The sequence below is a fragment of the Tauraco erythrolophus genome, chromosome 4 (assembly GCF_009769465.1).
Source record: "Tauraco erythrolophus isolate bTauEry1 chromosome 4, bTauEry1.pri, whole genome shotgun sequence".
Lineage (NCBI taxonomy): Eukaryota > Metazoa > Chordata > Aves > Musophagiformes > Musophagidae > Tauraco > Tauraco erythrolophus.
This window is the reverse complement of record NC_141468.1, coordinates 73,933,485-74,047,373: the sequence shown is the minus strand read 5'-3', so window position 1 is coordinate 74,047,373 and position 113,889 is coordinate 73,933,485. Positions and strand designations below refer to the sequence as shown.

The 113,889-nt window shown below is 43.1% G+C and overlaps 2 protein-coding genes across 2 annotated transcripts; one reads left to right on the top strand and one right to left on the bottom strand.

Annotated features, from left to right (window-relative positions):
* Positions 1-30,614: 30,614 nt before the first annotated feature.
* MANSC1 (MANSC domain containing 1) lies at positions 30,615-36,839 on the bottom strand. The gene is made up of 3 exons (XM_009979674.2): positions 36,620-36,839; positions 35,477-35,617; positions 30,615-31,615 (listed from the first exon to the last, which is right to left on the bottom strand). The coding sequence occupies exons 1-3, from the start codon at positions 36,837-36,839 to the stop codon at positions 30,615-30,617; spliced, it is 1,362 nt and encodes a 453-aa protein (XP_009977976.2).
* Positions 36,840-43,788: 6,949 nt separating this feature from the next.
* On the top strand, positions 43,789-113,058 carry BORCS5 (BLOC-1 related complex subunit 5). Its single transcript, XM_086610480.1, has 4 exons — positions 43,789-43,846; positions 44,724-44,867; positions 95,296-95,453; positions 112,782-113,058. Exons 1-4 carry the CDS (start codon positions 43,789-43,791, stop codon positions 113,010-113,012), a joined length of 591 nt encoding a protein of 196 aa, XP_086466606.1. The 3' UTR covers positions 113,013-113,058.
* Positions 113,059-113,889: the final 831 nt, after the last annotated feature.

Sequence of the window (113,889 nt, the reverse complement as noted above, 5' to 3'; positions counted from 1 at the left end):
GTATGCATCACCAAAATAATAAAAAACAGGTTAGTTCCCCCACTCCCTCCAACCACTCTCAGAAAACACGAAGGCTTCAATATCCTATAAAACCCATTTACTGAGGTTGGCAGCATTAGTACCTAGTATCATCTTTGCCATTTACTCGACTCAAACACCAATGCTAAAAGGAAAATCGTGGCAGAAGATCCCATCCTGCCCCATGTAACTCACTTTATAAGCAGCACAGGACACTGAGAAGACAGCTTTCTTGACTCATGCAGTTATGAACTATACTAATAGCCTAAGGGAAGAAGTCCAAGAGAAACTCCTTTCAAAGCTAGGGAACTATTTCGCAGTTGGAGTTATAATGGGGCAAAGAGATACAACTCAGATTATTTTTTTAAGTAGTCAAAGCTGAACTCTTTATATATGTTTCTATTTCCCTTTCTATAGACATCATAAAAACACATATTTTAACTGCATCAAACTAGAATACATTGAAGAGAAGTACATATTCTTAAAAGAAAAAACACCCATCTTGGAAATCAACAAATGAAACAGTAGTGAATATTACCATGTCCTCTATCACCTGAGAGATCTACATGTAGTTTATTCTTCTAATTAAACTACCCAATACCGAGTAAAAGCTGTGCTTAGTTACAAAATAAGCTTTTTTTTTTGTATCCACCAGGAATGAACATTTGCTCAGAGAACACAAGTTACAAAAACTAAAGTTTAACACAACTGCAACAAAATTAATTTAAATCCTAAGAAACTCCTGCTCATAACTGCTTCTTCACTCCAATATTCACGTAACGCCTTCCCTAAGCTAACTACATTCAATATTAAAATCGAGCCACTGCCTTTTTTGCCCTACCTTTACAACTAGAATTCTACATCAGCATCCTTCTCACCACCAAACTTCAGTTCTTGCACCAAATATTTCTCTTGGCTACAACTCTTCATCTCTCTCCCTAGCACACTCAAAGCTGCTGATCCCCAAGATACTGAAGTCTGGTTTCCCTAACAGTTGTTTACTTGAAGTCATGCTTTGTACATCTGATTTGTGAGCATCTGATATTCTGTTATTGGCTTAAAATGCTGCAGCCCACAGGATGCAAAGTGATGAACCAACATCAAAAGATCACTTTACCAGCTAAAAATGGGGGTTTTGTCAATTTTTTTGGGTGTTTAAGTGGCTACTTTAAGCTGTCACTATTTGTTCTGCTTTTCTTTAACTAGTCCAACGGCTTTTTCCACAAGTTCCTGCTTGTTCCCTTTCCATTTTCAAGGACCCATGACAGCTCTGGGTGCCACGAGGTCAGTGGTACCTTCAACATGCTCATTCTCCTTCACTGATGTGGAATTTAGGCTGGTTAAAACAATTAGCATCATCTCATTTTCCCCAAACCCTTTCTCCCATTTCCAATCCCCAGCAATGCTGTTCTACTCCCTCACTTAGTTAAGGGCCCCTCCCCAAGCTGATCCAAATCATTATGTCAGCGAAAGGTTTGACTGGGTTAGCGAGTTGACTCAAGAAGTCATCCAAACTCTGAAACTAACATAAGGCAAGCAGCAGGGAGTTGGAAGGGGGAGCAGCTCTCCCTGCTTTCACTGGCAGCCTGCTAGATCTGCTCAAGATGCAACTGCAGCCACATCCTTTCTCCCTGGCTCTGCTTTCAGCTGTCAGTTCCCAACCTCTCTTTTGCGTTGGCACTAGCACTTGTCCCATACCACAGTGAGACAAGGCAGGGAGCTAAACCAGTAGAAGGCTACTGCGCTCTTCCCCCACCTGCCAAAAAGTAGGTTTTAGCCAGGCAAAATCCAGAACCAGTTCAGAACAAAATCAGATAAACGTAAGTACTAGCACACCAGGGAAAGGGAAGACTGCAGCAGTTTTGACAAGTTAGTTGAACCAGTTGTTCATGAACCTCCAATTTAGGAACAGGATGCACCAGACAAGAGGTGGCCACCATAAGTTGTAGTAACCTGCCCCAGAAACCCAGTGTGTCCCAGCCAGTAATATTGGGAAATCTCTCACATTGTGGAAAGAAACATCCATATTGGAGTCCACTGGTAAAAAAAACATGGATTGTTACATTCAAAGATGATGTCCTTGAGTTGGGAAGAGAAAATCTCCCATCTTCTAAAACTCTTGCTGAAGAACTCTGAGCATCTAAAGGTGAATTGATATTACCAAGCACACTGCCACAAGGATGGCAAACATGAGGACTGGAAAAGAGGAGACGTAGTGATGCGACATGCCAAGCAAATACACACTGTCCTAGATGAGGCACAGTAAGCATGAAGGATTTGCCAGATGCCTTGATAGAATTATATGCACCCACAATTAGCCTACAAGAGAAGGAAAAGCAGATAAATGGGTATAGATAACCAGCAAAGAATATTAATTGCAACCTCCTTAAAACCCTTCTATACACAGAACTCCTTGTACGTAAGACAATCCTCCCCATTCCTAAGATGCCCCACAAAGAGCCAACACAAGAACAAATTCTCTGGACAGACACAAGCGTTCTGGCACAGTCAGTTGTGAGGACTCTCCCTTCACTCCCCAGGTTTCAAATTTCTTCATCAATTTTTATGCTTATAAAGAATTCTGTATATTTGTTTTCTGTGAATGTTTGAGTTTTGATGCTCAGTTTGGAGGACAAAAACGGAAAAGGCTGAGGTAGCATTGGGAATAAAAGCCTAGGAGACCTGTATCAAATCAGAAGAGAGGAGTTGCAAACAAACACAAGCTTCCCCAAAAAGCAGGATCCAGCCTCTAAAAAACTTACACAGAGATGGTTCATATTTTCAAACAACAAAAACATCACCAGGAAATACGTAAGAGTTTTAGCACAGCAAACAGTAGGCCAGGATTTCGCACCAAGTGCTCCATCACAGTACCTTTCCTGATTTATTCCACACAATTCACAATTCCACACAGTGTTTTTAAGAAAACTAATGAACTGACTTACCAGTAGCCCCATTCCACCTTAACTGTGAATGGAGCGCTCCCTTCTCTCTGAACCTCCTTGTTCTCACAAATATATTTGCAGGACAAAGCAGGCAACCAGAACTTTAGTAAACAAGCATGAGGTAGCCCAAGTTTGTCAGAAAAGATCTTTTCTCCTCTTTTCAGCTAATCTAATGTGTATTCCATTTGCTAAAGCCATCCAACGGCTCTTCAGATGGTAACTCAAAAGGTCATAGGAACAGCCAGGCTTGCCAGTGAACAAGATGAGTAACATCAGCACAAAAGTGAAGACACCAAGCAGCAACAACAGCACTTGGATTCTGCACCAAGCCTCTACTGTTGGTTTTGCAGGCCTTTGGCCAGATAGGAACTTTGGAGACCAAGATATCCTGCAAGACTAGCTGACACAAAGGCAGTAAGTCATTCTTTAGCCTGCTGAGTAACAGGGAAAAAACTTCTCTTACTAAAGAGCTAGATAGATGGAGGCAAGAGAATGAGAGGAAGGAAAAAGCAGAGAACAGGGAAAGACAGAAATACTAGGCCCAGGCATAACAAGCCAACAGGCCAAGCAGAATACATACAGCGAAAGCACAAGTGAAGTACACCAAATACTCCAGCATATCAAAGGCAAATAACTTGCTGAACAGCAGGCATCGCCCGCCAAATCATCCTGTAGGCAGCAGAGCTACAGGGCCAGCAGTTGATGATTTCCAAATTATCACAGAATATCTCCTCAGTGTCAGGTAGCACACTCACACTGATTCACTGTCTTGGCAAGGGAAAGGACTCGGCTCATCTTTCCGTAACACAGACTCTCCTACTCTCAAGTTCTTTCCATTGCACTCTCATGGGGATAAAAGATACCACTTTGACTGGCAGTTGACATCTTTATAACTTAATATGTTGAATCTATTTTGCTGACAACAGCCTAGGATGAGCAGAGAGCTATGCTCCCTGGTCAGGCATCTGCTTGCAGCTACATTCTCATATAACACTACCACCTCCTTCTTTTACCTTGCTGCTTACAAGAGGGAGCCACAAAGTGGCAAGAAAATAAAGATGACCTGGCAGCAGCACAGTACACTCTCCTGGGTCAGCAGCACTCTGGAAAGTAGGAAGGCTCAAAGGGATGTGTGACCAAGTAGCACCATGATCCATATTAACGTTTGCAGAAACTCAACATTACACTTATTTCCTCAGGTGTCTTCATAACCTTCCTTCAACACTCTCTCAGTTTCTCAAACAGTTGTCACGATAACACACAGTGCTGCAGATGAAGTCATACCAGTTCCGCGCACATTGGCAATACTTCCCTAGTTCTACTGGAAACACCCATGCTTAAATCAACACAATCTCTTTAATGAAAAAGTTCGTATGCATGTAGACTGCTGCAAAGCATCTCCTGTCTGCAAGGTATGTTTCTGACAGTTCTCCCAAGCACACACCTTTGCTCTTGCGGAAAAAGAAATCTATATACTAGCTATACTGCACCAATTAGAGTCCCACATCTGAATAGGGATGATATTTTGCAATCCAGACCTAAAGCCGTATGATGACAGATAAGACGACCTGATCACACTGAAAAAAACCACTATGCTTCACACCTTCTGGCGTCATCATTTCCTACAGAGCTTCTAACAGTAAGAAAATAAACCAAAAGCCTCCATCGTATCCCTCATGAAGCTGTTGAAAGACTGTGCATTGCCTAACTCCCTCCGCTGAACGAGAGCACTGAGACACAATGCTGTGGTGCTGCGACAGAGGCAGCCTGTTTCCCAAAGCCTAGAAAGGCTAAAGGCTGCAAGATACACCTTGTACCCTGGCAAGCTGAGACGGAAACGCTCCAAAGCTTGTTGCTAGTCTGGAGCGATCACAGTTCATGAGCTGCTCCAACCCAGATAGCACGCATGTTTAGGGTGCACATCCAGCCAAGAGCGGCTCCATAGCTGGAGGATCACAGTTACACTGGCAGACACCATGTGGGAATAGCCCTAGCCAAGGCGTGTCACCCAGATTGCCAATAGTTCCACGTGGACCAAAAAAATCCACACTGAGCAGCAGCAGCACCACACTGGTTTACCTTTAAACTAACAAAGCCTTTTTCCACACTGACAAGGAGTTCATAGGCACTGAGCTACCCTTAGACAACTTTCAGCAATTTATCCGAGCTGCCATGCCCTAATACTTAAAAAGTATTTCTTAAGTCTGTCAGTTTGTCTCATCAGGTAAAAAAACAAAACAACTTTTTAATTTATTTATTCCGGTTTGTGGCTGGGGGTTTTTGTTTGTTTAGATTTCTGAAGCACTATTAGGAAATTGCTGTAAAGCATGAACACAGAATTTAGCACAAAAGACCCCAACTGGAGGACAGAATCACCCATAAAACAGAAAAAGTTGCCAGCATTGATGAGTACACCACAAAAGTGACAGCCCTCAGTGAGACCAATTGTGGGAGGAGGGGATGAGGGAAGCAGCAGCACTGCCTCAAAGGCTTATCACATCTACATCTCTGCTTCTCTGCAGATCAAGAAATGGATTGTTCAAAGAACAGGCCGGCTATCCAATGATTTCTTCATGGTACGCTTTCAGACCAAGCTTAGGGAACAGCATCTTTGTCAGTTCATCCATCATAACAAATATTAAGAATAAAATAAGCCATATCTCCAACTAGTAAAACAATTCCACAGATTTTGTTTCTCGTGCAGGTAAAATACTTTCCTCAAGACAAGACAGTATCAACAATTTTGCAAAAATATGAAGGATGCACACTGAACTAGAAAATAATTTTATAAGAAAATTAAAAGAATATACTCCTAGTGCGAGGTTAAAACAACTTGCCATTAACTAAAGGAAAAGAGTTCTCAAACTAAAATTACACTTTAAACAGCCAAATTCTTAAAGACTATTAGGTTTACTACAGATTAATATAATAAATAACAATTCCAGTTCAAATGAACAGTTAGGGACCGTTTTTAAAGGACAAGGAAAGATCTGCAAGAACTTTAAGAATTTCAAAAATTATTGCACTTTTTTTTTGAAACACAGTTGGACATACATGATTTAATTTTTTTAACTCTCAAAAACACTCACATCTCAGCACTATTAACATCGAATCTTCAACATGCTTACATTAGATGAAGTGACATATGAAGAAAAAAAAAAAACACAAACCAAGACACACACATACGCAGGATCCCTTGAAAAAGGTGAACAATTTGGTCTTTTTTCATATTGAATATGACTCATTTCTGGTAGTTCAAAAGAAAAACAAAGAAACCAAAGAAAGAGTGGAGCATCTCTCCCTTATGAGGAAAGGCTGAGGGAGCTGGGTCTCTTTAGCTTGGAGGAGACTGAAGGGAGACCGCATTAATATTTATAAATATGTAAAGGGTGACTGTCATGAGGATGGAGCCAGGCTCTTCTCACTAGCATCCAATGATAGGACAAAGGGAAACGGATCTAAGCTGGAACATAGGAGGTTCCACTTAAACATGAGGAAGAACTTCTTCACAGTAAGGGTAACAGAACACTGGAACAGGCTGCCCAGAGAGGTTGTGGAGTCTCCTTCTCTGGAGATGTTCAAAACCCGCCTGGATGCATTCTTGTGTGATCTGATCTAGGTGGTTCTGCTCCGGCAGGGGGACTGGACTAGATGATCCTTCGAGGTCCCTTCCAATCCCTAACACTCCGTGATTCTGTGAAACCCATGAACACAAAACTACACAACTTGGAATTATTTTACTTATGAATTTTACCATTACCTACAGGGTGAAGGCTAACTGTTGAGCCTCAATTAAGTTTCAGAGTTATTACAACACTAGTGCATTTTCCAAATGGACATAATTAGAGTCACTACGAGGTTTACAAATTCCTACTCTTCTATTACTCTTAATATTCCTACTCTATTAATCCGTGTGTGGACAAGAGGACCTTGGATTTCCAAAGTGTTAACATTTTAATTAACACTAATACTATGAGTACAAGCAAGGGTTTTATTCACTGCTTTGACAGAACAACAAAAGAAAAAAAAACGTATGAAATGCTATAACACCTGGCATTTCTGTTACCTTCCACATACTCTTAACTTCCAGAATTCAAGCAAACACATTGGCCACCTTCCAGAAGCCTGAACTCTTTGCCAATGGACAGGGAAGAATGCTTATTATTGAAGAGTTCTGAAGGCATAAGCAGTTTAAAAAAAAACAAAACCAAAAAACCCCAACATGCGAGCTGTTTTCCGTCTGGGTTGCGAGGGTTGCAGAGAGCAAGAGGAAAAATACAAAGGAGAAAATTACATTTCGGTATTATAGAGGAGGAAAACAAATGATTTTTGATTAAGCAAAATTATATAGCTAGTTGATTAAGATTTTCTGTCTCAAACATGATTACATTTCAAATCTGACATCAAGAGCTCACACATGGCCCTCATAAACAGAACTGAAACTATAATCCCATTTCTGCCACATTGATTATATCACAAGGGAGTAATTCTATTTAGGTAATGTGATCCTGTAACAAGATACTAAAAAAATCTGTACGAATGTTGCCATTTTCCATGTCTGTTTATATTAAAAACATTTTCTTATTGTTCTCTCTGTATAAATAATGAAGCTCAGAAAGCATTCCATCTTTTAAACTGACATGCTTCTTTGTCCAAATAGTTTATAACACTTTGCAAAGGAAACAAAGTATTACTAACTAAACCATTGCTTCTCTTAATTAACCTACACTTTGAATGGTATGTTCTTAAAACTGTATTATAAACCAAATGGGAAAAGGTATCACAGTATTCCCATTCTATTATAGACTGGTAAGTTTGACTCCATTTCAAAACTGGTGGGGGACTGTGACAATTACATTGAAGTAGAAAGGTCTGTAGCAAAATAATCACCAGGAGACAAAAAAGCCACCCTGTTCTCTTAACTGTCTCTCAGGAGACCATAAGGAAAAGGAGAAATGACGACAAGCTCATTTCTACTTGCAAACACCAACACTGTTCGAACAAGTTCTGCCCATGTGGAGCAAATATGAAGCCTGTTCACATTGTGAATCTCTTGCCATAAATATTTATAAACTACAAGAATATCTGGAGGGCATACTGAAGGCTCTCTATGTCAGCTTGCCTGCCAAATATATAAATAGGAAAAAGTTACTTGATATTTAGGGTGTCGATACCCAGCATTTATGTACAATCCATTAGAGACACAACGCTTTCCCCTTCCTAGCCTTGGACAATTACCACAAAAGAATGGCACAGCTTCTTTGTTTAGAGCGCTGCGTATTCCGTAACTGTGCAAGTGGTACACTCTTAAACTACACAAGTGAGGCATAAGTCGAAAAAACACAGGTTAATATTATTAGAGACTGTACTTCTTCCACCTAACAACAATTACCCTGTTAGCAGAGCCATCACTACAAAACTCTCGGCACAGAAGTGGAAGCACTCACTGCATGCTCATCCTAAACCTGATGTACACACACCAACAGTCACCCTTTGTAAGTCACACTGTTCAGGTTGAAGGGCTCAACTTTTAAGTGAGCTATGCCAACCGCTTTACACGAACGTGAACAAACCATCCCTGAAGTCTGCAAGGTGGTTGCATCCCCCCCCATGTCTTTCTGAGCAACTTATATCACTTACCAGTAAAAGTCCAACTGTAGGAAATTCTTGACAAACATAAATTCTGCTTCACCAGCAACAGCTGCCTTCAAACTACAAACAGCCCTCACGTGCCATCAAAGAAGTGGGTGGCAGCAAAGAATTTCACCAGCCATGTGTAGTTTAATAACCAAAACTCTCTCAGGTCAGCTGGCTGAAGTCTGAGGACTCCCCAGCAGGAGAACTGGGAGAGAAGCTGAGCAGGCTCCCAGGCACAGCAGAGCCAGTGGCTCAACCAAAAGCAGAAGCATGCAACAGAGCTTTAGTATCATCTGCATTTCTGGTGCCTTTCCACAATAACACATACCCCTCCCTATAGTACAAGGAAGTGGACTCTTCTAAAGAAGCCACCAGCAAAATAACCCAAGTATTTAGCATTTCATAGGAAATTAATGAGGTTAAGTTTGCTGGGGACAAACAATATAGTGTTTAAGTCTACAGACTGGCTGCCAGAGGAGATGAATGGTGACAGATCAGAAACTGAGACCTGTTTCTCCCTGTTTTCTTCCTCTACCCCACTCAGAAGGGAAAAAAAAAAAAATTATCTTGGCTCTACTTGATTTGAACGAAAAAGTAAATCCCATATTACATGCACTGCAGCAGATATTTTTGAAGCTGGCATTTTTGAGATGCGACATCATCATAAAGGTGGATTACAGATGTCCAAAGGAATCAGATTTCTCCAGCTCCCAAAGACAAAGAGTTTAAAAGGTTCATATGCTCCAGATACTGACCTATCTTCCTGAAAAAAAAAAACCAAACAAACAACACAACCACAACAACCACAAACCTCTACCCACATTCTACAGCTTCTAGCCAAATTCCTTACTTAGAACTCAGGGAATGCAGATGTAATCAATTCTCTAAGGAAAAAGGAAACATGAATATGGTTAATGCCCCTCTAACCAGGATTGGTGTGAAACATGAACAAAGCTTTTCACCTGAGTATCTTTATATAACTCCCACTGAAGGATACAAGAAGCCCATCATCTGCATACACCTCTGAGCAGATATGCACAGCTTCACCCATGTATCCAGAACTTCCTTATATCTTCAGTGCACCTTGTCAAAAATACCTTACCTCCAAGATATAGCAAAAAACCTCCATCAAACTAAGCTCTAATTTTTCAGTTTTAAAGAAAAGCTAAAGCAATCTGATTATAAGTGAACTGTATCACAGAGACGCAATTGCAAAAACTATTAAAGTAATGGTGGATTTTGTAAGACCTTAGATCACGCTAATTTTAGACTGTTCTATGGAGAGATGAAAGAGGAAAATGCATTGGAAATCACGGCAGACAAAGGCACACTGATTTCTGAGGAATCATATAATGTAAAAACATGACTAGAATACAGTTGATTCAAGCTTGGGTGAAGAAACAGACCATGATGATTACAAAAAAAAAAAGATACTTCCAAGTCTCGTTGTCAAAACTCAAGCATTGTATGCTTAACCAATTAAAAGAGTAACAATATTAAAACAACAGATTAAAACAAACCCTCTTCTGAACACGTAAGAGGGAAGGAGTAGTTTTAAAATGTCCATTACCAAACAGGCATTTTCATTTCTTCACTAACTGACCTTAAGCACAGAGGTCTGCAACATTCAGTATGTCTGCACAAACACCATTTGTAAGATTCCTATCCAAAAATGAGCTTTATGAACTGTCTGCACGATCAGGGTTTAAAACCAAAACATAACAGCAATTGCATACTGACTGAAGAGTTATTTCTGGAAGAAAAGCCAGCCATGAATACTCGTGGAAGACGAACTCTCTCTTCATCACTCATTAAAAAGTTAAAACCTCAGTTTCACACTTATCTGTAGCTTCCTGACAGATGCCATGCCACTGCTATTGCCTCTTCTCAACTGTCAATTATCTAACAAGATGCTGATTGGATGCACAGCTGTCATGAAGAATACAGCCAAGCTGCCATGAAGCAGCTGTAACTCACTCCTCCATACATACCCTCAGGGAGCGGCCTCAAGAAATACTGTTGGTCAGAAAGGAAGCCCAGTCCTCCAAATGAAACCGGGGCTGAGGGAGGAAAACAGACACCAGCCCGTGACAAGGGTCAAGAGGTTCCAGGGAAGTGACTCCTTTCTCCCATCAGCCAGAATAAGCAAAAAAACCCAACCCCTCCACAGCAAGCTGTCATGACCGTAACCTCCTGCCTCTTAGAAATCCAAATACTTGCCCTGAAAACGTCAGTAGGATCTGGCTTATTGCAGTCTTTGGACAACTTTGAAAAACACCTACGTGCCTTGCTCTGTGCATCCACTTCTGGCTAGTAACAGCCTGGTACTTTTTCAAGTCCTTAGTAGTTTGCAGGGCGCTGCACTTCCAGGTTATCAATTTTACTCCTTTCCAGATCAGTAAACAAGTCTACCATAGTTTCCTCAGACTGATGATCACAGTTCAGGTATTGCAAACCTCTGTCCATTTGCTTTTTTTAAGTCAACAAGAACAGGGAGGCTAGTTCTGTAAGCAGAGACGATGCTGCAATCCACAAATATACACTATTACATTTTGTGAGTTTCAGTCTCCAGCACTGTTGGCTTGGCATCCTTCACAGCACTGAAATCACAAATCAAATAGCCAACTTCATAACTTCACCTCTACTCTCACGTATAAACTTATTCATACTCATGCTGGCACTGCCTCTGCCTCATTAAGGAACTGCTGACACCTCTTCTGAACTCAACACATCTTATTCAAACCAATTCTGCTTGCATAGATGCTGTGTATTAGGGAGAATGCATGCATTAAAATTTGACTTTTGTTTCTTCAGAGTTCAGCTGTTCCTGCTGTTTATCTCTATCTAAGGTAACAATTAGCCAGTAGGAAAATTACTATCGTGTCACAAACAGAAGATTACAACTTCAGGTAGGTGATCAAACAGCAGGAGACCATGAACACAGAAGAAACAAAAATGCTGTTCAGATAAAAATGTCCTTGGCAATAGACAAAGACAAGAAAAGAAATGACAGTGGGGACGGTTTATAAGCTGAATGTTTCTTCAAAGTGTCTTATTAAGCATCATCAAGTATACAAAAATTTGTAAAAGCACACATCACTACTTCAAAATGAATTTGAAGAAATTACAGTGACAATATTATGTGACATTACATACGACAGCGATTTCTGTGCTGTCACTCGAACTAGGCTGAACAGCAAGTTAGAGCCAAACAAATGGTTAAGAACAGGTATGATCCTTAATAAAATGTACTAATCAGGAAACAGTTTCTCTCTGTACTCCAGATCCAACGTAGCTTTGAAAACTGGGGTTTAACCGCCACAATTGTACAAAATGTTATACAGCTCATTTAAATAATTATACTTGTATCTTTGCAAACAGGATACAATATGGCAAACAGATGCATAGGAAGAAAAAAAAAAAGGGTATGGAGGAGACGAAAATTTTTGTTTTCCAGAGTACTGAGCAGTTACTTCAGGCCACACCACCTTTACTCTAGCTTTCATTGAAACACACTAGTGTTGATGAATTTTCTAAATCAAAGTGTGGTTGATTAACTGTTAGCAATTAACCTCTTCCCCCATCTAGTATGAAAAAAATACAAGTAAACAGCAAAAAGATGGATACAACCACAGGTGATTTCTTCCCAGAAAGACAACACAGAGAAATAGTAACTGTAGTTAAGTTTACAGCATTAAAAAGAAAAAAAAAAAAGATTTCTCTGTTTTCTTACCAATTGTGCCCTACAACACAAGAAATTTCGTTGGAGAGGGGAAGTGGAATAAAAATTCTCAGCAACTTTAAGCGACATCCCCTCGTTAGGCACTCGACTGCTGATTTAAAGCTGTGTGAACATCCGTGGCAGTTCACCAGTGAAACACAAACTTCTCTCAAGTCCCAGCGCAGAGCCAGCACAGCTGAGAGGAGCATTCATCCCTCCTCTCACCAACTCCGAACGCTCACTTTGCTGCGAGGAGGCTTTCAGTGAAACACCAGTTCCCGGGCACTTTCCAACACACACCCCCCACCTCCCCCGCTGAATACGTGAGGCTTCGCGCTCCCCCTTACACCCGGCAGGATAAAACCCCACTCTCGAGGGGGAAACGAGAGGAGCCCGGCGACAGTAACAGCGGTATCAGCCTGACACTGGCGTGGCCGAGCTGCCGCCCCGAGAGCTGCCTGCCGCCCACGGGGGTGCGGAGACAGATGGGGGGGGTGTGCTGTTTTGGGGGGCTTCGTTGTTTGTTTGGGGTTTTTTTTTGTTGGTGGGGTTTTTTAAAAAATATATAAACTTGAAAACAACAATGGGGCGGCGAGAGAAGCGGCCGGTGGCCGCCGGCAAGGCGGGCTGCTTCCGAGCGCGGCTCGGGCCGCCGGGGAAGTTGCTGGGGAGCCGGGGAGGCCGTGGCGGCGGCCGGGCGAGAGCGCTGCCCCCGCGCCGGGCCCCGCGCCCCGCCGGCAGCCAGGCCTCTCCCCTCCCGCACGCCCAAACATGGCCCCTCGCCACCAACCCTGCAACTTTTCCCCCTGCCCCCCCCGCCGCCACCCCGCTCACCTCTCATCAGGGAACAAAAACTGCAGGCAAGTAGGCTGCGCAGGACGGCCCCCATCTTCCTTCCCTCCTCGCTCTCACCGGCGGGGAGGCGGCGGCGAGGAGCAGCACCTTCGCTGCCAGTTCATGCTTCCAGGCGGGCGGGGGAGGTGGCGGGGAAGCGGGGCGGGAGGGGGTGGGGGGGGAAAGGCGGAGAAGGGCAGCCACGGAGATTCCCCCCTCGCCGGTCCCTAGCAGACCACTTGCCCCGCCGCGCCGCCGCGGGAGCGGGCGCTGCCCTCCATGCCGGCCGCCGCCGCCTCACCGCAACCGCCGCGGCCGTTCCCCCATCCACCTCTCCACTCGCTCGCCCGGCCTCCGCCTCCGCCGGGCGCGCACAGGCGCAGGGATACAGTCCTCCTCCTCCTCCCCCGGCTCGGCCTCGCCTCCTCCTCCTCCTCCCCGCGCCGCGCCCGGACGGCTCCTGGCTCCCGGAGCAGCGCCCGCCCCCCCGGCACCTCTCCCGTCAGGGAGGGAGGGAGGGAGGGAGCGGGCGGGCGGAGGGGCGGGGAGCGGCTGCCCGCCCTCCCGCGCGCGCACGCACGGGGGCAGGCGCGTGCAGCCTCTCGCGCACGGGCGGTTTCACACACGCGCGCCCGGCCGCCCGGCGGCTGACAAAAGCTCGGCGGGGCCCGCGCCTCGGCGGGATCGGGCCGCTGGCGGCGTCGCGGTGGCCCCTGAGGTGCCCGCCCGCGGGCAGGGTGAGGGGATGTGGCGGGGGGCGGCCGCCGCTGTCGCATTCCAGCGGGACTACTTGCCACCCCTCTTCCCCTCCGCCGCCTGCGAGCGGAGCAACACCGGACCGGGAGGGACGGGACTACTTTCTGCCACAGAGCAGCGGCGGCGGCGGTGGAAGGAGCACAAAGGCGGCGGCTGCTCCTCCGCCAGGTGAAGGTGGCCGTGGCTAGGCTCGGCTGGGCGGTGCGGGGCGCCTCAGGGCCGCTGGCTCCCTCTTGCCTTCGGCGTTGTCCGCCCGCTCTCCAGGAGGGGCACGCTGGCGCCTCCGCGACGAAGGCTGCGGGGCCGGGGCGGGCTGCGGCGGCCTTTCCCCGGCCCTTCTCCGGCGCTCGGGCCGGCCGTGGGGTCACACTGGCGTTTAGAGATTCATCAGCCTACGCTGCCCCGCCGACTGAAATAGAAACAAAACTGGGGGGAACGGGCTGTAATATTAGAGAATCGCCCGCCCGGGGGGGGGGGGGCGGGAATTAAGCAATATGGCAAAATTAAGCTGTAATTAATACTAGTGTGGAAATTCAAGAGCAGTAATCTTGATCTTTCCCAGCGCAGAGCTAGCAGGCGTTCCTTATCAGTAGGAATTGCTGCTTGGCTGGTGTAACGGTGCGTGATTTATTTCCCAGCGTTTTTGGGGCTGGGTCGGGTTTTTGTCCCCTTATTAAACTAAATGTAGTAAGCTGTGTTTGTGCTGCTTGGAGCAGTAGTTACAAATAAAAAAAAAAAAAAACAAAAACGAGTGGCCTGTATGCTGTGTTTAAGCATAACTTACTCTTTTTCTCTACTATGTCCATGTAAACACACCCTTTTCTTTCTGAAGAAGCTAAAAAGTTACGATTTTGTAGTATACCCTCACTCAGGAAGAACCTTTCTCCTTATCTACTTTGTCCATTCCTATTAAACAATACAAAACGCAGCTTTCTTGTGTTTCTGAAAACCTACTTTAGGGTTTCTACAAGGAATGTTAAGTCTAAATGTCTGTGTCGCATTCTCTATGACAGCTGGTTAGTAGGATAATGATATGAGGCAGAGCAACCTACAGTAAAATTTGAGATCCTTACGTTCAGAAGTCTGTATTATTTTCAGGATTATGAGAAACTTATGGAAACATTTAACTTTTAATTTCATATCTGTTGAACATATATTCTCATAGCTTTTCTTGTGATTACAGTAGGAGATAACATCTGGGCCAGATTAAAGACCCGGGCATTGTAGACTGACTCTTAACATCAGGCTCATGGAGTCATATGATGATATCAGGCTCTCAGCTTTTACTGGGGAAAACCAAAAAAACACCAGAGGTTTTTGTGAATAGAAGTGTATTTCCAACCTTCGAGGTTGCAAAAAAACAATCTGAAGACGTAAACAATGCGACTTACAGCAATACCTGCCTGAGGCCAGGTCTGTGTTACAGAATGTTGTCCTTGACTCTCAGCCAGATGAAATAGCCTCCCCCATTACTGCCCTGTCAGCTGGGAGGATTAGCAAACTCTAGCAAGATGGATAGAGAAGGGGAAAGACTTCCCATGCAAAAATGTACCTGGACAGTAGATAACCCACGTGTAACCCTTGTCACCGCTAGATTTTGCAGGAGCTGGCACAAGGAGCACACTGTTACATTTATTTTCACTGCTTAATTGGAATCAGAGAAGAAAAAGACATTTGTGGGTTTTTTTCCTTATGCTGTACACTCCTAATGTTGCACAATCTGTGATTAACCTCTTATGAAGTATGGCAGATCTGTAATGAATTCTTCGTATCTTAATCGCACAGTGCACAGCTGAGGAAAACCTCAAGCCTGAACCCTTACATCACAGAACACATTTCTCTACATGCCGTTCCCTCTCACATCTTATCTGTTTTGCTGGAAACACTCCGGTGTCTTGACTGTTTCCCTTGGGAGCCTGATCCTCTGCCTGGTTGCTCTTACTCTTAGAGATGTCTTCCCTGCTGTCCAGGCCGACCATTTTTATTTTTAGTTTTCCAACATTGTATGCTGTCACCCTCACACTGGTGCATAATTTGAGCCCTTTCCTTTCCTGCTAGGATTTCCTCTGAGCCATTTCATGATTATTGGCTTCACCTCTTCTAGCCTAGCCCCTTTCCCCCACAGCCTGCATGTTCCAGCCCAGGTAGCCTTTTTGAATCCATTTTTCCATCAATACTTAGGATTCAAGACCAAGCCTGTGTCGTAGCTGTTTCTCAGCTTTACTTCTGATTCATGCATGTAGAATCAACTCCATGGCAGAGGTTTTTACAAAGTAAAATAGAAGGCAAGATTACCGCACACAGAAAAGCCCTCGACAAGCAGGGCTTCTCTGAGATGATTACGTTCCTTTATTTGAGCTTCAAGTAAATGGGAGTGGAGAGGGAATGTCTCTTTTATATTGGTAAGAAGCTCCCCTCGTTGGATACAGTTACTTTCATTAACCTTAGAAGGAGAAACCTCAGTTTGCCAGCTCAAGTTCAGTCTGAGGCTCCAACTGCTGAGAAACCTGCACAGCCTTACCCTTACCTCTGGACTTAGATGGTCGCTCAGTGATACAAGAACTTTCAAAGGGCTTTTTTTTTTGTGTGCTTGGGTTAGTTCCCTGGCTTGGTTGGTGGCCCAGCCTCACAAGCAGTTGTGTCAGCATACAGGAGAGCAAGGGACAGCAGCTGGAGATCCTGAAACCTGCAGTGACTGCCAAAGTCACTCTATCTTTGAACCGTGCCCCGAGTTCCAGTGGAGTCAGTGGGATCTTTTGTAGGATCGGGACCAAAGTCCCTAATGAGCAAAAGCTGTTAGGAGAAGATGGCTGCTCAGCAAATGAATTTGTGGCTGCCCACATCACAGAAACCACTATCATAATTAGTTCTCTCGCTGAATGTCTCAACAAGAATTAATGGGCATGGTGTGGTGAAATCCTGGTCCCTCTGAAGTCAATGGCAAAACTCTCACCGACTTCAAAAGGGCCAAGGTTTCATACTGAAACTCCAGCTCAAGTCCTCTCTTGCCCCCAACAGGAAAGTCTGCAGCACCGTAGCTTAGGAAACGGGACGTGAAGTAGTGATGACTTCACCAGTGATGCCTGTTACAACCATTTTGCAGATAAAGTAGGACACCCTGACTTGCAGCATCATCACCTTGCCACTTTGCCTAGATCATACAGTTCATATTTACAAAGAAAAATGCTTCATCCAACTCGTCCCCAAAACAAGGTCAGCTCTAATAAATGTGGTAGGTGTGATAAATGTCATAGATATGCCTGACGAGATTTGTCCTGTTCCAAGAGTGCAATGGGTTTACCATAGTGTTCCTCCTTCAATGAGTAGAGTACCAGATCCTCTAGACCTTCCTGAAGTTCCGTAACAAGCACACGTATTTTTTCCCTCACTTTTACACCCACACCATATGAACTGCACCTTTTCACCAGGACATAGGCAGCTTACGAGCAGATTTCATTGGACTGATAGTCATGTCTCTATCCCAGAATTTTTCTCCAGGCCATGAGACCTCATTTGTCTTTGCAGTTACTGTCTGCAGGGTTCCCTCCACAGTCTGTCAAACCACAGCAAAAACTAGCACTCCCGCTACTTCTGTGGCAATCTTCCCATCAAACATCCCATCGAGTCCCTTTTTTATGATATAAAGAGTTGCCTCTTCTCCTTGTGTTTCAGTACTACCTTATTTCCCACCCCCCACCCCCATTAAGTATAATACCCATTCTTTCTTTCCCATCTCTACCAAAAGAGGTTGCGTGGTGCCCAGGATGAGAACTGCGTTTCTTTGTGGCTAAAAAAAAATCCTTACATCAAAAACTTCACAGAGGAGAACGTGCTCGAGTTCAGCAGCCCATACAGGCGAGCTGGTCCAACAGGAACCTGGCGATATCCCCAAGGGGAAATATTAAATAAGATGACCTGAAAGGCTTGGGCATTTTCTTTACACCTTTGGAGGAGCATTTGGACTCCTGCTGATGGTGCATCCAAGGTCAGGCTGTCTACCTACTGCCTCTTTTCTCCTCTTCCATCTCCCACAGAGTTGAAAACAGCACTGCCCAAGGATACGCTTCTCTAGCTGTCATCTTTTCAGTGTGAACCGTGTAGGATTCTGATTTTTAATTTGGCACTGCCCACCAGACCACAGGGCAAGTCCAAGATTTTCCTTGTGAATATTTAGCCGTGGCGACATTTCAAAGCCAAATTATAAAAATGTAATTTGAGAAAGTTACAGTTCTGAAATTTGTAAAGTACTTTAATGCTAGGTCAATACAGCAAAAACATCCTTTTAAAAGAGCTCACATTTCAGGCTGACAGGCACCAAAACACTATTTTGTTTTAGTTTGCTCAAATTTTCAAAACCAGTCACCATCTGGGCTCTATTAACCATAACGTGCGTGCCTTTTAAGCAACAACAATTTAAGAATATTTCCTTTTCAACCCCCTTTCATGGAGCTCAGCATTTTGCAATATGCACCCATAATATTTACCAATTCTGCTTTGCACTGCAGTCTTTGAAGTTTAAAAATTAGTTACTGGTAAAGCATTGTACATTTGCTGGCACTCTTTTAGTCACAGGGATTAACGACTGGAATTTCTGCCTATGGTCAGGAAAGGTAAGCCACTGTGTCACAGTAATCAGCAGTCTTTCCTACAACAATTTTCGATCTTTCTGTACACGACGTGACACACCGTCTGTGCGTATGAAAGAGCTCATTTGCAGCTTGAAATAGCCACTTCTGGGCTAAAGTGCTGTACCATGGAAGTGCAGTTTACGGCAAGCAAAGAGACTCATCCCTCTCCAGTTCAAACTCTTGGAGGAAGGTTCACATTTATATTTAATATTTATATGTGTATTTATGTCCATATTCATGTTCATATTTTATTTAGACTTTTATTTATAGTTTTATGCTTGTATTTATATTTCTATTATTTCTAATCATACACAAATTAGTCTGCAGTTCAGCCAAGACACTAAGCACCTCCAGAATCTGGCTGTGATTTATTAACCGTGCTGCCTCTTCAGGAGTGTTGTTTTTATTAGGTGTTAGGTAAACAGGCCAGAAAAGCCCGCGGAGCTCCTCAGAGCAGAAAAGAGTGCCCTCTGATGGTTAATCTTTCCGTTTAATGCCTGCGATGTTTTACGAAGCCCTGCTCTTTCAGGAGATCTGTAAGGTCACGCAAATGCAAGAGGTTGGAACGATTTATTAGTTCAAGGAAACCTCAAATCTTTTTTACCCTCGTCATTACTTTATAGGTAGTAATTAAAAATAAAGATGGAGGCATATTCTTGGTAGCATTTTCATTAAATTACCCTTACCCAGGATTTCTCGGAGAAAAATCAATGCCTCTGACAACCCAGAACGATTACTCCTACTCTGTTCGATAAGTTTTATGCTTCACTGTGGGAAGCGTGTTTCAAGGCCTGGAAAGGCAGCACGCAGGACACGTGTCAGTCCTCAGTTTATTTCAGCATCACAGGAATGATTGTGAACGCCCTAGAGCATGATAACCGTCTCGAATGAGTAAACTTCAAGGACAAAATTCTTACCTTTTCCTTTTAAAAAAAAATCTTTAAATCAACTAATCACAATGCAGATAATAGCTTTAATTAGTCCTTGCTCACTTCTCCACTAACGAAACCCCAAGATAATTGACAGTGGCTGATTCTACAGTCTATCCTTTTTTAACAGGCCTTGCCACTCATTCAGTTAGTGAATTTTGAGTTTATTAGAAATGTGGTGATCTTTGCATCAGAGCTGTAGGACTTGGAGGGAATGGCTGAAGTGGAAACAGAGTGCCAGATTCTTTCCCCTGCCTCGCTATTGACTGGCAGCGGCACTAAGTGCAGGGTGTGCAGAGGCCACAAAGAGACTTGAAGCACAGGCACAGGACAGCAAAAAGCTCTGCACACATTCACCCCGGCCATTAGCCAAAGTGTCTCCCATTGATTTCGTTGCCTGTTAGACCAGGAATGAATGTGGGTCCTTAAGCTTGCACTGGCTCTGTATACAAAGGTTTCTGCGGCTTATGGCCTGTAACTCATTCTTCATGTGATGAGGGGATGGAAGAGGCAATTATGTATGATTGAAGTCTCATTTGCTGCTTTTCCGTCTCCATCAGTTCTTTGAATAATTTCCTTACGGTGTGGACTTCGATAAAGACTCTTCCAGTACAGCTGGCGACTAAATGTAGTTAAGTGACAAAGGAAAACACAGAGAAAGGCAGACCCACTCCCCAAATATATTTGTTAAAACAGTTGTGCCTGCTATAAAGATAATATTGAAGGATCATCATATTCCATTTTAGAATAATTAGATTCTATTTTCTCCTCTCAAGGTAAAAAAAGTGATTAGAGTGAGGCTATCCAATCCACTCTTCATCCTTGGCTCCTCAGTCAAACCCACAAAGACAGTATTTGGTCACGTGGATCTTTGAATAAAAGGCAAGGAATTGTCTGTGAATAGCCCTGACTCTTAAAGCTCCTTCCAATGCTTTTTTCAGCATCGGAGCTTTGCAGTTAATGCAACTTGTACTAATTTTTTCCTTCTGACAATTGTGAAAAATCTAATACCTTTAGAATGATCTGAAAAGAGCTTACACAGAAAAAAATCCCCGTTTAATCTTGGCATATTAAGAAATCTTTTATTTGAACAATACATTTAAAATGCTATTTTCCCCAAACTTTTTTTTTTTTTTTTTTAGATAAGTAAAGCTCTAAGTGTTGAAAGAAATTATGATTTAGAGCCCTATCTTCATTTGTGGTTTACGAATCCTGGCACTTTAAGTGGAGGAAGCATCAGTGAGGATATGTGCTTCCTATGGTACACTGTGGCAGTGAATCATGAAATCAGCAGATCAAAAGGTGTCCTAGTCACCATGTTAAAAAAACAATGGGAACTAAAGACTCAAACCTCTAAAGACCCCAGAAGAAGAAAAACATTTGCAGAGCATGGTATATACCAGTTACTTAGTTGTTGCTCGTACTTTGCATGATGGTCCTTAGTTAGAGTCATAGAAAAATAGAATCACAGAACCATAGAATTACAGAATGGTTTGGGTTGGAAGGGGCCTTTAAAGATGATCTAGTTCAAACCCCCTGTCATGGGCAGGGACAGCTTCCACTAGATCAGGTTGCTCAAAGCCCCAGCCAACCTGACCTTGAAGATTTCCAGGGATGAGGCATCCATACCTTCTCTGGGCAACCTGTTCCAGTGTCTCACCACCCTCATAATAAAAAATTTCTTCCTTAGATCCAGTCTAAACCTACCCTCTTAGAGTTTAAAACCATTGCTCCTTGTCCTGTCACTACAGGCCCTGGTAAAAAAATCTCTCTCCTTCTTTCTTATAAGTCCTCTTTAAGTATTGAAAGGCCACAACAAGGTATCCCCTGAGCCTTCTCTTTTCTAGGATGAACAACCTCAACTGTCTCAGCTTTTCCTCATATGAGAGGTGTTCCAGCCCTCTGATCATCTTTGTGGCCCTCCTCTGGACCCGCTCCAACAGCTCCATGTCCTTCTTATGTTGAGGGCCCCAGAGCTCAACGCAGCACTGCAAGCGGGGTCTCATGAGAGCAGAGTAGAGGAGCAGAATCACTTCTCTCGACCTGCTGGCCACACTTCTCTTGATGCAGCCCAGGGTACGATTGGCTTTCTGGGCTGCCAGCACACATTGCTGGTTCATATCTAATTTTTCATCTACCAGTATCCCAAAGTCCTTCTCCACAGGGCTGCTCTCGATCCATTCATTCCTCAGTCTGTACTCATATTGGGGGTTGCCCCAACCCTTGTGCAGAACCTTTCACTTGGCCTTGTTTAACTTCATGAGCTTCACATGGGCCCAATCCTCAAGCCTGTCAAGGTCCCTTTGGATGGCATCCCTTCCCTTAAGTGTATCAACTGCTCCATTCAAATTGGTGTAATCCACAAGGTTACTGAGGGTGCACTCAGTCCCACTGTCTATGTCATTAATAAAGACATTGATCAGTATTTGTCTAAGTATGGACCACCAAGGGATTCCACTTGTTACTGATTTCCATCTGGACATCGAGCCATTGACTGCAACTCTTTGGATGTGGCCATCCAGCTAATTCCTTATCCATTGAACAGTCCATCCATCAAACCCATATCTCTCCAATTAAGCAACAAGGACATTCTGCACATACTATAGCTTTTACAAAACAGCAAGGTTTGGGCAACCCACACTTACTCTCCCTTTATTCATTTGGTTTACCCCACTGAGCAACCACAGTGTACAAGCAGAAGAGCTGTAGCTCTTGGTCTCGTTCAGTGCCCCAGCAGCTCCTCTGGTTTCTGCACACAAAGTTCAGAGTAGTCAGCTATGCATCTGCCAGTTCTTTCTGTAATTCTTTCCATTAAATACCTGCCATAGTTTATGCTTAGATGAACACAAAAAGTTCGAGACTTATGCTTGTAGTGCCACTGGATCACTTGTCATGGTTCTTTGAGACAAACAAAGGACAAAATATTTTTTTTCTGAGATACTGGTTTTTATTTCAATAGATTCAGAAGGATGTCTTCATGAGCAAAAAAGCACTCAACATTATGCAGCCCTGGGTCCTTGACATATGGATCACTCGTTTATTGTTTTCCTACATAGATACCGTTTCAAAAGAAAGTTTAGAACACCAAAATTCAAGTTTTAAAATACTATTCAGCTTTAAACAGAAAGATCTGAAAACTAAAGCAAAACGCAACCTAGTAAATACAAGGGCAAATTCCTTTTTCTTTCCCTGTGCAAAACCTCCACTCTTGAACAGCATTGGCTAGGCAATGGAACAGTTGCGCAGAAAGAGAAGGCAGAGGATAGATACTGAGTTGTCACAACTGACGGTAATAGGGTAAAATAAATAAGAGCTAAGCTGAGTTAAAGATTCAAACAAGATTTGTTAAATTTTAGGTCAAAAGTCCAATAAGAAATATGCAAAGTCTTTCCTGGAGAGACCTATCTTGTTTTACCAAGTCCATTACCAGACCCACAATCAAGGTGGTTTCTAATTAGGACTTAATCAACATTCAATCAGGTGAAAATTAACTAAAGGGAAAAAAATTAATCGAGGTCAGTTAAAAAGTTGTAAACTTTACCTCCAAAACAATACTCATCTTTTTAACTCACCTTTCAAGCCTACTTTCCTTCTACAGTGTCAGCTGGAACGTAGGTGTCAGGACGCAGCAGAGCAGGTACAAGAACCAGTATCTCACTTGTCAGCCGATGCACAGTGACTTGCTGTTGTGCAAGGACGTGGACCTCAGCTGCTGTATCTATCCACTTTAATTCTATCTGGATTGCTTCCCAGGATAACCTTCTTCTATGTTCCAAACACCTGATGTTTTACAAAGTCAGGAAGAAGTACGAAGGTATGAGGAAGGAAGCTGCACAATATCTGCTTGTAGCACATATGCACTTTATTGGTTTCTCTTTTTGCTGTTGCTGGTGTATGCAGACTGAGTTCCTGGAAATCTCTTTCCCAATTGATGGGATAGCCAGTGGAGAAGTCTGCTGTCACCAATGATACCCGTTTTTGGTGACTGCAAAAACATCATGGCACTTGAGCTACCCTCAAACTCACCCTTGAGATGGAAGCTCCAAGATACTTCTGGAGAAGCTCACCCTCTCTCCGCCAAACATAGCACTTGGATAGACTTCAGCGTTCAGGCCTGTCTCTTTTCAAACTCTACCATCCTTTACAGCATTCTCTGGAATGGGGTATACCCGTGCTTTACGTATTTGTCGGTGTAGGAAAGCTACACGTGTGTCTTGTTAAGTTTAATAGCGAGCAGCATATTGTGAGTTGTTCTCACTTGTTTAAAACTATACCTCACAAACAAATCATTTTTCACCCTTTCTGAAACAGAGTGCTCTGTAAAGGCAACATATAGCATGTGCCATACCTGGAGTCTTTCCAGAAATAGTGCGTGAGTTATCACATGGTGGAAAAATATTTGAACTCCTTATTTCGTGCCCTGAAACAAAACAAGGACATTGTTGTAGTTAAATAATCAGAAGCAGCTGGGAAAATGGTTTTTGGATTCTTTCAGAAATTTTACCTCTGGGCTGAGAAGTCCTGTCATCCTATAAGGCAATTATTTTGGAAAGTTATGAGCCACTAAGTGGGAGGACTTGACTTATGACCATAAACTATGTGCTGGAGGACCTCCCACTGACATCAATGGGAATTGCACGTGCAACGACAGAGCAGCACACGGCCACTGAAGTAAAGAGATAATCTCATTCAGAACTTACTTGCAAGATCCGAACTTACTTGCAAGATCCAAACTTACTTGGATCCTTACTTGGAGGACTCATATCCTTATACAGAAGAATTTCAGTAGTGTCAGTGGAATTTGGATTTAGAAGTAGGGAAAAAAAGGCTCTTTCATAAAGGCAAACAGAAAAACTTAGAAATTAACTAAACAGGAGGCAAGCCTATAGGAAATCTGTGTCATAGCGAGAGTTTTGCTACAAGAATAGATGTTTGAACTCTGTGCCAATTTTCAGTCTAGGTGTTGTTGAGAAGAGTTGCAAAAAAGTCACAAGGTCAAAGTCTAAGGACCACTGATCACATCCTTCTTTCAGCGTAAGTGGGGCACAGAGAAAACCTGGTGCTGCTCCTGGTGGCTTTTGAACGTTCGGCCAGAACTCAGCTGCTTCTCTGATATGGCAGGTACCAAAGCACCTAATAAGTATTTATACCTTATATAGCCACCCTTACCACCCTAGTATTTTGAAGAAATACCTTTGTGGTCTTCCGAGTGACTGCTCAAATCAGCAAATGTTTCAAAATATGCCTATGGTTTAGCCAGTCTAACCTACAACATCTTCAAGTTACTCTGGATGATAACTGCTTATTAAACTACTTTGAGAAAATACAGAGTGCACAGATTATCTAGTGACTATTCCTGGGTGTTTCTTTTGTTGTCTGTATGATGGATTTTTCAGTTTTCTATTAAAAACAAAGCAAAACATAAAGAAGAGTGATCAGAACACCTCATACATGACATACATAAACTTTTTTGCCACTTAAGAACAATTTATAGGTTGGAAGGAGAGAAGTAACACAACAGAAAACACACACAGAATTTTTTTTCATTAAGTGAGCCAATATGCAGAAAATAGTGATCCAGCATAGTTGTACTGAAACTTAAAGATACATTTATTCATTGTTTATAATATCTATCAAACACAAGGAGGACAAAGAACAGCAGTTTCATGCTTTGCACTCTGATATCCTCAAGAAGTGTAGAGACCTGGGAGAAAAAAGCAAATTTAGACTGTAAGATTAAGAGTGAGTAGAGGCTTCCCAAAGATGAAAAAAAAATTTCAATATATCCCAGTCCTTCAGGGGACCTACCCATCAAGAGGCTGGTAAAGCATCTGTGAATAGCATGTACAGTCCTGAAGAGACATTTGAATGATGAGGAAATGCAGCTATCCCATATCTGTCTATGAACAAGAAGAGAGACAGGTATATTACCTGTATGAGAGAATAAGTACTGCATAGGAAGTGCCCAGCAGCCCAGGCCCATTTCAGGAGTGTGACAGAGCACAAAGTATGGTTCTTCAATATGAAGGAGTACTGGGTGGAAACTCTTGGCTGAAATAACGGCACTTTAAACTCTAATTTTGTGTCAGCATGGAGTGTGGGGTGGCGGGATCAAAGCAGAATCTAACGGTGTCATCAGATTCATATCCACTAAGATGGTTTTTGTGCTGGGTTTATATGATGGGATTTTGGTAGCACAGGAGTGGCTGCAGAGAGAGCCCCTGTAAGTAGCTGCAAAAGGCTTCCCCGGCTCCAAAACCAGTTGGACCAACCTCTGGCTAGGTTGGACCCCACTCCCCTCTGGCCAGAGCCAAGCCAGTCAGCGCCTCTGCCAGTGCCCTGTTTAAGAAGGGGGCAAAGGAGCCCAAGCCCGGGCTGGACCTACAGTGAAGGGAGGGGGGAGGCAGGGGGCTGGCACCGTCTCGGTCTCCTGGGTGGGCAGCTGCCTGTGTGGGCCACTGCCACTCAAGTGGAGATGGTCACAGCGATGCAGCTTGGAGAGCTTCCAAGCGTCCCAATTCTGGAGAGCCTGCTAGGCTGAGTTCATCCTGCAGGACTGCTGAGGGTCCAGGCCAGTCGAGCCTGGCACAGCTGCAGCGGGAAGAGGGCTGAGTTGTGAGAGAAACGGCTCTGCAGACAGCGAGGTGAGTGGAGCTGGAGCAGGAGGGGGTGTGCAGGAGCTGAGGTTCCCCTGCAGCCCATGGGGAGATGGCAGGCAGCCCCCTTGCTGCCCATGAGAGACACGGTGGAGCAGAGATCCACCTGCAGCCTGTGGAGAACCCCACGCTGGAGCAGATGCCTGTGCCTGAGGGAGGTCATAGAGAATGGTCTCCATGAGCTGCTGGAGACTGATGACGAGGCGGAGAGGCATCTGAAGTCCGTGGAAGACCCCTCACCAGAGCAGATGGCTGGTCCCTAAGAAGCCATGACTCTGTGGGGAAGAAGCCCATGCTGGTGCAATCTGATGGGTCAGGATTGCATCCTGCGGGAAGGACTCACATTGGAGAAGTCTGTGGACTGTCCTGTGAGGAGGGCATCCACTGGAACAGGGGAAAAGAGTGTAAGGAGTCCTCCTCCTTTAAGAAAGGAGCAGCAGAAACAACATGTGACAACTGACCTGCAACCCCCCTCCACTGCTGGGGGAGGAGGTAGTGCTGGGAAGAAGGGAGGGGTGGGGGGAAGGTGTATTTTTTTAAGATCTGGCTTTGTTTCTTGTTATCCTCTCAAGTAACCATTAACGAATTAAATTAATTTGTCCCCAAGTACAGTCTGTTTTGCCTGGAGCCATGGTTGGTGGCTGATCCCTCCCTGCTTTTGTCTTGACCTTCAAGCCCTTTGTTACATTTTTTTCTTCTCCACCCCACCCGAGGGGGAGCAGTGAGCAAGCCACCTTAGCTGCTGGCTGGGCCAAGCCACCACAGTTACGTAGGAGGAAGGAAAATAAGATTCAGTTTTTAAACTGTCTTCTCATGTAATTCTTTTTTCCTTTGTTTTTGTTTCTGTTGGTCAGTCAGTAATTTAACTTGAAAGAATTCTTAGTACAAGCATTTCCTACTCCTATAGGAATTACAATAAACTGAAGAATTATTTGTAGAGAACATGCCAGACTGAGTTTGCAGCCCTTTGAGAGAGGGACTATGTGCTCTTCTTATCCATCTCAAATAGATCTACAATTTATTGCTTTACGATTGTTTGCAGTGGTTATAAAATTTGGACTATTTGCCTTACTGTAAAATACCACAAAACAGCTTTGTTCACGACAGTCTGTATTTATACACCTTATGTTTGCTCAGCACTATAAAGCAACAACATGAAAACAGGCAGCTACAGCATTTATCACACTCTCCAGGTGATTAAAGTCAATCAGCTTTTGGCCTGGAGCCATAACATAACTGATTACCTTCAGAAAGAGACATCCCAAGCGCACAGGCTGTCATCATATCGTGATGCCTGATGATCCAGTGACATGAGTGTGGTGCACAGTTAAGACCATAGGAGATGTCAATGAAAAAATAGAAGAATGCACAGAAATTTTGGACAAACAGTGTTGAAAAGCATAAAAAACTGGATGGATTTTTTACAGTTACGCTGTCTCACTTCGTTCTGTTTCATGACACAAGAGCATTATCCAGGCAACTAAATAAGATCCAAAAATGTATATAATTAAGCAGCACAGTTGAAAGAATGATGATAGGAAATCTCTCTGTCTCATGCTATTAACTGGAAATGCCAGTATGTGGCTAATGATGCAATCTGATTTAACGTGATTACAATAGAGAAGATGGTATGCTTAGATTTGTTGTCTGCTACAGCTGTTCTCTCTCACTATATGATATAGTACGAAGTTGTAGAAGTGTGCATATATAATCCTCCACCCAGAATCTTCCAATAAAAAAAACAGCTCTCCTATAAAACAATTTTGCAATGAAATAATCATTGATTGGTAAGTTAAAACCCGAGCTAATTACAACATTTTTAAACTGCCATCCTCAAAACCCGTCAATTCTATTTAATAAACTGTTGTTGCCCTCTAGTGTTCAAATAGAGCTTGTAGATGCCACTCCAGAAAGATCCAAACTGGTCACCTAACAATTCCTTGTTTGCTCTTAATGCAAGAAGACAAATGGATGGGGGGAGGAAAAAAAAAAAAGAAAAGAAAAAGAAAAGATATGTGTTTCAGTACACCTGCCTAGAACCCACTTTTCTTTTCTCAAGCATAAAAGAAGATTTTTAATGTAAGAGCATTTAAAGTAGTTTGTTTCACTTAAAATTTGTGAAAGGCATCCTCCCCAAATTAGACATAGTACTCATGCACCTCTCTGCTTTACTTCTGCCATTCATCATGCTTGATGTGTGTCACTGCTTGGGTTGAAGAGTGATGTTTCTAATGATATTAGCCAAATACATGCCCAGTGCTCTAGATGACCCTGAGATATCTCTGCCTGCCTTCTCTTGACACATCTTTACTGTACTGTACCACATCAATTAATACCAACCATCTCTCCCTCCAACAAATTATTTATTACAGCAGGAAAACACAGTGAAGATTCAGGGGTTGTTCTCAGCACCAATCCTGCAATAAGCTGCCATGGTGGCATCAGCAACGTAGAAGGCTTCTCACAAGTGGTAATTCTTACCAGAGAAAATTACAGCCAACCTCAGATCTGTACCAGCAGTTTTACAGCCTGCAACTGGGCCTGGTGTTTATAATTTTATTAACTCATTTCCCAGAAACATTATTCCCTCTCATCACGTTCCTTGACCAGAAACTTTTGAAAATAGCTATTAAAAAAGAAAAAAGAATAAAGAAACTAAGGTTAAACAAAGTGCAGACAGCAGACAAGCTGATGAACTTAAGATACTTTTCTTTTGTAACTTTGTTCACTTCTGAGAGGTTATCCAGAATGTTTTTCATTTAAGCATTGTCAGGCTTAAGCAGTGTAGAAGACCAGCTGGTTTTGTATCTATAGAGCAATTTGCAGCCCCCATATAGTAAGAATTCAACTTCTTGACATAAGGAACACTGCCTCGTCTTTGATCTTTGATTAATGAAATTTTCAGAGAATTTTCTGCATAAAGTTATTGCTAGAGTTCTCAGAAAACTTGCCTCAAGGCCATTTTCGGATCATGCCTGCTTCCCACTGCACCGAGCCTGACAGATCTAAGAACCTTTTAGACGTGAGTCACGTTTTGTATTTTGTAATAGAATTATTGCCTTGTATTCGTGAGGCACCATTCCTTTTCTGTCTTCATGTTTGTTGTTGATTATGCTGCCTGCCACATGGATACTTTGAAATCTAGTCTTTCATTCTAAAAACAGGCTTAGACTGGGAATACGTGAAGGGAAGTGTGAATAATACAAACTGGAAGTTGGGTAGCAAGCAGCAGATGCTCACACATACTCTCACTCATCTCTTATTCCAGAGGCGTGGAAACATACAGAGCAGCTATGCTTATTACCAGTCACATGAAGATGATTCTAGAAGTGAAGAGGGTGTGATTTGGGAGCTGCTAAGAGCTCTGTGTGTTCAGGAGGGACAGCAAGTCCAGCACTATTGCAAGCAGCTCTTTAGAGAGCCACCAGCCTGGTGAGGGAAGTAGGAGAACGCCAGAAACACAAAGACAGTGCAACCTTGTTCATCCACTCCTGCTGACTGCAGGAAACTTCTCTGAGGTTGGCACCCTCCTATATAGCCACCATCTTCCTTTAAAACTCTCTTACCTCTCTTCAGTCCCTCTAGATGTTCAGCAAATGGACACCACAACTTTTGTCTGTCTTCTGCCGATATTACAGCTGCTGTCTTTGCCAAGTCCCATCACAAGTTTCTGCCTGCTCTGCAATCAAGTGTTGAGTCTCAACTCTTAGGGACCTAGGCGTACTGGAACAGGTTCTCTCTTGTGCACATGCTAAGTCGTTTGGTCATGATGTCTGCCACAAAAGCCCTTGATTGCAGTTTGCTTCACTTTGATATGATAAAACTCTTTCTCTCTGATACATACCACAAAAACCCAGTGTGCTACAGGGTGGCAAGCTCTTTGGAAAAGGCAAACTCTGATTTGCAGCACATGGTTTTAAGGATAGCTTGTGATGTACACAGAAAAACACGTTAAGGTAAACTACACCAACTATGCTATGTGTCTCACAATTTCTGTTTGTACCTAAAACCATTTGGATGCAAAGCTCTAGTACTAAGTACTCCTTTAAGGCTACAGATAGAGCAAATAGGTTTGCCAGTCAGTCATGTAACACCAGGGCATTTAGGTGCAAATAGCATTGAAAACACTCACGTGCTGCACAGGCAGCAGAAAAAACTCAATTTATTAGCTGTGCTTCGATTCCACTAATCTTGTCACAGTACAGATCAAGCTCTTCAAATGCTTTTTCTCCTTAAATATAAGACCTTCTTAGCTGCACTTGGATTTTAGTGTTTATTTTCTGGATTTAGTAGTAAATCAAAAATTATAGACACTATAGTTCAGCGAAGAAAAAGCAGTTCTCTTCCCCACCGAAGCCATCTGCCACTTTCCCATTAGTGGCCAAAATAGGAATTCATCCTCTTCTGAGATTTCAATGTCTACTCTTCCGCTTCAGAGCTGTCCTCTCAAAGATGAGAGATGCTCCTCACAATCTTATTCCCTCTCCCCATCATACATCAGCATACATTCCATTGATCAAGTAATCCAGCCTGGTATAATGTCTCTTCTGAAGAGATTCGCGTATTTTCTTCCCCGTCAATGCAATAACTAGTAACAAGAATATCACCCCAAAAAGCAAAGCCACTACAAGGCTGCTTTTTTCTCCCAGCTGAACAATACCTTTCCCTCTCAGAATGCTCTCTGGCAGGTAGCTTTCTGAATCAGATGTGTCGTAACTCTGAGGGTTGTTTTGAGAAGCCACGGGAGAATCAGTAGTAGATGGAGCGAAACCTGAAAAAGACAGGTGGGTAACATGGCTGGTATCGTTGGAAGAGCCAACTGTCGGCTCAGGAGGGATGGCTGAAGTTCTTAGCCCTGATGGGGCAGCAGCAGATCTGGAATTCGTGGTCACTTGCTTGGTTGTTGAAGTAGAAGCAGAAGTTGTGGCACTGGAAAGAGGAACATGAGTAACAGTGATGGTGGAGGTAGGGATACCAGGCTTAGCTCTAGTGTTCACAGTAGGTGGGAAGGTAGCTGTGGTGGTGGTGGTGACCACAGCAGGTTTAGCACCACCAGTAGGCAGAGAGGTTATACTAGATTCTGGTTTGGTGGTACCTGTAGGCAGAGGAGTAAAAGCAGTACTGCTGGGTTCAGGAACACCAGACTGAGTGGTGGGGAACGAAGCAGAGGGGTTTCCAATTTGAACAGCAGAAGATGTATTTGGCAGCAGGTTAATTACTTTCTGGCTTGGGATGAGGTCTAAGCTCTCAGGGTGTTTTGCCCTTTGAGATTCGGGAACAACTGTATGAAATTCACTGTTGTCTAAATGCTTGGCCACATGGTTCAGGCGTTCAGATGTGTGATGAAAGACAGATTGCTGCAGAGCAGCACTACGATTCTGATGGCTAGTCGGACTGCGAGAAATAAAGGCTCCAGCATCCGAAGACAAAGAATACTCATTTGAAGAAAACTCTTCACTTTTGAAGGATGTATCCTCCAGGGCATGGGTGTCTAGAAACAGAAAGGAAATGCCAGGATTTAATTATGAAATCTATTTTTGACTACCACAGGCTTATTCTAACAATCTGTATTTCTTAGTAAGGCAGATGTAAGGGGACTCCAGAAAGTAATGACTCATGAAACGGAAGCATCAAGATCTTCCTTTCTTTAAAATATGGTGAGTAACTTTCAAATTCTGTGTCATAAGACCTGTCAGTCTCAAGCTTGGGCACACCAGACTCTGACTGCCGCTTCTTGCAGAGTTCACCTGCAGAGCGAGCGTCCCAATCCGATTGTTTTATACTTCTATTGCATGCACGCAAGTGTTTTATTTAGCAGTGCAATGCACTGAGTAGGCCCATTACCTTTAAACCATTCTCAGCTTCTGTCAGTTAAGAAGTAGATATTATCAACCTCACATTTATGTCAGACGTACACAATTCCACCTAGCCAAGATGACTATATACTCCCTTTTCTTGTAATATTCCAGCATCCTGTGATTGTTTGATACAATTCAATTCGCACACAAAAACTTTCTTATGATGCAAGGTGGCAATGATATCCCCATTTTATAGACCATTTCATACGCATACTGATTTGTAGGAAAGACCTGAGCTCCTACTGCCATGCTAGAAGAAAGACCCTGCTCCAAGAGTCTCCAAGGTATTTGTAGTGAAGGCCCCCCAAGAAGCAGACTGCACTTGATCATTCCTCCAGAAGTCAACACATATTGCTGCAAACCAGGTGGGCAAATGTTATTTAACAGAATTTAGAGGCAGAGCAACAGTGTTATGTGACAGAAATTCCATACAATCAATAACCCAAGCAGCTACCTGATTCTACACAGGTATTAGAGAGAGACTTTGGGTGAGCACAAGCTCTTGGGAAGACTGGCTGTTATCATTCAGATTTTATATATATATACACACATGCATATATATATAATACATATACACACATATATATAAAATATATAATATTTTATATTTAGATAAAATTTACATATTTATATAAAATATATATGTGTGCGCATATACATATTCGTTATCATTCGGTTGCCACACAGAACATTTAAAAGTGAACATCCTCTCAAGTAGTTCTGACTCTCACTCATCTTTATTAAAGAAACAAAGAGGTTTGTTAACTGCCCTGGAATTGAAATAAAGAACAAAAAGTCCATGACATTTTCATTGTCACTTTTTTCTCAAGTAGGAACTCATCTAGAGGGATGGATTTGTTTCAGTTTTATTATACATGCAAAGAAGCCTACTTGGCTGCTGTTTTAATATATAATTCCAAGCCTTAAGACTCCACAAAGAAAATGAAATGTGAAAAAAAAAACAAACCCAAAACAAACAAACTAAAAAAATGGCAACGCTTTAAACAAGAGCCCAGCAAATACTTCACTTGAATCATAGACACCAATTTTTACCCTAACCTTTCAGTCAGGCACCAGCTTGTTAGAGAAGTAGGATCCTAAATAGAGATAACAGACTCCATCCATAAGGTCTGACTTAGAGAAAAGCCACACTCTGTTTTTAGAGTGGCTTTAAATAACAAAACACTCAGTTATTAGAGAATCAGAAACCACACGGTCAAAGATGCCCAAACACTCAGCTGCTTCTGCAGCTCTGGACACATTTCCAGACCAACGAGGAAATGGCCTGTCACCACCACCGAGCCAGTTCCCAGCTCACTTTTTCCCTGTCCCCGACGCACCCCCATGGACACTTCCCCTGCCGTGCGTTTAAACAAACAGCGGATGTAGTGTGACAGCTACAAAGCACTTGCAGCACGCTGTGCCATCTTCGGTTCGCTCGCCTGGGCAACAGCTACAAAAGCAGGGAGCATGCACCCAGCGTTCACAGGGTGGGTGGAGGGAGCGCAGGGAGGCTACGACATGAGTCCCATACGGGAGTTAAGTACCACTGCTGCTCTGCAGCACTTGGATCAATTAACTGCCTGCACTAACTAACTCTGCTCCACATTTTCAGCATCAAACATTGATTTTACAGTATTCTGTGTCTCCATTTTAGCCTACAAGCTCCCAAATGCAATTGCCCAACACTGTCACGTGCGAGGTACAGCTGGAGTACTAGGATAGATATGCTTGTTGGTAAGAAAGAACACAGCCACTACCCAAGTCAATCTCTAAAAAGAGATTAAAAACCCAAAGTGATCCTGCTGATATCTCAAATCCAATAAGCTGCATTAGAAACCAAACTTCAGGGTTGTCACTCTTGAAAATAAACTAAGAACCTCCTGAGCGTAACTTGCTAGAACCCACCAGTATCTTAGTGGGGTGGAAAAAACAAACACCAAAGTAGTACATGAAGAGCAGAAATCAGAAATGTTATTTCTTTTCAGCAACAGCTCTTTGTGACTGGGACCAGGAAACGCTTTACTTCCCAAGCCACATGTTGTTTCCTTTAGTTACCAAGCCACAAGAAGAGTAAAAAAAAGAAAAACAAAATCTTATTACTAACATAGCATGAGTATTTTAAGTCGCTTTATTACTAGTAGAGTATCTTTCTCCCTTTAGTTTGGTTTTCAGTGTAACCACATGCAGATTCTCATGTGAAAAAAAAAGAGCTTGAAATGTTTGTCAGTATCAACACCGCTCGGGTGCTACCTTTGAAAACTTACTAGGAACATAAGGTAAATAAGCTACCATAGTCTTTACATAATTCAATGTTCACAGAAGCTAAAAAATGCAAAATAAAAAATAGATGGTATATGCAATCAAGTTGTTAACTGAGCATTACACTACATGCAGGAGGAAAGCACAAGCACGATTATGTTTCTTGTTTCTTTGTTTGAAACCCCTATATTCTTCTAAGGAAGAAAGAGCTGGGGAGAAGAATTGTTCTAACGATAATTTTACAGGCATGCACTTCATTTGTTGCACATTGCTTTTGCCCAATTCCTGTGTGATTGTGCTTGCACAAAAATATTTGGTAACATTATGTGAATAATCTTTCTACATATCCTGCTGTTGCTCCTCGCATAGTTCCTCTTAGAAAAGTTCTCTTTTTCAGAAAAAGTTCAGTCTCTGGAAATAGGAAATTTCTGCTCTCTCAAGCAGACACACTGAAACCACCTTGTGAACTCTTGGCAGGACGGCAGTCTGATTATCAGTTTCTTATCTGAGCTGTTGAAACAGGTCTGGTGCAAGTCTGCATCAGTCAACAGGTAAGACTGGCTATTAAAAATCCCACAGCACATGACGGATAGTGAGGAATTTCTGAGTGTGCAGCCCATACGCCATAAAGCTTTCAGCTTAGTCCATTTGCATCTGCGCTTCAGGTTCCCTAACTGAACGCAGCAAATAATGATTACTGTTGCCAATTACTCGGTAACATCCCAGCAGTGCTCCAAGGCCTGCCCAACATTTGCTCGGGGTTTCTGCCTGTGTGTATATCTACACATACATCAACCAGTGTAGCGTGGATCCTTTGAATACGCAGATGGCTACAAGGGCATCGTATTTCCGTTGCTTTCAGCGATACTCTTCAGCATTATGTACATAACATTTTTCTTCTTGAATATATCAAGTTAGAAGCAGCTTCTTTTTGTTTTAAGCAAGGGAAAATTATGAGGACTTTTGAATCTAATGCAAAGGAATTTCATAAAAGCCGGGATGTTATTCCAACTGGGAAGCTGCGCCCACACAGGAGCTCACCACACACCTGCCCATCCACCTCTCACACAGAGGGTGGGTGCTGTGAAAAAGCAGCATTTTCAAATTACAGTTCTTGGCTTAGAACATTTCACCAAAAATTGCAACCCCAAAAAACTTTCCGGTCCCTGCTGAAAAGTCACAGGTGCAGAGGTCATCTAGTGTGGGGATTGGTGTCTTTAACTATTATTTACCTCTAGTTATCTTGTAGCTCACAAACGCTGTCGCAGGTTTCATTGGACAAGCCTCTGTGCTAGGACAGTAAAACAGGTAGCAGTTTGGATGTGCGCTTGTCCTTTTAGCGTCAAAAACCACCAGATTACACTTCTTGTCTCCTGCAAAACACGATATATACATATTTCAGCAATAAGAACTTTTATACTATCTTGATAATAAGCTCTGGTCTGTTAAATTAGTTTTTTCTCATGTGAGTAAGAGGAAAACTACTAATTCATAACATTCCTACAGGAAAAACAGCCCAGGACTGCAAAAGAATGGGCCAGGGCCAATATACGAAAGGTCAGACCTTCCTCTTCCTGTACAGATGAACTCGAGGAAATAGAGTCTAATCCTTCATCCTCCCCTCACCCATACCACACTGGCACCACTTTATATAATAATTTTTTGCTTACAAATCCTTATAAATCAGAAAAAATTATTGATATAGTCACGGGGAAGGGAACTATTTATACACTTTTCCCATCACATCCCAGGAATCTCTTGGTTTGCTGCAGCTTGGGGGGGGGTTACTTTTACCTCTGTCATTTCCACTTGCTGCTGTACCTCCTACTGCTCCAAGAGCTTAATGCAAACCAGCCATCCCAGAGAAAAGTAAGCACTCTCATTTTTGGCTAAAATTAAATGCAGCACAAAAGTTGCCCAGTTAAGTTGTGGCTGCCCCATCACGGGAAGTGTTCAAGGTCAGGCTGGATGAGGCTTTGAGCAACCTGGTGTAGTAATGGCAGGGGAGTGGGAAATAGAGGATCTTTAAGGTCCCTTCCAACCCAAACGATTCTATGATTCTACGAAGATGTGTTATAGTGCGTGTAATAAATACAGCTTACGCATCTTGGAGTTTGAGGGTCTGAGAGGTCCCAACATTTAAAATTACCACTGTTTCTTGACTGTAACTATTTTCCTGACCACTCTGGGATCTCACATCACACTTGGCAGAACAGGATGGCAGCCTCAAGCTGTTACTAGCGGCAGCGTGAATGAAAGGATAGATTAGCGCTTCCCTGCTGAATACAGAGAACAGCCTTGTCCCAGACAACTTCGGAAGCAATTTCCCAAGCGTCCGCACGCAGTAACGGAAAGACGGAAGAGGAGCGGGTTACCTGACAGCTTTTCCCCCGAGCAGCAAAGGCGAATGCACGCCTGAGGGGTTGGGGCGTACGCCGGCTCTGCGCCCCTGATGCCTTTGGGCAGAGATAAGTTTATATCGATGATGGCATTTTCCGTTTTCTCTGCGGAACACTCTTGACTCAGGGACGGTCTGGGCATCGCGCAGGTGATCACCAGCAAGCAGACCAGCCACCGGCCGCCACCGAGACCCATGGTCACTCGGGTGGGGTCTTGGCGGGGCTGGGACGACGGCGACCCTGGGGAGCCTCTTACCACGGACCTACCGCGCCCTCCCGGGCCAGGAACCGGATTTCGCGGCGAGCTTCCCGACGCGCTGGTAGCCGGGAAAGCCGCCGCCGAGATGCCTCCCGTGCTCCCGGAGCAGGGACGCGTTTCCGAGGGCACCTTCGGGCCGCCACTCCGCCGCTCAGTGGCGGGAAGGCAACGGCGGGGCCGGGGCCGGGCTCCGCTCGGCGGCCGGGGCGGGAGAGCAGCGCAGGGCGGGCGCCCCGGCACGTCCGGGAGGAGGGGCAGCGGAGGCGGGCCCGGGCCGCCTGCCTGCCCCCCTGCCCGCCCTGCTGCCTGCCCGGCGGGCTGCGGGGGTGACCGGCTCCGCCAGCCGCTCCAGATGGAGCCCCAGAGGCTCGTCCCGAGCGTCAGGCGCGAAGGCAAAACCACCCGGTGAAACCCTTCAGGTCGAGGCGGCGGTGGCGCGGCTGATGCGGGTTTGCTTGTTCTTCCCTCAACAGCCTTCATGCAATCGCTTGCTTAAGGCATGTTTTCACTCGGAAATTTTTCATTTCCTCTTTTTAATTTTTTGTTTCTTCTCAGTTTTGGGGCAGTGTTTAGGAGTAAAAGTGACCCAGAGAGTAAGGAGCGCACGGAATAAAGGAATTGTAAGACACATTCCTTCTTTTCAAGTCTCGCATCCTGCACCATACTTAACAGTTGCCTGTAAATAAATGACATTTTCTTTTAAGGGGTGAAGGGGTACCAAAGGGCAGATTATTTTACATACTGCAATGGTTAGAGTAGAATAATGAAAATAGGGAGCCTGGTCGTGTCTCTGGCAGACACCTGCTGTCTGCTTTAAAGAAAGAAACTTAAATTGAAGTGAGACTTCTTGCTTATAGGATGGTTAGGGTTGGAAGGGACCTCAAAGATCATCTAGTTCCAAATCCCCTGCCATGGGCAGGGAAACGCTCCACTACGCCAGGTTGCTCAAAGCCTCATCCAGCCTGACCTAGAACACTTCCCGTGATGGGACATCCACAGCTTCACTGGGCAACCCGTGCCAGTGCCTCACTACCCTCATTGTAAAAAATGTCTTCCTTACATCTAATCGAAATCTATCCTCTTTCAGTTTAAAGCCATTGCCTCTTGTCCAATCACTATATACCCTTGAAAAAGTCCCTCTCCAGCTTTCCTGTAGGCCCCCTTTAGGTACTAGAAGGCTGCTATAAGATGACCCTGGAGCCTTCTCTTCTCCAGGCTGAACAGCCCCAACTCTCTCAGCCTGTCTTCATAGCAGAGGTGCTCCAGCCCTCGGATCATCTTCGTGGCCCTCCTCTGGACTTGCTCCAACAGCTCCATGTCCTTCTTGTGTTGGGGACTCCAGAGCTGAACACAGTATTGAAGGTGGTGTCTCACAAGAGCAGAGTAGAGGGGCAGAATCCCCTCCCTCGACCTGCTGGCCACGCTTCTTTGGATGCAGCCCAGGATATGGTTGGCTTTCTGGGCTGCCAGTACACATTGCTGGCTCATGTTGAGCTTCTCATCCACCAGCACTCCCAAGTCCTTTTCCTCAGGGCTGCTCTCAGTCCATTCTCCGCCCAGCCTGTACTTGTGCTTGGGATTGCCCCCAACCCACGTGCAGGACCCTACATTTAGCCTTGTTGAACTTCATGAGGTTCATACAGGCCCACCTCTCCAGCCTGTCAAGGTCCCTCTAGTTGGCATCCCTTCCCCGAGATTGCTTCTCTGAGATCCTTCCTTGGCAGGGACACAGTGCTGGCAGCAGCAGTGGGAACACATCCTGCTTGACGCTGCCCTGCTGCCTGCCCTGCGCTGTGCCTAACCCCATGGACCCATGCCAAGGGGTAGGTGGCTGACTTGTTCTTCACGCCCAGTCAGTCCCCGTCTCCTTTGTTAATATAGCTGGGTGTTGGCTTTTATTTAGATGCTAAGTGTTGTAAGAGACTGAGCCCATCATCTCATTTCACATCAAATGGCCGATTTGGGCCAATTCCTAATGTTTCGTTGTGATTCTCACACACTTGGTGCTTTTTTCCTGAGATTTTCAGCTGCACTTGTTTAAGAAAATGCTTATTTCTATCCAGGTTTCCCTCTTTTAGTAAACTGGTAAAATTATTTTCACTGTTAAAAGAAAAAGCTATAAGAAAATGTGAATGTTTAAGGTGTCAGCTATCATAGAATCATAGAATGGTTTGGGTTGGAAGGGACTTTAAAGATCCTCTAGTTCCAACCCTGCTGCCATGGACAGGGGCACCTGCCACTAGATTGGGTTGCTCAAAAAACAGGCTGAAGGTCTGGCTAGAGTGGTTGTAACTGGAGGGTGAAGAAAATGGTTTGTCACTGGACTATTGGGACAGAGTTAAGGGTTAGGGGTGCTGGGGTACTGGAACGATAATGAATATGGAGACTTGCACAGAGACAGGCTTAGATGATTATGGGAATATGAGAAGGGATGATATGACAATATGATGTGAGCAGGGCAGAAGAGATACTATGAGATGACATAATTGCTCCAGCCCAGCCACCATTGCTTCTTTTCCCCCTTTCTACCTCTTTGTAGGGCAAGCACCCACCCTCCCTGGAGACTCGGCCAGGCTGATGAGGTGCAGAGAAGCCAAGGTCCAACAAAAGCCACACAGAAACCACTGCTGCTGGCTAGGAAGGAGCCAGCCTTGCCCAGCAGTTGCTGTGCTCCCCTCTGCACTGAGATGGAAAAGGAGGCTGAGAGAGGGGAGGATGGCTAGACCCCATCATCCCTGTGTCACAGTGTTAAGTTGCTAAAGGTGTTTTCCTGCCTCTATAGCTTAGGAGTTGATGCCATACTGGGTGAAACATCTGGGTGCAGATAAGAGGAACTTCAAATATATATTAAAAGACCAGGAGGCCGGCGTGGATGAGCAAGGAGCTCCTGGACCAACTGAAAATGAAGAGGTTAGCCTACAGAGGGTGGAAGCGGAGACAGATAGCCTGGGAGGAATACAGAGAAGCTGTAAGAGTGACCAGGGATCAAGTGAGGAAGGCTAAAGCCCTGAAGGAATTGAATTTGGCAAGGGATATAAAAAGCAACAAGAAATGCTTCTATAGGTATATAGGGGACAAAAGGAAGTCCAAAGAGAATGTAGGCCCCCTCCGGAAGGATACTGGTGCTCTGGTTACCCGGGACATAGAGAAGGCTGAGGTACTCAATGAATTTTTTGCCTCAGTCTTCAATGGTAAAGCCTCTTGTCTTACCACCCAAGCTGTGGAAAGAACTAGCAGGGACTGTGAGGATGAACCACCGCCCACTGTACTTGAAGACCAGGTTCGAGAACATCTGAGGAACTTGAAGGTGCACAAGTCCATGGGACCTGATGAGATCCATCCGCGGGTCCTGAAGGAACTGGCGGATGAAGTTGCCAAGCCACTGGCTATTGTATTCGAGAAGTCGTGGAGGTCTGGCGAGGTCCCCGATGACTGGAAGAGAGGGAACATAACCCCCATTTTTAAAAAGGGGAACAAGGAGGACCCGGGCAACTACAGACCGGTCAGCCTCACCTCTGTGCCTGGCAAGGTCATGGAGCAGATTCTCCTGGGAACCATGCTAAGGCACATGGAGAGCAAGGAGGTGGTGGGTGACAGCCAACATGGCTTCACCAAAGGCAGATCGTGCCTGACCAACTTGGTGGCCTTTTATGATGGGGTGACAGCATCGGTGGACAAGGGTCGACCAATGGATGTCATCTACCTGGACTTGTGCAAAGCTTTTGACACTGTCCCGCACGACATTCTTCTCTCTAAATTAGAGAGTCATGGGTTTGATGGATGGACCACTCGGTGGATAAGGAATTGGCTCAATGGCCGCACTCAGAGAGTAGTGGTCAACGGCTCAATGTCCAAGTGGAGACCGGTCACGAGTGGCGTCCCTCAGGGGTCCGTGTTGGGCCCGGCCCTCTTCAACATCTTTGTCGGTGACGTGGACAGTGGCATGGAGTGCACCCTCAGCAAGTTCGCCGATGACACCAAGCTGTGTGGTGCTGTCGACACGCTGGAAGGGAGGGATGCCATCCAGAGGGACCTCGACAGGCTGGAGAGGTGGGCCCGTACCAACCTCATGAAGTTTAACCAGGCCAAATGCAAGGTCCTACATCTGGGTCGTGGCAATCCCAGGCATAAATACAGACTGGGTGGTGATTGGATCGAGAGCAGCCCTGAGGAGAAGGACTTGGGAGTACTGGTGGACGAGAAGCTCAATATGAGCCGGCAATGTGCTCTTGCGGCCCAGAAGGCCAACCGCGTCCTAGGCTGCAATCAAGAGGAGCGTGGCCAGCAGGTCGAGGGAGGTGATTCTCCCCCTCTACTCTGCCCTCGTGAGACCTCACTTGGAGTACTGCGTCCAGTTCTGGAGTCCCCAACATAAGAAGGACATGGACCAGTTGGAGAGGGTCCAGAGGAGGGCCACGAAGATGATAAGAGGGCTGGAGCACCTTTCCTATGAGGACAGGCTGAAAGAGTTGGGGCTGTTCAGCCTGGAGAAGAGGAGGCTCCGGGGTGACCTTATAGCGGTCTTCCAGTACCTCAAGGGGGCCTACAGGAAAGATGGGGAGAGGCTGTTCAGGAGGGCCAGTTATGATAGGACAAGGGGTAATGGTTTTAAAATAGAGGGAGGTAGGTTCAGGTTGGATATTAGGAAAAAATTTTTTACTATGAGAGTGGTAGAACACTGGAACAGGTTGCCCAGAGAGGTGGTGGATGCTCCATCCCTGGAGACGTTCAAGGCCAGGTTGGACAAGGCCCTGAGCAACCTGATCTAGTTGGAGATATCCCTGTTCCTTGAAGGGGGGTTGGACTAGATGACCTTTGAAGGTCCCTTCCAGCCCTAACCATTCTATGATTCTATGATTCTATATATACGTAAGTACGTTTGTGGGTATTCACACTCACATACACTCACATGTAGTAAAATCCCTTAACCCCAAACAAGTCATCGTAAACCAGTCTTGGAGAGCCCAGGAGCGTGGCTCCTGAACCACCTTGCTCAGTGGCAACAACGAGGCCAAGGGGACTGCCCGCAGCTAATTGCGACTGCACACCGACGTGACAGCCCCGATGGAGGGGCAGCTGGGTCAGGGCTATTCCTGTGCCGTGTTACCCTCCTGCACAGCTTCTGCCTTAAGCCCTAGCCAGGCCCTCTGAGGAACCTGCAGCTACGTATTTAATATACCAGACAGTTTAAAATAATCCATTTATGTCAAGCATTGAATATACGGAGTAAGTCATAAAGGAAAAGCAAAACTGATAAGAAACTATATAAAATATTTGCCAAGGCCCTTAAGTTGCTTGAGTCATAGTAATACAAACATCAGGTTTATATATTCTAATATAGATACGTATGACTGTACAGTTTCAGGTACATTAATTTAGTTACCGGTTGCAGGACACTATGGAGGGCTTGTGTTATATCCACATTATTGGCAAAATAAAGAATTCACTTATACAACTAACACATTAAAATATATCTTTATTTTAATAATGTTTTCAGTGATAAAATTCCTCATGGTAGACATATATGTTGACTGATGGGTAAATTAAAACTCTTCTGGGGCGGTGATATACCGCAAATTCACACATTCACAGTAGTAAATGAAAACACTTCAGAGAGGAGCGAGAAGTCCTTTACACAGAAGCGGAAAGGACGTGAATTGAAGTCAAATGTGCTGATCCAACGGAACTAATTTCAAAATTTGTCCAAGACTGATGGATAAAGTCAAATGACATTATGGCAAGCACTGGTTAGGGTGTAGTCCTATGGATGTCATGCACTTTATCTTTAAACACTGCATTTATCTATAAACACTGCCAGTCCTTCCTTAAAAGCCACTGGGACTACTCACGGGCACGGCTTTAATCATGTGTGTGCGTATTGCCAACTAGGAACTTAAGTTTGTAAACAGAATCGGGCCAGCAATAGTTTGTTCTTCTCCCAAAGTAATTACATGGGTTTCACACTATTTATTTGTTATTTTGGCAGGAATCAAGCACTTGTTCAGGCAGTTCCAAGAAAGGCCTACTGTCATTAGGTTACAAAAGCACACGGCACAGCCCACAGCTGGCGAAAAGTGATGTTGGATTGGGACTGCCTTCCCACAGCCTTGGTCTCGATATTCCCAGTCTCGATAACACTCGTAAGGTGCAGTTCCCACGAGATAGGAGAATTATTTTTATGTGAGTTAAGTCTCGGTGGCAATGAGCGAAGGCAGCCAAGAGAAACGCCGCCGAGCTCAGCGCAAGCAGAGCCTTCGGTGACACTGGGCACTTGGCGGGAGCGGAGAATGGGCTTGTTCATAAGCTCGCGCTCCGTAGTTACGGACAATTCTCCCGTCACAGACAGTTGTGCGGCTTCTTTGTCGATTTGACTGTCAAACACGAAAACAGTTAAGTCTGAAATATCAAAGCATTTCCTTCTGCTTTTCACTTGTGGGGTTTTGGGTTTTGTTTTTGTTTTTTTTTTTTCCTTAACCTGAGTCGCCTGAGAACTTTTGGTCTGAGCCGCTCTTACCTTGCTGGTGGCACATGGATAAAGGCGGCCGGCGACGGCCGCTTTCCGTATGCCAGCCGCTGGAGCGGCTGCAGCTCTGGAGCCTCCGCTCCCTTTCCGTCCCCTCCCCTCCCTTCCCGGCCGCCGCAGCGGCACTCTCCGCCGCGGCACTCAGCCCCGGCCGCTGAGCGCCGCCCCGCCTACCCGCCGTGCCGCGCCGCGCCGCGCCGGGCGGGGCCTGCCCGTGACCCGGGCGCAGACGCCGGCCGGCGCAGGCGGAAGCCCCGTCGGCGGGCGGCGGTGGCGGCCGCGGCGCTGCCCCCGGTGCCGCAGGAGGAGAAGAAGGAGAAGGAGGCGGAGGAGGCCGAGGAGGCCGGTGGCGGCGCCGGCGCCATGGGAGCGGAGCAGAGCGCGGAGGCTGAGAGCCGCCCAGGCGAGCCCAGCGCCTCAGGTCGGTGCGCGTCGCGCTCCGGGAGGGGACGGGACCACCCGTTGGCGAGCGGCGGCCGGGAGGGTGAGGGCCCCGGGAGCGGGTTTCCCGTCCCCCTGGCGAGGCGGGGGTGCCTGCGGGAGGGGGATGCGGCTGTGTGGCGGCGCAGCGCCCCGCTGCAGGGGCCCGGCGCAGCGGCAGCGTGGGAGGCGAGGGGCGGAGGCGGCTGCCGTGGAGAAGGGAACGGTTTTTCTTTGCGAGGCAGCAGCTGGCGGGGCCCGGCCCTTCCTCTGGGGAGGACACCGGGGCGGCGAGGGGGGCGTCACCCGCGTGGGGGTGGCAGAGGCGGCGAGGTGGGTGCATCCCGGAGCCCGGGCGGGGGCCCGTCCCCGGCTGCTGGGGCGCGGGAGGGAGCGGGAGCAGGGAGTAACGAGGAGGGTATCGGTGGTGCAGGTGTTTCATCTGAATGTCTCCCTGGGAGTGGTAGTAGGGAATGTGCAGTGCTGAAACACGTGCCCTAAATGTATTTGGGATTAAGCTGTCGAACCGAACCTTTCCTCTGAAGATATCTAATGATATAAAAGAGCCTTAACTGCAGTGGGATGCTGAAAAATAGATGGTGTTTGGTAGTTTTGCCTCCATCGCTGAAACAGAAGGATGTTGGATTATCCGTGGAGTGAGGAGGCAACCCGTCTTTCATCAGCTGTTACCTGATTTTGAAAAAAATACTGCTGAACGTAATAGATTCACAGAGGGAGGATGTGAACGGAGAGTGCTGCCCTTGAGTGATCTCAGAGATGTGATCATACTATAGAAAATGTGCTTCTAATAGGTTTAAGTTCTGATGGAATCTGCTTATTAATTTGGTCGTTCCCCATGCCTCCCCATATCTTTCCAGCATCTCCATCGCCAGCCAAGCAACGAGCAAAAATGGACGACATTGTGGTGGTAGCACCAGGAACGCAATCCTCTCGGAATGTCAGCAATGATCCAGATGTCATAAAACTGCAGGAAATTCCAACTTTCCAGCCCCTTTTGAAAGGTAAGCAATTGTTCTTCCTCTGTTTTTAAAGGGCTTTGGTTTTTTTTTTTTTGTACCTAATGGAGTATATGCTTTGTGCATCCTGAGGTTTCTACTGAAGTTTGTATTTCTGTCCATAATTTTCACTACCTGCCTTGTTTTAAACCTTACTTTCTTTTGTTCTTTCTTAGTTATTCCTGACCTTCTAAGCGGTGGGTGAACTGGTTTAGAGGTGTGCTGGTAATGTTCTCTGCAGTGGAACCATCTGCTGTGGAGACAGCACAGCTCCAAGCATGCCACCTTGCTCTGTACCACTGGTTAATGAGAGATGCCATGTTACATTCTAGTACGTAGTGGACCACAGCGTCCCGTTTTGCTCTAGGCTCTTAAAAAGAACTGTGCATTAATCTCTCGGAGTCAGAGTTACCTGTGTATGGATTCAGTTGCTTGAAATCAAGAAATCCTGTGGAGGCTTCCAAACTAGACCAGATTTTGTTCTTGGTTTTTGGAGCGGTGGAGGGGGTGGACTGAGGATTGTGTGGGTCCTTAAGCCCCGTGTTGACAACATCTCTTTATATCAGTGGACTTCTTAAATTCTGACCATTTCTGTCTGTCTGTGTTTGTTTTACTCCCAGTCTTTTTTTCTTTCTTACCCTGCACCCGTTCTTTGTTCCTTTTCTGTTTAAAGGGAAGTGAAGATTTAGATCAGAGTTGTCAAGCCTACAGTTTACCAAAAACTGGTTGTGCAATTGTGGGCTGGCTTCTAGCTGCCTCTTTTTTTGGAGGCTGTGAGATGTCCTTAGTATCTGAAAGTCCCTTTGGAAGGAAGATGTTTGGAGCAGCCTGCACAAATTGATTTGGTTAAAGCAGCCTGCGCCTGGGCTTCTCTCCATGAAACAGTGTGGGTCAGCAAACATATGTGAACGTGTTGTGTAGTGGACACTCAGTGACCCAATGTTTTTTTTGAAAATGTGAAGCCTACTGTGCACATGTGCATTGAATGGAGCACTTGCTCATGCTTCGTAGGCCTGTTGTTACAGAAGGAAGGAGCTGGGGTGTTTAGCCCTCCCTGCTACTGGAACAAATGATGTGGCCTTGTACAGCTGAGGGTTTAGGCTCTACTGGTCTGAGTGTCACTGGTTCATGCATGGCTGCTAGGAAGGTAGCAGCAGGCTGGGTTGTTACCTATGGGCAGAACATGCTTTGCTTGAGTCCTGCCTTGTACAAAAGGCAGAACCAGGATCTCACCAGTGACAGTTCAGAACATAAATGCTGGAATCCAAATCCACAAAAGAAATACAGAAATTTTAAACTGAAAGACCAAATTTAGAAGATGCATTAACATCTGACACTGAAGTTGTTGTGTATGTATAAGAACGCGATGACAGAGAGTTTCAGTTCCACCCAGCCTCAAACTGTGGTGAGCAAACCTGGGTTGCACAAGAGCTGTGGAAGTCCTGGGAAGCAGGACTGGTGATTGCTTTCAGAGGTGGTGTTCCTGTATCCTTGCTCCTCAACCACCCATACAGGGCTTGAGGTGAGAAGTGAGAAAGAAGAGAGAGCAGCATCCATGTGGTTGAGATAGAGAGGTTGGAAGGCACCGCCTTAGGTGACTGGTCCAGGTCGTTTAACACCTTAACGTGCATGTGTTAAGTTGTTTGATGGGAAGCGGTCATGGTTACTGAGTTGCTTTTGCTGGTCTTACTTTGGATCTGAAGCTGTGCATGTGTGATAGAAACCTTTTCTATTTCTAGCACTTGGGCTGCGAAGAGTTTCCTTACGAGTCTCTTGAGATGTGGTGACATCTGGTGACTGCTCGAGAGTATTGCACGCTTAATCACTTTCACTTCTGTGAACAGCTCTTTCAGCTTCTAACAATTATTATTGCTTGAACAGAACAATGATACTTGTGTTCACTACAGAAAGCAGTGTGGTCTGTTGAGTGAGTTGAGTCTTGAGAGACCCCAGGTCTGCTATAGGCTGGCTCCAGAAGCTGTTCTGTCTTGGACTGGTCTCTTTTCTGTATTCTTCACATGCTAGATCATGTTCCTGAAATGGATGAAGATGGATACTAGAGATCTTTTATGAGTTAATCCTAAAATCTTGTATCTTGTGATCTACTGGCTTGGAGAACTAAAGATATGAACTCATAGCCCTTGTGAGCTTCATTATTTTCAGTTTCTCCTTGCCTAAGCAAACCCAAGGGGTTTTATTTTGCTTTTAAGTCTCAGAAGGAGCCTGACAGTTAAATTGGTGGACTAGGGAAACACATGGTCATAAAGAGACTGCATGTTCTTGAGTGATAAAGCACTTAAGAGCCAAAGCACTAGTCTTTCCTAGCCATTTTGACTTGAGCTTGTGATCAATGATACTGGAGGTCTTTAGCATTGTGCACCCTTGCATGGAAGAAGATGCCAGTGTCATGTCCGTTACATCTTTCATACTAGGTTTTCCTTGACTTCTACCTCAGAGAAGTTACAGCTGTGATTGTGTAGGGTCCTTCTGAGTAATGTTAGCCACCTTTGAAGTACTGTTGTTGTTACTGAGCATGCATAATAGGCAGCATTTGGGAGGTCAGCGTTTAACCATCTGCTGATTCCGGTGTTTGAACCTGTTGGACCTAGCTGTTTGGTGGGGTAGGTGCTACTGTCTCAAAGTAGTTGTGTAGCACCTACTATGGTGAGTCAAGGACTTGTGTGTCTTTTTTAATGCCAGAAAATGTCTTCTCCACAGCTATATTAATGTGGACAGAAAGGGGACAATGTCCCCTATGTGGTGGGGTAAGGAAAGCATTCCAGTGGAGGCCTGTTACATTGCCATTTGTAAACATCAAATCCCAATTCTACCCAAACTGGGAGGAGAGGAAAACTACTCTTAGGGAGTACACCTGGGAGTGAAGTGTCTGTTGTTCTCCAGAAACTGCTGTATATTTGGGGTACAGTGAGGCCACATCTGCATACTTTTTCTTCCTAAATGTGGAAAAAAACCCACCTTTTAGTAGAAATACTAGTAGAGAACTTCACTGTTTGATGAAACAGGAGGGTTTTTTTTTTTAATTTTATTTTTTTTAAGTGGGAGGAAAGTGTGTGATCTAGACTTCTGGGAGCAACATAGGTCCTCTCCAGCCTTCTCCCTGTTTGCAAGCAGTCCCTGTAGAGACCTCTTTGTAAGCAATACAGAACAGAATGTGATGTGCTGTTTCTTTCCTTTATGCGGCTTCCTGAGGATATTTGCATGACAATCAAGCTTCTGTCTATTCAGTGTCCCTGGTTCTTGCAGTCTGTTCATAGCATGAAGTCATCACCAGCTGTATATAAAACCGAAGACGTCTTGGAGTAATCCAAAATGGTGATACTTTTGTAGCTTATGAACAAAGCAGCCCCTCTTATGAACGTGTTTGGAAAAATACCTAAAAACATAATTTTCTATGTGTCATGACTACGGGAGATTGATAAGGTACTACAGTGTGGGATTTCTCTCAGAAAGGCTCTACTGCATCTGTAAAATACCACCTGAAACTGAGGCTTTGGCTTTCATGACCAGAGGATCCTCTTTGAGGATTGAGGACTGCTGGCAAAAGATGGGATCCACTTGACAAAGAGTGGTTAGAGCATCTTTACCAACAGGTAGGCCAACCTGAAAACAAGAACATTAAATTAGGAACGATTACAACCACAGTTAAGTGAGGCAGCCATGGACAGGGTTGAAAAGCAAAGGGTGCATATTCTGTTGCATTTTTTCATGCAGTTTTTCTTGCTAATTAAAGTAAAATGGGTGGAGTAAGGAATTAAACATTATTACAAAGCTTCCCAAAGGCTTTTGAAAAGGATGTTTATGTTTTAAGGTTGTATTGTGAAAACAAAATGCTCCTTGCTTCTTCCAGAGGCATTGGCATCTCTCTTAAGCCTCAGGAAGGACTGAGGTCTGTCTTTCTGGTAGCAGTGAAGTGTTATGGTAAACAAAACAGACAAATACATATAAAGGACCTACTGATGCATGTGAGTAATATAGGAGAAGTTGTTTCAGAATTAGTCATTGAACTATAAATATAATTAGTGATCTGTTCCAAGGTCACCAAGACCCAAGGCAAACAAAACATTAGGAGCTTGATAGTAGGAACAAAAACTTTGACTGAGGTTACTATCGCACTGCAAAGGCACTGTGTGAGCAGCAGAAGCTTCCTTAAATTGCTGTGCCTCCTCAGGTCCTGTAGGACTTCGTGATTAGTTTGCTCTCCAGTCTCCTTTCATTGTTCTGATCACCCTGGTATTGTGAGCATTTGAGATGTCCTGACTGGCTGGCAAAAGCTGCCGGAAAGGCAGTGACTTTTTGCTTCTGCTGGTCAAGATCTGTCTGTTACTAATTTTGAAGTGCGTCCCTTGCCGTTTCCAAATCTGGTGATTCTTGTTTTGGAGACCAGTTCTTCACACCATGTAAGAATGTCAAGGGACACACTTCAAAATTTTTTTTTATTTGCTGAACATGACATCATATGGTGGGGATACCCTTTTTGTCAGTTGGGCTGTGTCCCCTCCCAACTTCTTGTGCACCCCCAGCCTCTTCGCTGGTGGGGTGGGGTGAGGAGCAGAAAAGGCCTTGGCTCTGTGTAAGCAGCACTCAGCAATAATGAAAATGTCACTGTGTTTCCAACACTGTTTCCAGCAGAAATCCAGAACACAGCCCCATACTAGCTACTATGAAGAAAACTAACTCTACCCCAGCCAAAACCAGCACAGCACCAAACCAAACGAAATGCAAGTTGAAAGTTACCGTTTTCTATACAAGCCATGGGCTACTAAAATACCTTGATTTTCAGATGTTCCAGAAGCACCTGTCAATAAAGCATGAAGACCACTTGCTAAGACGTTCCCTTTTCAAAAACCAGGTTAGAGTCTGCAAGTCTGTCAAGAGACACGAGTATCCCAGTAACATTAACATGACTTTCAGTTTCTTGTATTTGGTGCGTGCTGCACAGTAGTTCATTGAATGCCCAGGCTGGCAGCTTGCTCCTGTTGAAAGGGAGACTTAGTCCTTGCTGCTTTTGCTTCTGGCTGTGTGGGCATGTGTCCTCTGTCGCTCTGGCTCTGGTGTCTCTAACATGTGTTAGTGAATTTTATTCCTGTAATTCTCTAGGCATTGTGATACTTAAGTCCTTTTTTAATTTTGCCCCTGTGCCTTACTGGAAGGATCTACTTATCTTACTGCTGAGGATTTAGGGCTGTAACAGAATTTGCAACATCCAGGTTTGTTGGATGGACTCCATGTTTAGTCCTTATGACAAGATGAAAATGAGCATGCTAGGCTGAAGGAAACACCAAGAAACTAGCTCTGAAAACAGAACCTAGAGGATGCCTCAGTTTGAAAAAAAGTTCCTTTACTCAAAAAGAGAGTTGGAGGAGAAGAGAAGAATGATGGTGATGTCTTGTTTCAATGTAGTTTCCTCAATGGCTTGTTCACAATTTGGAGACTGGGACCAATTCATTTCTAAGAGTGGGAGGATTTGAGTCTGCGGTTAGTTACTATCCAAACACCACCAGTTGCAAGAGTATTAGAGACTGTGGATACTCAGTTGTTTACCTTTTTCCCCCACCTCCCTTTTCAAGCTGTTCCTTACCATGTGGTGTAATGTGTGTACTGGCAGATGGAAAGAATAAGTGCGTGTGCCTAGACTGGAACAGGTTGCCCAGAGAAATTGTAGATGCCCCATCCCTGGAAGTGTTGAAGGCCAGGTTGGATGAGGCGTTGAGCAACCTGGTGTAGTGGAGGGTGTCCCTGCCCATGGCAGGGGAGTTGGAACTAGATAATCTTTGAGGTCCCTTCCAACCCAAACCATTCTGTGATTCTGTTAGCGTGGTCTCCTCTTTCCTGGGTGAGTTCTGTTGAGCTTCCATTTCTGCTGACCCATATAGTCATAGCTGTGACTGACTGAATCTTACAGCTCCTCAGGCATGTATGGCTCATCCCCACTGTCTTGTGATGACCATTAAAGCTTGTTCACGCAGCAAGTCACCTGCAGATTCTCCTTCCTTTGCTTCACAGAGCCTCTGCGACAGCTCTCCAGCTGGCCTGTACAGCTCTGGGAGAGCAGCTACCCTTTGGATAAAATTAGAAGATGTGCTGAGGAAAAATAACCATGTGGTAAGGAGTTGACCGTGTCCTGGCTTATAGACTTGCTGCGCACTTTGATGAGTACCACCTGTGTGTTGGCCAGTGTACCTTGAAATCACTGTGAACTGGTTAAAGTGAAATGCAAATGAAACTAATTATCCACAAATTCCAAAATACACTGTAATTACAAATGTTTATAGAAGGTGTAATCTCTTTATGCCAAGAGGAGATTGGAAACCAAATGCATCTGACCTAAAGGAGCTCGTGTGCTCTGTTGGAATGTCACCGATGACTCTTTTTAGGACAAGGGAAAGTTGGGAAAGTGTGTAAGCACATCTGTGGTTTGGTTTTGGTGTTTGTGGAGTTTTTTTTGGTTGTTTTTTTGAGTCTGCAAAGGACTCCAGGTGTTTAAACCTGGATAGATTTTTATTTTTTTTCCCCCTTCTCCCTCTCTCCTTCATGTTTGTGTACTTCTATTCAGCATTATTGTGTTGCTCCTAAGTTAAGACTTGCTCGTAAGACTTGGTTGAGTCTGTGACTTAAGAGCCAGCGAAATTTCTCTTCCTACCTTCCCTGTTTGGTGTGTTGTGGGTACCTTTCTGTGATGCATCTCCCTCTATTGAACCTGGTGTTTTGTATCAACGGAAACTGCGTGAAAAGAAACGTGACTAAGATGTGTCTAAGTGTATGTGTATAGATATTTGGAGTGATTACTCTCCAAGCCTGCTCCTGTAGGGATACTGCAGCAGTGTAATTCAGTGACTGAAGTCTGAAAGGTAAGTCTCCCCTGTGTAGGCTGGATGGGGTTGTAGAAGGAGAGTGGGACTCAATGAAAGACCCCTCCTGGTGCTGTTTGGTTCTCTCCTCTTTAGCTGGCCACTGTGATACCTACTGCTCCTTTCACTTTTGCTGTATTCTTCCAGCTGTTAATAACTGGAAATATTTGTGTTTACTGGATAGGAGCTGCTATGTTAGATGTTGGATGCTTGGACATAGAGAAACAAGATGATTGTGCCTGGGATGTGTCTGTCATACAGGGACTGCAGCATTTGTTGATGAGGGAAGGGATGGGACCTTGCAGTGGTGACTGAGTTCCTGAGGGGAGCTGTGGCACATGGACAGAAGATTTTAGTGTCTTTGGTTACTATGGCAGTGAGCAATATAGATGTGTTCAGCTAGAGATGCACAGGAAAAGGCTGTGGGTGCTGAAACAAAATAGCTGACTCTTCTTAATGACAAGTGTCTGCCATATTGGGGTAAAGAATAAGTGGTAATTACATCTTTGAAACAGTATTTTAATGAGGAATCTCTCTGTTGCCATCATCAGTGGTCACTTCAGTTATGAAGAAGTCTTACTTGCCTATCCTCTGGTGTTGAAAATCTAGAATAAATCATAAGAAGAAAATGGCTAGATCTTTGCCATGACCTCTGGGACAGATCTGCTGTTAGGAATGTGTGAAACTTAGTGAAAAGCGGGAAGGAAAGATGTCTAAAATGCTTCTGAGATATTCTCCATCCTCCAAAAAAAGCTCAACCTCAAAGTACTTTGGCCCAAAGTCCCTTTTCTAGAGTCCTGTAGTTTGACACATTTTCTTCCAGGTGCTTTCCCAGCGAAGACCAGTGAGCTGTATGCGTCATGGTGGGCACGTGGCTGTTTAAACCTCATTCATCCCCAGTACTGACTTGTAGTTGTGTGCGGTGGCAGTGCTTTTTTCCAAATATTTTTTTTTTCTTCCCCTGCACTGTAAATGAAAGGCTGAAGATGCATCGACATCCTCGTTTGCCAACAGTTTGTTGTTTGTTTTTTTTTTAGTTGTGCCTACCAATATATGCCTTAACTTTGAATACTGTTCACTTTAAAATATATTTATATATGTGTGTGTGCATATATTGTACACACATGCTCTATATAGTATGTATATACTATACCTACAAATGAAGTGTATATATAGTATGTATTTTCTGTACAAACTGTATATATATAGTTTAATTCTTGTGATTCTGCTTGGCCCCTTGTCAATGTTCTTTTGCTTGACTGGTGGCTGTTTCTGGAATGCTTGTGTCTTGCTGCTGGACCAGCAGCAGTGTTGCAATGGATTGCTTTTGAAAAATCAATGTTTCTGTTTGATCTTGGGTTTTATAGGAGTTAATAAGTTTATCCAAATCCAGAATATTACTTGGGTTTAGGCCAATCAGTTTATTGAGAAATATTATGATTAATCAACAGGCACAGTGTAAATTATTACACCCTAAGTCCTAGTTCTTGATCTCTATTTTTTTTTTCCTATAGGTGCTAATTCAGTTAAGTAACTGGGGTCAAGGTAAAGGAGGAGTGGATACTTCTTTACTACTGCCCATCTGCAGTTAACTGCACTTTCTGTAACGTCATATCATTCAAAAGCTCTGCTCTTGTCTGTATTTCCCTGTCCAGACACTGTTAGCAGAACAAAAAGCAGATTCCAGAAAGCTGTATGTGTAGGTAATACCCCTTTTTTTCTAATTAAGAGTTTGACTTACTAAAATTATATAAAGATAAAAAGGTTATTAATGTAGCAGTGAAAAAACAAGTCTACTCAAGCCCTAAACTTTGTTATCAAAGCAGTGTGGTGGGAGCTTAGCTTAACCGTGTTCTCTCTGTGTAATTGTGTAAGATGAGATCAGCAACCAAGCAATAACGCACAGGTCAGCAAACTCATTGTTACAAAGCCTTGAAGTTTAGAATCAAATTTGATCAGCTTCTATTTCTTTCTCAGGACAGATGGACAAAAAGGAAAATAGGAGTTTAGTGGTTCATGTGGCCTGAACAGTGAGGTTTGACATACTGAATTTTTTAATATTTTCTCTATTTTCCATGTGGGGCTGGTCATGTATACTTGGCTTAGTTGTCAGCACCCTTGCACGCATAAACCTGTGTTTACGTACTGAATCCTGACGTGCAGATGATCTGCTGGAGATACTGCTTTTTGATTTGCAATAGTAACTAAACATTACTACTAGTAATTTGGTAGGAGGTGGAGTTGCTGCCTGTTGTAGTTGTGCACAGGCACCACTCTGCCAGTGTGCTGTACAGCTGAGCTTGGAAGCCTACATCATCCTGAGGTAGTGGTCAGAGAAAGGACTACTTTAGATGAGGATAAGGGGCTGGAGCAGATGTACATCCTGTAAAGCAATGGTTTGTTTCAGTAATGTGTATTCTGGGTGAAGTTGTGATGAGGGCCAAGCTCTTGTTGGTTCCAGCAGAGCAAAGATTTTTTTTTTTTTTTTTTCCCCCCAAAATAGTGTGTGTTTCTGTATAGTTTAAGTTCATATGGTAAAGTGCTAAGGTTGATGATGGATATGGTGAGGAAAGTTGCACAATGAGGTTGATAGAATCATGGAATGGTTTGGATTGGAAGGGACCTAAAAGATCATCTAGTTCCCAGTCCTCTGTGATGGGCAAGGACACCTTCCGCTAGATCAGGTTGTTAGACTTGACACCCCCCTCCACCCTCACACCCTTAAGGTAGATCCACAGAGGACTTGGTTGTTCAGAAGATGGAGATGTCCTTGGGGATTTTGTGCTCACTTGCCTGATTATGTGCTCTTTGTTAAATAACCATAAGGCAGAAGGCATTTGTAGCTCAGGAAAAGGGACTAGAGACCAAGATCGCTACTACCTCGTTCAGTCTAGCCCCCCACTACCCCCTTTTATTTATCCACCTTCCTTTTGGCTATTCCTTGGCCACACACGCTGAGCTAAAGGGCTCCAGACAGCTTTTGGCATGAGAGGTGCTGCTGAGACACTACTCAGTCTCCATAAAGCTGTGGTCATCCTTGGCATACTCTGTAGCAGGATGTTAGTGCCTGGGGAGATATTTTTTTTTATGGTGCAAACTCTAACTTTCAACAGTTTTAAGACACTTGAGAAGTTCTGAAGATTGCACTCAGTAATGTGAGTACCTTTTGTGGGCTGATGCCTTGGATGCTTGTGGAGTTTTTTGTTTGAGGTTTTCTTCTTTTGTGTATGAGCAGTTGAGTTCTCCGAGTACTTTACCGGTGTTGCACATGTCTGTCTTTCATGTTCCAAAATGTTTACTAACTGTAATTCTGGCCCATAATTTCAGAGAAGACACATGATATGCCCTGGCTGGCCTTGATGTCTTCATTAAATGTAAAATGTCATGCAGTGTGGTATCTCCTGCCTGATTGACTCTTGTATTAGAGATCCCCTTTGAGCTGTTTTGAGGCACTGTATCCAAAACGTTTTTTCACTTGGTAAAGAGTTGAAGGGCAAAATTAAGTGTGTGTGCTGTTACAGGAGGTACTTTTTTATGAGGATAATAGCAAACACTACAAACACTAGGCCACAGTTTGAATTCCCTTGTGTGGTTTTTTTTTTCCTTTCGGTAGCTGGTGCATATAGAGATTATACTCTTGAAATTGTTGGTGAGTCTGTTCTAATGCAGTGAAAATTGGGGCTTTATGATCACAGGCTGCAGTCCTCTAATTGATACAGTTGGGATACCCCTTAGAAGTCGCTTGTGTAACTTGCACAGACCGAGAAATATTGACGGGCGACTGCAGTCCAGTGTCTCAGTGAAAGACCTGAGAAGCTCAGTCCATAAAAATGGATTCTTTCCGCCGTGTTGTATCAGCCTAGGGATGACGTATTGCACCCCAGGGCAAGGTGTAACAGCGGATGGAGTACAGCCTTTGAGTCTGCCCGCTGAACTGCGGCTGGGGAGCCAAGGGTGCGGGTCACAGGCTGGTAGTAAGTGAATCTGCTGCTGTACCTCCTCACTCCTGAGCCGTGAAAGGCACAGGTTGCTCTTGCCCAGCAGTCCTTTAACTCATTGCCGCTCTGTTCTCTCTGTTTTCCGATTTTGCTGTTCTTTACCCCTGTAGTCCTTTGTGAATAGGACTGTTGGGACTTCGGTAGACTGAAGTTTAGGGAACTGCCACAGGGTGTCACTGGAATACAAAAGGAGTAGTAGGTGTGATTGGAAAGGCTTGGAAACTTGCTGAAACAGTGCGTTGGAAGCTGCTTTCTCTTCAAGCCCTTTTCAGGAAGGTTTGTGCTCTAGTTGCATTCGTTGTACCAAGTGGCCAAGGTCTTGGTGGCCTTGCTGGCAAAGAGGATTTGGTACCAGCTGGACTTGTGAGCTGAGCCATGCAGTGTTTAACTGAGAGGCTACTACAGGCTGAAACAGTACTGCCTCTGTGAGGAGGAGACGGTGCAGAGATCTTCAGCTGAAAGTCTTTCCGAAGTCTTTTTAATCTTGAAAGATAAAAATCTTGTGTGACTCTTATTTTCAGTTGTTGATACTAGAGGTTTTCTAAGTGCGTATGGTAAGAAAATTAAGTATAGATCAGCAGTAATTCAGATGGAAGCACTTAAGGTTTGACTCCTGTCCATGAGTGTTGATCCTCACCTCAGTACACCATTTGTAACATGGAGTTTAGTAGGGTTTTCTCAGCAACACTGTTTTGATCATAGATGCATTGAAGACTGACATGTTCTCATACCAAGATACTGGTGCATAGTAATTTTTTCCCGGAGGTCCATTGTGCTGGGAAAAACATTCATGCAGCATAGGGAATGGAACTGGGGAACTGATGTGTCTAGAAAACGATTGCAACACCCTCTCCTTCCCTCCAACCCCAGACCAAAAGTGTTCAGCTTAATCAGATCTTTCCAGTTCATCACCAGTCTTACAAACCAGTGTTGCTGCCAGAGTGCACAACGTGGTATAAACTGGAACCCTTTAGCTGGTGGATGAGAGGAAGAGAGGTGAAACAAGAAATGGGGAAGGGGGAAGAAATTTCGCATCTATGAAGTGGCGCCCTAAAATTTGAGACTTTTACCTCGCCTTTGTAGCTTGTGGGGTACAGCTAATCTCATGTAAATGAACATATTTGGGGAGAATCTTTGTATTGATCAGATATGTCTATTCATCTTAAAATCCAGTGCTTTGCTAATTCCCAAGTTATTTCTTAGGAGAGGGAGCATGGAGGGGCAATGTCTTGAACCTTCATCTCTGTTGCTTGGAAATGTCATTAAGATATCTTGTCTCCAGTCTATCATGTCAGTAAAAGCTCTTTGACTTTGCAAGAGATTTATGGGGTTCTCTTTTCATTAATGCATTAGTGGGAGGTGTGTATCAAAATATCTGGACATCAACTGGTGAGTAATGTCCTTCACTCTATGCTATCCAAACCTTTTGGTGCTCGGGAAGGTAGTGGTGCTCACCAGGAACTCAAGGCTATAACCTATTTACATATAAGCAGTTTTTAAAAATTAAAATGCTACTATAGGTGACCTTTATGCTTGCCTAAACTCCTTTTCAGTGAAACACCATGCAAAATTGCTTGTGTTCTCCACCCCTTGATCTCACTGTTCAAAGTGAGATTGCTGGCAAGACGTGTCTCTTAAGCACTCGGACTTTGGTATAAAATTACTGGACTATGAGTTTACGTGTTTAAAATTCATTCTTTCTGCAAACTCTTTCTAAACTTGTGACAGCTGTGAGGGATGGGAAGCCATGTTTCAAGTTAAACCAGAAGCAGAGTGCTGAGGAAAACCTTTTTCCTGAAAAATCCCTTTCTTTTTCAGATATTACCTGGCTCAGACAAGTCATCATCTCTTCTTACTAGGTTTTTACTGTGTTATGTTCTTACTGTGGTGGATTTTTAGCTGTGTGTGTGGGCAATCCTTCAAGGACAGGATGCTTCTGTGACTAATCCTGCCCAATGTACCTTGGCACATTGTGCCTTCTCTTTGCTCTTTGTGTGTAACTGGAAGCTGACCTGGAGTCCACTGCACTGCAGATACCACTTGCAGTTGTGGCAGTGTATATGGAATGTTTCCATAGAGCTCCCTGGAAAGTGTGACCTTCTTATGGATCAGGGCACTATAAGTCATAGTGATCAAGAGACTTCAAAAAACATTATAACTTTTATCTGATTGTGTTTCAGTGAGTAACCATTTGCTTTTAATTCTTGGTCTTACCAAGAAAATGGTGTGATGTGCTCCAACAAGCAGGAGATGGGTGCTGCAGTACGTATTATCCTGATGATATGTTTCACAAATTTAAAATAAAATTGCTTATGTTTCAAAATGTTTCTTTCAATAGGATACAACTACAAATAAAACTGCTGGAAAGGCAGTTCTTTTTTCAAGGAACAAGTCAGGGTTATTCAGCTGGCTAAAGAGGAGGATGGGCAAAGGGTTGGTCAGTGTTTTATCGGTTCTTATCCTTGGCAATAACAGTCTTGGAAGATTTCTGTCAGCTAAACAAAGCCTGAACCTAAAGGGAAAACTTTGATTTTCCTTTTAGTCCTTACATTTCTTGATTTCATCTGAGTAAACAGAATTGCTACCTGTAATATGAAGTAGAAGAGATACTAGAGATAGAATTTCTTAAGTAAAGCATGCTGGTTTACCTCCTGTGAGATTAAATCTCATTTTCTGTGATGTGGAAGTAGCAAAAAGCAGATAATTGGAAGAGAAGTACATGTGTTTATTTATACATTTGTACAAACAAGATGACTTACAGTAGAATACTTACCCTGTTGCTTTTTGTTGCCTCTCATTGAGGGATCTTGTCACTAGTTCTAGTATTAACTGAAATTTGGAGTCCATTTGGGTGGTGGCTGAGTGACTTTTATTGCAATAGTTTGAAAGTCTCCACTGTTCTGTTTCCTTAGTTATCCATCTGATTTATTAGGTTCTGTGGTAGAGAACACAGTAAGGAAGCATGCATTAGTCATTAAGATTAGAGGCTTCGTTTCTGTTCTTGAACATTTGCATAGATTTTTGTTCGGTTTGTTGGTTTTTTGTTAACCGAAATCATTCCCAAGCTCTGAAGTGCACTTGGATGTATGGGTGTGTGGTGACAGAAACAAAATTGCTGTTTAATCAGAGATAAATCTAAACTTCACACAGCTTCGTTGTCTTTGGAGCCAAGAGCCCAGCAAAGCTTTAAAATGGAATTGACTGAACCTCTGCTTTTTGTTAACACAGGATGGTCCAGAGACTTGAGGTGCCAGCATGGATTCACTTTGGCCAGCCTAGCACATGAGGTGCTGCGGGACCATGCTTTGGAGAGGACAAGGGTTTGGCTGTCGTTTGAATTTCTGTGGGTGATCTGGCCTCTTGCTGCAACCTGGCAACACAGAAGTTACAAAAAGTGCAGACCTGTGGGGTTTTTGTCCATGTTGTCTTTGACATCTTACCAGTAAAACAAAAAGCCCAATAACAAATGCAGTGTCCTGTGAGTGAATATCACTGCAGGCAATTGGCATTTGCTTGCTTGATTTCCTAATAAAGACACCAGGAGATGAAAACTAGACTTTGATTCACATTTTGAATTGGTCTCAAACTGTAATCGTTTCAAGGGTCCAGATGGCTGGTTCGATGGATTTTATTTATTTATTTTTCCACACTGTAAGTCTAACTAAACTAATGGTGATCCTGGCTTGGACAAGTTGTATGCAGACATTATGAGATACTTAAAGCTTCTTATCAGATGACCAACAAAGAGAGAAGAAAATGTCGTATGAATTTATTCCAACCTCTCGTAATATACCTCACTGCCAGTGAAGCAGCATTATGTAGATATGCTGCCTGCCTACTGTTCTGTGCTAGGAGATAAATGTGATGCTTCTGTCCATTCTTGCTTAGTTGTCAAATGGTTTGTCTTCATTATCTGGATATTGGGAGCATCTGCTGGTATCTCTGTGATCAAGAAAGCTAATGAGAGTTATTAGTGAAGTTATGTGCAAGAATGTGTTTCTTCTGCTATAAAAGAGATTGCTGTTCCCTGTGACCTTGTAAACTGTTGCTGTGCTATTACTTAGAACAACAGGGATTTTAGGTGTCTTGCTTTTAAAAATGATCTGCTACTCTGGGATATTCATGTATACAGTCTATGTGAAAGACCCTGCTAGTACAAAATTCTGATTAAAGTCTTAAGTTAGATTTGTGCTCCAACTAGGTATTGTACTTTTGCTGTTGCTTTTTTTTAAGTTAGGAAGTAGTAATAAGGCTCACGCAGTCCTGTTCTGTGTGTAACAGTTTCATAAACACGTAGAGGTGCATTGCCAACAGAAAGGGGAAGACATTGACTGTCACAGCATGTTGAAATGGACATATGAAGTATTTCAAAGTCTGCTAAAAGTTTAGAAACTTCTGGAAGCTGATGAGGAACTTGATACAAACCTGAGTCTTGTCTTCACTGTGTTGTAATTATCACAGCTGTAGTAAATATGGAATTTGATCAGTACTGAAATTGGCATCATAGCACTTAATGTTTAATGAAGACTAGCATGTTAATAAATCAATGTATTAGATGTCAAAGGTGCTGTCAGAAACAAAAATTAACAGACTCGAAGTGATAAAACCAGGCTACTACTTCTGGCATAAAATGCAGAGGCTGGTAAGCTGTCGATTGTCAAGAATGGATTTGAACTCATTTTGGAAAGCCTGTTTTATATGATTCTTCTATTTTAAACATACCGATATACCCGACTGTTGTAGTGGTGGAGGGAGACAGGGGCTTTGAACCTGGAAGGCAGAAGTTTTCCATGACATTGACCTTGAGTTTCTCCAAATCAGCTTTTAAATATATTGCCCTCAATATTTTTGTTTTTGAAAGACGTGGATTTTCTCATCTTAAGAAAGTTGGACCAGAAGAGTAAAAGCATGTAAAAAAACAAATGAACAACATAAAACTAAACAAAAAACAACAAAAAAAAAAGACAAAAACCAAGCCCCCACCCTGCTGGTTAAAGCTAGTTGCCTGAAGTATGTTTCTCCAGATGGCCTCTTAAAATTGCCTGGCTGTGACAGCATCAAATGGGTGAGAAGAGATGGGTCTAAAAGTTGAGTACCACCCAAACACTGCATGATTTTGTGGATTAATCACTTGGGTACATAAATTCTATCTTTTGTATGATGATCTCTAGTACATCAACTGATCATTGAGCTGCAGTGGTGGTTTAGACTTCCCATTCTTTATTTTAAATGCCAAATGCCTTTGGTAGTATCTGAATCCAGTTATTTTTGTTGTCAATGTTTGCATCTGTGTTTGGCTGAAGAATGTGAATACTCAACTTTGCTTTTAATGCCAGGCAATGGGACAAACGTGGGAAGAGTAAATTTATTTTTGATGTTGTAGCTCTAACCTGTGCAAAGAAAACCATGCCATTGTGTCTGCCGTGGTGCCACCTCAGCTTGCGGAGGAAAGCATCTACAAAGGTGCAGGTTAAAGTTTTGATTGCATCAATATTTAAAATGTAAAATATAATATAGTAGTCTTCCTGTGCATTGAATTGCTAAGAGTAAGTTAGATACAGAGGCACTGTACCGTGGCAGTAGGACTGATGTGAAAGAGGTTGGGGTCTCAATAAAGAAACAGAAAACCAGTTGAATTGGCTAAAAATGGGCCTATGCTCATAGGTGCCATCATGGTCAATGTGCAACAGGAAAGATAGGATAGTGCATACAGGACAAAAGAAAAGGGAGAAATTGTTAAATATTGACAGATCAGGTACACTTTTGGAAACGGGAGAAACTGAGGATGTTTGTTTTCTGACCTCTAATCAATTAATATTTAACCAGTGGTCATGGGCAACTCATCTCTACTCTCTGTTGCTTGTAAATGTAGTTTTAAGGTGAGAGAAAAATAGGGCGATTGGCATAACCAAGGAATTATCTGGTAAATTAAAAAGGGAAAACGTTTCTGGCAGGCTGGGAACCTGAATTGGCTCATCATGGGATCCGACAGGCATCAGGGCTGGCACAGGGAGAAAACCCATGGATTGTGAAGTGAGGTCACATCAAGATCAGCGGAGATCGGCTTTACCAGCTGCGGAGCTGCAACCTCATGCGGTTGAGTAATGCTGGAGCGTACAGGCTTACGGCTGCGGTTGCTATGTCATCCTCCATAAATCCGTCACAGGTTTCCATCTGGAAACATCTGGCACTGTGCTAGTTCAAACTAGCTGTCCTGGCTAGGTACTTCAGAACTAAGGAGACACTTATCTTGGTGGTTTTAAGGCGAGCTCATTACCAAATTAGGTTCTGGACTCCATGTGGAGAAGATAAAGTGTGCAGAATTTATTGAGGTGCACGGGTTTCCCTATGAAAAATCCTGGCCAGAATTGGCCCTTTGCTTTGCTGACCAGCTTACCCCCTTGGAAGTGTGGAGGAGGGTGGGAGAGCGGCCACGAAGCAGCTGTGGGCAGTGGTGCCAGCAGAGGTCCAGCTGTCTCAGCTGGACCAGTGGCCTTGCACCTCTGTGGCTTTCTGTACAAATATTTGGTGTTCCACTCTTTGATCCCCTTTTTGGTTTAGTGACTTTTCTAAAAGCAGGGGTGAATAAAATAAGCTGAGCTGATGGTTTGTGACTTTCTTCCTACAAGCAGCAGAACTGATCTTTTCTTTGGAAAGCAGTCATCAGAGGGAATTGAGGTTGAAATAGATTAAATAATGCTCAGGCTGTTCGCAAACCTTTTGTTTAGACACTGTTTTGATGCTGAATATTTTGATGCTTTTGATTTTCCCCCTCCATTGTTTTTTTAACTTAAGGGGCTTAACAGGAAAACGGAATCTACACTACTTCTAATTTTTGGCCTTACTGAAGTTTTTGGAAGGTCAATCACCGGCTGTGTTGTGCTTAACTACCTCTATTATCCAGATTGCTAGGCTTATTTGTCTCGCTTATCAAATAAGATACAATGAAATCGAGATAAGAGCGTGTTATTATATTGTTTTAACCCTGAATATCAGAACATGAAATTAATTTTACCATGCAGTTGAAAACCACAAAAATCTCTTTTTTGCTGTATGTCATTTCGTCAGCTTCTAGTCTGTACTACCATGCCTCAAATGAAACTTGCAGTGTCTGTGGGTATCAGTCTCCCTGACTGAAGTCTCTATGCATGTAAGAACAAAATAAATGTGACCTTCTCAAGCGCTTTTCTCCTCCTGTGGCTCACCACGCCGATTACTTCCCCTTTGAAATATTTCCTTCACAAAATGGAGCTGCAAATGCACCCTTGCATGAAGTAGAAGGGATTTGGGTTGATGGCATTTCGTCTTAAAAAAAATAAGATATTTTCTAGTATGTGAATTCTCAGAAGGAGGGGGACATTGCTCAGACATGAGATGGTTGAGGGGGACCAGACTAACAGATAATGTGCTAAATTAAGTGTATCATGGTAAGCTTAATGTTTTTGTTGTGTAAAACCAGTTATTAGGTTGTTTCTTGGAATTAAAGGCAAGTTGTATGTTTTATTACATATTAGGTATAGGTGGAGCCAATGTCTCAGTAGGATGGGGGTGAGGTACGAGAATTGGCTTTAGCCCCATATTTACTACTGCCCCATAGGATGTTACTCAGTCTCTGTATTCAGCTTAATATGTCAGACTACAAAGTACATCCTTGGTGCTTGTGGATAGCTTATTATCGTAAAAATGAGAATTTTTTCACTTTTCTCTCAAATATATAGTGAAAAGTCTCTGGACCTCAGTGTAATATTCTTTTAAATAACCTTTTTTTCCAGAACTTTTAGTGAAATAAATGCTTTGGAGAAACTTATTTATCAAATTGGCGTTTTCTGTAAGCAAATCCAGTGTGTATATTCATCAATGTGCTTTGATTGCTTTCACTTGACAATAATATTTACTTTTAATGCCACCCTCTCCAAACTTGTTTCACCCTTCTCATTAATAGGGCAGTTTCTGGTGAGCTTCTGCAACAGAAGCAGCTCTCTGGGCGTGCTGGGACTGTTTCTTGTGAGGCTGCTGAGGAGCAGATAGGTCACTGTCTCCTGAACCACAGTTCACTGCGAGCCTTGTGCCGTGCTGCAGTGGAGCAAGCACAGCAGAAAAGCAAAAGTAGGATGGAGTGGGAGTCAATGGAAAAAGGGGCTGGATCCCCTTTTTGAGCAGAAGGGAAAGAATCCCTGCCAAATTCCTAGCTGAAATATGCCTTGACATACTGGTGTTGGCTATTCTGTAAGTACATTTCCACTCCTTGTGCGTAATGGTAAAATAAGGTAATGTCTCCATTCACAAACTCATCGCACCGTCTACTCTATTGTCAGTTTAAAACGGTGTCAGTGTAGTTTAAGGGAGGGACAGGAGTTCTGCTGTTGAGAACTTAAGTGCTATTTCATTACATGTTGGTGTTTTGCTCAGAGTTATTGCTATCCCACTTTACATTCTCAGCTGTGGGACATTTTCTCCTGAAACGAAGCCAGGATATGCTCACTTGCACAGAGCTGTGTGCAAATGCCTTTTGTTTCCTGGAGTCTCAGTTATCAAAGTTTGAAATCTTCTGTACCTAACTTATATCTCATTTTTTCATTTAACATACTAGACTTGTTCTAGCTGAAATGTTGGTCATGAAACACAAGGATAAGAAAATTTTAGGCTTGAAGAAAAATTTTTAATTCTTCCACAGGAAATGTAATAGGTGACCTTAAAATAGTGCCTTATCTCATGTTTATCCTAAACTTCAACTCTTGTTTGTCTGTTTTTTTTTTTCTTACAAAAGGAGTAAACATTTTTTGAATCCTGATGGATCAGAGAGCTGAAAGACTCCTGTGTTCACGTGTTTTTTCCTTTCTATTTTTTTTTTCACAGTGACGTTTTAGATCTTGCCTACCTGAAGAGCCTTATCCTTAAAATAATACTTTGCATCAGGATGTGTAGTAGTGGAAGAGCAGCTGCTCCCTGTGAAGCTTCCTGTAGTTCCAGGGACACTCAAAGCCAGGGCTGCTGCCGCTGGAGAAACCAGGTCTTTTTCTCCTGGGCTCCTCCCTTGCAGGTGCCAGCACAGGTATTGCTACTGTAAAACAAGTCAGGGAACAGAGATGTGCTATTCTAAAAGTGCTACTTTACACTGGCCTAAAGGCCACAGTTTTGCTGATAGTTTGGGTCAAACCAGATCATTTCTTATCAGATTAAGTTCATTGGTGGGTTTGTTTTTTTCTTTTTGGCTTTGGTTTCAACAGTGAGCCTTTGAAACAAGACCTGGGATTTCTGACAGTGTCATTCTGCTTAATAAAAAAGCAAAAATGTTAAGTAGCTGGTTTTGGTTTTCATAAATATTTAGCTTTAAGGAGAAGTGGATCATCAGGACTTCTGCACATTAGAAAGCAGTAAGACAAGTGACAATGCCAACATTTGGATTTTTTTACCTTATTCTTTTTTAACTATATGCCCCATGATGCCTATGAAGGAAAAGACAGACTCACTTAACAATAGGCCCTGAGGTTCAAACTGGCCTCAAGTTACACCGAAGCAGCTTTTGATTCAGAGTTGAGATAAGAAGATCTCAGTATTCTTGTCCTTGGAAGGACCCTGTTGTGTCTTCACTAGAAAGACCTCACAGTAGGATGATTCCATCAAAGACTGCGAGGTTTTAAAGGCATTTATTGCCTGAATGTAGGCAGGGGTTAAATTGCAAAAGTTAGTTCAGTAGTTCAAGGGGATGCCTTACTTTGCCATTCTCGTGTGAAGTGTCAGTGTAAAGATATTGAGGTGATCTCACCTGTCCAGGAAGGCGTACTGTCCAAAACTAAAAAGGGAGAAAGAATTTTTAGATTATTTCTTTACCCTTAAAATGTAGAAGGCAGTTAATTGCTGTAGGCCCAGAGAGCTCTGCTCTTCTGAGGTGTCATGGAGGAGTTTGGCATGATATTTAATATGTTTGACCTCAGGCATATTCTTGTTATATAGTTAGTCATACACTCTAAAGGTGATGCTGTAGCTAATGGATTTATTTATTTTTTTTAAATCTGCATGGAAGGGTTTGTGCTTAACTTCAGTGTCCCCTGCTTTGGGATAACCACCATACGTTTATGTTAGAAAGCTGTTCTGTATTGAGAAACGTTCCTCAAGGGAAATAACTTACAGAACTTTGACATATCTCTGGTTAGTGTTCTTATTTTGGGTTGTTGGCATCTTAGGGGTGTTTGTGTATATGTGTGTGCACATTTTTAATGTTTGTGGTAGGTTAGGTAAAACACTACAGAATGTGGAGAAGCAGATAATCTTCCATGCACTAGAGCAGATGGACCAAGGCTCCATAGCTTACCTAGTTCTGGCTGTTTAGATATTAGTTAGGAGTAAACCTTGTTGCTAGCTAGACATGTACCTTCCCTGTAGAAGGAGACTTTTAAAAGACTTTTGTGTACAAGCTTACTTTAAAAGTAAATGCTAATATTTTCAAGAGTTACCGGTGATATTGGGATCCTTTGGGTTTTGGATACTTGGTTTTAATAACAGTTTTGAACAGTCTTAAAATAGAGGCCCCTTTCCACAAGCTGCAACCCTTTGTGGTATCATAGTAGTGAAAGCATCTCTGATGTCTCGGGCTGCAGCTCGTTGTGTGCTGTAGGAGCAGATGTGAAGCTTGAAGGGGTTTATGCTGCTGGTGGCTACTGGTCATCATACCAGTAGCATGGCTGGCAGAACAGGGATGCCATAGGGGGCTGCTGTACAAGGCAAGTCTAGCTGACCTAGGCTTGCACTCCTGTTAGGGTAGGTCCTACTTTGTCTCTCTGTCCCTCCTTCCTTCCTCCCTCTGCTCCTGACCTGGTGGACCTCCAGTGAACTGAAGCAATAAGAGCAGATTGGTTTGCTCCTGGGCTGGGGAGTTGGATTGATTCATGGAGTAGCCTAATAATGAGTATGGATGAGGATGGGACCACCTAGTTAGGAGCACAGGGGCAGCGTGAGGAAAGAGGATGCTTACTTTTGGTGGCTGTGGACTGTTGGACTGCCTCAACTGTTGTTTTGTTGTTTTTTTTTTTTTTACTGGCAGGTAAAAATAATTAGGTGACTGCACTGAAACACATAAAGGGGGGACTCCTGTGGTCTGCTTTGCTGTCTCTGCTTCTGGGCATAGTAAAGTCAAAAAAGGCTATTTTAAGAATATCTTAAACCACTGCAGCCTTTTATTCAGTGACTGTCTGTCCCTTTTCAGTGCATGTTAAAAACATGGTCACAAAGTTGACTTTTCACTGTCCCCTGCTTCAAATGCAAATAAACAGTCATTGCATAGTTGTTTTCTGATGTCTTTTGAAAGGAAGCTGTTTCTGCAAAGTGGATACAATCTGTCTGTTATCTGAGCAGCACTCCAGTGTGTGGCTGAACTGCTGATTCCTGTGTGGAGAGGATGCCTGGAATACAGTTCAGAAATGTTCTAGATTCATCATTTCTTAATAGAGGGATCGGACTGATGCACTAGTTTTACTTTTTGGCTACATCTAGCAAACTAGCACCTCATGGAGGATTTGGAAAAGTAAAATAAGGAAATATGCTGGTTTTCGGTGGTGTTTTTTTTTCCTTCTTAATTGAACATTTGATTCCTATCAAAATGACATTTGTTGCCTTGAAATTGTATAACCCTCTTGTATTAAAGTGAGGCAATTGCTGAAGAACTGTGAGTTTAAAGGATATTTGTTCTGAAAGCTTGCAGAAGGTAAAATTTCTCTGCCTTGTGCGAGTGAAGTGCTTGGCTTGGTCTCTATCTGTAGGATTAGTACCATGGGGATTGTTTTTCACTTATGTGCAGGTTGTACCTAAGGTTCATGCGGTTCATTTGCCTGCACTGATGGATGGGAGAATGTTAAAATGATGCTGTACACAACTGGAAAACTCTGAATGCAGACTAGCGGAGAGAGGTTGATGTCCTCTCCAAGGCAAAGTTAGACAGTCTGGCTCCTCAGGGTCAAGTTACGCAATGTAGCTTGAGCTGATGTAATAGCTCCCTCCTGCCCAAAGGAGGAGAATACACCCCCTCACGTTCCTCCTGCGTGCTGTTCTCCCTCCATTCATCCTCATAGAGTCTGACACTGATCTGACCCTATGTGAAGCCGATTTGTCTTGCTAACCTGGTGGAAAACTTTTTTTTTTGTGCTGGGTTAATTTTCCACCATTAATAAGTTGATTTGGTTTGCTGGTCTATCAGACAAGTGCCAGGGTTGGCACAAGCGAGGAGGTAGATGCAGGGCTGTCTCTTTCTGATAATGACGAACCATTAGGAGTGAGCTGATACAACTTCACACCAAGGCTTTGCTTCTGTGGCACTTAAGCTAAGTGTTCCTGCTTGATGACCAGGTCCCTTCCCAACCTTCCCTTTGTGCTGGCTCCAGCACTTGTTTGGATGATACGCTGAAACACATCAGCATCTAAGCTGGTCTCCAGGTGTGATAAAAGAGCTTTTCCTGTTATAGCCTCGGTGAGACTCAGGTTTTGCAGAGGACTTGAACTTCCTGCTGGTATTAGCCTGCTAGGTGCACACTGGCATCATGCTGTCTGCTCCCGGATCCTGCTTAGAACTCCAGGGTGCATCAGTCCCTTTAGATGAAGTCATGCCTGCCATGTCTGACTGCAGCATTTGCTGGGTAAAATTGGTCTAATAGGTTGTACTTCTGCTATTTATATTGTCAGTCACATGTATATTGACCATTTCAGCTGAACTGAAACTTTTTTCTGTTCCAAGAAACTACAGTAAAAAATTTGGACCCAACAATAAGTCTCTGGTGGAATAAAATTAGATACATTTTTTTTTTTTGGCCATGACTGAAATTGTTCTAGATATCAAAGACTCTTACTAATTCTTTTTTGTTTTTAAAATCATTGAATAACTTGTTCATTCCTGGCTGCTTTCTTCTATTATACCTCCTCCTCTCAAGTGGTTGCACAACTTGACATTAAAATCAATAATTCCTCATTGATAATTGCTCTCAGGCTATGACATCAGGATTTTCTGGGAATATAAATTCGTAGTGCTGATAGCAGACTATATGATTTCATTCTGGAAACTGGCCAGTACAGTTGGGCTCCCTGATACACAGGATGCAAGGGAGGAGATGATACAACATTAGTGTGTGTATGTGCCTGACACGTTCAGTCTGCGTTTTCTGTTTTGTTTTCTAGGGACTGCTGTGTTACAGGAACACATCTTTAATTCAGGTGTGCTCTGATAAAACCAGAGCATCTCCTTTCTATTAATGGTTTGAATATTTTGTTGTTCTGATTCAGCTTTACTGTTCTCTGCTTTTGCATTATTTATTTTTGCCTGGCAGAGTGAATTAATTGCTGCTTAAAAACATTGCTGCAGGGAATAGCCTGCCATAGGCATTCTACTTCTCGCCTTTCTGCAATTCCTGATGGTCTGAGGTGTGGGTTTTGGAGGCCTGGTGCAGACCTGCACTGAGGCAGCGCTCTGCTCTGAAGCAGATGTATTCAAAAGGATTATCAGGAACATTCTTCGTTTGCATGTGGGCGGAGTGGGCTTGGTGTTCAAGTGGGAGAGACCACGGCAGGCCGCTCCAGAAGTTAGGAATTGCAATTAGATGCTGGAACCGTCGACCACAGGATGCTGACAGGGCCAAGAATTTAACAAGGTTCAAAAAGGAGTTGGATGTTTGCTTAGGGGTTAGGAATAGAGGGAGTTGTCAGGATAAATGATTACCAAACGTTTTGGAGGGACTATCAAACCTTATGTTTTTGAGTCTGTGCTGGTTTCTAGGTATCAAGCTAGGTTACCCAGCTTCTGCTGATTCTGCGGCTCTTAATATTGCAGAGGAGATGCAGGACTAGTCAGACCTCTAGTTAGTGATCGGCTGTGGCAGTTCTGTGTTCGGAAAACTATGCCCAAGGCTTTTGGGGACTGGGAGCATCACATCTGTGGGTCTGGCTTGCAAGGCGATGTCCTCTTGGTTCTAAACGTTTTGGGGGTGGACTGCTTGTGGTAAGGGAAGACACTTGCACCCTCAGCAGTAGTACCGTTCCTCTGTGAGCTCCCAGAGTGCCTTGGTGAGGCGTAATGTATGTTAGGGACTGATTTTTAGACAGTGCAAGGCAGTGTCAGGGAGACTCAAACCAAACCACCGAGGCAGAATCATTCTTGTCTAATGCAGCTATTAAGGGTATCCCTGAGCTTGGGCTGTGCGCTTCCTCCAGGCGCACGCCTGTATCTTTTGCAAGAGACTATACTGGGCTTTGTAGCTGTGCCTGCTCGCTCAGCGTTGGCTCGTACCTCTTCATAGAGCTTTTCATTTTTAAGCATGTTTGCCTCACGTGTGCATTGTACACACCTCGAGCACTGAAGTGGTCCTTGGGGAGAGACATGAGCACAGCGGGTTTCATCTCCTCGCGTTCCAGCTGGCTCACCGAACGCAGTTTGAGCTTGAAGCTGGTTGAAGGCAGTCTGGTTTTCCCTAGTCCTCGGTGTTATCCCTGCCTCTCATACAGCCAGACAGGGAGGTGAGCCAACTGAAAACTTAACCCTATCCTCTCTATCACTAGCTTTCTTTCCCTGAACTAGCTTTCCACCGAGCTGTAGGACTACCAGTGACAATGTAAAGGAAAGGTCAGTACAGCATGGACAATTGAATATGGGGGAGTAGGACAGCAAGTTTGACTTAAATTGGCCTAACCTGTATGCTGAGATACTGTATTTCTTCCTACAGTCCTAAAACCAGATGCAAAGCAAAAACAAGTGGGTTTTTTATCCCCTTTCAGTCTTGGAGTTTAAGTCTCCATGAACTGTCCTCATCTGCAGAGAAGTTATTTGTTTTGCTGCCAGTTTTAAGATAAGAGAAAACTGGTAAAAGTGCTGTCTGAATTTTAAAGATATCCTATGGGCTTGGATAAAAATGAAAAGGAGAGAATTTTCATCCTCTTCCAATTTTTGCTGGAAAAATCTGTTGCAAACAAGGGCAGTGATATTGTCAAGGAATGCACATTAATGTTCTCTTTCTCTAGCAGCAGCATAATTTCTTGACTAATGGGACTTTTGCAGTGAAACCCAGAAGATGCATCCTGCTACAAACTTCTCTTAATCCATATTCCACCTGGTTAAAGCATGCAAAGATATGATGGGGCAGCTATGGCAGAACGTACAAAGACTGACTTTCTTCTTTTTGAGTTGTACTGAGACATCAGGATCTTTTGGTATCAGAACCAGTGGAGCCTGCAAAACATGTTTTAAGGTATTGGCCTGGTAGAGAAGTGAGTGTATCCTTAAAGACTGAAGGGGTGAAGTTGGATATAAATAGCTATTGACATTTGGTATGCTCTAGAAGGATAGAGGTTGGGGTACATGAGGCAAAAGGAATGACTTTCTGACCTAGAGCTTGGAATGCTCTTGGTAAAGAAAACCATAGAGGGGCTTCAGGCCCATCGCTTGGAGGAGGGGAGGACAAAGCTGCTCCTGTTAAAAAGACAAGCTCTGCATGGCTGTTGAAGCCAGGGGGTGCGGGTGGCAGAAGCTGCATGAGTGGGGGGTTAGTATCTAGTTCCTATGTGATGTTGGGGGACTGTTCCTGTGTACTACAGTTTTGGATGGTAGTCATGCATGATTTTTAAGAACTTACATGGGCATCACAGGAATTGTAAGTTGAAACACCTGTTTTTACCTTAGTTATCTCTAAATAAAGACTTAGATTGAAGTGTTCTGGATGAATGACAGCTGTCTTTATCAGCCTCAAGCACTGATGAGTTGCATTCTAACCATTAAAATTGCCACTTAGGAATTTTGCTTTTTATTAAAAAAAAAAAATCAAAAGGCAAATGAAGAAGTATGGGAATAACATATGTTTCCAAGCTCTCTGCAGCCGGGATGTCTAGGAGTACAGGGGATAATCCTATAACTTTGCTAATGCCGTAAGAAAAAATACTACATGTTGTGAAACTTACAGTGCAGTTATGGGAGTAGCACTGAATCTAAATGTGTGGGGTGAGTGCATGAGTACGTTTACACAAACAAAAGTAATTACAATAGCCTGAAGTTCATATTCCGACCACAATGATGTTGCTCCGTTTTTCAGCAACTAAGAAAGGAATTTGAAGGCCTTGTGAATGAATTTGAAATGCTCTCAGTTGGCCCAAGTGATCCAGAAGCATTCCTTCATGTTATAAGAAACATGTGCATTTTATGTTCGCAGGCAGTGATTGCTGTACGCCAGAATGCAAACAGAGTACTCCTTGCTGCTGCTACTTCTCTAACTCAGACTAGACTTGACTAGTTTATATTAACCAAGTGGGATAAAAGAGGCATGGTACAAGCACTGATTTGCAGCTGGTCCTGTTCTGGTAAAGATTCTTCGTAGCTCTCTGTCAAAAGGATGTGGTATGAGCCTACTGCAAAGGGATTAACGTGCAAAGTAGTTTTATAATGTTTGTTAAGAGCAGTAGGGATTACATAAACAGTCTTTACAAGACATTAGTGCCCTTATGATGCTGAATTTTTGTCTTTGCCTGTTGCTCAGAATTGCTGAGTGACAGATGGCTCTGGTAAAAGTCTAGTCCAATTCCTCTGCTCAAAGCAGGGTCAGCCAGAGCAGGTTGCTCAGGACCGTGTCTGGTTGTGTTTTCAATATCTCTAAGGATGGAGACTCTACAACCTCTCTGGGTAACCCGTTCCAGTGTTTGATCACCTTCAGGGTGAAAAATCAAACCTTTGTCCTTCAGTGGACTCATGCTCATATGTCCATGTCTCTCTGATACTGGGAAACCCAGCACAGCACACAGTACTGCAGAGGTGGCTTCTTCAGTGCTGATCAGAAGGGAAAGATCACCTCCCTTGATCTCCTGGCAACTCTTCCCAGTGCAGCCTGTTGGCTGTCTTTGCTGCAGAGGCACACTGCTGACTCATGTTCACCTCGTCTGCCAGGACCCACAAGTCCTTCTCTGCAAAGCTGCTTTCCATCTGGTCAGCCCTCAGCGTGTACTCGTGCTTGGGATGGTTATTCCTCAGGTGCAGAACTCCATGTTTATTGTTATTGAACTTCATGAGATTTCCATCAACACATTTCTCCAGCCTGTTGAGATCCGTCTGAATGGCAGCACAACCCTCTGGTGTTGTCAGCTGTTCCTCCCAGTTTCGTATACTCTGAAAATTTGTGTAGGGTGCACTGTGTCTCATCATCTAGGTCATTAATGAACGTATTAAGCAATATTGGCCCCAGTATTGCTGTCTGCAGTAACACCAGTAGTAACTGGCCTCCAGCTGGACTTCATGCCACTCATCACAGCCCTTTGAGCCCAGCAGCTCAGCCGGTGTTCAATCCACCTGACTTTCTGCTCATCCAGCCTATTTAGAGGTTGTATGAAGTTAAAATCTGTATCAGTAAATAAGGACTGATCAAACTATTGCTAGTTCAAAAATCCAGATAAATATAGCTGGAAACAGGAGATGAAAAATAAATAGTAATGGAAAAGCAGGTAGAGAATGCTGCAAAAGAACAGGGAGAGGAAAGGAGGTGCGTAAGTACAGTTTCAGGTGGAAGGGGAGCTCTGCTATTGAGCTGTGGCTTAGCTTTTCCTTTGTCTCTTATAAGAGACTTTGGAAGTGTAGACTGATTTTTATTGTGTTTTATTTTTTAAAGAAAAATAAGTCAAAATGATATGATGGAAAAGTTCACAATCTGATTTGAAGATCTCAAAGCTGCTCAAAGCCCCCGAGCCTTCCCATGGCTCAGTTTCACAAGGACAGCTAGCTGAGATCAATGTACTGGATTCAAACCCTTCTTGTCCCCATAGGAGAACAACTTTCCTTTGATTACTGTTGATTTATACAAATTTTTCTCTCTTGAGTATGGGAAATGATCCAGTACTTAATAATTAGGCATTGTGAACCTCAAGGTTATGCATGTTATGTACACGTTTATCTCAGCTTGTTCTGTTCAAATTGATACTAATTGGTTTTGTTGAAAGCAAAGCTCCTGATAAGATGTCTTGTTATCTATGTTCCTACTAAGCTAATTAAACCCCTGAGACAGCATTGCTGTATGTTTTTTCTTCTTGCTATGAAAAAGTGCTTATTTTGTTCGTAAGCATCTGAATTCCTGTATTGCAACTATCCCCCCTCTTCTTACACAGGGGTTTATCTTGCTGAGAGGGCAGCTCTGGCAAATTCTGCAGTCAATGTATCTGTTGAGACAAAACAGCCAGAGACTACTGGAGAGGTGTTGGTAGGGCAAATGGCACTATAATTAGATGGTTAATTATAGTCAAGGTCATTTGGGAATTTGTGTCCCTGTTAGTATTTCTGTGACCAGACATCCCATTTCCAGATACTAGAAATACTCATGCAAATATCATAAATTACAATACCCTAGAAAGAAACTCAACCCTATAATGAGCACGAGTGTGAATGTCGCCTGGGTTTCCTGTGAAGCTATGTCTCGATGTATCAGCCAACAATTACTTCATAGAATCATAGAACCATAGAATGGTTTGGTTTGGAAGGGACCTTAAAGATCATCTAGTTCCAACCCCCATGTGATGGGCAGGGGCACCTTCCACTAGATCATAGAATCACAGAATCGTAGAACCATAGAATGGTTAGAGTTGGAAGGGACCTCAAAGATCATCTAGTTCCAAACCCCCTGCCATGGACAGGGATGCCCTCTACTACACTACGTTGCTCAAAGCCTCATCCTGCCTGGCCTTGCACACCTCCAGGGATGGGGCAGCCACAATTTCTCTGGGTAAACTGTTTCAATGCTTCACCGCCCTCAGAGTGAAGAATTTCTTCCTTAGATCTAATCGAAATCTTCTCTTTTTCAGTTTAAAGCCATTGCCCCTTGTCCTATCACTATATGACCTTGTAAAAAGCCCCTCTCCAGCTTTTTTGTAGGCCTCCTTTAGGTGCTGGAAGGCTGCTAGAAGGGCAGGTATATCTTGACTATTTCACCTTTAGGACGGTAGAGCAACCATTGATACGGTAGCATCAAATGGATGTGTTCGTATACCTTCAAAAAAAATTCTCACCTTTCCTTTCCACCCAAGCTTTGACCACTGAGTTAAGATGCTTCAGTGCAAATGCTTGTAATGAATTTGGTGCTAAAAATGTACTTTGTGTATTCTCGAAAATCACTGTATTTTTTTAATTGTATTTTAAGGTTGGCATGTGTCGTTTCTGTTTGTGTAGGTTTTTATGGCTTCCCTGGAAGGATATTACATGTTCAGTTACAGAATTGTAGTGTTGTTTCTATGTAAATAGTTGATGCATCTGGCTGGCTGTTCAGTCGTGAAAAGCGGCAGGATAACCTTGAAGGCAATCTGTTGCGGTAGCGATGTATCATCTTACTAGGCCTTAAAGGCAAGAGGAGAATTTCCATTCATTTAGATAGCTGTCTTATTGGGACCCTCTCTCTCTTTTCCATAAGTAGCACATAGATTAATCTACTGGACCTTTCTTTGCAAAATATGTATTTGCAGGCTAATGACTTTTGTTTTAACTACTCCTAATATTTTACAGTTTGAAAAGAGCTGTTATGTAAAGAGGAAATAAGACCTTGATCTTCCCAAACATCTTTCTAAAAGATAAGCCACCTTCTCATTGGAAACTGATTCAAGATATGTCTCATTTGTTGTTTAAAGTACATGCGAGAGCCTGTATGTTCCTCCCTTACAGTTTGTTTGAGAATATGTTTCTTATCTAACCTTGATCATGGCTGTTACTTGTACTCTGCCTACTTGTTCAGGGCACTGGCATGGTCATGAACTTCAATGAAAGCAGTCAAGGCTTTTAGAAAATGAGACTATGAGTTGAGGAACTGTCTTGTTTATTAACATTTTCTGTCTGAAATAGAAAACACTAATAAAGGAAGCATAAAAAACAGTGAGAAACTACACAAGGACAGAGTTTGCTGTTGCGTAAGAGGATGTTGCAGGTGGCCCTGTGGCAGCAGGTATTGCTAACTTGTGAATTCGCAGGAACAGTGAGATCCCCAAGTGATATTAGCTGCACTGCTGAGAACTGGAGAGGTTGAAAAATCGAAGGACAGGTTGACTGACCTGGCTGAACACTGGATTTCTAGGCTTTGTTTTAAACCAGGTCATCTCCTTCTCTTTCTTCTGAAAGACTCCTCTAAGTGGTGGTGGCAGGGAGTAATTTGCCATGTTGGTTTTCCTCAGTACGTCTAATGCTCCAGTACAGTTGGTATGTGTTAATGTTAACATTTGAAAGTAATTTTTTCCTTCACTTGCTTTCTGAAGGTAATTGACCTTCATTCTGTCACTTGGAAGCTAAAAGGACATTGTTTTTATAAGCTGTTCATAACAGCTGCAACCTTTTCATGAACACCAGAGGAGGAGGTTTTAGGACTAGTTTCCTAGAAAAGCAGGAGTCTGTAGGTTGATGCAACCAGAACATCTTCCAATTACAGCAGACTTTTCTTTCTGGAAAACTGTACAAGTGGATTTTTCTTTCTCCCCGATTACCCAAGGAAGAACACAGTTGTAGATGCAATGTATCTGTTATCCTGTAAGTTGAAGTTTCTGTAGAGCTGACTGATAGGAGCCATCTCAGGCTAAAAAGTGGCTATTTTGATTCGTTGTTCACTGCTGGACATTTCAGGGCTCTTGAACACCAGAGGAGGAGATTTTAGGACTAGTTTCCGAGAAAAGCAGGAGTCTGTAGGTTGATGCAACCAGAACATCTCCTTCCAACTACAGCAGACCTTTCCTTCTGGAAAACTGTACAAGTGGATTTGTACAGTCTCTTGACTTCTACTCAGCTCTTTTGGTTTTAGCAAAATCTTCTCTCCTCCTTGCTTTGTCCGTGGATTCCATGTTGCTGGGACAAAGAGTAATGCATTTCAATCAGTCCTACTTGCCTGAAGGCACAGGTTAATGTACTTCAGATAAATGTCAGCTTGGGTAAAATGCTAGGGGAGCGTGTGAGGAAAAGCATCATCTGCTTTCCTTTGCTCCAGAAAGCTGGTGGCTTCTGAGGAGAGGATGGAAAAAGGAGGGAGATGACAAGAGGAAAAAATCTGAGGTGCTTTATCAGATGGAGGTGAGCCCAGAAGCATGAGAGAACGTAGATGCCAGATTTGAGCAAATATTGCTGAGTCTTGGTGGAGCATGCTGCTGTGCAAGAAGAGGAAGGTACATCAGCCCATTAATCAGCTATGCCTCTTGACTAACTTTAGAGCATGCTAGGGAAGGATGTAAGAAAATCTGTACAAAAAAGAGAAAATAAAGTTCAAAAATCCCTAAGTCCGTACTCCTGAATTGCTTTTTGCATACGCTTTGTTCCTATTTTTTTTCTTCTCCATAGTATCAGCTTTTTATTGTTCATAAAAAGACAAACAGATTCTTGTTCCAGAGGGAAGGGGGTGGCGGGAAGGCACGGGTAAGCGGGAGGAATGTCCTGTTCACTGCCTCACTCTGGCTCCGGGTTGGAGACATGGGGGGAGGATTTCAATGTATAAGGAGCAGCGAAGTGTCGGAAAACAAGGGACAATGAAAACAAAGTGCAGCCAGTAACCTTGGGGCTTTGACACTGAGCAAATGTTTATCAGAGGAAGATTCTGCTGGACATCACCGGATAAGAATGAGTTGATGTCACTCTTGGCAAGGGCGGGAGCTCGTTTTTTTCCACACAAACAGCACAACACGGCAAAGGGAAGGGAGAGGAAAGGGTGGGAAGGAGGGGAGAGGAAAGAGGAAGAGGACGAGAGAACTGTTTGCTATAAATCGGGCTAATAAAAATATATAAAAGCATGGCTTGTTTTATTGGAAGGAGTCTTAGTGCTGGGACGTAAATAGACAAAGGTTAAGGATGCTTCAGGGCTCCTCCCACACTGCGGCTCTGAAGAGCTGTACACAGATTCCTGACAGCCATTGCGTAATTTGCTTTGACTTGCTCCCAGTCGAGAGTGTACTATGGGTTCATTCCTGTGGCTCTTATTCAACAAAACTTCATTGGACTTTAATGGGAATTTTTGCTTGAATAAAGAAGTTCAGATTTTGTGACCTCTGGTAGCTTCAGTGCCTGGCCAATGAATAGGAGGACCTTCCCTTGCCCTCAACCCTGCATACCCTTCTTTTAAAGCTTCATCATATTTTGTACTTCAAGTAATGCCAAGTTTTGTCTGCAGAAGGAGAGACTTAAAAGCAGGCAGGCAATAGAACAGTGAAATCTGCCTTCCAACAGGTATTGCCCTGAAACTAACAAGTAACTGCTGGTATTTGGTGAATTTGATGGTAAGCAGCATTGGAAAGCACCTCAGAAAAGGTGTAGATACAATGAATGAATGATGTAGATACAATGAGTTTTTGTTCTAAAACCTAAACAGTCTTCTAAAAGCAAAAAAGCATGGGAAATCATTAACAGCCTCTAGTCTATGAGCTGTCTGTACTGGAACAGCTACTGCAGGTTGTCACCTGTATGAATGCTCTTGTAGAGCACAGAAGTGACACAGCTTTTTGTTTGTTATTTTTTAAAAAAATGTATGACTTGGTCTGATAACTTTTTTTTTCTTTCCATAATAAAAATAGAAGTTAAGTGGTGTTTGCTCTCTTTCTGTTCATGTATTCCAGTTCAAAGCAAACCATTTCTAAAGTAGCACAAGTTAAAACTAGAAAAGAGCTCTTCTGAACTGGAATAAGTGTTGATAGTGAGCCTTATAGGAGTATAGACATGAGGTATTTTCTGTGCCCTCTCCTCCCTTTCCTCATCTCCACCATGTATACATGTTGCTACGAGCAGCCTACAGCTACCCAAACATCTGTAAGGTATTTGTGTAGCTAAGAAACAACCTCTCAGGATATTGAGCATTTGTGGAAAATTGAGCCATTACTTTTCAGAATGTGAAAGGATTTAAAAGCTGGACTGCTGGGGGCACAAACTTTGCAAATCAATTTAGCAGTGTAACTTTCAATCAACTGGCTGTCATCACCAGGCTTTTAGAGCCACTGTGGTAGTGTAAGGAGGCAAAGCTTTACATTTTACCCTCTCATTAACGTGATTCCCTCAGGTATGTGTGACTCTCTGGAAGCTTTTTAATCTGATGGCTTCCTGCTAGACCACGCTATCTCATTCAAAAAATTCAGCTAGCGTGGCGTTGATTGAATAGATTTCAGTGCTCTCTGCTGAATGACCTTACTAGACTGGTGCACGCTTCAGACCTCTCTTGCAATGGCTCAGCTGTGGGTATGAACGAAGAACAGCACATCAGGCTTCGAGGCAGACTGGACAAGGAAAGGCAGTTGCGTTTGTGCTGCAGCCGTTCAGAAGTGCAGGCGGTGTAGCTGGGAAGGAGGAACGGTCAGGTTTGTTGTGTGCTCTGCTCCTTCATTGAAAGCTACCAGGATCAAACTGCTGCAGGTGCTGTCCTCTCCCTAAATACAGTTAGAAGAAGAGGGGGGGAAAAAAAAAAACAAAACATATTTATTAATTAGAGAGTTAAATGAAAACATTCAAGGTACTAATACGTTTCTAAGAGAGTCTTCAGATTCTGGACTTTTAAGTTTTAACATGTTCTAAACTGTTTTGTACCTGAATTTTAAGGCAGTTGGGGAGTTAGATATTGTTGGATGTCACTAATATGTCTTCTGTAGAGTTAGTTTTCCTATTCTTTCTCTCCCAAACCAAGAAAAGACGCATACATGTCTGCACTACTACGACTTGTTTTCATATTGCTTCTAGATTTTTTTTTTGTTAGAGTGGAGATGGGGAGCAAATATATGTTGCTATGTATTTATATTAGTGAAAGCAAGAAATATCTCATTATTTCAGAACAAAAAATGGTAAGGCTCTTCTGTCATCACTCCTGTGGTTACAGATTCTCAGATGATCAAAATTCTTCCCCTGCAATTTCTATTAAAATTGTGGCTGTTCCCCTTCCCTGTCCCTTTTCTGAGATCTACCTCTGAGCCTATTTTAGTACAGTTTGAAAAGCAGTGCTAAAGTCATTGCAGAAGTGGATATACTTCTGTGTAGGACCCTATACCAAAATGGCATCTGGAACAGCTACTTTCTGTTAACAGCTGCAGATCACGCAGCTATCCTGACAGTACCGGTGAGGCTAATGTGACAAAAGTTTAAGCATGCAAGATCTATCACCTTCATGAGAAACCTAAGAAAGCGGAGATTGCGTTCTGTAAATGAACCTAACCTCAAAACTATCTTCCAGTTGGTGAATCAGTGGTAGGCATAATAGTTAGAGATCACTTAGACCTGGTTTTATCGTTCGTAGGACTTTGCTGCGTTCACTATTATACTGGGCCTGATGGAGGGTTTTCTGAAAGTTAGAGAAGCTACTAAGGCTGCAGATGGTGCACAGGAAGAAAGTATACAGCTACCTCTTGTAGACAGGCAGCGGTGAAGTGATGCAGCTTGTCTCTGGTGTTGACGAGTCAGCCACCCTACGTTGTGTTTCCCAGAGGCGGATAGCCTCTGTTCGTGGCTTGGGCCAGTGGGGAGAAGAAGCAGTTCTGCTGAGGAGGGGAAAGATTTTTTTCTGCATCAGCCAGCTTGAACCAGTATGTCCCACAGCTGTGTGAGGGCTAAGCCTGGGAAAGGGGGTGCTGGGCTCAGAGCAGGGCACAGCCCTTTGGGAAGGGGGTGGGTGGGAGAGCAAGAGCCCCTTCTGGGGCTGGTTGGGCACCCCTAACCCTGCAAATGCCAGTGCGGGAGCTGAGCCTACGTCTGTTTAAATTTCTGTGGAAGAGCAGCCCAGCTCTGGTTGGTAGTGCAACACCAAGTGACCACTTGTAAGCATCGGAGCGTGATCCTGCTTCAGTAGCGACCTGAAAAGCAGAAAGTCTTATGTGCTGTCTCAGGGAATGCTGAGAGTCTACAATTTGCATGACATGACTATTATAAGAGCTTTAAAGGTGCGAAGTGTAGTGAAAAATAACTGTTTCTCACCTCCGTTGTTTAAAAATAGCAGCAAATGCAGATAATGTCCCACCAAATGTTTAATTTTTGATATGTTTTCATGTATAATCTTGAAAATTTAATTTGGAAACATTCTTCCTTTTTTTCCCCTCTCCCTGTTTTTATGACAAAGAAGAGTATTTGCCTGGCAATGAGGCTGTCTTTGGCTTTACAGCTCATCCCTTCCTTTCCTGGTGTTTTATTTCTTATCTGAAGTCAGAACCTTCTGTACAGAATATGAGAATGAATTGCTGTCAGTATCACCAACAATGGTGAGTGAAGAGAAATTGAGCTTTATGGGCACGTATATGTATATTAATGTAGAATAATGTGGCTTTCTTGAGGTGCCTTTCTGCTCAGCGGTACCTTGCAGAGGGGGAGAGATGGCTGACAGATTCTGTTTTGCTCAGGGGCTCCTCCTGGATGCCACAGGATCCAGAGGCCCTGGGTGCTGTTGGCAGAGCAGTTCCATGGCAGCCAGGCTCTTGGGGCTGAGGAGGTGGGCGCTGCCCCTTTGCTGTGGCAGGAAGCCTGAGCTGTGGGGGCAAGCCTTGCTTCTCAACGCGTGAGCCGCAGGGGCTGAGTGTTGCAGCTCTGCGCTCCAACTCAGGCCCCTTGTCAATCGTTAGACAGGTTACAGAGCCGGAGCTTCGCCAAGAGTTGTAGCTGACTTTGTGCACAAGCAGTACCTGATGGAGATGTGTTAACTGAAATGCCATTAAGCTTCTCTTGCGATAAACCAAATCAGAAAGTCTGGTTTGTTTGTTGTTTTTTGGGTTTGGTTTGTTTTGTTTTGTTTTTTAAAGTCACACCAGATAAAATACATAACAGTTGAGTAACTATTCAGTGGTTTTAGTTTTATTTGGCTATTGTGCTTATTTCCTAGTGTTATGAGCAGAAGGAGTTGACAGATGTCCTCATGTACCCATAATTACTTGAACTGGTGGTATTCTGATGCTGTATGTATCCATAACTTGATGTATTTTTCTTTCTCTTTTAGTGTAATTAGAGGATGCTAAGAGTGCATCCTGTGCCTGGGGTGGGGGTCTTACAATTTTGTGTGTCAGGCTCTGCCTCAGGTGAAGGAAGAATGTCTGTCTCTGGGTCATCTCCAGAGATGCGCTGAGCTGATGTAACAGCTGAGGAGGAAGGTCATACCTATGACTGTGTGTTTTGTGCTGCTTCTGAGGCTTATTGGCCTCCTTGTGAGCCAGTTTGGCTTGCTGGGCTGGTGGGAACTAATAGCGATGAGTGGGTAGTTTTCAGGTAGGCTGATGAACTGAGTCCATCTGTGGAGGAGTTCAGTGAGAACCAGAACTGGTACAAGGAAGGGACCTGGCCTGTATGGCAAGGAGGGGTGGCAGAGCAACAAGATTCATCCCCTTTTCAGTGGCAGAGCACCCTAAGGTCAGCTCAGGATGTAGTTCTGTGAGGGTACCCTCTTAAACAGGGACAGGAGGCTTTCCAGCTATAAAGGCTTATAGGTCTTGTAATAGACCTTATAAGTACCTTGAGGGAGATGTGATTTAGGATGAGCAGAACTCCACCTACCATGTATTTAGAAACGTTACGTTGAGGAAGCGAAGATTAGCTCTAAAATGACGGATACTTTCCATGACAGACTTAGGAAATAGGTTCGTGCTGTGTGTGAGCACATCAGCAGCAGACTGTATATTAAGAAGAAAATAAGGGGGGAGGGGGAGGGGGAGATGTTTTTACAGCTGCACTGTTTTGGGGGGGTTAAGTGGAGGGAGAAATGAGTTGTTATATTCTGGGTATCTCTAACCGCAGAGGGAGTGATGCACAGGCTTGCTGGAGCTGAAATGTGGACGTTGTCGGGGCCGTCCTCAAGATGTGTCTCCCTGGGCTGATGGCCACAGTGGGACTCGAGTCATTGTCTTCCAGCGTGGGGAGCCAGGGCTCAAGAAGCTCCCAGGCTCACTTACCCCGTGCTGTTACTGCTTGGTAGCTTATAAAAAGCAGTAGTCCTAGATTACTGTGACCTACGGATTTCCTATAAGGACAGGATCACACAAGCATTGTCATTAGGTATTCAACACTTGCTTAAGTAGCAGCTTATTTTAATAGTAAGATGATGTTCTTTCATAATATTTTACTAATGAGTTCATTTACTGAAGTGCAAAGGGAATGTAAACTGTCTACTACAGAGGAGGTGCAATTTGCTTGATTTCCCCCTCCCCTTTCCCCCAGGGATTTTAAAACACTTCATGCTAGGGATTCCTTATTGTGCTTTGTCTTTCTTCAAGGCACTTTGCCACTTGACAGTATTTGACAGGAGATGATAAACGTGGAGGTAATACAGAGCACAGCAGGCCACTTATTTCTGTGTAACTGTTGAATGTTTTAGGTGCCCTAATAAGCCCCACAAAGCTGAGTGATTAGTTTTTTAAACACTGTCAAAAGTAAATAGTGTGAGCGCTGTCGTCTCCTCCTCTCCGCAACTCAACCTTAGTATCCTAAGTTTAGTTGTTATAATTTCATGCCAGCTCCGTGTTTCCTTCTGGCCATGAAAGATACCCTTATGTTGCAATACAATGTTGGGAACAGTAATAGTCATTTAGGTAATAATATTGCTGGGAAAATTACATCCATTGTATCCCTTGAGTTATTTCGAAAATAAGTTCTAATGAATGCGGAAAAAGAATTAAAACAGACTGAGAGGGAAAAGTAGACGAGTGCTTGAGTTTGGCTAACTTGAATTGGGAAGGCAGGAACAAAATCTGAATATTTAAATGCAGGTGGGGAGAGGACAGGGCTGAAAACGTTGGTTCAGACTTCAACAGCAGGCATTCACAGAAGAAATGTCAGATAGTAGCATCATTTAAATAGAAAATGGCTCTTCCTGGATAATTTTGTGCTGTTTGAACAGTGAGGTTGCGAAAGAAAGAAGTGGAATTGTGTGAGGGCAGCCAGGTTCCCAAAGTGATGCTTCCCCACTTTGTACTGAACAGGAGAAATGCAGTGGGTACACCTTTCTCTCCTTTACTCGATTGGACTTGCTAGTAGGTAACCACTTACCCTAATAAACAAAATAGTACAGGTAAACTTGTTATATGAAAAAGTAAGGAGCAGTTACTTAACTTCTGTGAATTATATGCTGTATAAGCTATGTACATACGGGTTGCATCATTTAAAAAGTTACATCAGCCCCACTTGGGCTTTTCCACTCCTGAGTAGTGCAGCCATTTGTAAGTCAGGCTGGTAAAGCCTTCAGAGAACAACTTTGTGCGGTCCCCAAATCAGGCTTTTTAAAAAAAAACCTTTTGGATCATGTTACCACAGTGCACAGTAAAAACCAGGCTATCTAGTCTAAGAAATAAGTATTACCCAGTTTAAAATGTGGATGTGAAATGGAAGCCTACATTGCTAGCAGAATGGCTGAGTGATAAGTTGGGTCACATGTGAGAACAGATGATAAAGTAGAAAATGTCAACTCTGTCAAGTTTACAAGCAACTCTTGTTCTTCACTGTATTTTCCTGAAGGCACATAGCAGAGACAAATTACTGTTCTTAGTACCTGTGGTCAGAAAGTGTCAATAGTATGTTTTAGTTAGTAATTCCCTAATGTACATTTTAGGTAGTGCTCTTGGAAACAAGGACAAACACCATGACGTGGCAATAACTCTTTGCTGTAACGTTATTTTTACTGTGGCAGTGTGCCTTGGTTCAAACCCTTAAGGTTTGGGGACGCAGTTGTAGTTTGGGGTATAGTGTTTGTCAGAATAGAAGTGAATGATTTTAAGTCTAACACTGGGCTATATTTTGATCTGATAGAAAAAAATCCCAGTGAGGAAAGGGGAAGAAAAAAATCACAGATGTCTACTTTTTTGTCATGATCCAAAAAACATAGGAAATACATGAAAAGTGCTGCTACATGCCAAATAGAAACTGTGTATTTCATGTGTATAATCGATGACTACACCAGAATCAGCACTGTGCTTTGCGACTATGAAGCATTGATAAAAAATTTCAACTGATCCTATTACTTATTTAAAAGGAACTCTTTCAGTGAAGCAGTCTTTACACTTTTTTCTGCCACTTTTAAAACAATTTTCTCCATCTCTGGAGAAGAAAACCAAAGTCCTGGACTTGCCGAATCTGTAAGTAAATGGCCTGTTCATCCGTCTTGCACTGTGTCGTGCCGTAGCAATAAACTGCAAACAGAAAACTCTCAAATTGACATCTGAGCTGAAGAAAGTGCCCAAAAGTTTGGAGAAAACCAACAGCCAGCAATATCGGTGAATCTAATAAAACGTGCTGAAGAGGCATACCTCGTTTACGGGCATGTCGTAGGTGTAATCTGACTCTGTGAGCCTGAAGTGGCTGCCCCTTTGGCCTTAAATCATCTTTCCTGTAACACGGCCTCGGGCACAAGGCATATGAATAAGTTACCATGGAGAAAACTAGAGTGTGAACTCAGGCTTGCAGCACTTCAGCTACGCTGTAGTAATTGCCTCTGTGTCTGTGTTTTTGCCTCTTCATAAAAGCAGCACAGTGTACTCTGCCCCCGCTGAATTTACTTGAGGTTAGTGTGTGTACACAGGCTGGTTATTTGCAATGGCAGACGTACTCAGACTTCACGTGACATTGTCATCAGAGGTGACTCTAGATGTCACCTTTCCTGTAAACCACTGAACACTGGTTTTTGCTCTTGGTTTGTTATGATTTTTTTTTTTTTTTCTGCTAGTATGTGCTGTGTCATGTGGATGAACATCCATGCACTTCCGTCTAAAATAAACTAAAGATTGCCATGAGGCTAATCTTTATTACTAGTAATGGAATCAATTAAATGAGTTTTAGCTTGCAGATTTTTTTTTTGTTTTTAAATTTGATTTAAAAGAAAATTAGTTTATTTGCTCTTGCTGTCCCTTTTGTTTTCCATCTACAGCCTAGAAAACTTTTCATCTGCTGGCAAATTTCAACCAAACTTTGCAGAGGGAAAGAGATATGAAAGGTAGTTAAGGTCCTATTATTTCAAGAAAGGTGGATGGACAGGTGAAGTTGAGACTTTCTCAGTGCTTTGCATGCATAAAAAATGTGAAGTGACAGCTTGCTGTTGCTGAAAGGAAGTGCCCCTATGTCCTTTCATCCCTTCTTTCCAGCCTCTTCCGACACTACTCTATTTTTTGATCTCCTGGTGCTCTGATTCCTTTTGATACCCTAGAGGAAAAAGGAAACCACTGGATTAGTTCTCTGTGGTTTTAGTGAAGCAAATCATTTTCTGTACAAGAGCTGTGGTGAGGCACATGATGAGGAAGATGAGAGTTGGACCTTCGCTTTTGTGGAGCATGTATGTGGGGGTTGGTGGGAAGAAGCTGTTGATTTGGCTCTGGTTGTCTTATGAACCTTTATAAGATGTCTGAGAATCCGTGTGGGAGAGACCACGTCGATGCTCAGTGCTCAGTGCTGACGATGCTGTAGGAAAGCAGGCTCGCTGCTGCCTGCTCTGCGGGTGTTTGGTATTTGAGGGCAAGAGAAGAAAAAGGATGTTCTGATCGTGCAGTCATTAGGCCAAGGGACAGCAGTTTCCATGTGGTCTCGGATAAATCATTTAATCTCTTGGTGCCTCAATTCTTCATCTTATAAAATTACTTTAGTCTTCTGGCCTTTGGGTTTGCATAGTACTTAGGATAACGGGGTCAGTTGCAGCCTGCAGATATCACGTGCTTATGTAATCAGATGATCGTAGGTCTTGATGTGTTTTCCATAAGAAAAAAAAAATGTTGCTGCAGAGTAAATACAGCTTATGGCATGACGCAGGACCATCGTCTCTCACTTACCTATGAATTATCCCATCCATTCTTTTTAGTCTTATGCTTATTCTTATACTTTTGGGTCTGTGGCAGGAAGCTGGTCATACAATATTGCAACTGCAGAGTCAAAAACATTCTTTTCAATATTACTTCTGCGGTCTAAAAGTAAAAAAAAAAAATCAGTGGAAAGAGGGACTGGGTAGGATCTTGTCTGCTTTTAGATGACAAAGTGCAACTGTGCGCTTTTCTTCAGAGTACATTGTGTACCTTTTTCCCTTCTAAAGAAGAGTATCAGTAGACATGCTTGCAGTTTTATGGCAACTGCCAGCAACTTTGTGAAGGTGTAACACTCGGCCATCTCATGCTTAGAGAGGCATATACAAATAACTGCAGACAGAAATCTCACTGCACCGTTTTCTCCTTTTGCACATTTAGGTTTCTAACAATCCAAATGAGAAAGAATTTCTGATTTGTTTCTGATTTAGTTCTTTTTAAGTAGAAATTTTAATTAGATTTTTTTCGTGTCACTGAAACATTTGTGTTTTGCAGTAGTCCTCAAAATCCAGGTCATGATCAGGCTCTGTTGTGCTAACCGCTGTATGGATCATGCAAAGTACGGGGCAAAAGTCATCATATCAGGGAAGCTGCAAGCTTCAGTGGTGTGAAAAATTGTGTGCATGTTACTGATTATGTGTAGCCATGCCTATGTGACAGAAGGAAGTTTTAATGGTGTACAGAAATCTTTGCAGGATTTCAGCCTAAGCAAAAGTGAGGCTCAATAGGAAAGCAGAAGTATCATAAGCAAGTACTCTTTTAGTACAATTTCTAATAACAAACCCTCTCTGAATCACAGTTTCTTCTAATGTACATTCTGTGACCTTGATAGGTGGAAATCTGTAAGAGTTTTTTTTTTTGTCTTAGAATTGTAGCAAACTACATTTTTAAAGAAATGTGAATGTCTTGGATCTTCTTAATGTTTGTTTTTTAAGACAAATGGTGGAGGAACAAGAGAGGAAGTGATTTTTTTATATATATATCTTGGTTAGTAACATCTTGCAGGCAATAGCTTGCACTGTGTTAGGAGGCTGAGGTGCAGGATTCGTACTGAGAACATATTTGAGCTCTGCAGTCAGAAAAGTCGCTAAATGATGTGACAGCATGAGAGTCTTCAGCCCATCTGTCACCCATGCAGAAGTAAACGATCACATGGTACTGACTCCAAAGTAGAAGGAAAATCTGCTGTTACAGCCAACATTCCTTGCCACAATACAAATAATGTTCTTTGCTCACATAATAGCTATTCAGTTTGCCTACAGTCATTGTGTTCCTCCATTAAAGTTCAAAGGAATTGAAAATACACAGTCGACAAAGCCAACTTTTGTCTTGGAATGAATACGTATTTTATTACAAGGTGGTTTATCAGTGAGATTTTTAGAAAATAAACTGGTCTGTGAAAAAGATCATGCAGTCATCCATATTTAAGCTTAAAGATTTCTGGGTGAGTAGCAGTGATTTTATTTTTATTTTTTTGTTTCAGTTTATTTATGGTTGACTTTTACTATGCCCTTTTCTTAAGGGTGGCCTGTATTTCCAAATTTAACTGAGATATTATTAAAAACAAACAAAACAAAAAATAAAAAAACCCCAAACACACCAAAAACCCCCACAACAAAACAAAACAACCCCCCTAAAAAGCTATTTTGATTCTTCAGGCTTTGCTGAAAATTTAAGTCTTCTCTTAGCCTTCAAGAATGAGAGAGGAAGTACGCAATTAAAATTCAGAGCATTTAGTCAATAAGAGCCCTGTAAATCTGATTACCATACCTGTTTGGAAGTATTCTAATGCCTTTTTGTTCTGCCGCACACACATGTGCATTTATGTCTTTTCCATAGGTCATAGTAAAGGCCTTCTGGATGGAGAATATATGGAAATGAGCTCTCTATCTCAGCTAATAGCAAATTTCTGCCTCTGAACTTGTGCAAGCTGCAACAGTCAAGAAAGAAGACTTGGTCTTTAGGGATGAAATTTCATCTGTTTCTTGTGAGGATCTTTTTTTGGTACTTAGGATGCCTGAAGGTACTGACAAAACAATGTCCCCATGCAAACAGCAACAAGAAAGGTGACCGTAATAGTTAACCAGTGGCCGCTGAGGCCCGACCTTATTTCAGAAGCTTGCCAGACTGAGTAGCTTCTACCCAAGAGCTCTAGAAATGCTCGATGAGGCAAGTTCTGGGGTTGATAGTTTTTAAATACTCTTAAAACACAGGAAGATTCCTGGAAACTTGAAAAACAGTAATGATTTTTAAGCTAAAAGTAATGCCGTCTTAATGAGGATAAATTAAATGACTCAATGCTATTGTATTAATAGTAGACATAGTCTACACAAATTCAATGAGGAATAGTAGAGCCGAAAGAGTTTTTACTCTCTCGAATTATATTTATGAAGAGGAGTTTCACACAAAATGAGGGTAGTAAGAGGAGAAGTTGGGAACAGCCGAAATAAGGGAAACTGTAGGCAGCACAGATGGTTTTCAAGGGTGTGAGAGGGAAAAAAAACTGTAGTTAAAGCAGCATGAAGGGAACTGTAGGCAAAAAGGTATCCACACACACACCCCCCTCAAAAAAAAGACAAAAAGAAGCTTGTGTTAGGAGAGCAAAAGATCACAAACTTTAGCAGGTTAAATAGGAAATCATCAGGAGACCAAAGTAGAAATTCCTTGAAAACGGCTTTCTACTAGAATATGCTTAATAAAAACTTTTTTGATTCTCCAGAAGTTTGCTGAAAAGTCTGCGGGATTGTTTTCGGAGAACAATTTCAGAAAAGCAAAATCAATTAGTTAACTCAGCATTCACTACACAAGAAGTGTGTCATTCTTTACAAGGATGGATGAGAAGTGTTCACAGAAGAGGTTTTAGAAAAAATGGTAACATACACAGTGACAAACCTTCACAACAGGTACCAGACCTGGAAACGCCTCTTAAAGTTGACAAGATATTGCTAATTGTGGCGTGTAGTCTGTTCTTTCATTTAACCTTGCTCTTGGGAGAAGAGGTGATGACGTGGAATACACTATAATGCAAACTCTTTAAAAAAAGGGGTTTGCTGATTAGTAGGTCCAGCAAAGGGATAACAATTATAGAAGCAACTGGATTGTTAAAGGTGTGACCCTTATACATTGTAGAATCGACTTGGCTTTTAAAGAGGGAATTCAGGCCTCGGGTTAGAGGTCTTTGAAGATGTGAGAGAGAGAATCGTACATTAAGTCTTCTGTGGGAGAAGAGGCTGATTAGTGGGGCTCTTGAGCTTGGAAAGACAATGGGAGAAAGTACACACCACTCCATAGATTCAGGTTGTGTCACAGTGTAGCAACTACAGAGTAGCAAGTGTAAGGTTAGTGAAAATAATTTTCTTTATGTGGTGCATAATTAAGCATTGTTACTCATTAGCACGGGATATTGTGGAGATAAAAGTATACCTTTCAAGAAGGATTACTGAAATTCAAGTATCATAGCTTCACTGAGCACAGTATTTTGTGCCTAATATTAATAACTTTTGGAGGTGGGAAGGTTGTGGAAGAGGAAGAAGAACTGATAAAGACGTTGTTTTCTAAATGTCCACTGTTGTCAAATGTTGGAAGCAGTATTCTGGGCAAGGTAGACTTCTGGTCTGATTAAATAAGGAGTTACTTTTAAAGTCCTCTCTTACATACCACAGAAAGATTGGTTAGCTGATGACAGCAACCCTTTCGGGCCTTAAAGTTAGTAATAAGACCACAGCATCGTGTGCTTTGCTGTCTGTGATAATAAATTAACGACTGTGGACCTATTGGTTTTCTTTCTGTCATGTCTGCTGTTACTGGTTGAAAAAGAGGATTGACAAGTGGAAATACAGAAGTCAAAAAGAAACAGTAATACTTTTCAGGTTGGAAAGCACTCAAGTTGTTCATTAAAGCAGCAGAACGTAACTATGGTGGGTTACTATGTTCTGTATGTATGTAGAATCGGCATAGCATGTAAAGAATTTTTTCAAAAACTTCTAGTCATAAAACGCTTTTTAAACTAACAGCTTTCTTCCCCTCAGTAGGATGTGATTTGTTGGAAGTGTATGCTGTCCTGGAACCATCGAGGAGATGACTAAGTAGGAGGAAAATGGTTTTAACATGCCTTTGCTTTGCCAAGGAATATGGAAACAATAACAGATTTGTCAAGTCTGTGGGTCAGCTAGCCTTGTAGTGATATATGATATTTCTCTATGCATGACATGCTTGGTGTATTGGGTTGTTTTTTTTCTAAAGCACTATTTAGAAGCTGAAAAGTGAATCTTTCTTTGTCCCAATTGCTGTTTATCATCTTCATGGGCATGCTGTTTACCGATCAGATGTATCCAGAGTAGGTGGTAGATCCTGACTTCTCTTCATTGTGGCAGGCACATAATGTGGTCTGTCTTCTCACTCGTTTTACAGTGTAATTTGATATCCAAGACTTGAGTGTGTTTGGCAGTTGCCAAAGCATTTTTGGTCCATGTATTAAAGCTCTGCAGTAGTCCTTCTCCCGTTTCCCGACTTTTGTTTTCACCAAGCCATGACACTCTCCATGCCGCCTTTCCTTGTTGCACTGGGCTATGTTGCATCACTTATCAGGTGCCAAGCAGCCTCTTCTTGAGGTTTCAAATAGTGCAAAGGTGATTTCTGGTATGCTTCCCTCTTTGGAAGAGAACCAACAGCTTAAAAAATGAGTATTCAATTTAATAAGAAATTAAGACTTTAGATGCTGTTTTCTTCCCAATTAAGAGCAGAACCGTGCTCTTGGAGGACAAGGAGGGAGTAACAATCACAGACAAAATCACAGGAACACACTTTTTCTCAGTAAAGAAGCGGTAGTAGCTCAGCAGTCAGTTGCTCTGAGATTTGCTGGTGACCAGGTTCAAGTTCTGGCTGTTTGGAGAGGGAGCCTGAACCACTCGGTGACCTCTGTCTCTCCCCCTTTTGGCACTTGTAAAAGTGACCTCATAAATATTTTGTTGCAACAGATATGATCTCATATCCTCTTGCAAACCGCATGTAGACCAGTCACTGAGGGATGGCCCTGTTCAGTGGAGAGTTCAAAGTGTGGGACAAGGCTTTGAGAAGGCAGCAGTGATTTTCAAGAGGAGAGTTGTTTAATAATACCTGGAGGTTTGAAGTGCTGGCCACGTCTCTGCTCTAAAACTGAAGCTTTCTCAGTGCTGAATTGCTAGAGGCTTCTAGATGTCTCCTCAACTTTCTGTTAGTACAGGAGCAAAGGACACCAGCGAACACCCTTTTTAACCCCCTATCCATGACTGTGTCTGACTTTTGGTTCAGCATTTTTACTACGGGTCTCAAGGGTTTTTTTCATGGCTATAGAGGAGTACACTGCTGTCTTTGAGTGCAGAGCTCATTGAGACGGTATTGTTAAACCTGTTCAGGATCACTGCCTGCTGCTGGGGAGAGGAGGAGGGGAAGAGATCTGAGTTCCATGGCACGGAAGGGTCCTTTCCAGCCCTACATTTCTCTGCTTCTACCCGCTGGGCTTTCCTGGTAAAACCTCTGTGGGATCTGAGTGATTGCAGTCTGTCTTCCTTGAAGTTTCAAGATGACTTACTGTTGCCATTTGGTCTTTTAGAGCAAAGCTACTGACTTGCTAAAAATTAAAATGCAGTGAATTAATAAAATCATAGCATGGTTTGGGTCAGAAGGGACCCATCATCTAGTCTAAGCCCTCCGCTACAGGCAGGGACACCTTTCACTAGGTCAGGCTGCTCAGTGCCTCAGCCAGCCTGACCGTGAACGCTTGCTGTGATGGGGCATCCACAACTTCTCTGGGCAACCTGTCCCAGTGTTTCACCGTCCTCATCGTAAAAAAATGTCTGTCTTATGTCCAATCTAAACCTGCCCTCTTTGAGTTTAAAACCATTGCCCCTTGTCCTGTCACTTACAAACCTTGGTAAAAAGTCTCTTGGTCTTTTTTACAAGCTGCCATTACGTATTGAAGGGCTGCAGTAAAGTCTCCCTGGAGTTCTATTCTCTAGGCTGAACAACCTCAACTCTCTCAGCCCTTCCTTATAGGAGAGGTGCTCCAACCCTCTGACCATTTTCGTGGCCCTCCTCTGGACCCACTCTAACAGGTCCATGTCTGTCTTCTGTTGGGGACCCCAGAGCTGGATGCAGGACTGCAGGTGGGGTCTCACCAGAGCAGAGGGGCACGTTAATGTTAATAAAATGTGAATGTTTATAGCTTGGGTAGTAAGTAGTTACTGTAAACAACAAAAAATGGAGAATTGATTTCTTGATAATGGAAATTTCTGCCAGGTAGAAGGCCAGAGCCTTTGTCATGCTGTTGTTTACTTTTCTTGCAAGTCGGAACTTCTTAGAATTGAAACTCTAAGCTAAATTGTTCTCTGGCATCATCAGCATGAGCCCAGAGGTCTTGGGAGAAGCTCATTCCTTTGGCTTCTCCCTACAGCATCATGCTTATCTTTAAGCAGCATATGCTGTTTATTTTTTATCGCTACTCCAAACATTTGTACTGGATTGTATTTCCACTTCTGCCTTCTTATGAAGGAATTCCAGCTGAACAGTTAATGTCTCCTTTCACTTGAGCTTGTGTTTTTCTGGATAGTGAATTAGAGGCTCCTTACAGTTTATTAATTTTGCCTTTTGCATTACGTAACCTGTACAAGATTGTAAGTACATAATGTAAGTTTGAGTAGTGTGATCCTTTATAGCTCATTTTACAATTCTTGGCCTATTCCACTTCAAAATTCTCATAAGCAGTGTAAGTTGGCCAAAATACACACTTCATGTTAATTAAATCTCTTAAATAGAGTCTAATTTTCTTCCTCCTCTTGAAGTTGTTGAAAGATTGGTAGTAAAAGAAAATTAGTTGATTGATAGCATCATGTATTTGATTGGTGCAGAAACCAGATAACCGCCTCAGGTGTATGGTGAACTCTTTATTCCTATGTGAACATTCAACACATTTGAAATTGACAATGTTATTTCAACATTTATCCTGACAAGATCATTTTATAGAAGATCAGAATTAACAAACTGAGGAAGCACTAGACCATGTAATGTATAAATTTTAAAAAAGTCTTTTTTCCTTCAGTGGGTTTACTCTTGCTAAAGTTTTGCACTTCAGCTGAAAGTAATCTTGAAAGATTAGCAATTGATATCACTGGATTTAATTTTTTTTTGGAGATGATTCTTTGTAAAACAAATAATTTGACTATTGCTAATATGGGGTCTTGAGATGGTTAAGTGTCCATTTTCTCTCCTGACCTCTTGACTCATGCAGCGCAATTGTAGTGGGCAACGAGTCAGTAAAACAAAATTATCCTCCCCTCTCCTTAAGATGAGGAAAGAGAAGTTTTTCTGTGCAGGGTAATTGAGAGTATCCTGAGAGAATAAAATGTTGAGTGTTGATGAAAAATAAACCTACTTCATTCTATCTGATGAAGTTGCTGTCCTAGTTTTGTTTTCATTTCTGTCTGCAAATGTTTTCTAAGAGGTTTAACTTTCTCAAATTCATAAGACACTTCTAACTTACATCTTGGTTTCTATCTCGTTCTTGTGTTTTGGCAAGATCTCTCTGTCACAGTTTAGCTTCCAATAGGCATGGAGGCCATCCAAAATAGTTTCCATTTCCCACTGAGGTACATTCTTAGAAGAACTTTTTCAATCCAAATAGCTGGCATTTATGACTCTCTTTTTAATTGCTTAGTGTAATACTTGCTTACATTTGCTGATTTAATGTCTTTTCCTGTCTGTAAACGGAGAGCCCCAAAGGGCACATTCGTGCAGTCACTGAATGCAGTTTACATAGTTTGACGGATGTTTTGGGAAAAGCAGATTGTGTGTATGTGCTGTTTGTCACAGATGGTGTCCCAACAAGAAGAAAGTTGTGCTCATGCTGAAGGGAAATGAAATTAAAGTAAATAAATGAAATAGCAAAAAAAAAAAAAAAAAAAGATGGCCTAGAGTTAAGCGTAATTTTTTCCAGCAGCTTTGGGCAAAGCGGTCAGTATGGCACACGTCTGCTTGAGCTCAGCAAATGTTCTCAAGTTGTGCTATGTAGGGAACAAACAATGAGCAGGAGAAATCTCTGGACAATTTTGTTCCTATGGATATTACCAGTGACCCAATTTTAAGTCTAATACCTTTTCTGGTGAGCTTTTTGTGAAACCTGATCATGCAAGTAGATAAGGATGTTAATTCTATACGAAAAAGAAAAGGTAAGTATATTGCTAGTCTTAGAGATTGTAAAGAAAAATCTTAGAAGATAGAAGGGTTCTGAAACTTTAAAAAGGCACATTTCACCCCTAATAACTTAGGTGGATCATTTATTATTCAGTTTCGTTTTGAGGGACCTGTGAATTTGTAGTGATTTTTAGAGCTCACTAGAATCACGCTGTGAAAACCAGAATACAGTTTGAGTCCCGTGCCCATAGAGAAATGCCGATCTCAGCTCCTTCCTCAGAGTTCAGGATTGTTAATGGAGGAGAAGAAACAGGACTTACTTTATGCAGCATATGGCTGAAAACCAAGCTGATGTGCATTAGGGACCTTCAGGTAGAGTCTGTGTTTAAATTCTGTTGAGCGGGGCTGAGCTGTATGGCAAACTGCTCTTTGCACTGCCATAAATCCTAAACATCCATAAATCTTCAGTCCATGCCCTTCCTACTTTTAGCCTTCACTGGACTATTACATTACTAAAGTCCTTTCAGTAGTCTAAGCTCCTGAATTAGTTTTTATTTACCCCATATAAAGCTTTTCTTCTGGGTTTGTCCTGCTGCCTCTTGGCTTGCAGTTGAACTTAGTTGTATGAACAGTCAGATGAGCTCTGGTCCTTCTCTTGCCTTGTAGGACTCCTCAGTGGACAGACCTCTCCGACCAACACCAAACTGGAAAAGCTGGACCCCCAGCAGGTGCTGCAGCTGTGTCTCCGGTACCAAGATCATCTTCACCAGTGTGCAGAAGCGGTTGCCTTTGATCAGAATGCGCTGGTGAAACGGATCAAAGAGGTACGGCTCGCAGCGTGCCCGCTTCTGGCGGGGAAGGGCTCGGGGACATCCGTGTGGCCATCTTGTGCTGTGAACGCAGGTGCTTGCTGGAGATGGCCTTGGGTCACTTGCAGCAGTCCACTTCAAAGTGAACCCTGTAAAGAAACTTTGTGAGTGTGCGCTTCAAGCAAAGTTTCCTGGCTTTGATTGTGGTTGGTGTTGTGCTTATTGGTTAAACTCTGTGATTCCTGGCTGTAAACAGTGGGTGTTCCTCTGGTATGGCAAGTACTGCAAGTAGCTATTGAAGAAGTAAAAGATGACCGGAGTTTTAAAGGTAACATTCTTTGTTTAGATCTGTATGCTCAACATTTTATTATGCATCATGGTTAAGCTCTAATTTAATGAAAGAAATGGTTATCCTAACATCTGTGGTTGGAGAAGGTAGTATTTCTTTGTTTCTTCAGTGGATTTGTAGAGCTAGACTTTGTTTTCAAAGCCTGTAACTTGCTGTCTCTTCTCTGATCTGTATGGCAAAAAGATCTTCCCGTGCTGCTGTTTTTACCACTAAACCATCATCTGAAAATCACTGATCTGCTTAAATATTCAATGATACTCATGGGGAGGAAATTAATTCCTGGGGTGAGCATCCTGCAATTGGATTTTCTTTATTGTGTGTAACTACTGATGTTGGAAGCATTAGGATGGCTGATAGATTTTTTTTTTTTTTTTTTTTAAAGTCAAGACAGCCTGGCATGAGACGACATGCTGTTGGAGAGTGTTTTCTTACATATTCCCAGGTGTGTAGAAGAACTGGTGAATGCTGCATATATCAAAAGTCTGTGGGATCAAATACATTTCAATGTCAAAAGAAAAGTTTTGGAACAGGTGGTTAATTTTTATTCATGCAATATAAACAATGACCTTGATTCGTTGTTGCTCTGTTGGCTTAGAGTTAAGAAAATCCCACATGACAAACTGGATAATAAATGTAATTCATGGTCTGTTTTGAGAAGCTGCTGTCATCATGAAGTTTTAAGTCCAAAATAACGTGGGAGCCATTAAAAAGGCTTTTTACTTTGGTGTATCAAGATCTGAGGCCAGCTATTACACAAGATGTAAAGATATTTGCAGATGTTGGTGACTCAGATCACACAATCTCAGAAAGGGGATTTAATTGCCAGCCTAATGACAGTGTACTGCATTAATCCAAGCAGATTGTAATTCTTTTGGCTGTTAAAGTGTGAGAGGGAATATTGACATGATTTAAAGTCATGGTAGACTTCACCAATGCAACATGCATTCGTTGGATTAACCTTCTATAGGACAAATGGTAGACTGCCTTTCAAATTAGCTATGGTGATGTTTTCTTCCAATTCTTAAGGCTTACAATTTTTTTTCATGTAAAATAAGTAAAATGATGATACTGATACTGTCACTAGCTTCTTTATCACAGGCTTCTCTCTGACAAAATGAAGGAAACGTAGACGACTCTCTTAAGTTGGGCAACTGACAAGTCAGTTGGGCTGTGTTTGGGTTTTTTGTGGTTTGTTTTTTTTGGGGGTTTTTTTTTGGTCACAACACTTAAGTAACTTCAGATGCTTTCAATCCCTTTGCCAAATCTGGTGGGTTTTTACTGTTCATTTTCCTAATAATTTTTAAATGTTTTTCTTGCATTGGCTGTTCTGCGTGTGTGTTCTGGAGGAGCCGGGTGGGACTCACTCAGCTTAAATCATTCTTTCCAAATTGTTTGGGCTCTCCTTGGTGCACTAAATTGAACTGCTGTTGACAGTTGTTGACAACAAGGGGTGCAGCTGAACTAGAGCAGGGTATGTCTCTCCTTACAAGTGTAGACAAAGGAAATCGTGTTTGGCTGCACCCATTTGTCAGCAATGATTTAGTTTTACTGTGTAGACAAAGCTTTGACCCTTGGTAAGGAGTAAAAATGAAAGAGAAAATGAAATGTGTTTTGAAAATCATAACGTGTGCCTGAGGTGGACAGTAAATTCTTTTTATCCTCGTTTTAGTAGCCACTATTTCAGTTTTCCTCTCACACTGGAAGCATTTTGAAGTGTTTTTCTTCTGATAACAGTCTTACCAAGTGATTGATCCTTTTAACTTTCCTACAGAATGTTGGTGAGCTTCAGTCCCCAATTCCTGCTGTTTTTCTGACGTATACCTGCTTTTCAGTCACTGACTGTACTCACTGTAGTCATAGTCCTACTGTGTAATATGCTACAGTCATACTGCCTGCAGCTGGGATTTTTTTAGTCTTTCCTTGACAAAATGTCCGAGGGCAAATATCTTGCTCATTGTCTTTGTGGCCAGAAAAAAAGTTTCCTGGTTTCTGGCAAGACTCAAAAGTACTGCTGTACATTTATTGGTCCTCGATAACTCGTAATTGACTGTGGTGGTTTGTAAATTGGCACACTATCTGAATTAAAATGGTTCTTACTAGGAAAGAGAATAAGCTAAGGAAAACAAAAACCTTGCATGCCAGTAGTTACTGCAGATCTAAGTAGACTCCATCTGTGTGTTCCCTTACTTTGGGGACCAACACAGTCTAGCTTTGCTCTCCATCCCAATTCCCAGTTTAGCCAGAGTTTCTTTGCAGTGTGTTGGCTGGATCCGTATCTGCTCCTAAACGTAGAACTTATGTGACTTCCAGGTTGCTGTGGCTGTTCTCATATACATTTATATCTCAAATACATTTACCTAAGCGTTTCCTCGAAGGGGAAAGAATTGAAGATGTGATTGAAGGTAGTTGACTCCATGGCCTGTCTTCAGCAGTTACACTTACTTGTACCCTAACTGTTGATTTTGGAAGGGATTGATTTTTATCACAACAGGTTTTATCTTCACTGCCAAAAAAAAAAGGATGTGCTTGCATCTTTTTAGGGAAGAATAACTGCTATGCATTAAATATTATGTTTCATATTAATTTTTGGCAGCTGACTCACCATCTGTTGCAATACTGCATTAATTCCAGGACCACTGAAATATTTAGGATTCTTTTCAATTTTTTCTCCTTATCAGTTTGAAAAACAACAGAATATTTGTGTTAATCTAGGGTTATGGCATCTCACAAAATTTGACAGTTTTCAAGAAAAAAGCCTGTGTGTAGCATTTTCTGAGTAATTTTTCTACTCTTTGGTATTTTGTAGGATGAAATGTTTAGCTTATTGGATCAATCACCACATTATTGACTTCTGGGGCATTCTGTTCAGATGGGAACAGGATCTAGTCTGTCTACTGATGGTATGTTTGACCCATGTGAGCTTGTTATACATGTACGCTGGGAAAAGGCACATTTTTAAAACCCATTAGCTAATGTAGTATAATATGCTAAGATAAAAAAGGCAATTGTAGGTAGTTAACAGATTAAACTGATCTTACTGCACCTTGGAGCTTTTATCAGTGTGTTTAATGATGGGGAGAAAGTTGACAGCGTGCCTTACGGAGAATGTGATACTTCAGACTAAAAATCACAGGAGTGAACTGTGCTCGGTAAGCTGGGATAAAAATAATCTTGGTCTACCTATTCTTGGGTGTTGCACAGAAAATCTCCTTAGTGTATATCTGCATGAGGACAAAAAATGCTCAACTGCAGTGTTCTTCCTTTATCTCTGTGGCGGGTTTATTGGCCTTGCTGTAGACAGGAGGTCTTAACTTGCTGTATCCCACGTCCGTCTCTGCCATGACAGTGCAATAGGTCTGTGTTACAACTAGTTTGAAGTTTTGAGCAACTCCAGCTACTGTTGGATTTGAGACCTGTGTGCATTCCCTTCACCAAGACCGTCTGCCTCAGTTTTGCGATCTGTAAAATGGAGAGTTTCCGCTAAGGTTAGTTTGAAGGCAAATGTTGACCAGCACTAAATATTAGGTATGACTGCAAGGAAAGAAGCAAACGAAGCAAGGAGATGGCTGCTTTACATTAAGTCCATATCATTGGAAGATGTCTCTCTTGGGTGGCAGGGAGAGAATTTGGAAAGTCATCTGATACAGGATGGTGAATAACAAGGAATGGGAAACAAGTAGGATAGGTAAAGGCAGGGGAGCAGAGCTAAATCTTCAGAAAGGGCTCATGATTTTGTGTGCCTCCAAAATTGTCTAGTTTCAATGTCTTAAAAAATCTTTCTTCATAGCTGAAGCTGGGTATCCAAAAATTACTAGTCTCACTTGAAAACTTAAGCCTAGCTTCTTTCTATGAAGGCAAAAGGGAAGCTGAAAGCCATCTAAGGCCGTTTCAAAGACGTTTTGAAAGAAAAGGTCTTCAGCATTTCTTACTAGAATTCCAATGTTGGCAAAGGGGATGTGCTACTCAAAGTAGCCTATATACCCTTAAAGGCAAATGTAGTTCCTACATTAACTGTGCTTGAAATGTATTAAGTGGACTATTAGGAGGGCTCTAACACTTTACCCTAAACCCAAATATCAATGCAGTGTATCTGTAGCTTTTATTGCCATAGGCAACCCAGGCTGACAATAATTTTGAAAACAGAACACTTTTTACAATACAAAATGAAATAAAAAATATCTCAGTGTAAGCTGACACATGCCTACAGGAAAAAAATAACACCTTTTCAAATAACAAACATTACTTTTATATTTGTAACAAATGTGCTGGTGGAACAGTTAAACAACTTCTGTCCAGGCAGGCATTAATATCAGTAATTGGTTTGCTGCATAGCAAATTAGTTTATGGTTTATTTCATACCTGTGAATTCCTCTATGGGAGTGGCTCATTATTTTGAAGAAATATTCCAAAATAAGATACGTATGGATTTTTTTCTTTACCAGCTTGCTGCAAAGAGTAATTATAATGGGCTTTTCTAGTATGTAGTTAAGATGTCCAGAAACACAGCCCTTAGTATTTGGCAAGTAAATAATTTTTGAAGCCACGCATACACCGCATCATGTGTCTCAATACATGTTAGCTGTGTAAAATTACAGGTAGGGGTTAAATCATTATTTTATATAAGCAACAAGCCTAGTGCATTTGACAGACCAACAAAAAAAACCACCTTTAAATACAAGCGTTATATACAAGCACATTTCAGCTCATCCCATGCATTTAAGACTCACAAATTGTGATTCAGCCATTCATGTCACCACTTCTGTGAAGTAAAACATACCTAGCAATTTTGGGATTTAGGAATTTCAGTTTGTTTTTTGTGAATGCCTCGTGACTTTTTGACCTTTATGGCAACTACATTGTTTCTGTGGCATCAAGCATTTCTTTTATGGAAGAGACCTGTCGCCTAGTGGGAAAACCTGCTGAGGAGTGTGGCCTGCAGAGGTCATCAACATGGTTTTGTTCCAGCCTGAGGGAAGGATGGGTTTGCTATGGGCAGGGCCCGTGGCTCTGAACCCCTCTCGTTCCAGAGGCAGGAGGGCTTCCAGTGGTATGGATAGCTTGTAGAGGTTTGACGTTCCCCAGTGGGAATAAAAAGGACAAGGCACGTTGGAGGTGGTGATAAAGGGAAGAAGCTCTCTAAGCACAGGAAGCAAGTCCATCACTGGGAATGAATGAATGACTGCTGGGCCAGAAACCTGGGAAGGACGTTGCCTGGCTGGGGACTAGGTTGATGCACTGCAGGATCCCATTAACCAAAGCAGCAATTAGACTTGGGGTATGTACCTGCTATGACCACTCATAGTTTGTACTGAACTGTACTGGTCACCCTTCTTAGCTCCATCCCTCTCTGAGTGGAAAGATTTGGAGTGTCTGGGATTCATCCCATGCTCCAGTCACAGTTGACTAGTGTCCTGTCAGAGAACAGACTGAAATGAAGGGGAAGTTTTGCGGAGGTGTTTTCTGTTTGGTCTTTGGTTTTGTTTGTTTTAGTACTCTGCTGAGTGAGGTGTTTGTTGCCGTTCCGGTTTCCCTGTAGGTGGTATCAGAGCTGAGTTTCCAAAACTATTTGTGAAACCTGTTTTCTGCAGACATGCCCTGAGAATGACTTACCTTCTGACTCAACTGAATTAGGTCAGCAAAATATGAATGGCCTCACCCAGTCCAAAGTACTTCTTTGACTTCAGGCCTTTTGTTTCAAGGTCCATGTGCTCCTGTGGCTCAGACCACTAAGTTACCTTTCAACCCATTAAAGGGAGGGGCTCAGAGGATCAAAAGTAAGCTCGTTAAACGAAGCCTGGCAAAAGTGAAAATGGAGATGTGTTTAGTTTTGACCAACATATGAAGACTTTCTAGATGAGGCCGTGTTAACTTGCAAGCAAATTTGAGCCTTTTGGTTCACTGACTTAAATTAGCAATGCCCCATATCTGGGGAAAGAGGCCTAGATTCCTGGGGAATGCAATATTTCTGAAATGAGTAAGAACCTGAGTTGAAACGCAACCTGTATTTTCAAGGGATTTAATGCCACACTGCCATGCCTAGCTAGAAAAGCTAGGGAACATAGTGTTCTGTAAAAAAATTAGTACCTTAGATGCAGTCTTTGGCATCTTGGAGTTGGGATTGATGAAGTCTGTGGCAATCTGTCAGGCTCTTTATTGCTTCTCTCTTCTGAGATGAAGTGTAATTTAAAAAGACTGGAATCTTAACTCAACAGGCACCATCATGCAGAAATAAATGTCCAGGGTTGTTAAGTTGGAAACTACCTTCGTGTCCTCTAGTTGATCTTGCTTGTTTTTCTTTAGCCTGATGTGTATATAAGTAGCTTAAATTTTCGAGTCATGGGGTGATGTCTTAACCAGCCAGCTTCAAAATGGGAAACTCCTTTTGAAAAAGCTTCACAATTGTTACTTTAATATATAAAATTAGTGTCTTGCTGTGTATGCATGAGGCAGATGGACAGTGCTCTCTTGTACATGAACTTCATGAAGTGATCTAGCAGTTACGGAAGAGGAAAGATTTCTTGCACTTGTGACAGCCTGAAATCTGTTGTGTTAACATGCACTGCTTCATTTGGTGTCAAAAAAAAGACCAGTTTCTCTCTAGCATGTTCCCTTCTCTTTTGCTTTGGTTTCTTATGGCCTTTTGAGAAAAGATCTAAACTGGAATCTTTTCCACTAACCAGATTTCCAAGGAAGACTAGAAAATTAAACTTAAACAAGCATCTAGCAGTCAGAAAGGTTGGTATTATAGCACTTAAGTGCTTAAGAGGCTGACACTGAATATCAGAAGTCTAGTATCCTAAGCCTTATATTAACACTTTCATCAGGATGGAGTTTATGATTATCAGGTACCAGAAGGAATAGAATTCAATTTCTTCTCAGAGCCTGTTTAAGCTGGGAAATTGGGTTTCTTTTTCTAGCTTTGTTTCCCCAGGTGGAAAAAAAACAACCAACCAACCACTACCAAACAAAACACCTATTCCACCCCGAAACATTGTAGGTCTTCAGATAGGAGCAAGTAGTATTGAAGCCTATCCTGGAATTAGCAGACTTGATACTGAACTTGGGCGCGAAGCAGATTTGAGATACCAAGAAAGCAAGTATCAGCCTGGAGTGTATCACACAAGGTATTCCCACAAGAAAGAGGAACATAACGCATTGCGCAAGGCTGTGAGAGGATCTCATCTGATGCAACATGCTCAGCTCTCACTACATTGAAGGAAGTCAGGTTCACAGTACAACAGAAGGGCTGTAAGGGTGTCGGGGGGACAGAACCTCTGGGAGGAAACTGGAAAAGCTCTTCTTGTTTAGTTTAATCAAATGAAGATCAAAAATGGTATGATTTATCTTTCTAAGTCAGTCTGGGGTTAATGTAGGTTGAAAAGGTCTCCTTCCCTGCTGGATTGTGTTGATATAGGAAAAGTCACTTTTCAGGCTTTCATTCTTAAAGATTACCTCCTGTTTCAGTGTTCAATTGAAATTTTCAAGGTGTTAACTCTACCCCTAAGTGAGAATTGGGGGGAGGAGGTTTGTCAGGAATGTTAGTTAAAAGCTGTTTGGCAGTTTGACATTCATCTTAGATAGGTTAGCCTGTATTATTTGCAAATATTCAGAGTTGCACTGATGACTTAAAGATGCTAGGTGGTAGGCTGGGGGAGCAGGGTTGACCTTGTGTTAGCAGCCCTATAATTAGCATTGTGATAACAATCAGATGTGATCTGCAGAGATGACTTCATGTTGGAAGTGTTACAAAGCTTTAGTGCAAGTAATCTGTCCATCTTGCTTTTTATGAAGGGTAGGGTTTCCTTAATGTTTCTGTGCCATCGGGGCATGAACGTTTCTAGATGAGAACATTATTAGCCATTATTTCAACACTGCTCTAGAGGTATGAAACATATCATTTACTAGTAATGAATTTATGTGGGTGTTGTTCCTGACTGGATGTGTCATCTACCTCTGGAAGCCTGTATAAAATGCTGAATTATGGTATAGTAGAATGAATACCCTGTAATCAAGTGTATGAACTGTGCCAAACTGTGGTGTAGCAGACAAGAAATAAGATTTTATTTTTTACCAGAAGAAAGTGATGTATTGGAAGAGCAATTGCTGGGACTGGCAAATTATCTAAAAGATAAAATCCCAAATCAGATTAATTTCAGCTGAAAAAGGTGCTCAGGTAACTGTTGTAAAAGAAATCAACATAACAGCAGTATATGGCAAAGAATTTATAGGAGTTTTTAAGGTCAGAAAGGATTCTTGGGTCATAGCCTTTCCTTTTGCTTCATCCAGTCCATAGAATTTAATTCTGGCTTATGCCCGACTTAAGCTACATCGAAACTGAAGATGAACTACTTACTTTTCAATTATAAGTTCTCCTGCCAGGTCATGCTTTAAATTTTCAAATGCCTTCTTGCTTTTGATGAATTCGTTCTAGAGATCCATTCGTAGATATGAACAAGGAAAGAGAAATACTCAGTCTTCTGTGAAGCTTGCAGCCGCTGTGACTTAAAAATAAAAATGGATGCTAAGAGTGGATTAAATTACCACTACTCGCTAATTGAACTTTTGTCTGAATAGCTGTTGGTGGTATGTACTCTTGTTATCATATTTTGAACAATAGTCTATAGCCTCTGAAGAGCTTGCTATGGAAATGATCTGCAGAGCTCAAGATTTCCTTGAGGTTTTCCTAAAGCCAAAGACCTACTATCAGATGTTGTGACCTTCAGAAAAGTTCTGGGACGTTTGAGCTTCAAAACACTGTGTACATATGGTAGAGTCAGTCTTGAAAGTAGTTCTTCTGGGAATGAGGGAGTAGATCCTCCCCTTCTCATCATCACTGGGAGGTACTTGGCTCATTTCACATTCTGTTTGAACAATAAAGAACTGATGTAGAGCTTCAAAAAGATCTTTCAAAAAATTTTCACATTATCAATGGCTAACATGGTTAGAGCTGACATACCTTTGAGTTTTCCTGGTGAGAAGAAGTTGATGTGAACATTTCGTATGAGAACTATGGCTGTCAGGGAAGGAGCAAAAGCTTCATCTGGGCCATCAGATGTGCAGAAATCTCTGATTCCTGATTGCTGGGCTTTGTCCCTGCGCATCTCTTGCTTCAGCCTTCTTGCGTGTATGCAAGGCCATCTGCACAGCACATGGGAGGTAGGTCTCATGCAACCAGATGTGTTGGACTGCTGTGTAAGTGTAGCATGGTGCTTGAACCCATTTTTGTCTGCAGTTCCCCTGACAAAAAAAAAGGGAGTCATAGATAATCTTTTTACCACTTCATAAACTGTAGGAAATGGTTAAAACTCGGCTCCTTCACATTCTCTGAGAACAGATTTAAGAGCTTTTTCTTCTTAAGTAGTGTTCTCTTTTAGAAAATGTTTTCTTCTAGTGTGTCTAACCCTGAATAAGTATGGCAAAAGTTAGCATCCCCTTTTGAAAAATTTTGAAAGATCTTCTGTAGGACATCTGGAAAAGAAGATCCACAGCTATCAGGTCCCACGTGTGAAGCTGAGAATAGTATCATCAGATGGCTTGCAAATGGAATGGTCCTGACTATTTTAAATAGCACCTTTTCACTCTGGCATGGGAACAGTGGTTTCTTCTGAGAAACATCTCATTAATGATAGCGGTAATCTCTTCAAATTGAAGCTTATTCATGATAGGAAAACCAATTTGCTTAAAGCTAGTCATTCTGACAGAAGTACAGAACTGAAATTTATGATAAAATAAAACCCTAAGGGTAAATAACATTTGCAACTGCTGTTGTCCTATAATACTCAAGCTCTGGCTGGATGTAGGAGTGTTCCAAATGAGTAACATGACAGCAGTGTAAAATTAGGAAATGAGGGAATTGAAAGCTGTATTTTGTAGGAGAATTATTAGATAGTCTGAAATAGATTGTGCAAGTTATCATTTAAGTAACAGATCTCTCTGTAAGAGATGCAGATTTTTCTTTCCCTAGGAACAGTTAATTAAAGACAGGTTAGGAGTTTCTGATTAATTTCTGTGGAGTTGTAGGTTTTTGTGAGGATGTTGTACACACAGGTTAATTTATGTATTGTCCGAGTGTGTTTTTTGTTACTTATTTTTCATAAACTTTGTCATTGAGGAGAGGTATGGAAGCATTTCTAACGCTTTGAATGTAACAACATTTTTTAGTCTTGATTAAATTTCAGATATGACTTTATAAATGGATGTAGATTGTTCTATGAAAGCAGCAACTGAAAGCTCTAAAAAGTTTTTGTACTGGTTAAAATCAATGAGCTAGAAATTACTATAACCTTTTCTTGGTGATGTTTCAGAAAACTTACTGATAAAATCAGATTTCCCCCCCCCCCCCCCCTTTCCCCACAACAAGAATCTTGTGTATTTAAGTCTGACACAGCATCACTGAGTTAGGATCCAGGAATGTGTGCAAAAGGAGAGATGGTGCTTCACTTCACGTGGCGGTCCTGCTGCTGTTACGACTATCATGCTGAGGGTCAGGCTGGGAAGCTGATGGGACAGAAGACCAAACCACTGAAGAAAGAGAGACTGGGAAGACCAAGCTTGTTTTGTTCCCCCCAGCTTCTGTGCAGAATTGATTCTGTGATCATCCAGATAATTTGAAGATGGGGGGTGGGACTGCTGCTTTGCAGCCTGAGGTTGTATTGGATTTTGTGTAATGTGGAACCGTGCTGTTACTTTAACTTGCTATGTTATGTTACGTAAGTAAAGAAAGTCCAGTAGAACAGGACTGCGATGCGAGATGTATCCAAGCTGGAGAGTGGGCTGTAGCATCTACAGCACCAGATTTCGGATGTCTGCTGGTCCTTGGGCTTTGCTCTCAATCTTCTCCCACCTCTGAAGCTTTTTCAAGCGCTTGGGTGTCTCCTTGTTCATTAGTGCTGGGCGAGAGGTAGGTATTGTTTTAATCATAGCTTTAGAACTCTTTTTTTAGCAACAGTTAATGATAGCAGTCATAACTTAAGCTTGGGGGACTGCCAGTTGGCAGAGGGATGCTGGTAGCTCTCAAGCAGTGAAGGCTTGAGTGGGAGCTGGGGAGACATGGGCTGTGGAGATCAGACCATGGGGTAGCGACAAACATATCCTGTCCAGTAACACATATGCAGGAAGGTGGAAGAGCTAATTTCAAGAATGAACCTACTGATTCTTCTGAATTCTTTTGTGCAACCCAAGGCCTCCCAAAATAGTTAAATCTTGGTGTTTCAGGAGCAGCAGCCTGTCTTATGCTACTGTGTATCTACTATAGCTCTAAGGGACCAGGTATGGATTTAGCTCTAGATCTTCTGAAGTAAGGGCGGGCCCTGTTGTACCTGTTAATATTACTAAAAGTCAATGTTAGAGCTAGCTAAAATGGTTACTCTTCGTTCTCTAACTTGACTGTGATCTGTGCAGTGCTTAGAATAACCCTTGGCAATGGTTTACAGCAATGACGAATTACAGATGGAACAAAAGGAACGTTTTGGCACAGCAGTAGTTCTTGGATGTGATAAGCAAAACTTAAACACAAATGATAATTGTTTACCTGGCAGTGGCACAGAGGAAGGGTGCTCAAGAGAGCTGTACTCATGATCGATGTCAAAGAGAAGGACGTGGAATCCTCGGCTGGGTCTCTGTTTTCTCCCCTGGCAAAGATGCTACCCAGTAAGTTTATCACTTACCAGTATGTGGGATGAGTGAGAGAAACAGAGGATGTTCCCATCATCAGGAAGTCATCACGATCTATTGTGCTAACTTTGCGTGACATTATCAAAGAGAGAGGGGAAGAGGAAGAAAAAAAACCCGTTCATTGAGCACATTTGTTTTTAAGCAGTACAGAAAGAGGAGCTGTCTTCAGTTTTAAGTGCCTTGATTGAAAAGTATTTTCACACCAGCACATCGTGACTAATATTCCATGCAGTCATGTTCCCGCCTGTCACTTTCTGATGTGGTTTTTGTGCAGCTGCAGGAAGGAGTTCGTTTAACCCCAGCCAGGCACCTGACAACATGAAAGGAAAGGCCGCTTGTGCTGGGAACACTATTCCAGCAAGTGAACTTTCTGGACTGCAGATTAAGTGATCTTTCTGGATGCACCTTAATTGCTGTTTTTTTTGAGTGGCAGCAATGGGGGATGGGAACTAACAGCAAATCATTAGGGCAGAGGGACCCCAGGGCGAATGGATGTCTAGCTGAGCTCTCAAAGGCTGTTGCTGAGTAGGAAGGAAGCAAGATGTCTTCTTGCCTTATTGGCATTTTAAGGAGAGAGTGGAGAAGCTGGGAATGACAGAGCATCCTCTTGTGGGATGCATTTGTTTTGTTAGGAATGTCAGCAGTGCGTCTTTAGGAATTTGATCCAAGTTTAATGAACGTCTGATTGCGTTTGCGTATTCTGCAACCAGGGAAGATGTGTCTAGCTGCAATTTTCAGTCTCAGTCATTGAACTAAGATGATGTGACCTCTGTTTCCAAGACCTGAGGACACTTACATGCCCATGACAGAACTGCTATAAAGTCATGCCAGGTAAGAGGTTTATATAGGGCACTGGTTTGTTTTCAGTGTGGTCTCTTGAAAAGAATTGGGCAGTGTCCAGTGCTGACCTCAGTCTTTTTGTGGGCTAAATTAATGTCTTTATTCTGCTTGGCAGTGTGGGCCAAGAAGAATTCTAAAATGAATGCAAGAATTTGTGGTGTGCAAGATGTCTGAAAGTACCCTCAATTGTTTTTGTGTTTCATCAGTGTAGTGTTAAAAATGGGCCTGTGTAACGCAGGGGAGAGTCTGCGAGCCCGTACGGGTTGACAATGTGAATGGTGTAGCAGGAGGGTCTGTGCTGGGGCCCTTTTAAGTGGGAGAATATCCATCTTGCACTGTTGTTGGAAGTAATTATGAATCTGTTTTTATTTGAAGAAAAAAAAAAAAGCCCAGTAGATGTCATTTCATCTTTAAAATGTGAAGCTGAGGCGTAAATTAGTGTCCTGATGATGATGATGCACGGAGGAGTCATGAGCTTTGAAATAGAAACAGACTCAAATTCTGAATGTCACTGTACAAAAAAAGTATGTCGTGCTGGAAGGTGAGTTTTAGACTTGTCTGTTTTTATGATACTGTACTCCTGAAAGAAAAACTGAAAAAACCCTTCCATCCTTTTCGATGTAGGAAGGGGAAAAAGTCCTATCTTCCACTCTGGGCATGTCCAGCCTCAAGTTTGCTGCTTTAACAGGATGAATTATTTTTTGAAAGAAGTAAAATCTGCATTGGGAACTCTCACACCTTCACTCAGAACATGCCTTTTTCCCTCGAGACCAGGCTGGGTCTTGAGGAGACCTCTCGCTTTGACGAGTATTAGGATCGAGTCTGTGCGTGTTGGGCTCTGCCCTCTGCTTTTGTTTTGTTGCTTCTTAACAGGCTTCAGGTCCAGTCTTTTGACTCTCTAAACTCTTCTGTACCTGTAATTTGGTGATGACGATAGCTTACTCAGTGGTGATGTTTAAAGGATGATGAAGCCTCAGTGGTGAAGCCATCGAGGGACTAGTGACAGCGCAGCTCTGCATCTGTCATGGCTTATTAATACAGGGTGGTGACCTGCCAGTGGGGGAGTTGCCCACAACCATGGTGGCCTGGCATAGTAGGAAGCTCAAAGCAAGCAGAGCAGAAACAATGGCTCAAATAAACACTTGCAGATGGTCGTAGGGCAGGGGAAGAGCTTCAGGCTCTGAGGTGTCTTGCTGGACTTCCCAGAGAGCTGCTCAGCTAGCGATGGGCAAGAAGGCCAAGATGCGAGTGTTTTCAGAAGAGACCAGTAGAGCCTCGTGTATGGGAGGTGGGAGTTGATGGGAGCTGCTCAGAGAAGGCAAATCCACTCATCTGATCCTCGAGGGTGTCTTGAAAAACATGGACTGCCTTGGCTATAGGCGAGGGAGCAGATTGTTTGCCTAAGCTCCCCTTCTCCAGATGCTTTTTATTGCTACTGGATGGAATTAAATAGGTGGGAATGAAGCTGATTCTTATGCGTGTTCCCTGTTCATTGCAGATTCCCACAGGGCAGTTTTAGTCTCTGTGGTGGGTAAATAGGGCTGACCCTCTGAGTCCTGCAGCTGCCGGCCCTGTCTGAGCACCAGAGGAACGGGACTGCGTGCCAGGGGAGGTAAAAGCACAAGGTCTGGCACCGGAGGAGCTCGCTCGGAGGGGGCGGAGGCAGGAAGGATGTAAGTGTGTATTTAGGCTCGCTTCAAGGAAAGCTGCAAAGAGGCATTGGCATTTATAGACAGGAGTCAACATGTAGATTTTTATTTTTTTTTTCCTGGTTAAAAAGACCACGTTCAGTCTGAGTAAAAATTGGCCTTTCCTTACAGTTACTCAACTTCAGTCCTCCTTGTCGTGACGCCGGCTGTGCAGCTGCCGTGGCCTCCTGCAGCAGACAAACGTGAACACTAGGTGTAGGGAAACCATAGGAAATGCTCACTTCCACCCTTTCTCTTTTTCGTGAGGCAGCCTTTTTTTATAGCCATTGTGAATGCGTCCAAAAGTAGCAAAGGGCTTGGAAGGCTGCTCCGCGTTTCTTCTTCCTCTTGCAGGTCAGCTTCAGCTTCTCCCCAGGTTCCCCTCCAGTAAGCGGACATTACTGATACTTACACAAGGAGCCCAGAAGTCAACAGATGGAAATTACTGGAGTGGAGAGAAACAGTAGCCTTTTTGATTTTTTTTTTTTTGTTTCAGAGCTTGGTAGATGTGAGCTTTGCCTCTTGCACAGTGCTGTGAGACCACATGGAGAACCTTCCTATGGAGGAGAACATCGACACCAGGGGAGGTTCCTGCCTGGGTCCCTGCACCACTCAGTTTAATGGGACGTGCTGGCTTTTGGCAGGTTTCTGACTGGCTGCCACTCCACGCCACTGTCTCTCATTAGGTGGGACGTTTTTAGGCACTGGATTGAATTTACTTCCATCCTGTGCAGACCTGGTGGTGGTCTGTTTTTTACACACTACAATTTACAGAGCTGGTGCCAAGCTACTAAATTATTAAGCCAGGGTTTTAATAGAATCTCCTGTGTAGGCTTAAATTGTTTCCACTCTATTTGGAGTTTCCTGCTCTGCTGGTTTTTATTTTGTCCTGTGCATTGAAAGTGTGGAGGGAGGAATTCACGGGAAGGCACAGAGGAAGAATTCGGCCTGAGAGCACTAGAAAGTACAGATGAAATAAAAGGTTAATTGGTACTGTATCGAGCTCTGATGGAGGTGATGGGGAGAAAAAAGTGCTTCCTAATCCCCATGACAGTTCAGCGGAAACTTGTGTGTTTGTTTTTCAATGCTGTTGGTAACTTAGGTTTCTGAATAAAATATTTTCTTGTCCAACTATTTTTATCTTGACCCCTTCCCCAGGGCTTGAAAAGGACGTTTGTCCTTGTCAGCAAGCCCAGCTCCCCTAGTTTTTCCCCCAGTGTCAAACCCTGCTGCTGCCAGTGGGACGGCAGTGCTCCGTCAGGTGGGACCCCGGTGGAGGATGCCCCTTCCAGCTTTGCGCCATTTCCACCCAATCCTCCCCTTGCTGCAGGCTGTCCCCTACAGCCCCGCACCACTGCATGCCAGGTCAGGATTATACTTGGCAATTAAGTGCTATGTAAGTCAGATATGGTAAGTGGGGTTTGTTTTTTAGCAGTGCGCTGATAAATTTGTGCTGTCCCTGGCGGCAGGTATGATTGCTGTCCTCCACCGAATGGGTTGACTCTGTCGCATGGTTAAAACGAGGGATGCTGTTTGAACTGGGGACTCCTGGTAGAGCAGGAGTCCTCCACAGTGATTCCCTGGGGCTGCTTCACTGTGAGCAGTGAGGTCCTTCCTCTGGGGATACTTAGATGGGAGAGGTTTGGAAAAACAGTGGTAAGAGGCAGCAGTGGGCTAAAACTGGTCATCATCTGTCTACTCCTGCCCTTCACTCAGCAGCCACCATGGGCATGTCGCAAGTCCCAAGCGAGGGGACTGCTTTCCATGAGGACAGAGCGTGGTTGCAGGATGTGCACCCACTGCTCAGACATACCAGTTTGAAGAGCCAGTGTGGTGGAGCGACTGGGGTTGTCGAGCACAGCTACAGCAAGCTGAAGCAACCACGTTTCAGGTGTGCAGTTGAGGGCTTGGAGCAGATCTGTTGCCCAGCTCTCTGAATATATGGTACGTCTTACAATGTGAAAAACAGCTTAAACCGTCTGACTCGGCTCATGTGCGTATGGTACCAGCACCGGTTGGCTGAGCCCCGCCTGGAGTTCGCAGGTCTGGCTGCAGAGAAAGTTGGGCTGGGAATTATAAAGGCTACCTTAGTCACTCCGTGGCAGGAATAGCACTGCGGTTCCTGTCATTGTCATCGTGCTCAGGCCATGTTTGGGTACTTACTGTGTTTAATTGCATGGCTGATTTACTTAATGTCTCTCCTGGGGTCACTCATAACACATTTATTTTTAGGGTTCGGGGAAATTAGGGACACTAGCAATCCATTGTGGTTCTCTCTCAAGGCAGGAGTTTTCCAGACGACGATGGTAATAGCAGTCATGGCTTAGTTCCAGAGTAACCTGGCTAAGCCGATGAAATTAGTGCTGGCAAGCATGGTAGAGCTTAATGCTTGCAAATGAACAATCTCCACTGAAAATATACTATACGTGTAGGCGGAGGCCATGATTTCCCAGGGTTTGGATAACTTGGGAGATATGCATATGGTTTATTGGGAAATCCCTGGCAGCACTTGTTGGCTGCCTACCTTGTAAGTAAAGAATTTTCTGATCAAATACTCAGTGTTCGGGTGTAGAACTGAGGTGGTCATGTTTTCTCTCTGGTGTACAGCTATGAATCATCCCGTTTCATGACAAGCCGGTCATGTACTACAGAGGAGCTCCTTTGTACCTAGCTGGTAGCTCCAGTGGGGTGTCTAACATGCTTCTCCGTTGCTTTTAGGAAGGATAGTGTGCTGAAAGGCCTGCGGTAACAGTTGGCCTAATGCGCCTCGCTCTGCTTCTTGTTTTTAAACAGATGGACCTGTCTGTGGAAACTCTTTATAGCTTCATGCAGGAGCGCCAGAAGAAGTATGCCAAGTATGCGGAGCAGATCCAGAAGGTCAACGAGATGTCTGCCATCCTCCGCCGTATACAGATGGGCATCGACCAGACGATCCCGCTGATGGAGCGGCTGAACAGCATGCTGCCGGAGAGCGAGAGGCTGGAACCCTTCAGCATGAAACCCGACCGGGAGCTAAAGTCGTAGCTGATCCAACAGGCTCCCTCTCCTCACCTTCCCGCTCCAGCGTTCAGCACAGACACGCTTCCAACAGGCCAGACTGGCAGATGTTTGAAGCGGACAGCAGTGCTGCCTGACTCTCGGCCAGGGCATCGGAGGAACAGCAGCGTCAGCTGCCAGAACTGTGCAGCCAGGAATCCAGGAGCATCCTGGTCCTGTTGTCTGAAGAAGATGATTTACCATTCTTTCATCTCCCTCCTCTTTCCCTGCTGTCTCCTTTACCGCTACCACCGCCTGTGCCGAGACATTTGTTTCATTGCTGTGACTAGGTTGAACTTTACAGAGGAGTTGTTCTCTTTCATCTGATTTTTTTTTTTTAACTAGAAAAATTCAAAGGGATACAGGGTCTGACAAACCCTCTAACATGATTTTTGTGCCACTGGGGTTTAGACAATTAGATGGCTGGCAGGTATTTTGGAGATCCCCTAGCCTTGGAAATACCTGTGTTTTATAGGTGAAAGTGCAGGAGCCAGGAACTGGCTTATTAAAATCTGCCTATTGTCATAATTACCATGGTTTGCATGGCAGGGTTTTGGCACGTCCTCCTTGAGGCTCCTGTTCTTATGGGCTCACTAATTTACGAGGCCGTAAAGGAATAACTGTTCCATATATGTCTGTTAATGGTAAGCGAGCCTTAGAGTTCATCTCCCCCTTGCCCTGGCAATGTCCCCGTGCTCCAGCTGGTGGCATTTTGTGTCCTTCACCTTGCACAGTGATTCTGACAGGCACTGGGAGCACTGACTGCTCACTTTGCATCCCAAAGCTGGACGCAAGGTGTCCTTTATATTTTTTTTTTAATTGGGACACTCCAGTTGTCTTGGTGCTGTCTTTTTCTACTAGAGGG

Coding starts and splice junctions, on each gene's coding strand:
- BORCS5 (XM_086610480.1), top strand. CDS start 43,789: ATGGGAGCGGAGCAGAGCGCGGAGGCTGAGAGCCGCCCAGGCGAGCCC. Junction 43,847..44,723: donor AGGCGAGCCCAGCGCCTCAG/GTCGGTGCGCGT, acceptor ATATCTTTCCAG/CATCTCCATCGCCAGCCAAG. Junction 95,454..112,781: donor TGGTGAAACGGATCAAAGAG/GTACGGCTCGCA, acceptor GTTTTTAAACAG/ATGGACCTGTCTGTGGAAAC.
- MANSC1 (XM_009979674.2), bottom strand. CDS start 36,839: ATGGGTCTCGGTGGCGGCCGGTGGCTGGTCTGCTTGCTGGTGATCACC. Junction 35,618..36,619: donor CTCGGGGGAAAAGCTGTCAG/GTAACCCGCTCC, acceptor CGTGTTTTGCAG/GAGACAAGAAGTGTAATCTG. Junction 31,616..35,476: donor GAGCTACAAGATAACTAGAG/GTAAATAATAGT, acceptor TTCTGTTTCTAG/ACACCCATGCCCTGGAGGAT.